General features: G+C 37.4%; 1 protein-coding gene across 3 annotated transcripts; it reads right to left on the reverse strand.

The window, feature by feature from the left end:
• Positions 1-28,015: 28,015 nt before the first annotated feature.
• SLC38A4 (solute carrier family 38, member 4) lies at positions 28,016-88,034 on the reverse strand. 3 transcript variants are annotated; one of them, XM_011975316.1, is made up of 17 exons: positions 87,940-88,022; positions 86,275-86,354; positions 54,967-55,197; positions 50,552-50,642; positions 49,929-50,044; positions 47,073-47,146; positions 46,512-46,604; positions 42,727-42,808; positions 42,559-42,641; positions 42,390-42,448; positions 41,280-41,555; positions 41,068-41,147; positions 39,658-39,758; positions 37,800-37,924; positions 32,054-32,198; positions 31,082-31,179; positions 28,016-29,585 (listed from the first exon to the last, which is right to left on the reverse strand). In XM_011975316.1, exons 3-17 carry the CDS (start codon positions 55,083-55,085, stop codon positions 29,484-29,486), a joined length of 1,644 nt encoding a protein of 547 aa, XP_011830706.1. In that variant the 5' UTR covers positions 55,086-55,197; positions 86,275-86,354; positions 87,940-88,022; the 3' UTR covers positions 28,016-29,483. The 3 variants fall into 3 exon arrangements, with proteins under 3 accessions (XP_011830706.1, XP_011830704.1, XP_011830705.1); XM_011975314.1 differs by lacking the exon at positions 86,275-86,354 and having other exon boundaries at positions 87,940-88,034; XM_011975315.1 differs by lacking the exons at positions 86,275-86,354; positions 87,940-88,022 and adding an exon at positions 65,578-65,722.
• Positions 88,035-132,119: the final 44,085 nt, after the last annotated feature.

Consider the following 132,119-nt stretch of genomic DNA (forward strand, 5'->3'; position numbering starts at 1 on the left):
GATCCAAACCTTCATTCCTGAAAGGTCTGAGTTATTTATAGCCTTGCCTGGAATAGGTTGTTGTAGTTTCCCATTGACCTTAATCACAAGGCATGGTAATACTAAGAGAAGTCCTAATGGATCTCTGATATTCCATGTATACTCTTCCTTACCTTCGTTGTGGAGTAGTAGACTGATTTCATCTTGATAGTTCAGGTCAATCACCCCAACCAACACTGTAACTTCCTTCTTAGTCTGTTGACTTAAAGGTAGGAGGAGCCCAAAGTGTGCGGGTGGCAATCTTAACTTCCAGTTTAATGGAATTGTTGTTGTATCTCCTAGTGGCAGCATTCCTCTCTCTGGAACTAAGACCTCTAGGCCAGCAGAATGGAATGTCGTGAGAACAGGAAGCAAAAATTTTGCTAGTGGATCACTAGGGGTGATGGTGAGTGGTGCCACTTCCACTTCCACCCCTTGATTCCTAGACCCATGGATCTTGGCTATGGGAGAAACAGTACCATATACTGGACACTGATTCAGAGCATACACGACCTTCTGGATAACTTTGCCAAACCCTGCAAAGTATTGTCACCTAGTTAGCATTGTAATTGTGATTTCAGAAGGCCATTCCACCATTCTCTCAATCCAGCTGCTTCAGTATGATACGGAACATGGTAAGACCAGTGAATTCCATGAGTATGAGCCCACTGCCACACTTCTTTAGCCATAAAGTCAGTGCCTTGGTCAGAGGCAATGCTTGTGGAATATCGTGATGGTGGATAACGCATTCCATGAGTCCACGGATGGTAGACTTGGAAGAAGAATTGCATGCAGGATCGGCAAGCCCATATCCATATTAACTGTCTATTCCAGTGAGGAGAAACCTCTGCCCTTTCCATGATGGAAGAGGTCCAGTGTAATTCACCTGCCACCAGGTAGCTGGCTGATCACCCCGAGGAATGGTGCCTTACTGAGGGCTCAGTCTTGGTCTCTGTTCCTGGCAAACTGGGCACTCAACAGTGGCCATAGCAAGGTCAGTCTTGATGAGTGCAAGTCCATGTTGCTAAGCCCATGCATAACCTCCACTCCTGCCACCATGGCCACTTTGTTCATGGGCCCATTGACCGATGACAGAGGTGTTGGGGAAAGAGGTTAAGTGGTGTCCACAGAACACGTCATCCTATCCACTTGATTATTAAAATCCTCCTCTGCTGAGGTCACCCATTGGTGAGCACTCACATGGGATACAAATATTATCACAGTTTTTGACCACTCACAGAGGTCCATCTACATACCTCTTCCCCAAATTTCTCTATCACCAATTTTCCAATCATGCTTCTTCCAAGTCCCTGAGCATCCAGCCAAACCGTTGGCTACAGCCCATGAATCAGTGTATAATCACACATCTGGCCATTTCTCCTTCAATACAAAGTGCACAACCAGGTACACTGCTTGAAGTTCTGCCTACTGGGAAGATTTCCCTTCACTGCTGTCCTTCAGGGATGTCCTAGAAAGGGGCTGCAGTGCTACAGCTGTCCACTTTTGGGTGGTGTCTCTATCTCGTGCACAACCATATGTGACCAAGCCATAGTCTTCTTTTCCTCTATCAAATGACCATAGGGAACTCCCCATGAGGACATTGGTGCAGGCTAGGGGAGAGAAGGATGGGTAGGGGAGTGGAGACAATGGGCATATGAGCCACTTTCTCTTGTGCCTTCAGGACCTGCTCGAGCCTGATCATATATATACTGCTTGCTTTTGATGATGGAATGCTGCTGTGCATGACCCACTTTATGGTTACATAGGTCAGAAAGCACCCAGCTCATGATAGGCAGTTTAGGTCGTACAGTGACTTGATGACCCATGGCCAAACTTTCAGTTTCCACCTAAGCCCATTAAGAGGCCAAAAGCTGTCTCTCAAAAGGGGAGTAGTTATCTGCAGAGGATGGCAGGGCCTTGCTCCAAAATAGAGGCCTCCACTGTGATTCACTTATGGGGGCTTGCCAAAGGCTCCAAACAGCATCCCTATTTGTTAATAACACCTCAAGCACCATTGGATCTGCTGGGTCATATGGTCCAAGTGACAGAGCAGCTTGCACAGCAGCCTGGATCTGTTGCAGAGCATTCTCTTTTTGTGGACCCCACTCAAAACCGGCAGCCTTTCAGGTCACACAAATGAGGAATATATTGCCATCACAATCCAAATAGGGCCACTAGGAATTGTGCCAAGAGGCACAATGGTTGTAGAAGGGGCCAAATGCAGCAACTTATCCGTCACTTTAGAAGGAATACCTTGACAGACCCCACATCACTGGACCCCTTGAAATTTTACTGAGGTAGGTCCCTGAATTTTAGTCAGATTTATTTTTTTTCCTCTGTCATGGAAATGTCTCACCAATCAGTCCAGTGTGTTTGCTACTTCTTGCTCATTGGATCCAATCAGTATAATGTCATCAGTGTAATGGACCAGTGTGATATCTTGTGGAAGCAAAATTGATCAAGGTCTCTTGGAATAAGATTATGACATAAAGCCAGAGATTTGATATAACCCTGAGACAGGACAGTAAAGGTATATTGCTGGCCTTGCCAGCTGAAGGCAAATTGCTTCTGATGAGCCTTATGGACAGGAATGGAGAAAAAGGCATTTGCCAAGTCAATGTCTGCATACCAGGTACCAGGAGATGGGTTAATTTGCTCAAGCGATGAAACCACATCTGGTACAGCAGCTGTAATTGGAGTCACCACATAGTTAAGCTTATGATAATCCACAGGCATTCTCCAAGATCCATCTGTCTTCTGCACAGGCCAGATGGGAGAACTGAATGGGGATGTGGTGGGAATCACCACCCCTGCGTCTTTCAAGTCCTTGATGGTGGGACTAATCTCCACAATCCCTTTAGGAATGCAATCTTGTTTTTGATTTACCACTTTACTAGGTAGAGGCAGCTCTAATGGCTTCCATTTGGCCTTTTCCACCATCATTTCCCTCACCCTACCAGTAGGGAGTCAATGTGGGGGTTCTGCCAGCTGCTAAGTATGTCTATGCCAATTATACATTCTGGCACTGGGGAAATGATCACAGGATGATTCTGGGGACCCACTGTAAGTCAAACCTGAGCTAAAAGTTTATTAATTACTCGACCCCCTATAAGCCCCTGCTTAACTGGAGGACCACAGTGACATTTTGGTTCCCCTGGAATCAAAGTCAGCTCAGAGCCAGTGTCCAGTAGTCCCTGAAATGTCTGATCATTTTCTTTTCCCCATTGCACATGTACCCTGGTAAAATGCTGGAGGTCTCCTGGGGAAGGATAGGAGAAAGATTAAGCGCATAAATTGTTGGTTGTGCAGTGAGGTCCTTCCTCAAGGGGACCCGGCCTCCCCTTCGTTCAAGGGGTTCTGGGTCTGTAAACTGGCTCAAGTCTGGAAATTCATTGAGGAATTGTGATTCTCTGTTTTTATAATTCAAATTAGTCTTTTGTCCATTTGACCTGGAGGTTTTCTGCTTATATAAATTAAGTAGGAATGCAAGGCCAGGAACTGCGGCTCACATCTGTAATCTCAGCACTTTGGGAGGCTGAGTCTGGCAGATCACCTGAGGTCAGAAGTTTGAAATCAGCCTAGCCAACATGGTGAAACCTCATCTCTGCTAAAAATACAGAAAAAAGCGGTTGTGGTTTGTGCACCTGCAGTCCCAGCTACTCAGGAGGCTGGGGCGGGTGAATTGCTTGAACCTTGGAAGCAGAGGTTTCAGTGAGCCCAGATCACACCACTGCAGTTCAGGCTGGATGACACACTGAGACTCAATCTCAAAAAAGAAAAAAAAGTTGAAATGCAGTAGGATTCCTATCAATTTCACTTCTATGAACACCATGATTAATTAACCAATGCCATAGTCTGATATGAGTCAGACTATTCTGATTGCTGCTTTGCCTGTGCTGTCTATTACAGTAGTTACACCCACCTTGCCTTTGATGGTTGACTGCCACCACTTGGCCCCTGCCACCTTGGGATTCAATTATTCCCACTGTATTTACATTTTGTAGTTGAGTGACTAGTTCCCACTGTTAGATCTGACAAACAGAAAAGAGCAATTATAGGGCTTCTCAAAACTGCAGGTGCTGCTCTCACAAATCTATTTCGCAAAGCATTGGTTATGAGTATATCTTCTAGACCCTCCCAGCAGGGATGAGTAGATCTAAAGTGACTAATCCACTCCACCATCCCAATCTCCCTAAGCCTTTGGATTCCTTCCTCTACATTAAATCAAGGGAGATAAGGCATTTCCAGCTCACTAACAGTGGGCCATCTTTTAATCCATATTTCAGCTAACCAAGGAAATAAACTGTTAGAACCTTTTTAAACTCCCCATACTGCAATGCTAAATGGAGAGTCCCTAGTTAGTGACCCCAAATCAATACATTCAGCCTGATCCAACTCTATGTTTCTTCCACCATTATCCCACACCCTTAATATCCATTCCCATGCCTGTTCTCCAGTTTTCTGCTTATATAAGTTAGAAAACTCAAACAATTATTTTTGAGTGTAGCATACCTCCTCGTGGGTCAGACTCTGAACCTCGCCTCTAGGGGCCCTCCAGGACTTTAGTCTAGTTATAGGCCTAGAAGCAAACAGAGGTGTTGGGAGTGGCTTCTGAGGAGAATCAACATTATCTTGCCTTTTAACTGCCACAGGGAAGGCCATCACTGTTGCCTCAGGCAGCCCCGTGTTTATCTCCTCATACAAAGGTGTAAAGGCTGATGGCAACATGGGTTAGGGAGGGGATGTTGCTGCTATGGGGATGAGGAAGCTGTTTCTTCTGGCAAAAAAGGTTCATCAGAGTTTATAAGTTCAGTGTCCCCAACTTCATTAGGGTCCTCTCACCTTCCCATTCTAAGTTTCAGGGTCCCTTTCTTTTCCAATCAATGCCCTCACTTTAACAGTAGTCACCTGGCGAGGCTGTGCATGCACCTTTCATTGCGGATCAGCCATTCACATGATGAGAGCTTATGTCTGTTTTCCCACAATTTCAGCTCTTTCTCTACAGCAGATAAGACTCTCACTCAGGGCAATCTTAGCAGATTTGAGACTCATATCTCAAGTATTTGCTTCTGAAGCCAGGAGTTAGAATCTCTGTCATCATTTTCTTTCATCACTTTGTCCAGTGAACTTAGGAGCAACCAACCACCTTTTCTTCTTCATTATGTCCCTTGGTTCTCCACATATAGTCAAAGGCATTATGTATGGAGTAACTAAACTCCTTGCCTCTCGCGAGTGGTGATTCAGGCATATCAAATGCATTTATTTTGCATAACTCTCGAAACAGTTCATACCAAGGACTATCAGTGTTCTCCATACTATTAGAAGTAGAGTCCTTAGCATTTTTGGGTCTAATCATATTAAGCAGCCAACTCCAGAAACCCCAAAACCAATGAAAAAAACCCCATCCTTAATTTTTTTTTTTATCTAGAACCACTCTTGGTACCAAAATCTGTATTATTCAGGGTTCTCTAGAGGGACAGAATTAATAGTACATATAAACTCCTATATTTATAGGAGCTTTACTAAGTAGTATTAACTCACATGATCACAAGGTCCCACAATAGGTCATCTGCAAACTGAGGAGCAAGGAAGCCAGTCTGAGTCACAAAGCTGAAGAACCTGGAGTCCAGTGTTCAAGGACAGGAAGCATCCAGCATGGGAGAAAGATGTAGACTGGGAGGCTAAGCCAGTCTAGCCGTTTCACGTTTTTCTGCCTGCTTTATATTCTGACCATGGTGGTAGCTGATTTGATGGCACCCACCCAAGTTAAGGGTGGGTGTGCCTTTCCCAGCCCACTGACTCAAATGTTAATCACCTTTGGCAACAGCCTCAAAGACACACCCAGGATCAATACTTTGCATCCTTCAATCCAGTCAAGTTGACACTCAGTATTAACCGTCACAGTAAGCATTTTTTTTCCAATATGTTTAGTATGTGCTAGGCACCATGCTAAGTACTTCACATGCATTGACTCAGTAATCTACAAAAAGTGTTGCTACCTAGAACTTACAGTTGAGGAATTTAAGGCATAGATAATTTAGGAAAGTTTTCCAAAGTTGCAAAGGCAGTAAGTGGCAGAGTCAGTATTCCAACTCCTGCAACTTCAGTTTATAGTCCTTATGTTTAACCTCTGCACAACACTGTCTCTTTTCTAGTCAATCAAATATGTTCATTTTTAACACTTTTTTTTTTTACTGGTTATTACCTCTATGTAGATATATGTACAAATTCCCTCTATTCCTGTCTTTCCTCACCCACCTCCCAGACTTACACTTCTCAGCCAAGCTGCATCTTTCCCCACATCACTCAAGATTCACTTTTCATTTTTTTCAAAGATGGTGGATTAGAGGCTTTTAGCATTTTTCAGCCATGTGGAAACAGCAAAATAGTGCATAAAGATCAACTCTGTGAGCTTTCATTGAAGAAAAAAAATAGTAATCCACTGGAATCATGAAGGACATCCTAGATCTCAGGGAGAAGAATATGGGCAAACAACCTCCATGACAGTGTCTAGCTGATCAAAAGAGTGTGGTGAAGCATGACCATCCTCACCCCACACCGAGGCAGATCTCCAGGCATTCAGGGCATCTGTCTATCCAGTTAACAGCCTGAGGCACCCCTCTCATCCTCTGCAGAGAATTTGGTGTAGTGGGAGCCCCCTACACTTCATGCCCAGGAAGATCTTCACACATCTGAAGTGCCCATTCTCCTGTATTTTGAGTTTAGGCCACCTTGACTTCCCAGGCAGAAAAACTGGGGCCAAGGAGTCTTCCTAGCTTTATGTCTAGGCACATCTCTGGGTGCTTGGTGACCACCCACTGAATTCTCCTTCAGCACTAGTGCTTGTGACTACCATCAGGGAACTTATAGATGGTTCTGTCTGGTTCAGCCCCACCCATCTTGCCCCCACTCCTGGGCTGAGCAGGGTGCTCAGACCACTGTGTACTCCAGGATCAGCCCATTGCCTGAGGTAACAGAGAACTTCTTCCAATAAGCAAGGATAAAGTATATACCCAACCCTATTGGCTGCAGCCAACTCTTACCTATAAGAATCATCTATGACTTCTAGATCAAACTGCACAGCCCAATATAAAACCTGCCAACAGAAGTTGTTAGGGCTATAGAAACAAAGCCAAAAGACCGTATCCAGAATTCTCTCCAGTTACATCCCCTAGGGAAGTGGGGAAAGAGAAAGAAAAAAAAATATTATATGGGAAAAAAAGAAAGAAACCAATTTCAAGCAGATCTCTCAAAACCACTTGATTATATGAAAATTAAACAACTTGCTGCTGAATGACTTTCGGATAAATAATGAAATTAAGGCAGAAATTTAAAAAAATTTTGAAGTAAATGAAAACAGAGACACAACATACCAAAGTCTCTGGGATGTGGCAAAAATAGTGTTAAGAGGAAAGTTGATATTGTTAAATGCCACATCAGAAAGTTAGAAAGATTTCAAATTAACAATCTGTCATCACACATAGAGGAGGGAAAGAAACAAGAACAAACTAACCCCAAAGCTAGAAGAAGAAAAGAAATAACTAAAATCAGAATAGAATTGAATGAAATTGAGACCCTCCAAATCTAGAGAATCAATAAAACCAAAAGTTGGTGTTTTGAAAGAATAAATAAGATTAATAGACCACTAACCAGATTAGCAAAGAAAAAAAGAGGGAAGATCCAAGTAACCACAATCAGAAATGACAAAGGTGAAACAGAATACATAAGATCCTCAGAGTTTTTTATGAACACCTCTACACACACAAACTAAAAAATGTAGAGGTAATGGATAAATTCCTGGAAACACACAACCTCCCAAGATTGAATCAGGAAGAAATTGAAACTCTGAACAGACCAATAGCAAGTTCTGAAATCAAATCAGTCATAAAAACATACCAACCCCAAAAAGCCCCAGACCAGATGGATTCACAGCCAAATTCTACCAGATATACAGAGAAGAACTGAATTAATTCTGCTGAAATTATTCCAAAATGTCAACAAGGAGGGACTCCTTCCTGACTCATTCTATGAAGCCAGAATCACCCTGCTACCAAAACCTGACAAAGACACAACAAAAAAAGAAAGCCACAGGCCAATATCCCTTACGAACATAAATGCAAAAATCCTCAACAAAATGCTAGCAAACTGAATTTGGTAGCACGTCAAAAAGGTAATTGACCATAATCAGGAACGCTTCATTCCTAGGATGCAAGGTTGGTTCAGCATACATATATCAATAAATGTGATTCACTACACAAACAGAATTAAAAACAGAAACCATATAATTATCTCAATTTACGTGCAAAAAGCTTTTGATAAAATCCAACATCCCTTTATGATAAAAACCTCAACAAACTAGGCATCAAAGATACAAACTTCAAAATGATAAGAGCTACCTATGACAAACTCAACCCAATATCATACTGAACAGGCAAAAACTGGAAGCATACCTCTGAGAATAAGGATGGCCACTCTCTCCACTCCTACTCAACATAATATTGAAAGTCCGAGCCAGAGCAATTAGGCAAGAGAAAGAAATAAAAGACATCCAAATAGGAAAAGTCAAATTATCTCTCTTCACTGATATGATTCTATACCTGGAAATCCCTGAAGAGTTGGCCAAAAGGCTCCTAGAACTGATAAATAACTTCAGCAAAGTTTTAGGATACAAAAATAAATGTACAAAAATCAATAGCATTTCCATGTACCAATACAATTCAAGCTGAGAGCCAATTAAAGAAATACAGTCCCACTGACAATAAAATAAAATACCTAGAAATACACGCACACAAATAAAACACTTAGAAATACATCTAACCAAGGAGGTGAAAGATCTCTATGAGAACTAGATATGAAACCCTGCTGAAAGAAATAATGAACAACACATACAAATAGGAAAACATTTCATGCTCATGGATCAGAAAAATCAATATTGTTAAAAATGATCATATGGCCCAGAGCAATCTACAGATTCAAAACGATTCCTATCAAACTACCAACATCACTTTCCACAGATTAGAAAAAATTGAAGTCATATGAAACTAAAGAATTGCCTGATTAATCAAAGCAATCTTAAGCAAAAAGAACAAAGCTTAAGTCATCACATTACCTGGCTGCCAACTATACTATAAGGCTACAATAACCATAATAGCATGGTACTGGTGCAAAAACAGAAACATAGACCAATAGACAGAATAGAGAACCCAGAAGTAAGCTACATGCCTATAACTATCTGATCTTTGACAAGTTGACAAAAATAATCAGTGGATAAGGGACTCCTTGTTTAATAAATGGTGCTGAGACAGGTGGCTTGGCATTTGCAGAAGAATAAAAGTGGACACCTACCTCTCACCATATATACAAATTAACTCAAGAAGGATTAAATATTTAAACATAAGACCTCACCTATTAGAACCCTAAAAGAAAACCTAGGAAATACCATTGTAGACATCAGCCTTATGAAAGAATTTGTGACTAAGTACCCAACGAAATTACAACAAAACCAAAAATTGACAAGTAAGACCTAATTAAACTAAACAGCTTCTGCACACCAAAATAAACTGTCAACAGAGTAAACAGCCAACTTATAGAATGGGAAAAAATATTTACAAACCATGTATCTGACAAAAGTCTAATATCCAGAATCTGTAAGGAACTTTAACAATTCAACAAGCCAAAACCAAATAACCCCATTAAAAAAAAAAATAAACAAAAGAAATGATTACACACTTCTCAAAAGAAGACATGTATGTGCTCAAGAAACATATTAAAAAATATATAACAATTGGCCGGGCCCATTGGATCACACCTGTAATCCCAGTGCTTTAGGATGCCGAGGTGGGCAGATTGCTTGAGGCCAGAAGTTTGAGACCAGCCTGGCCAACTCGGCAAAACCCTGTCTCTAATAAAAATACAAAAATTAGCTGGCATGGTGGCAGGTACCTGTAATCCCAGCTACTCAGGAGGCTGAGGCAGGAGAATCACTTGAATCCGGGAGGCAGAGGTTGCAGTGAGCCGGGATCCCGCCCTTGTACTCCAGCCTGGGCAACAGAGTGAGACTCCGTCCCAAAAAAAAAAAAAAAAAAAATCACTGATCATCAGAGAAATGTAAATAAATCCCACAATGATATGTCATCTTAATGACCATCAGTCAGAATGGCCATTATTAACAATTCAAAAAATAACAGAGAAAAGGGAATGCTTATACACTGTTGGTGTGAATGTAAATTAGTTCAGCCACTGTGAAAAGTAGTTTGGAGATTTCTCAAAGCACTTAAAGCAGAACTACCATTTGACCCACTAATCCATTACTGGGTATATACCCAAAGAAAAATAAATAATTCTACCAAAAAGACACATACATTCATATGTTTCTTGCAGCACTATTCACAATAGTAAAGACATGGAGTCAGCCAAGGTGCTCATAAACAGTGGATTGGATAAAGAAAATGAGCCTATGCACACAAACTAGAAAACCTAGAAGAGATGGATAAATTCCTGGACACATATACCCTCCCAAGACTTAACCAGGAAGAAATTCATTTCCTGAACAGACCAATAACGAGCTCTGAAATTGAATCAGTAACAAATAGCTTACCAACCAAAATAAGTGCCCAGGACCACATGGATTCACAGCCAAATTCCACCAGATGGACAAAAAAGAGCTTGTCTCATTCCTAATGAAACTATTCCAAAAAAATTGAGGAGGAGGCACTCCCCCGCAACTCATTCTATGAGGCCAGGATTATCCTGATACAAAAACCTGGCAGAGACAATTAAAAAAGAGAAAACTTTAGGCCAATATCACAGATTAACTTTGATGCAAAAATCCTCAACAAAATACCTGAATCAAAATACCACAATCAACGAGGCTTCATCCCCATGATGCAATGTTGGTTCAACATATGCAAATCAATAAAAGTGATTCATCACATAAACAGAACTAAAGACAAAAAACACACGATTTTCTCAACAGATGCAGAAAACGCTTCTGATAAAATTCAACATTCCTTCATGTTAAAAACTAATAAACTAGGTATTGAAGGAACATACCTTAAAACAAATCCACAGCCAACATCATACTTAATGAACAAAGGATGAAAGCATTCCCCTTGAAAACCAGCACAAGACAAGGTTGCCCTCTCTTACTACTCCTATTCAACATAGTGTTGGAAGTCCTTGCCAGAGCAATCAGGCAAGAGAAAAATAAAGGGCATCCAAATAGGAAGAGAGGAAGTCAAACTATTCCTGTTTGCAGATGACATGATTCTATATTAGAAAACCCCATAGTCTCAGTCCAAAAGCTCCTTCAGCTGACAAACAACTTCAGCAAAGTTTCAGAATACAAAATCAATGTACAAAAATAAATGGCATTTCTATACACCAGTGATAGCCAAGGTGAGAGCCAAATCAGAAAGACAATCCCATTCACAATTGCCACAACAAGAATAAAATACCTAGGAATAGAGCTAACCAAGGAGGATCTGTACAATGAAAATTACAAAACACTGCTCGAAAAGTCAGAGATGATACAAACAAATGGAAAAACATTCCATGCTTATGGATAGGAAGAATCAATATCACGAAAATGGTTAGAATGCCCAAAGCAATTTTCAGATTCAATGTTATTCCTATCAAACTACCAATGATATTCTTCACATAAGTAGAAAAAAACTATTTTAAAATTCATATAGAACCAAAAAAGAGTCTGAATAGCCAAGGCAATCCTAAGCAAAAAGAACAAAGCTGAAGGCATCATGTTATCCAACTTCAAACTATAATATAGGGCTATAGTAACCAAAATGCATGGTACTGGTACAAAAACAGGTACTGGTACAAAAGCAGGTACAAAGACAGGCACAAAAACAGAATAGAGAACCCAGAAATAAGGCTGCACACCTACAACCATCTGATCTTCAACAATGCTGACAAAAACAAGCAATGAGGAAAAGATTCCCTACTCAATAAATGGTACTGGGACCACTGGCTAGCCATGTGCAGAAGATTGAAACCATACCTTTCCCTTACATCACATAGGGAAAATAACTGAGAATGGATTAAAGACTTAAACGTAAAGCCCAAAATTATAAAAACCCTTGAAGATAACTTAGGCAACACCATCCTGGACATAGAAATGGGCAATGATTTCATGACAAAGATGCCAAAAGACATAGCAACAAGAGCAAAAATGGACAAGTGGGCTCTAATTAAACTTAAGAACATCAGCACAGCAAAAGAGACTGTCAACAGAGTAAATAGACAACCTCCAGATGGGAGAAGATATTTACGAACTATGCGTCTGACAAAAGTCTATACAGCATCTATAAGGAGCTTAAACAAATGTATAAGAGAAAAACAACCACATTCAAAAGTGGGCAAAGGACATGAACAGACACTTCTCAGAAGAAGAAATACATGTGGCCAAGTATTTGAAAAAAAACTCAATATCATTGATCATTAGAGAAATGCACATCAAAAACGTCTCGCATCAGTCAGAATGGCTATTAAAAAGTCAAAAAATAGCAGATACTGATGAAGTTGTGGAGAAAAGGGAACACTTACACACTGTTTTTGGGAGTGTAAATTAGTTCAACCGTTGTGGAAAGCAGTGTGTAATTCTTCAAAGAGCTAAAAGCAGAAACACCATTTGACTCAGCAATTCCATTACTGGATATATACCCAAAGGAATATAAATACCATAAAAACACATAGATGCAAATATTCACTATAGCGCTATTCACAATAGGAAAGATGTGGAATCAGCCTAAATGCTAATCAATGACAGACTGGATAATGAAAATGTGGTACATATACAACATGGAACGCTATACAGTCATAAAAAAGAATGAGATCATGTCTTTTATGGGAACATGGATGGATCTGGAGCCTATTATCCTTAACAAACTAACGAAGCAACAGAAAACTAAATACCACATGTTCTTACTTAAAAGTGGGAGCTAAATGATAAGAATTCGTGAATACAAAGAAGGAAACAACAGACACTAGGGTCTACTTGAGGGTGAAGGGTGGGAGGAGGGAGAGGAGCAGAAAAGATAACTATTGGGTACTAAACTTAACAATTCGGTGATGAAATAATCTGTATAGCAACCCCTCCTGCCCGTCACGTGAGTTTCCCTATATAACAAACATGCGCGTGTACCCCTGAACCTAAAATACAAGTTTAAAAAAAGACCAGTTTGGCATAAATTATACTGCAACTAGAATTGTATTTGGTAGAGTTTGTCCAACATTTAATGTGTGAATATAATTAACTCTATCTGGTAGGCCCATTCTTTCATCTACCTATGAGAATACTTTTAAGATAACCCACAATAATAGGCCATTTTGTTTCCATTCTTCTAAAAACTAAAAATAAAAGTGAAATGGCCTTTTAAAATGTGGTATATGGGCACTGTGAAATACTACAGAGCCGTAAAAAGGAACAAAATCATGTCCTTTCCGGCAATATGGACACAGCTGAAGGCTATTATCCTAAGCAAATTAACCCCAGAGCAGAAAACCAAATACATCGTGTTCTCGCTTACAAGTGGTAGCTAAATGTTGGTTATTCATGGACATAAAGATGGGAACAATAGACACTGGGGACAACTAGAAGAGGGAGAAAGAACAAGGGGCAAAGGCTGAAAGACTACCTATCAGGTATATGCTGACTACCTGGGTGATGGGATCATTTGTACCACAAACCATCTCACACAAAATTCCCATGTAACAAACCTGTACATGTATGCTCTGAATCTAAAAGAAAAATTGAAACAAATTTTAAAAAGAATATATACAGGTAAGTATGAATGCCAAGTGTCAAAATGGCCTGAAACTGTCAAAAACAATTCTGGCAAAATGCATGTGGTAGAGAGGGATTTGGGTGGAGAACAACGTAGAGCTGATATAGTAAAATTAAATAATAATCTCACTGGAATAAATTGGGAATTGGGGAGATAATGAAATCAGTTTTGGAACTGTGCAAAACTTTATCTGGTGAAGGATTGAAAGTTGATTCTCAATAAACAAAGAAGCAGCAGTCATAATATAATTTACAGAAAGAAAACACAAACAGCAAACAAATATAGCTTTAAAATGTTCAGCCTCTCTAGTGGTTCAAGAAATAAGAATCCAAATGATCTTAAGTTACTATTTGCTACTTATTAAAATAAGAACAATAAATATATAAAAACAAATATTGTGCATATGTAAGTAAACATATGTGTATATAGTATTTATATGTGTATGTATATATAATGTATATATAATGTACATGTATGTATGTTTGTGTGCATATATATATATTATGTGCATATATATATGATGTACTGCTAACAAGCCACAGGGAAAGTGGTATATTCAAATCCTGTTATTCACAATAAAAACAGTTACAGTTCAAAACCCAAATGAAAAGAAGAAGGATGGATGGATGGAAGGAAGGATGGAAGGAAGGAAGGAAGGAAGGAAGGAAGGAAGGAAGGAAGGAAGGAAGGAAGGAAGGAAGGATTGGCTCACTTTCCCAGGAAGTAACCTCTGGTTTAGAGTGGGCCCCACAGCACTTCTATGCTTATCTACACCTTACATTGCTGACCTTATTACTCTTTAGTGCTATTAAGTAATGATCTGTGTGTGCTTTGTATTCCCTGAGTCTCTTCAAAGTAAATCTCTGTGCTCCCCATTTATTCCACAATTCCTTCTCCAACTCAGTTGTGACCATGATTACCTTTGTTCACTCAAAACATTCAATTACATGCTTGCTGAATAATAGGGGAAAATCTTGTGGTTATTTCCACTTAGATTTGGGAGGTAAAAGCCAAGATAACATGATAGAAGGAGAATTTGCTCCATGTAAGAGTTTTGTATGACAGAAATGGCATTTTCAAGTCAGAGAAAAAACAACTGATTACCTATGAGGAAAAAAAAGTATGTTCAATCTTGATACCATATTCAAAAATAAATTACAGATAAAGTCCTAAATATTTTTTAAAGTTTAAAACAACATATTTATTTCTTTGGGCTTGGAAGAAAACATTAAAGTAGAAAAATGATAAATTAGACCACACCAAAATAAAAAGCTACCGTATGAAAAAGGACATTTTAAAAGATGCTAAAAATCCAGAGATGGGCTTTAAGAAAATATTTGTCATATATGACAGCCAGTTATTATCCAGGATATATAAAAGTATGAATAGGTAAGAAACATTCTAGTTGGTCAGAATGTAAAATTGTGCAGCCACTATGAAAAACAGTGTGAAGTTTCCTCAAAAGATTAAAAATGGAATTACCATATGACTCAGCAATCCCACTTCTGCATTACATCCAAAAGTATTGAAAATAGGATCTCAAAGACATATTTGCACACCCATGTCCATTGTAATATTATTCACAATAGCCAAGAGGTAGAAGTAACCTAAATGTGCACAGATGAGTTAATGGATAAAGAAAATGTGGTATATACATACATATAAGGGAATATTATTCAGCCTTATAAAAGGACATCCTGTCATAGGGTACAACATGGGTAAACCTTGAGGACATTATGCAAAGTGCAATAGGCCAGTCACAAAAATGATAAACCTTGAGGACATTATGCAAAGTGAAATAGGCCAGTCACAAAAAGACAAACACTGCATGATTCTATTTATATAAAGTATGAAAAGTACTCAAATTCATAGAAGCAAAAGGTAGAACGGTGGTTGCCAGGGACTGGGGATAGAAGGAAGAAAGGGGGAATTGTTCAATGGGTATAGAGTGTCGGTTTTGCAAGATGAAAAAGTTCTGGAGATCTGTTGCACAATAAGGTGCTTACAGTTAACACTACTGTACACATAAAAATGGCAAGATAGTAATCTTTATACTGTGTGGGGTTTTTCCCACGATTAATAATCAGAGCTTTAAATCTCAGTTTGAGAGAAGTTTTCTATGTAAATACTCCAGGAAGAAGGTAACATTTGGCTTATATTCAGCCATAGATATAAATGCGTGATATAAGACCTTATTCTAATAGCAGGTTTTCATACAGGAAGAATGGCTGAGAGCGTGAAACTTTGGGGCTTCTGAAAGGGTAAGTGGGTGCAACAGTGATCCAAATGGGTAAGCAAATGCCGTTGCTGATGGAGTAGGTCAGCGACGTCTGTAATGGTGAGGAGGGCACATTTAGGCGTTCACCAATATGTTTGATTGGTAGATCATGTTCCTACAAAATTTTACAAGGAATCAATGAATGTTTAGAAAATAATTTTTTTTTTTGAGTCAGGGTCTTTCTCTGTCACTCAGGCTGGCGTGCAGTGCACTATCATAGCTCACTGCAGCCTCCAATTCCTGGGCTCAAGCAATACTCCAGCCTCATTCAGCCTCCTGAGTAGCTGGGACTATTGGTATGCACCACAATGCCTGGCTAATTTTTCTTTATTATTAGTAGAGATGAGGTCTTGCTATGTTACCCAAGCTGATCTCAAACCCCTGAGCTCAAGTGATCTGCCCACCTAGGCCTTCCAAAGTGCTGGGATTACAGGTGTAAGCCACCATGCCTGGCCTTGACCTGCTTTGTTTATTTTTTCAATATCCCTAGTCACCTAATTTGCTGAAAGCTAAGTTTAAAAACCTCCACGTCACAGGATAATACTTAATGCTGTGCTAAGTGTATGTTTCCCGTCGCAAAGCAGTATCACCATACTTAGTATTAAGGAGGTTATAAAATATCAAAACTTCAAATGAACTAAGAAAGTATGAAAATTATGGAATACTCACTCATATTATCTTTTGATGGAAGAACATGAAAACGAAAACAGGACATTCAAATCAATTTTTCTTAAACTATAACTTTATTTGGGCAAGAGACTTTTCCTTAAATAAAGCTATCATTTTAAAACACCTCAGGACAAACTATTTTTTCAAATAACATTTTATGTCAGCATAGTCTTGCTTCAGTAGTTGTCTATTCACCCGTCTTCTCATTATTATGAATATTTGCTTTATTGATATACATATCTCAGTTACTCCCTGTGACTAAACTGCTCTCTCTACTTGAAATTGGAAGACTTATTTTAGGTAATTTAAAGTTTATATTAACACCGTGTCTATAACAAATTGGTAATGCAGATTTATGTTAAAAAAAGAGGAAAAGAAGCATTCTAACAGAAAAAATGGTCAAAGAATATAAACAAGCACTTTCAATGATTAAACAATGACTGTAAATATATTGCTAAATATGTAATTAGCTTTATGCAAATTAAAACAATGAGATACTGTATCTAGCCATCATAAAGGCAAATATTAAATAATAATATTGGGGAGTTATAAAATTGTGTGAAAAAAACAACTCTTATATACTGCTGGTAAAAGAATAAATTGATGCTTTTTTTTTTTAGAATAATTTGGCGGCTTCTATTAAGTTAAAGATGTGCATGCTATATGATCCAGCTGGAGAAACACTTGCATATGTATATGTGGAGATGTGTCATGATCTGCATAATTCCATGTAGTATTTTTGTAATAATGAAAAAATTATGAATAATGAATGATCATTACTTGAGGAATAGTTAAATAAAATGTGATATATTTATACTCTAGAATTACAGTAGTTAAAGCAATAAATTACACCTGTATACTATCAACAGAATTAAATCTCCAAAAATTATTACCAAATAAGAAAAAGAAAGTTATAAAATAGATACAGTGTATAAATTTACGTTATAAAATGTCATAAAACAGAAACCAGTCTTTGGTAGCAATATAGCTGGAACTGGAGGTCATTATCCTCAGTGAAATAACCCAGAAACAAAGTCAAATACCATGTATTATCACTTATAAGTGGGAGATAAACAATAGGTAAACATGGACATACAGAGTGGGATGACAGAAGACTACAAACGTAAGAGGAGATGAGGACTGAACAAATTACCTGTTGTGTACAATGTTCCCTCTTCAGATGATGGGTACACTAAAAGTCCAGAGTTCATCATGATGCAATATATGCATGTCAGAAATCTGCACTTGGACCTCCTAAATATATACACAGGAAAAATTTTAAAGTAAAAATGACATAAAATAATTGTATTTTTAATCTATGATATGAACATATAAAAAGAGGTCTGGAAGGGTGCACAGCAAATTCTTACTAGTGGCTTCCCCAGAAAGTGTGAAAGGGAAGCATCCACTTAAATGCCCAGAAGTGACACAGGGTCACTTTGAATACATTCTATTGGTCAAAGCAAGTTAAGGTCAGTCCAGCTCCAAGGTGACTTCCCCCTCTTTATGGGAGGAGCAGAAGGAGTGACATGCGCCTGCTGTGGGGTGGTGGAGTTGATGGTAACTATTTTTGTAAATTGTCTACTCTATTTTCCTTCCCCCATTTTAGGCAATTGGCATTCTCCAGCTCTTGGCTCCATTGCTTCCCTCTGTATCTCCCATCAAAGTTTGCTTTAAAGAAAGATTTTGTAGGAATGTTTTACTTGAATTGTGGATTTGAAACAAGACATGTCACTCCTAACAGAACATTTACATTTGATATCTCTCTCTGATCATGGAAAGAAATGATCTATCTCTCTTTAAGGCAAGTTCAGGCATCAGCAAGTAGAGCTTCTTGGAGTCTTGCTGTGAAGTCTCATCTCATCGTTTTCTAAGTGCTTTGCCTCCTCCACCTTCTTAAAAGTTGGCTGGAGATAAAAGGGTAATGTCACCCTGGAAGGACTGAGCTCTTAATTCACAGATGTTGCTCCAGAGCTTGAGTTCCAGCTTCTGATGAGTTGTTCATTGTTATCTGGAGCAGAACTGTCCTGTAACCACAATCCCATGGCTTTATGATCCACAATTAGGAGATTGACTATGTCAGATACCAAATAGAAGGAGAGAGATAATAAGAATTCATTTAGTAATCTAACTAAATATATTCGTTGAGATCAATGTAGCTGAGAGCTATGCAAGGTACTGGGTGTACCGGTAAAAAACAAGATAGGCAGCATCTGCCCTCACAGAGCTTATGGTCTGGTGGGCTATATAGACAAGGAGAAAATATGGGTAATACATGTTAGGAATAAATAAAAAGAAATTATGAGGTGTTATGGGAAGACCATGTGGAGTCTAATTAGTGGTATGCTTAGTCTAATTACTGGCTCTACCAAAAAAAATTCAAAAAGGAAAAAAAAGAAAAAAGTTCCTGATTTATAGTGCTTGTCCATTTCCATGGTGTAAAGATTCCCACCAATTTCAAGCAGCAACATGACATCACTGAAAGGAGTTACAAAAAAAATGAACAGTGCTTTTTTCTATCCACAGGGGCTATATTCCAAGACCTCCAGTGGATGCCTGAAACCATGGCTAGTACTAAACCCCATGAATACTATGTTTTTTTCTCTACATACATGCCTATGGTAAAGTTTAATTTATAAATTAGGCATAGTAAGTGGTTAACATCTTATAATGAAATAGAACAATTATAACATTATACTGTAATAAAGTTATATAAATATGGACTTTCTCTCTCTCAAAATATATTATTGGATATAATATTTTCAGACTGTGGTTGACTGTCAGTAACTGAAACTATGGAAAGTTGAACCATAGATCAGCAGGAGCTATTGTATGACCCAACAACAGGGCCCTATCGGATCTAAGCCAGTTAGGGTAGAAGAATGGGGATGTCAGGAAGGCTTTCTGGAGGAAGCACCATCTAAGATGAGAACTGAAGGATGAGGAAGAATGAGTCAGATGAAGATGGTCACAGAGAAATATTCCATGTGTCAAGGCCAGAAAGGTGAGAAAGGACCTTGTAAACCTGGAGAATGACCAATCAATGTGGATCAAGGGCATGGTGCTGAGTGATATGTGTGTGTGAAGGTAGATGGTGAGGGGCATGTGTACATGAGCTTTGTATGTAGTGTGGTGTGTATATATGAATGAAATTGCACATATGTGTGTATAGTATGTTATGTGTGTATTGTACGTGTGCTTATGCACATGTGCATGTAGTACAATGAGAGTGTATGTGTGTGCATGCATGCTGGTGTCTTTTTTAACTCCAGCTGCCAAAACAAAATACCATACACTGGGTGATTGAACAGCAGATATTTATTTCTCACAGTTCTAGAGGGTGGGAAGTCTGAAATCAAGGGGGTTGTGGATTTGGTGCTTGGTGAGAGCCTCTTCCTGGTGTGCAATTGACTACCTTCTCACCATCTTCACATGGCAGAGAGCGAGCTGTGGTCTCTTTCTCTTCTTATAAGTACACTATTCTCATTACAGGAGCCCTACTCTCATGACCTCCTCTAAACCTGATTATCTCCCAAAAGCCCTGCTTCCAAATACCATCACTGTTATGCTTTGGCTGTGTCCCCACCCAAATCTCATTATGAACTGTAGCTTCCATAATTCACTCATGTTGCAGGAGGGACCCACTGGGAGATAATTGAATCATGGGGGTGTGGTTTCCTCCATACTTTTCTCGTGGTAGTGAATAAGTTTCATGAGATCTTATGGTTTTATGAGGAAAAACCCTTTTCATTTGGTTTTCATTCTTCTTTTGTGGGCCACCGTGTGAGACATGTCTTTCACCTTCTGCCATGATTGTGAGACCTCCCCAGCCATGTGGAACTGTGAATCGATTAAACCTCTTTCTTTTGTAAATTGCTCAATCTTGGGTATGTCTTTATCAGCGGTGTGAAAATAAACTAATACAATAAATTGGTACCAGTAGAGTGGAGCACTGCTGAAAAGATACCCAAAAATTTGGAAGCAACTTTGGAACTGGGTAACAGAGGTTGAAACTGTTGGGAGGGCTCAGAAGAAGACAAGAAAATGTGGGAAAGTTTGAAATTTCCTAGAGATTTGTTGAATGGCTTTGACCAAAATACTGATAACGATATGAACAGTGAAATCCAGGCTGATGTAGTCTCAGATTGAGGTAAGGAACTTGGGAACTGGAGCAAAGGTGACTCTTGTTACATTTTAGCAAAGAGACTGGCAGCATTTTGCTCCTGCCCTAGAGATTTGTGGAACTTTGAACTTGAGAGAGATGATTTAGGATTTCTGGCAGAAACAGTTTCTAAGCAGCAAAGCATTAAAGAGGTGACTTCGGTGCTGTTAAAGGCATGCAGTTTTAAAAGGGAAACAAAGCATAAAAATTTGGGAAATTTGCAGCATGGCAATGCAGTCGAAAAGAAAATCCCATTTTCTGAGGAGAAATTCAAGCCAGCTGCAGAAATTTGCATAAGTAATAAGGAACCAAATGTTAATCCCCAAGACAATGGGGAAAATGTCTCCAGGGCATGTCAGAGACCTTTGCAGCAGCCCCTCCCATCACAGGCCCAGATGCCTAGGAGGTAAAAATGGTTTTGTGGGCCAAATCCAGTGTCCCTCTGCTGTGTGCAGTCTAGGGTCTTGGTGCCCCGTGTCCCAGCTGCTCCAGGCAGGACTAAAAAAGGCCAAGGTACAGCTCAGGCCATGGTTTCAGAGGGTGCAAGCTCCAAGCTTTGGCAGCTTCCACTGGTGTTGAGTCTGCAGGTGTACAGAAGTCAAGAACTGAGGTTTGGGAAGCTCTGCCTAGATTTCAGAGGATGTATGGAAATGCCTGGATGTCCAGATAGAAGTTTGCTGCAGGGGCAGGGCACTCATGGGGAACCTCTGCTAGGGCAGTCCAAAAGGGGAATGTGGGGTGAGTGCCCCAACACAGAGTCCCCACTGGGGCACTGCCTAGTAGAGCTGTGAGTAGAAGGCCACCATCCTCCAGAACCCAGAATGATAAATGCACCAACAGCTTGCACTGTTCACCTGGAAAAGTCACAGACACTTAACACCAGCCCATGAAAGCAGCTGGGAGGGAGCCTGTACCCTACAAAGCCACAGGGGTGGAGCTGTCCAAGACCATGGGCACCCACATCTTGCATCAGCATGACCCAGCTATGAGACATGGAGTCAAAGGAGATCATTATGGAACCTTAAGATTTGACTGCCTCCCTGGATTTTGGACTTGCATGGGTGTAGCCCCTTTGTTTTGGCCAATTTCTTCCATTTGGAATGGCTGTGTTTACCCAATACTTGTACCCCTGTTGTATCTAGGAAATAACTAACTTGCTTTTGATTTTACGGGCTCATAAGTGGAAGAGGCCTGTGCTGTCTTGGGACTGCACACTTTTGAGTTAATGTTGAAATTAGTTAGGACTTTGTGGGACTGCTGGGGAAGGCATGATTGGTTTTTAAATGTGAGGATATGAGATTTGGGAGGGATTGGGGCAGAATGGTATGGTTGGCTGTGTCCCTACCCAAATTTCATTTTAAATTTTAGCTCCCATAATTCCCTCATGTTGTGGAAGGGACCCAGTGGAGATAATTGAATCATGGGGGTGGTTTCTTCCATACTGTTCTCATGATAGTGAATAAGTCTCATGACATCTGATGGTTTTATAAGGGGAAACCAATTTCACTTGGTTTTCATTCTTCTCTTGTCTGCCACCATGTGAGAGGTGACTTTCACCTTCTGCCATGATTGTGAGACCTCCCTGGCCACGTGAAACTGTGAGTCCACTAAACCTCTTCCTTTTGTAAATTGCCCAGTCTCTGGTATGTCTTTATTAGTAGTGTGAAAAAAGACTAATACAATCACATTGGCAGGTCGTGCTTCCACATATGAATTTGGGGGAAACACAAACATTCAGTCCATAGCAGTGTATGTGTCACTGGTAAGAAAAACACAGGGCTGGGATTTGAAGAGTTGTATAAACCAGTAGGTCATATCTGGACCCTCTGCTTTAACACAAGATTCTGCCCAATCTGTGGGGCAATCTGTCTTTCAGGGAGTTGTTGATGCTGCTGCTGTTGTTGTTGTTGTTGTTGTTGTTGTTGTTTTCTTGAGACAGAGTCTTGCTCTATCGCCCAGGGTGGAGTACAGTGGCGCAATCTTGGCTCACTGCAACCTTGCCTCCCGGTTTCAAGCGATTCTCATGCCTCAGCCTCCTGAGTAGCTGGAATTAAAGGTGCACCACCACCCCTGGCTAATTTTTGTATTTTTAGTAGAGGTGGGGTTTCGTCACGTTGTCCAGGCTGGTCCCAAACTCCGGACCTCAGATGATCTGCCCACCTTGGCCTCCCAAAGTGCTGGGATTACAGGCTAGAGCCACTGCACCTGGCCTAGGTGATATTTTAAAATATCATAGGAACCCAGATGTTTCACAACTCTCACTTGATAAATTTCCCACTAGCTGCAGCCTCCTTTTTTGACCCAGAGAGTCTCTCGGGATGATCCAGTTCAGTTCCTTGGTGTTTTCTGATGGTAGAGATTGGATGGAGGGAAGGGCTTTCCCAGGATCACCTGGCAGGAGGTGCTGACTAGCATTCAGACTTCCAGAGCCTCAATCCTTGTTTTTTTTTTTTCTTTTTCTTTTTCTTTTTCTTTTCTTTTTCTCTTTCTTTTTTCTTTTTTTGTCTTTTTGAGACAGAGTCTCTCTCTGTCACCCAGGCTGGAGTGCAATGGTGCGATCTTGGCTCACTGCAACCTCTGCCTCCCAATTCAAGCGATTCTCTTGCCTCAGCCTCCCGAGTAGCTGGAACTACATGTGCATGCCACCAGGTCCCGCTAATTTTTTGTATTTTTAGTAGAGATGGAGTTTCACTGTGTTAGCCATTCTCCTGACCTCATGATTTGTGCACCTTGGCCTCCCAAAGTGCTGGGATTACAGGCATGAACCACTGCACCCGGCCGGTCCCTGATTTTTCTACTCTCCCATCAGAAGAGCTGGAGTCAGTAGTAAAATAATATAATTGAGTCAACCCTTGATTCTAAACAACTTTCCAAAATACTAACAAAGCATGACTAAACAGTACTTCATTTTGTCACATTTTAAAATAGAAAATGGTCCATGTGATGAGTACTTTTCATAGGCAAGTAATTATTTGGTAAAATAATCCAATTTCATTTTTTTCCATTTTCTGCACAGCAAAATGGGGAATTCTATTATCTTAGCAGCAGCTTTACCCTTTCATCAATCCATCAGCATAGTTTCTTGCTATGGGAACTTAGACTGCTGGCTTGAGAATTTTCCTCATTTCTTTTTTTTTTATTTTTATTTTTATTTTTATTTACTTATTTTTTTGAGACAGAGTCTCTCTCTGTCGCCCAGGCTGGAGTGCAGTGGCGCCATCTTGGCTCACTGCAAGCTCTGCCTCCTGGGTTCATGCCATTCTCCTGCCTCAGCCTCCTGAGTAGCTGGGACTACAGGCACCCACTACCACACTTAGCTAATTTTTTGTATTTTTAGTAGGGATGGAGTTTCACCGTGTTAGCCGAGATGGTCTCGATCTCCTGACCTCGTGATCCGCCTGCCTCGGCCTCCCAAACTGCTGGGGTTACAGGCGTGAGCCACTGTGCCTGGTTGACTTTTCCTCATTTCTAATACAAGCATTTAGTGCTATCAGTTTTCCTCCTAGCACTGCATTGAATGCATCCTCCATATTTTAATATGTGACTTTAAAATTTTCATTCAGCTTGAGGTATTTTTAAATGTCATTTGATACTTCTCTTTTGGCCCATGGGTAACATAGAAGTGTGTTGTTTAATTTTCATTTATTTAGACATTTTGCTATTGCCTCTTTTATGATTTTTAATTGATTCCCTTATAGTCAGAAAAAAAACTCTATATTATTTCAATTTTTTTAAATTTGTAAGGTTTGTTTTATGTCCCAGAATATGGCCTATTATGGGAATATGAAAAAGCTGTGTTTTCCACTGTTGCTGGTAGACTGTTCCATGTTCTCTCTCTATATATATATCAATTGGAACATGTTGGTTGATTGTGTTGTTTATATCTTCTATATCTTTGCTAATTTTCTATCTAGTAGTTCTATTAGTTTCTGAAAGGTGGGTGTTGAAGTCCTCAGCTACAATGCAGATATACCTACTTCTCCTTTCTGCTCTATCAGTTTTTGCTTCGTGTGTTTTGAAGCCTATCACTTGGTGTGTGCATACTTAGGCTTATCTCTTCCTGATTAATTGATCCTTTATTCTTATGTTCATGATAAGATGGACACCTCTTGCCTGTAGTAATTTTATTTTCTCTAAAGTCTATTTTACCATATATTAGTATAGATACTCCTTCTTTATATTATTATTAATTTTTTTATGTATATTTTTTCCATCCTTTTATTTTCAACCAGCTATGTCATTGAATTAGAAGTAAATTTCTTATAAATGGCATATAGTTGGGTCATGGTTTTTATTCACTCTCCAATCTCTGTTGATTGGTATATTCATACCACTAGCTTATAAGGTAATTATTGATATATTAGTGTTTAGGCCTACCATTTTATTATTTGTTTTCTTTGGTTCTTGTTCCTGCTTTGCTTTTCTTGGGTTCCAGGGCATTATTTAACATTTTTTATAAATTCATCTTAATTGATTTATAGTGTTGTTGAATGTACGTCTGTGTATAGTTTTTATAGTGGTTGTTTTGTATATTACATTAGACATATGTGACTTATTGCAGTCTATTGGTATCAGCATTTAACCACCTTGAATGAAGTGTAGACACATTACTTCTATTTAGGTCCCTTACCTTCCTCATTAAAAGAAACTTTGTCTTGAATATCAGTAATTTTTTCCAATCAAAAATGTATTTATAAAACTCATTAAGAACAGAATAGTCTTATGTATGTGCCCATATTTCTTATCTTTCCTTCGTTTCTTCTTCTTTCCTGATACTCCAACATTTGTCCTTTTATCATTTACTTTGTGTTTGAAGAACTTCCTTTAGTCAATCTTTAAGAGTAGGTGTGCAACAAATTAAAGTTTAGGATTTAAGTTTGGAGGATAGGAGGTGTATTAGTTTATTCTCATACTGCTATAAAGAAATACCAGAGACTGGATAATTTATAAAGAAAAGAGGTTTAATTGGTTCATGGTTCTGCAGGCTGTACAGGAATTATGATGCTGGCATCTGCTTAGCTTCTGGGGAGGCCTCAGGAAACTTACAATCATGATGGAAGGTGAAGAGGGAGCTGGCACTTCACAAGGCCAGAGCAGGAGGAAGAGAAAGAAGGGGGAAGTGCCACACACTTTTAAGCAATGAGATTTTGAGATCACTCACTCGCTTTCACTATGACAGTACCAAAAGGGATGGTGTTAAAGAAAAACCACCCCCATTATCCAATCACCTCCCACCAGGCCCTACCTCTAACATTAGAGATTACAATTCTACATGAGATTTGGTGGGGACACAGATCCCTACCATATCAAGAGGCTTCTGAGGCTTCTTTTTAAAATTTCTTTTATTTTTTTCTTGGTATAGTTTTTGCCTTGTGGCTAGCTTTAACGTATGCTAATCTAGTTTGCTTTTATAAAGATGTTTAATTTAAAACAAGTTTTTCTAAGTACTATTTTTTTTTTTTTTTTTTTTTGCATCTTTGTTAGATGATCCATTCCTACCTATATAGGCCCAGGACATCAAAACATTTAATTATGACTATACCACTCTGATTAATCTTATCTCATTAAGACATAAATTGCAAACCTTTGAGCTATACTGACCTGTCCCCAGGAAGATGTAATTAAGACACCTTTAGGAAAATAAGCAACCATACCATAGACTGGGAAAATATATTAGCAATCTGACAAAGGACATACATAGATCCATATTTAAAGAGCTTCTACAAATACACAATAAAAAGACAAAACCTACATTTTAAAAATGGGCAAAAGATTTGAATACACACTTCACAAAAGAAGATATATGAGTGACCATTAAACACATGAAAAGCTTTCAACATTAGTTGTTAGAGAAGCAGAAATGAAAATCACAATGAGTCACCATTTCAGACCCACTAGAAAGGCTAAAGTACAAAAGACACCACCAAATGTCGTCAGGGCTGTGGAGTCAGTGGAAGTCGTATGTAGTATGGGTGGAAATGAAAATGGTAGAAACACTGTGGAAAACTATGTGGAAGTTTCTTATAAAGTTAAGCATATACTTACCCTATGACTCATCAATCCCCCTAATTGTTCATTCATAATCAATCCTTAGGACTCGCATGTTTTTCCTGCCTCCATATTTTCTCTGCTCTTTATTTTACTATTCACATGTTTCTTCTATTCTCTCATTTTCCATCTTCAATGGATTCTTTTGAATTAACCATAAAAGACTCATTTCTTCCAAATTCACTCTAAGTGGTATACATGTTATACCAAAATTATAATCATAATAATTTAGGATTAAATATCTATTTTGCCAAAATAAGATGGCAATTATTTTCATGATGATGGCTATAAATATTAGTTTTGTGTCAAAGGTAACAATGAAAATGGAACATACACCAATATAAGAAAGACAGTATTTGGATTTTAAATTTTGTTTCATGTACAAATAACACAGCATTCTTTTAACAATAGATCAAAAATCACATCATAGTCATTTGAAAAGTTAATTTATTATATACCAATATACACTTTCTGTAATAAAAAAGAAGCCTCCCAATACATTGAGCCATCTTATAAATGAAATAAGAAAATAAAATTTTCATCTGTTTACAAATGGGGTTAATCAGCACAAGTTATAATATGTATGTCTGCCCTGCAGTATATATGAATTTTAATCTTGGTTATGAAGAAAAAATGGTGCTTTATTATTTGGCAATATAGGATGCTCTTGAACATTCAGAAGATACCTTTTTCCATTTTCTATTTTTGTATACTCTTTAGATGAGTGAAAATGTAAATATTTCTTAATGATGCTATTTGGCAGATTTTTTTCAAATAATAGTAGCTCAAAAGTTATGATACTTTCTAGTAATGCTCAATTTCCATAGCACAGTGCACCATTTTATGGTATTATGCCTCTAGAAAATAATGCATAAAACCAATATATTTTCTTAGGCACAGTCCAGAAAGTTTATTGAAATATGATTTAGTATTATCATACATGTATGATACTTGTATTTCATAATCGGCTTTACTAAAATATAAAATACGCAAGTGTTCTTACTATGATTTGAAAATAAAAGTAGTAAACTCCAGAAATTTTAGGCTGTGAGTAGGAATTTTTAAATCCATTTTATGTAAGTTTGTTATAGAAGTGAGCGAGAATGGTTGTGTGCATTTCTTTGTAGTGTTAGCACTTACACTTTTATGGAGAACCACTCAACATCGTATTAAATGGCCAATGAATGTCAACAAACACCTGTGTGAGTTAAACTGAACTAAATCCTATTTTAGACATGCTAAATTAAAAGAGCAACTTTAGTATTGATAATAATTTGCAAAAAGGAACTTATTTTCTTGTAGATCATCCTATTATTGTAAATATTGAAGAAGAGCATTGCCGAACTATATATAACTTAGGTTTCAAATTTAAATTATCCCCAGACATTTGTAGACAGATACATATGAATGGATTTTTGAGCCCATCAACCTAATTCCCTGCACCCACCCCCAAAAATATAAATGCTTTGTGAAGAAAGAAAACTACACATGTAAAAAATAAAAATCAAATGTACCATACATTAACATTCTGATGACTACAGAATAAGATTATATACATAAACATATAGCAAATCACAGTTTCCTGCACTGAATATTTATCAAATAAAAATGTATCAAACAATACTGGGTAGTGTATTTCCACATGATTGTGGTCTTCTAAAAATTCTGAATGAGGATGGAAGACGAGAGGGAGAGCATTGTTCAATGACAAAAGTATGACAAGAGGATTTAGGAATAACATGAAAAAGCAGATGCTTTCTAGAACAGGCAGTTTAGCTATAAGCATTATTTCTGTTGTTGCTCTATGATTGAAACAAAACCCCTCTCTATATTTAGTGTTTTAACATTTAAATATAGATGTTTTAACGTTTACAAAAAAAATCTATTGAATATAGAAGTCACTAACTCAATGTCACAAACAGGGTGGGCAAAATAACATTTTGCTGTTGACAGTAAGATGCTCTAGACTGGTGTCTGACCATTCATGTACCTTACAGAAACAGTTCCTAAGACATGCCTTTTGCCTCTGTTAGTAAACAGACCAGAGAGTTTGGTGCAAGACTGAGAGAAGGCGTTAAATGGTGATAGCTTTGCCACCAGGACATTTTTGTTTGATGTTCTGAGAATACAAATGTTTGGTACTTTTTTAGGGAGTGCAGGGTGAGGAGACAGCAGGGGAAAGAGTACTATCTGATGACTGTTACATGCAGTTACCCTTATTCTGCTCGTAAAGCAGCAAAAATACACCTTCATCATCTCACACTGTTCTAGTAAGACCTGGGTAGAAATGTGCACCACAGGTTTTATTTTAAACACTCACAGAACCTTCCTTGACAAAAACAGTGATTTTCCTCTTCTGCAGGTGCCTAGTGATATTACTGGTAAACGTCTTTGGAATCTTCCTGTTATTTCCTATGAATAACATTCCAATCAAGATAATTCAAATGTCTTTTGGAGTATAACTTGCAACCATTTCCAATAGAAAAAGAAAGTATTTTTCCTTGTGTTAGTGATGCTTGGAATTTGGAGGATCATAAATCCAGTCCATTATAATGAGTGCCATGCTTCCAATCATGAAGATGATTCCAATCACAAGGAAAATTAAAGCCTGTAATTCAGAGAGACTTTGTTAGGAACACAGAAACCATACTTAGTACAATTTGTTTTTTAGTTATTTACATAATATGGCAATCTGATCTATATATTGAGCCATATTATTCTTAATAGCTCAGATGCCCAGGCCTAACCGATCAGTCCATTTCGAATCCTAATTGGAGAAGGAAGACGAATACAGTGGAGAGATACAACCTATAGGTTCAACAATGGAGTAACAGTTAATTGATTTGGTACGTCAAGAAGATGGAATACCCTGTGATTATTAAAAATCAAAGAACAGAAAAAAAATTCAACAATCTAGAGAATGCTTACAATCTTTTAGGTGAAAAAGAGCAGGTTATAAAAGAATAGCCTATATGATATGATTCTAATTTTATAAAGCAAACAAAACCAAAAGCTTAAAAGATGTGGCAACAAAAAGTGTATGTGTGTGTGCGCATACATATAATATACACACATATATATAAAGACATATGTACATACCTACATATAAAATTCTTCAGCATTTTAACACTAGAAGAGGCCTTACATTTTATCACATACTTAAACCTCCTAATTCTACATATAAGAAAGCAGCAACTAAAAATTTTTCACTAGAAAGGGTCTAGGAGGTAATTGTACTCATTTCACAATTGGCCAAACTGAAAGTAGGTCACAAACAGGACAAGTAATTTGCCAAGTTCACACTGCTGTAAACATCCAAGCAAGATGGGCTACATAGAGTTAAAATTTGGGGGCAAGCTGCTGGATGGACCTTTTGATACGAAACTATCCTGAAGTCCCTGAAACATCCCAAAGGTAAATGACTTCAAGGGAAAAATTCAGAGTGATTCAGTAAGAAATATTCTTTTCAAGTCTTAACATGACTTTATTAAGGAGTGAAAGATAGTGTTTCCTTATTGGAAAAACAATTATTTCTAGCATTTGTTTCTATAGTAGTCTTATGGAAAAGAAATGTATACTCCCTGATTTAACAAGACCGTATTTTGTATCTAAAGAAGTTAACAGAACGATGAATGGTTCTGTGCTGGATCTTAGTCCACACCAGGGACAACAGGCACTACGGAGGGGAAAATAAAAGCAACATCTTTCTTTTGGCTTTGCAAAACTAACAACCATGACCAAAATATTTCAATTATTCCATAACACCGCTAGAGAGTCTAATTCCTTCTTGCATGATTTTCTGTGGATAGTGCAACAGCAGCTTGGTATTGGACACTGCTATGTGCCTGAAGCTCATGTGCCTGTGGGAAAGGCTACTACTATTTGACATGTATGACAGACTCAACACAGGATATTTGATATTTGAAGTAGAATCATTTGAGTTTCAGAATATATCTCCTTTCTCTGCTACCAGAGAGTTCTAGCACATTTTTGATTTTTGGTTCTTGTATATTGATTCATTTTTCTGAACTATGTTATTTTCCGGTTTATTCTAATTACTTGGAAGAACAACTAATAATGGGGGAAATTGCAAGGTTTACTTACCCCGACCTTTTGGGGTGACCTAAAAGGTTCTTTCTTGACAAGTTTAAGATAAAAAACTGCTGGAAGAATAAAAATCAGCATAGTGGCAGAAGAAGCCCCTGAGAAGACAAATACAGTGCAAGGTCAATGTCTTACCCAGCAGGTCTTAGCAAAGGAGATGCCAGCACACACTTTAAACAAACCAAATATAAAGCTATCCTATACTTAGCACTAAAAACACACATTCAAGTCACATAAGCTCATCTTGGTTATTTATTCATAGAAGATATGTTTATAGAGATAATTAAAATGTACCTAACATCAAAGCTGCATAAGTATATGCAACATATGATAAGCAACAAGAGGCTGAATTTAACACAAATTTACAGGGGATTAGTAATATAAATACATACTAAGGTGGCTGAACTCATGACACACCTATCCACCTCTTACTTTTCAAGTTGCCTACACATGGTTCTTTTAAAGTTTTAGATTGTGTTTAAAATTTAAGTAACCCCTCAATGAGTAGAATGGAAATTAATGGACCATGCAGTTATGGGAAATACTAATAATACACTTTACATAATCAACCTCCTATTCCTCTGAAGACACCTTTAAATATTCAGCTGATACTCATAGTATCAGAGAGCTTCTGGTAGGTAAAAATCTATCTTCCTCTTTTTCTGATGACAGAGCTAATACCTAAGTCCAAATCCTGGGTCCACACCAAGGCATATGACTTGACTTCTATGAGGGTCAGTTTCCTCATCTGTCAGAAAAAGCAGCTTGACTAAATGACCTATAAGGTGGCTCCCAGTGTCACTTAGGAGGAAGAGAAAGTGACCAGCTCAATCACCAGAGCCTCACAGGGATAAAGGGAATCCGTGAGCCTGAGAAAGACGGGGATCTGGATGACCCAGCACTGGTTCCCTGTCCACCATTTAATGGGGCGTGAGTTTGGGTTGATCGAATTGAAGCCTTTGTGAAACTCACCGATGAATCCGAAGATGTATTTTATAGTTGGCACAAGGATGACCAGAACATTATTAAGTGCAATAAGCATGGCTGCAATTAGGAAATGTCGTATCCAGCTGAAGGGTCTTTTGGGAAATAACAGTGTGGTCACTGATGTACGAATCTTAAACAAGAAAGTTCAAAGGCAAGATCATTTATTTGTTTTTGACTTTATTATTTCAAATATTCTCATCACTCTAATGCATTTTCTTTCTTTTTCTTTTTCCCAGAAAAGATCTTGATGCTTTTTTTTCAATTTTTTTATTATTATAAAGCATACATAACATAGAACTTACCATCTTAACCATTTTTAAGTGTACAGTGCAGTGGTATTAAGTATGGTCATTTCAGTCAACAACAGACCACATATAAAACAGTGATACCCTAAGGTTGTAATACTGTATTTTTACTGTACCTTTTCTATGTTTGAGTACACAAATACTTAACCATTGTGTTACAGGTACTTACACTATTCAGTACAGTAACATGCTGTACAGGTTTGTAGCCTAGGAGTACTAGGCTATGCCATATAGCCTTACTGTATAGTAAACTCCACCATTTAGGCTGCAAGTACAATCTATGATGCTTGCACAATGACAGAATTGCCTAAAGATGCGTTTGTCAGAATATGTCCACATTTTTAAGTACATGACTGTACTTTCATCTTGTTGTGCAGTCTTGATGCTAACTTTTGATATTTGAGATGGAGTGTCATTTTTTCCTTAGCGTATTTTATAAGACAATATTTTATGTGTTCACTTCCTTAGTTTTCAGAATTTATTGTCAAAAATAATCTCAGTCAGAAAGAGATAACAGGTAAGACACATAATTAAGAAACGCAGTAAAACCCTTGTTGATCATGAAACATGTCTCATCAGACTGGATGAAACATTAAGGGCAAGCACTGAATTGATTTACACAAGATTGTGAAAGGAATTTTTACAAATCCAGGTTTTCCTTAATTTTGCATTTTATTTAACATTTTAAAATAAAATTTTAGGGTGGCATCTTAAAGTTTTGACGTTTTTGTGTTTGCTCCTTCCTCTGTCTCTCCTTTGTACGTCTCCCTATCAATAGATTGTAAATCTATGAAAGGCAAGGAGTAGGACCTAATAATCTAACCATTCCTCAGACTTTTTTGCTCAGTGTTGTGCACACAGCAGACACTCAATAAAAGCTTAAATTAAATTGAATAGTAGGAATCTTTTCCTTCCCTTCACGATCCTTGACAGATTTCAGCCCTACTTCAGCAGTTGAAATAAGTAGGCGAAGGGTCAAGAGAGGCTCACTTTGCAGCAGCTGCTCAAGTTACTCTGTTGTAACTGGATAAAGATCCTGTGGGCAGAGGGAGGGAGTGGCATTTGTGTTTGTACAGCTTAACAAAGTTGAAAACACTCTTATCTTTGGAATCTTTTAGAGGACACTTTTTTGACTTAGTGGAAATTACTCTATCAGCTTTCCAGTAAGTGAATGCTTCGGTTAAGCCAGGAGTTCACATTTTTGGAAATGCTGTGATTGATTTTCACTTTGAAATTTTAGTTCTGAAGTCACTTAAGGTGCAGAGATGGGAACTCATTTAGAAGAGGGAAAACATCAAATATATTTTGAAACATGTATGAATGACAAAAAATTCAAACTAAATAGCTTGCAATTTCTCATGTGACATTCCTTTCATACCACTCCACCAAAAATTAAAGCCATCTGTTTAGGCTGAAAAGGCAGTTTCATTTCTAAAATGACAAACCAGATAGTCTCTGGAAATAGTTTAAGAATAACTTTGTAAAGAATTTTAAAAATTGGATTAGTGAACGTTATGAAACTCATTCTGAAAAGTAAACTGAGGAAAGCAAATGGTGTGATATTGTTTTCCTCAGCAGCCTATAATTCTACATTATGATCTGCAATTAGTGCTTATTCAATATTGTCAAAACTGGTCTAATTGGTAGGCTTAAAATAAGCTTTTTATGGTATATACATAGTGCTTGAGGACAATTTGTTTCACAGTGTTAAACAGATAGAATAAACAAGTATGAAATATAGGTTCATTTTCAGAAAATAGTCACAGTTTGTTTTGTAGTCATTTGTTAAAATGGTGCATTCAGGACAATAAGCTGAGTTCGAGTGAGTTAGAGGCAGTCCTATATGTCCAGGGCCTCTGAACGGGAAGGCAGTCTCCTGGCTCCCAGAAAGACTAACATTTGGCCTGATGATATGAGAGTACAGAAAGTTTATGGGAATAATAGGTAGAATGGTTGGAGTAAACACAAACGCTTCCTCCTCTTTGTGAATAAGGAATAAGAAAATTTCAAACAGAACTGAAGGTGGCTTCCAATGCATTCCTGAAGAGGGCAACAGAGTAAAGAGGGAGGGAGGTACTAGGCTTGTGGTGGTGGTGGAGGAAAAGATCAGGAAGGAAACGTGCTGGTCAATCCATGTTAAAGTGCTTCCCTGAGGAGTGAGCCTAGGACCAAAAGTCCCCAGCAGTTGTTTACCTTTGCCAGGGCAGGCCACTGCTGATTCCCACCGAAACTTATCTGCTCTTACACTTAGCTATGTGCCCTTTTCTTTACTGACACAAGTTGCTAGGAACCTGGAAATGTGGGTCAGATGCTGTGGGTGAGGGGAGGTCCCCAGCACCATCCAGGGCCTCTGACCCAGAATGATTCCATTAAGGTCTACGCAGCTCTGGAGAAAGCATCTGTTATTTCCAGAGAAAGAGTCCTGAACAGGATCCTGTTAGGTCGTGCTGTATTCTGATGCAGGGGCCCAATGTGAAGGTCAAAAATGTGGAGGCACAGGAGGAAGTGCCTTAGCTCTAACTCTTTAAAAAAAAAAAAAAAAAAGCCTCTCCCATTGTTTAGACAGAGCTCACACTTTGATTTTGCAGGTTTGCTTAAGACAAGGATGTTGGAAATACCTACGAATCACTACTCCACTGCAGTTCATAGCAATATATGCTGCATTTCTATGTCGATATCTACATACACTTCAAAACAGATCTGAAGGCAACATAAGTGAAAAGAATGATTTTAACTATAAGATGAAATACAAGTAGCTAGGGATCTTTTTTCAAAGGCATAGCAGGTGAAATTTGAGTCTGTGTGTTCATGATATATCCATTAACATTATTTAGTTTCCTGTTCTTTATGGAAATATGGGAACTTTACTGCATAAAGGGAAGCATAAGCTGAAAATGGCATGATCAGTCCTCTGGAAAGAGGTGCCATTCCATAATAGATACCCTGCCCACTACTAAGAGAGAAAGAAATGTTGGGCTGCTACTGAAAACACTATCTTAATTCATTTCATATATTCACTTGTTCAACAAATCCTACAAGCAGTTACTATGCACCTTTTACTAATAAGGAAAAAACTAACCTGATTGGAGGAAAGAAAGATAATAAATGAAGTAGAGAAAAACAAACCCCAGTCATATCTTCTCAGAGTCCTAAGAAAGAGAGCCCAGCTATCATGTTGAAAGAAGGAGAACGCAAAATAATGTCTAAAGCTGATAGATTTTAATCCAGATTAGGTTTTATTTGTTTTATTATTAATATGTGGTGATATCAAGGCAAGTAAATAAACTTCTTATTGGTCAAGAGTTCCTTAGATGAAATAAACTGTCAGGAGAAACATGCTGTGAGTCAGCATTTGACACATTGAAAATCTGAGCTCTAAGTTATATGAAATAAACAAGCAAAAGCACCAATAACAACTTTTATCATTTTAGTAAAGAAAAAAAATTGAATTTAGCCTCAGAAGACTTGATTGAGATCCACTCAAGGAAGCATCTCTATGTATCCATCATCTATAGGGAGGTTTGGTTCATTTAGCCCAGATCCTCAACCCAGCTGAATTCGTTTCACATGTCACCAAGGGAAAGAGTGTCTATGCTTTTGCTAGAAAAGGCAGTTTATACATTTCAAGACAAGGCAAGATTCATTTGAAGACTGTTTTTCTTCCCCAGCACTACTGAGCTCACCCTCTGTGCCAGTCACTGTGCACATCCACAAGTCCCAGGGACTTATGACTCTGTGGGGCAGTAGAGCACTTACATAGATTATTTAAATGTAACATTACAAGGGTGAGGACAGGATAATGTGCAAAATGTTTTATAAATGCTAATGTTGAGTGGAAATACATAATGAAGGATAGCAGTTAGTCATTTTTCTGAACTCTGGTTCTTATGGTCAATTTTAGTTCTAATGGCATCTAATGTTTACACACTATTGCTGTTCCTGATGGTCAGATTTATACCAGTGCTTTATTTCTCACATAGGGTAAGAATTTCTAAGGGGAGATTTGGATTTTCCATGCTGAGGTGAAATGTTCATCAATAAATGACTTCTACTTCCCATGACAATAATTGCAGCCATCAGTGTTGGGCTATGAGCTGCACTGCTTGAACTGTTACCAGCTGTTTGTGTGACAATGGCCAATTCTGGCAATCCCTTAAGACCATGGTTTGAAAACGCTATATGAATATGAATAAAGCAATACAGAAGCACATTACAGATTTCTTATGCTTTGATTCTACAATGATGTGAGTGCTTATACTGTGCCAATATTTAGTGAGTGATTTTTTTACACATAAAAAGAAGGGCTCCAGATATTTTCTCAGTGAAGTTGTTTGCCTGGCAATTTTATCCTATCATATACCTTCTGTTTATAGTTATCTTCTGTCTTGTACCCAAGACAGAGCTGATTTTAGGCTAAAGGTATGTGTATGTCATCTGAAATACTTTCAGATATATTAGGGGCAAGACATGATTTAAGAGTAAAATATTAGCCACCATAGTAATACAGATCTGATTTCATGCACTCATGAAAAAGGAATGTGCCAAAATATATTTCAGCACACAAGCTGCATTTAAAGTGACCACAGTGTCATTATAGAAATAGTCTTCTTATGCCAGCCCTGTATGGAACATTATGTCCAGGACAGTGCTGGTTACTATGTCACTTATTTTTTCCCCCTCAAATGAATGAGTAAATTCAGTGTTTATGAAAGAGGAGTTGGCAGGAGGGTGAAGACCTGTGTTTATCCTTAGGTGGTGGTTTTAACTCACACAGCCCAAATTTTCACTACCAGCTCTGCTCTGGGATCTCAGAACAAACTGACGCCAATGACAAATGCCAGGAAGGGGTGACCTGGTATGAGTCTGGCAGAGGCCGCATGTGAAAGAGATATATGATAGATAGCATAACTGTTTTTTGAAAAATGTTTTTCTGGTATATAATTTACTTAACATGAATCCCCTTTTCATTAGCCTTCAAGGCGTCAGGTTAAATAAGGCAACTTTTGGATATTATTGCAGCATGACAAACTGGAAAAAAAATGAAATGCCTTCAAAACTGTGATGAAATTCAATATGATTTGAAAGTTAACATGGTTTTGGCTTTCAAGGTTCCGAAGTTATATGAACTCCTACTCAGTTTTACTAATCCACAAGATGGAAGCTCAAGCTCCACTTTTCAAATTTGAGTTTAAAAATAAGTTTTATGACTCTTTTCTACACTATAAAAATATCACCTGAAACGACTTGCTCTATCTGCACATTAAATGGCCAATTTTAAGTGGCTCAAAATGCTATAGGAAAATAACAATATCCTCAGGCATTGCAATTGCAAACTCACCCTATAATTAAATCAAAATGAAGGTAGAACACGTGTGCTAATTTATGGGGTCAAGTAGGTTTCTTTCATCAAAGTCTCATGTACTTACTGGGAACAGGACAATGGGCACAGTTAGTGTTACTGCCACAAGGACTGCCAGGCGAACCATGAGAAGAGGGATGTCGAATGTATACACTTTGCTGTAGGCATGAAGTAATTCATCTTCAGCTTCTCCTACATCAGGAAGAAGATAATGAGCCCGCTTGGTGTTGTCAAATCAGCACGGGTCACTTATGGCAACATTTTATAGAGAGAACACAGAACAGAGGAAAAGACCTAGGTCTGGGAATCCAGGCACCTCTGGTCTTGCCTCTGAGCTCATTAGCTATGCAACCTTCATTCAAATAAACCAAGAGGTCCTGAAGCTTATAAAGTTGCAGAAGCTATAATACAAAATAAAGAGCCTCTCAAGCTCATTTACATTGTGATAAATCTATCTTTGCTGTACAGAAGCAATTACAAATCAGACAAAGACTAAGGTGTTCTTGTTGAAGGGGATGAGAGGCCCAAGCCCCATATCTTGTCTTTCCCAGCCTACCACCTCCCCTGCCCCAACCTGTGCAGCCACTCCTGATGCAGTTTACAAAGCCAGTGTGTAAACTCTAGGATGAATGATTGCTACCATTTTTTCAAGCTCAACAACTATGACTCCATCACCACCCTAAAACAGATATTTTCGGGCTTTTTCAAGTTTTTGCTTGTCTTATGAAACTCATTAAAATAAGTATAAGTAACATGCAGGGATAAATTAGTATAATCTTTACAGGGTCTCCCAACGGATACTACTCTAAGATGAAGATGCTGCCCTACTTGAAAACACATTCATTCAGGATTCCAAACACAAATAACAAGGAAATATTTATGGAATCAAATGTAGTTGGATTTCCACCTCAAGATCAGACAAAAAGGAGTGAAAATACCTTCAGTAGTATTGACCTTGACATTCATTATTTCACAACCAGCAAAAAGTTAATGCCCAATCTAAAGCACATGTTTGGTTAATAGTCAAATATTAGTCAAATAGAAAGAAAACCTAAGCAAATGGTGGCCTACTCCTGAATCTCTCCTCCACAATTTGTCATACCTTCAATTCAGTTTACCAAGTCAGTAAGAAAAAAAAAAATTAAGTTAAAAACCTTAAAACGAGGCTTATACAAAAATATATTTATATTGATACACTGATTCATGTAAACATATGCTACCAGGTCAATATATGATTCCAAGAAATCTGTATATGTGGCCACACTTCATGGAAGGAGTACAATCCTATTCCCTCTGTGAACTGTTAAGATGCCAGAGAGGAAATGTTGCAGGCATAATCTAATGTGGCCACAGTCACTTTTTTTTGGTAGTGCATTCTCAGATTGAAGGAAATTCTGTCATGTCCTCTTTCTTAGGAAATCATTTGATATAACAAAATAGAATGGATGTGTCAGAAATTTTACCTAAAGTCCCAAGCTCCCAGATTTGACTTGACTGGTAAATAGGAGGCAAGTTGAAACTTGAGGACCTGGCAGTTTCCCTGCCATTTGCTTTGCAGTTAATAATTCCATCAAAGGAGCTTTATCACATGCAAGTGGATTCATTCTCATCACTTCTAGCCTGAGTTGGACTATGGAGTCTAGCCAAAGAAATATCATCTGTCCCTAAAGGAAAATAATTTCATTTGAGGGATATTTTTTATGAAATATGTGTTAATTCACAAATTGTTGTAACTTGTTAGCCAGCCTGAATCAGGCCCCATTTCCTCAGGTCAAGTGACAAAGCTAAAACAGTATATTAATTGAATATGTATCATCTATAGATCATGCTTATAGAAGGCAATTAAAAAAATCATACCTACCCAGGTCAAGGATCAGCCTAACAAGGATTTGCACATAGAGAATGACTTTCACAGAGTGACCTACCATAGAAGGTTAGGTAACCAAAGAGGGCAGCAAGCAGGTACATGACAAGCATCCCCGTGATGGAAATATTTGACACTGTTTGCATTTTTCTCTGGGACCGACTGGAAAAATAAAGAACACCAAGCTTTGTTTTTTAGACTTACAAAAAAAAATCACTTTTCAAAATTAAAATAATGAATCAAAAAGTGTATCTGTATTGTTCATCGTGAAGACATATTTCTAGTACATAAACTTATAGCTGATTTAAATTTGTCTTAGAGAGCTAATGAGGATTCATTTCCATTTTTCTTAAACACTACTCCTTCAGTCTTAAAAACAATCATTTCCCTAGAAGAGGAACAGTCTACTTCATGTCGGTCAGTAAGCCTGCCCACTGAATAAGAATGTAATTAACATAAAGATCAAACAGGCTTCTAACATAGAAAGTTTTTGCATTTCATAATGAGATGACTTTAGATGAGGAAAAGAACCTACCAGAGTCAGCAAAGTACAGCTGCCAAGAGTCCAGACTACTGGGAATCCTGACATTGTTACCTGAAAAGCTTCTGGAAATCATTCTAGAGGGAACCTGACTGCCAAAGATCAATTGTCAGGCTTCTGGAGTAACTGCTACACGTGATTTTCAAAGTAAATCAAAGACATCAAAATACTTGAAAGTGTTCTGAAATTTTTTATGAGGTAAATCAGAATTTATAGGGAAAGTTTTGCTATTTAGTGAGAATGAAGACTGAGGTTACTGATGTCTAGATTAAAGAAGTTGAGAATTATTATATAATACCCTTCCTTAAGGGAAAGAGGAAAACAGCTATAATGAGTTCATATCCTTTGTTCCCAAGCAAATACCAACAACTTCAAAGGGAAAAGAATACAAACGAATCACAGACCATCAGCTAGAAGAAACAAGATTTTCTAGCCAGTGACTCTATTGTACAAATAAGACAACAAAGGACAGATATTGGCACATCTCTTGTAATGAATGTGTTCTAGACAAGGCTTAGGTGCTGACTGTAAATGACATCAGTGACTTATCGAGGCTGCCCCTAACCATAAGTTTTGGTCGTCATGGGTGTTTTCATTTCTAGTCCAGCTGACATCACTTCTTCCTAACAAAATTTAAATTTAAATTCCCAACACCTGCCAAAATTATTACAACCATCGACTCCTTGTCCACCTGCCATGAACCCCTCCCCCGAACCATTATGGTGGAGAGAAAGGAGAGAAAGAAGCAAATAAGGTAGTGCTGTGGTGGGCTGATTCCCACCTTTCTGATTAAAGCATGTTACTGAGGGTGGATGGAGTACATATTTTCTCTGAAGAGGAAGCTGTAAACTGTGTTTCCTCTTAAAGGACCTTGAACATATGAGCAGATTTTCAAAGCAAATTAGAATGCTAAAATGATGGCTGCCTTACTCTTTAAGTTCACTGTAGATGGGAAGGACCTCAGGGTGGCATACAAAAGCAAATGCTAGGATAGGAATTGCATAGGCCGTCTGAAAAACAAAGACAACACCACGTGTTTAGCATTCCAACATAGATGGTGATCTCAGGCCATCTCAGTTTATTGAATAAAAACTTAGAAAACACATAACTGTACTCATTAGAAGCCTGGACCTCTCACTTACCCGGGAGTTGAATACAAAGTATTTAGGTTGACACTTGTCATCACTATGAGCTTCATACTCTACTCCACTGTCATGAAGAGAGCCCTTGGCCTGGTTCTCATCCAGCCCCGCAGGATTGCGGTGGGTGTAATCCATCATGAAGTTCACATCAGAACTCTCAGAGTTGTTGGGTAACATTACTACATGCATTGGAAGCGTGTTGTTGAATGACAGATTTCCAACACTGTGATCCAAAACAGGTAGAGGGCAGGGTATTTGGAATTTCTTGTAAATCACCTAGACTCAGTCATTAAAAAAGAAAAAAATCAGCTTTTTGAGAAAAAACAATGAAATAAGAATCCATATGTGTGGCTTATGGGGTGGGGTGTGAGGGAGCTCAGTTAGGCATTCCTTTTAGACTAATGGACAAAGTAAACTCCCTCTAACCTCTGTTCTAAGGGAAGAGTTGGAGCTGTGATTGGCAGCTCTGCCTCTTAGAGTTAACAGGACAATATTTTGCATGAATCCTTCCCACCCTCCTTCATGCCCTTCCATGAGAAAGATGATCACTTCCTTATTTCTTCAAACTAAAGTGACATGGGCCTTCAAAACCTTCTTTCCTTCTCCTTTACCTCTTTGGGGAAATGCTTTGTAAATTTTGGCATTCATGATAGTGCAAGAAATTCCCTCTTTTGTCAGGGGCCTGGAGAGGAGGATTTCTTCTTTAATTCCACTGTCCTTGTCCTGTCTTAATGGGTAGAATGTGTAAGAGAGAATGGCTGATTCATGTGAATATGGCTGTAGCATTCTTCTTTCTCTTCTGGGACTCTTCTCTACCGTTCTAAATACCAGATTATTGTCATGTTCCTGCTTGAAGTGTTCCTTTTTATCCAATATATAACCAGTGTGCCTAGACCAAACCATTAGTAGTAGCTTTGATGTTCCACCTCAACTACCTTTAAATTGTAGCTGCTCTTTTTTTGTTCTAAATTAGTCTACAAGAAAATCACTTGTGATACAAGAACTATTTCATATTAGTGAAGTGCTTGAACAAAATGAGGACACTAATTTAGGCACAGAAAGAATCTTATGCTAACCAACCTACAAGGGTCATGTCATCACATCACTTACCACACTAACAAAAAACACCATGCAGGTAAGAGAAAATCCACTGGTATAGCCAAGATAACCTAGAAGTTAGAAGAAGCATTTTGGAAGGTGAATATGGCATCTACAATTAGCTTACCTATTTAAATGTGAAATAAAAATAAAAATGTTTCCAGTTAGAAAATATCTTTACCTAAATTTTTAAGGAGTGAAAGTGGAAGAATAATTCCAACAGATACAAATATGATGAGGTAGTTGCCATTGAGGTACCATTCTCTAGAAGACAGAGACAAGTATTTAGAATCAGAAAAGACCAAGTAGAATGAGTCACTTGATGTCACAGAGGGAACATAAGACATACCCTGTATTTTCCTCAAGTCCCATGAATGCTCTGATTACTTCAGGTAGTTCATATTTAATGATAAAGAGGTAGCTTGACATTGCTAAAATGGAAAATGTGACAGCTTAGATGGTGTGGATAGCACTGAAGTCACATGCAAGCACGTTATGACATTTGGGATAAGTAAGATGAACATCTAATCCCCCAAATGGAAAAAAAACTCACTGTGTATTTGGCACTGCTTCCAAGTTCTCTTCCAAGATAGACATTTGACCCTCTAGCTTTTGTAGGTGGACCTTTGTTAACAGTATTAGGGCTGATTCTGTGTTAAAGCCAGCTCCAAAGTTTACAGTGAAGCTGCAGTTTTAAGGTTCTGCCCTCAGTTATAAATCATCATAGCCTATACTCAGTGTGCCTGTGTTAGTGTCTATAACTTGGGCAGTAGTCTGGCAACAAAAGGCATGGCCAGCTGAGAGATGGCAGAATCAAAGGGCAGATCTGCAGAGTCAATACATCCCCTCTGGTTTTCTGCAGACGGGCATGTATCTAGTCCTCTGGGATCTGTCTGAGGAGCACACAAAGTCTCAGACCACTTATTGTCGGAACCAAAGTCTTCCCGGATTGATAAAAGAATACAAGAGATGACTCTCTCCATCTTTGTCAAAGACGTTCCCCACCCCCATTTCATCTTACTCTCCTTTTGACCAACTAAGGAATTATATAGTGGCAAAATTTCATGAGCATCTAGGTAAGTGATATATGAGTCATTATCTACTCTTGTGAAAGATTTCTTGATGAAATCTACAAGCCCTCTCCCTGAAAAAATGAATATGTATTCATATGCATAACATTACAATTTTCCTGCATCACGCCTTTTTCAAGCCCATCCATTTGGTGAAGGATAACGCTGATTTGTTGACACATGGCCAAAAGATTCAGTTAAAAACAGAACTCACAAACTTTACCTGAAAACTTTAAGTGTGTCCTACATCCTTCCAGTGAATTTTTGCTGACAGGCACTTTAAAACACATACTTAAATTTTAAATTAAACTACTGAGTTTAAAAATATTTTCTTCACTTCAAATGAAAGTAACAGTGGTGATAATAATTCCCCACATTGTTTAGTCCTGCACATTACTTCATTTGATCATCTGAAAAACCCTGTGAGTTGACAAGATATATGTTGCTATTCTCATTCCACCGATGGAGATATAAAAACTCCAAGATGTTAAGTTGACATGTCCACAAAAACACAGCTTGAAAAGGACGGACTACATCTAAAACAGAAGGGCTGGTGCTTCTTCTCTACTGTCAAAGTGAAACGATTTTTACAATAGCAGATGTATCTTCTGTACACATTATCTGGTTAATCTTTGCAAAGACCTTGGCTAAAGCTAAATCATACAGAGTGTGAACACAGGAGATATTTCTGATTAGCTGATTAGCTGGCTTGGTATGGTACCATTCAATGTTAGAGCTATTAATTGCTGATTTTCAGTGATGCCAGTGATGTTAACGTGTTTGATCTTCAAAAATTCAGAATAATCCAGACATTAATCTGTTAATGTGAAAACATCTGCAGTAAATGTTAATTTTTTAGGGGATTGAGAAAATTAAATGTTCTAAATGTAGAGTTGTTAAATACAGAAATACGAGAGATTTCTCTTACACCAAATATCAACTAATCAAAGAAAGTAACCAAAGTGAGGGCATTTTTTTCTGGGGTGATGTTATAACATTTCATCTTACTCCCTTAAAGTCACACCTCTTACTTGTGTGCGGCTTGACCCAGAGACCGCTTTAGAGTTTATTCCATTATTTAGAAGCATAGTAGTGGCTATACTTTGAACCACAGCTGATGCTGCTGCCACTCAGCTTGTTGAGTTCAGGGTTAATTACGCTAATACCTGGTTATTGTTAAATTAGACCAACTATAAGGCAATCCTATGAAAAGATTGATACTTTAAACCTTAATAAGTCTGAGAGTTTGAAACAAATGTAAAGTGGTCTATTTGTTGGGATTTGGGGAGCTAATATGCATATGGCTCCAAACCAGTAAAATGAGACCATTCTGATATTACTGTCAAATTCTACCCAAGATTGTAGTCTTAACATATAAAAAAATTTCTTTAAGCACAAATCATTAAGATATGGCTGAATTTTATTTATCTGCTTACCAAATATCCATTGTCAGGGAGAGTATAGTTAGATTACTAAAGAAATTTCTGCATTCCAGAAATCCTCGATAACTCCAGTGAATTTATTTATTAAAATGGGTTGCCTGTTTGCAAGATCTCTGTGCAAGTTTATTTGTTGTAGCATTTTTATAACAGTGAAAAATTAGAAACAATCGAACTGTTCCTCAATAAGGATACTGTAAACCAATTATGGCACATTTGTGTAATGGAAACCTCAAAAATCATTAAAAAGAATAACATGCAAATATATTCAAGGCATATTATTAAATTTAAAAAGAAAGCTGAAAATCGGTATCATAAGATGATCCAACACTAACAATACTCAATGTATTTGTTGAATTAGGCATAAGGGAAAACCTATGAGTAGTTATTTCTGAGGGTGACTGACACAAACTTTTCTTGGTAATTTATATATTTGCATAGTGTTTTAGTTTTTCACAATCCTCATATATTTGTTTTATAATTTTTTTAAATGCCTATTTAAAAAATAATTCAGGCAACTCCAGAGACATGGATATGGAAGCAGAGAACCAGGGAGGAGAGAAGCATATACAGAACACTTATTATGTGCCATACGTTACCTTATTTCATCCTCACAGTGGCCTTTGTAAGGTAATTTTATACATGAAACAATTAGGCAAAAGGAGTAAAGTGATCTTCCCAAGGTCACAGATGGTGACAGAAACAGACTCAAATTCAGGTCCATCAGACTCCAAAAGCTTATTCTCTACTCAAGTGTTTTAAAATATCCTTTAGATAACAGTTACATACCAGATACATACAAACAGGACCACGAGAGCCCAGAGGAACTAGTATTTAACAGTCTAGAGAAGCAATAGGCCAGGTGAGCAAAGTGAGAGAGAAAATGTTTGTGTGTGTGTGTGTGTGTGTGTGTGTGTGTGTGTGTGTGTGTGTTAGGGTTGGAGGACTTCCAGAGACATGCAAGGGGAGAAAATAGTCTGTGAAAAGAAGGCATGGATGATTTTTAAAAATATTAAAATTATACTGTTAGGGGACTAAATATAATTTGTTATGGTTTGACACAGGACATGTAGGGTATAGATGATGGATAAATTGATAGAGATAGATAGATAGATGATAGATAGATAGATAGATAGATAGATAGATAGATAGATAGATAGATAGATAATAGATAGATTATTGCAGATAGTGCAGGCTGCATTTCAAGGACCGTAGCATTTGGCCATGTTCCCCCAGACACCCACTTTTCAGTTTTGTAAAATGAACTCAATCACATAAAGAAAACGTCAACCGTTTTGGCAATGACAGAAATAAGCACAAATTCTTCAATTTTTAAGAGCAACAATTCATGTTGTAATAACATTAAAAATCAAGAAAGCTTTTATTTTATATTTTAATTCTAGAATTCAATTGGCAGGGTTTTACATGTTATTTCATTCTTAGATATTGCTGTTTTTAATTAAAGAGGGACACAAATCTATTTAAGAAACTATAGTTTTAAAATTTAAGAACTATAAGTAGCAATTTTTCTGTATCTGAAGTGCCTGTTCATTGCTGTAAGTTTTCTTATTAATTGAACATGCTATAGAAAGTTTGCATGATCCATTGAAAAGTATATCCCCTACCTCCAATGTTCTGCATTGTAATGGAAACAAAAGCTCCAATTTTCCCCGGCCATCCAAATGCCTTTTCTCCTAATTTTTCATAAATCAAAGACCCTATAATCAAAGATAAAATAGCTTTGTTAAAAAGATTGTTTTAATGACTAAAATATTTTGTCATATAATCCCACACTGGAGTCTCAAACATGTAAATAAACATCATATAGAAATTATAAGCCCAAAAGTTGCAACCTCAAAAACCATAAGCAATATATCAAAATGTTCCCCAAACAAGAATCAATGGCTTTATTTATTTTAACTGCATGTAGCAAATCAAAAGAGTTATTTCTATCATATGTCAGAAATTTCTTTTTTTCTATTTGTCTTGAACCTGATTCAGTTGACTTTCCCTCCTGCCTCTCACTTGCCCAAACAACTAAAAGCACTGAGAGATTGTATCACTGGGCTCAGAAGAAAATGAAATGTGAAACTGACTACAATCATCCTAAGGTTATGAAGCAACAGACTGAAATACTCTTTTATGAGAATTAAAATAGAATGTGTTGAACTCAAGTGGTAGCATACCTCCTTCCTTTGCTGTTTTTAATAAAAGGTGAACTGAATACAATGATAATATTGCCACAGCAAGCAGCATGATTCTGTAAAGGGAAGAGAGAGTAGGTAATAAAGTTTCTATAATAAATAAAATGTAATTTTGTTAGATGTTACAATAAACGATCACATTCATCTTTTCAATCATAGACTTTCCAAAAGTATGTGGATTTGGGGGAGGCTGAGAAATTCTTTTCAGAACTCTACACATACCCTTTAAAGTCATAGAAATAGAACGTGCTGTATTTTACATGTCCAAATCTACTACCTGAAGTCCCTAACCTTTTTTTTTTAAATGTTACCCCGTGGTAGAATCTGGTTCACAACTTATATGCTAAGTGTGTAGCAAAATTAGCAAATGCTACATCTACTTACTCAGCACATGGGAATATGTACATCATATTTGCATGATATTCACATCAGCACTTAGAATTAAAGGGCTATTCAATAGTCTGACTAAACCTTAATCTGAAATCTAGGAATCCAAAAGCCAAAGCATGTAGTCTGAGCTGCATTACTGCTGATGCTGTGCATTAGATAACAAAGTACTTTGTAAGCTAGAGGGGCAGGCAGTTGCATATATAATAGAGAAAGCAGAGAAAGCTAAGGATGGGGCAGGAAAATTCCTTTTTTTTTTTTTTCTTTCAGAGTCACTTCTGGTGTCAGGACCCCCACATGCATGTATAGTTTCTTTATGTTTATACTGATTGGTATTTTTCCAAATCTAAGATTTGGAGCGCAAAAATAAGAATGTTGATAGAAGCATCTACATAATAAATGGAGAAACAATGCCAACTTTTACCTCGAATTCAGAAAAAAATCTTTATCTTTATTTATTTTAAAAAAATACACTTTCCCCACAATTGATCTAATCCTTTGGTAGTTCCCAATGAAATCAGTAGTACAAATGTACATTTGGACCATGAATTATAAATTTTATAACCCCTGTAGCTATATTGTGCTCTTATTTTACATAAAGTATGTCTGCCAGAACTAACCAATGACTTAGTCCTATAATTTTCCATATGCGTTATGAACTTAACCCTTTTTAAGGAATAGTGTAATTCAGATTACATAATTTTGTTCCCTGGAAAAATAATGCACATTCCCTGCATTCTAAACATATACTTTCTCTGGCAGAAAATACTAAGAGTAAAACCAATAAAATACTGTGTCACTTGCTATGAATTAAGAGAGAAAGCTTAACCCAGTCTGTGCTACTTAGACACACAAAACACACCCCATCATGTTTAGTGATTTAATTGTTCTGACCAAATTAATCTGCTAAAAAATGAGGCCCTCATTTTAAAAAGTGGAATATTCTTCTCTCATGAAGATGATCTATGACTGTAGGATTGGGTGAAGTTTTTCCTATTTCTATTCATCAGTGATCTATAACTTCCTAATTCATTTTAATGGTATTGTATAATGAATAAGGAAGGGCAGCTTTTTTGTCTTAGAGGTAATGCACACTACAAAAGCATGCAAATATATGACTATATATATGGCTATTAAAATTCAGGTTGTTAAAATCCTAGTTTATTTCAAAACATGGCTTACATAAAAGTAAAGTTGATATAAAAACCCATTCAGTTAAAGAATATAATACATAAAACAGTTCAAAGCACGAACACAATATAAATATTTATAGCCCTGATCCTTAGCCCTCAAATAGCTGTATGATTACTAATCATACATGATATTCAGAACATAAACAGCACATATTTATGATATAAATGTTGCATTCTTAGACAGTTATTTAACTCTCTAGCATTGCATTTGGGATTAGGATCTGTGTCCACAGTGGTGCCTAACATCAGACTTTATTCTTGTGAAGAATTCCACTGCTGCCAACTATATCTTGGAAAATACCAGGCTGTACATGATGCACATAAATGTCTGTTGTTGTCTGTCATAGACAGTGCAGTATCCACCCAACAGGTCAACTACCAGATGCCGCTATCCTTAGGCAGCATTTGGACAAGCTGGGTGAAAGTGCATAGGTTTAGGAATAAAGTTTGGTCACTCAACAAATATTTCCTGTACCAGGCACTGCTCTAGATTTGGAGGTAGAGACATTGGTGAGTAAAAACAGACATGGGCTCAACTTTCTAGAGCTTATAGTCTAGCAAGAGAGACAGATATTAACCAAATGATTCAGACAAATGGCACTAAAACATTAAAACTGTGGTGATGTATGATAAGGTGATTTGCCCCAGTCATGGAGATCAGGGCAGGCAGTATTCAGGTGAGGCTGAACTGACATATGAGGAGTTAACTAGATGAAGAAGATAGAGAAGAGGGTTCCGAGACCATGTGCAAAGGTCCAGTGGTGAGAGGGAATGTGGCATCTTCATGGGATGGAGAGAAGGCAATTGTGCCCAGTGTATCTGTCGCACAGGGGCACAGGGAATGTGACATAAGGTAGGCCAGGGCATGCAGGGCCTTAGACTCAGTTGTTTCTTTCCTGAGAATGAGATAAAATTAGATTTGCTTCTGGGAAAGATCTTTTTGGCTGCTAAACACCAAATTATTTCAAGTATCTACTGAACAACAAAATTCTTCTGGCGAGGGTGCTCCAGCACTTTGGTTGGTTGAGCACATACACTTTCTGCCATTGGGTTAGGCATGCTTGGGTGACCAAGTACCATGAGTAGCCTCCTCTGACTTTTTCCTCAGGTTGCAGTTCTATCTAAAAGCCAGAGGAATTCACTAATACTTTCTCAGATCCTTCATGTTCACAAAGATCAAACTTGAGATTGTTCATTGAAGGAGCCACCAGGTATGCATGGACTTCATCACCAAAGGTAGACATACACATTCACTTACATAAAAAGTATGATCCCTGTGTTGGCCATGGCATAGGACAAGCCCAGGATCCCACTGCCCATGATGGCATTACTTAGGTTGAATGAAGACATTCCAAAGGAAGTGGTTCCGGGATGCTTGAAGAAGAAGGGATGTATTATAAGCAAACATTTGCCAAAGGGCAAACCTTTAGGGGTTATCCTTATTCTCACATTATATTTTCTGCAGATTACAGTCCAAAATTGAAGACTAAGATAAAATTACAGTGAGTAAAGCCATTATTCAAGATCAGTAAAAGCATGTAATTTTCAATGGAATGCAGTGCTTGGTTTTACAAAAGCAGAGGCCTTGGTAAAAATACAAATTACAAGGGGAGTCACATAAAGAAGGGAAAACATGTATGATTGCAGATTACCTTTGGGTTAGAATGATTTCCCTCCAAAACACATAAATTTCATAAATGATTTATGCAGCCATATGGCGAACAGGAAAAAACAAGCCCTTATTCCAGTAAGGGCCTGAATAAACAGAGAATGTGCTGATCAAGGCTTGGAAAATTTCAGTCACATTGTTTTCCCACAAAGACCTAGGTAGATCAGACACCCTCAGTCCCGTTTATTGCCTGAAAACATAGATTCACTTACATGTTCATCACCGTAATCTGCCAGCTTCTTTTTCCCCAAAAATCCATTTGTCAGGAATTTCTGACTTTCAGCGTCTTCGTTAGCAAATTGACTGAACACACACACACACACACACACAAATAAGAAAGTGAAAACATCTAAATATATGCTCTGAATCATTTGTATGTTTCAGGTGGTCTAAGTAATCAGAGGAGGGGAAATTAGATGCCCGAATTCATTTTTCTTTTCCTCCTTCACACTAGTGGTCGTTCCAGACCAACAACTGAGCTCCATTTACAACTATACTTTGGGATGGAAGAAGGATGTTATGAAGGAAGGAAATATTATTAAAAAATTGTTTATACCACATTTCTTCTTTCTCACATCAGCTATGCAAGAGACTAACTACAACTAATTGTGTTCCCATTTAGAGCCCTCCCAAAGAAAGAGTATAGGGTTATGTCAGAGTTTTCTGGACTACTACCACACTATAATCAGATGATTTTATTAATTCAACAAATATTTATTAAATGCTTAGGCACTGTGATGCTCAAAATATCCCTACAGGGAACTGTGGCTCAGAAAGGTGAAGCAGCAGGCCCATACCCACCCATACCCAGGGGGAGACCCCATTCTCCCCTGGCATCAAGCGGTCCCAGGCAGGGCCCTATAGCTGGTATTTTCCTTTTTTTCTTTTTTTGGTACAATCATTTATACATATATCCCTTATTGGAAAGTAATTCAGTGGTAGCTCTGTGTTGTGTTGGTTGTTTCTGTGTGTGCGTATGTATTTTAATTACTCTCAAAATGTGCATGGATTATTAACAGATAATGAATGAAACCAAGGAAATTATGAAAGCAATTCAATGAATTGGCAGAAGAGTTGAGAGGGAAAGAAAACTTTAATATGTCTCTATCCACAGAGCATTGTGATTGTGGTTTTCTTGGACACAGGCTAGAAGCTGTACAACTTGGTCACAGAGCTGTGCTGGTCAGCTCCTGCAGTTACACGCCAGGGCTTTTGAAGCTACGGACCTAGGACCAGCCACATTTCCAAGAGGCTCAATTAATAAGGCCTGCTGCTGCCATTGCATTTTTATATTGCAAAATGTCACAGACTTTTTAGTTGTTTTTATATAAAATGCTAAACTATGTATGATTTTAAAAGTGCTTTCAAATTGATGGGTTGAAAATTTTAGGACATTTCCTACATGAAAAGAAAGATAAAATAATTAAAGATTGTTCTACTAATATAATCCTAGAGGCCAGGCATAGTGGCTCATGCCTATAATCCCAGCACTTTGGGAGGCCAAGGCGGGTGGATAACCTGAGGTCAGGAGTTCGAGACCAGCCTGGCCACCATGGTGAAACTTCGTCTCTACTAGAAATACAAAAAGTTAGCCAGGTGTGGTGGCAGGCGCCTGTAATCCCAGCTGCTCAGGAGGCTGAAGCAGGAGAATCGCTTGAACCTGGGAGGTGGAGGTTGCAGTGAGCCGAGATCGCACCATTGCACTCCAGCATGGGCCACAAGAGTGAAACTCTGTCTCAATAAATAAATAAATAAATAAATAAACCTTAGAAATAAGACAGAAAAAAATTATTCTACGAGACCTGTACAAGCTATTTTTTATAACAGAAGCTAATCCTGAAAATAACCTGGAGACGAAAGAGGATGGTGGGGTTACTTTTTGAGAACAAAAAACAGTATGAGATGTAGATAGAAACAGCAGACAAAATCACAAAGTTTTATGTGCTTTTCTAGAACTCAAGGCATAAATAGCTCTGAGTACACAAGTTAAGAATATTTCCTGGCCTTCTCCCCATATTTCTCATAGAAAGCACAATGCCCTCAGTTGTTGCCTCCTTCCATTTCCATACACCACCCCAACCCGCCACCACTCTTTTGTGGTTTACATTAATGGTCTGTAATTAATGTACCTGCTATGTGAAGACTGGTACCTAATGTTCACAGTTGGAGACTGAAATGACAGGATAAAATGAAGCCTAAAATGGGCCTGAGGACTATAAAAACAAAAGTACCACCTAGAATTTAAACTCTGGAATGTCCAACACTCTATTCTTTATTTTAATCAATAAACTAAAATCTGTATTCCATGAGTAGTTTTTAAAATTGAGAATTTGAAAGTAAACAGATTTTCTTTCTTTGAGGCATTTGCATGTTCTTATTTCAGCATGAGATGAGTTGTAGTCACTAAACATGCCAAGATTGTATAAAATAGATGAGAAGTGTCCCCAGTATGTTAAATGTTTTGATACCAAACCCAGCATGTATTGAAAACGCAAGTATAATGATCACAAATAAATACATTATGTTGAATTTCTCAAAAATTTCCATTTAAGGGTTCAATCCAAACCACACATAGATAAAACCCGTCTCTTTAAACTGATTTTTAAAACTGCAAAATGATTACCTATGTTTAAGCTAGGAGATAAAAGGTAAGTCACTGTGAGTGGTTCGGAACACATTGCATGAAGCTTAACAAAAGCATTCATGCTCTTTCCATTCTGGCTTTTGAGGATCAAGTGGAATGACACTATGACAGTTCTTAGGAGGGTGTCCCCTTCAGCTCTGTCAACCTCGGCAGAGCTCATATTTGTGTACATCCCTCTCAGAAACAAGCATCCTCAGGTTTGAATCAATTTACTGAGGGTAATACAGTGAAGGAGAAGTAATAAAAAAGTATTGGATGTCATCCGTATTCTGGGCACCCATCTCATCCTTGAAAAGTAGCTGTTGGTTTGCCACTTTACATTTTCCACTGAAGCTCAAAGAGGACAAAGAGCTTCTCTAAAGTCAGGCAACTACTTGCAGACTCCAAAGCCCTATATTCTACCACCCTAGTGTTTCCTCAAGGGTCACCTGATTTAGAAAATGCCATAATTTACATCTCAGTGGCCTCCCTAGTCCAACATCCCTAAAGTTCATTGCACTGAGCTACTTGAAGGAAGAACAGTGCTTTCTCCTGATGGGTTTTTCTGGGTGTTGTGGATAAAATGAGAAGTCTTTGTTTGAGCATAATATTCTCTATTTCAGGCCTAGATTTGGTCAAAAATTCCCCTCTGAGCATCCTGAATCATGTACAACTCGATATAACATTTTGTGGGAAATCAATTGACTTATCAAATAACTATTGTGCACTTACTATGCACCAGACAATGTGGCAGGTGGTGGGACCACAGAGGCCATTAACCTGTAGTAGTGATGTAATTAACATCTGCACAAGGAGAGGGTACACAAAGGAGGGGCAGTCACTTCTACGTGGGGGAGTAGAGTAATTTGGAAAAGGCTGCATAGGAGACCTAACGTTGAGCTGATTCTTGAAGGACGAGAGGTGTCAACACGGAGAAAGGGGGAGCAGGTGACTGATTCCAGGCAGTTGGAGCAGAATGAGTGAAGGCAACAAGTAACAGATAAGGAGAGGGCAAAAAACAGGACAGGAGCAGCAGGTCAAGAACAGATCACAAAGGACCTTATGTGCCCAGCAGTGTGTAATCTACTTTCTCTTATTGCTATTGGAGAGGTGCAGAAGGGCTTTATCTAAGGATGGAAATTGATTCAATTTGCAATTGTAAGAGATTACTCTTGCAGGAGGGTAGAGGGCTAGACAGAGAAGAGCAAAATGTAAGACAGGGAGACAAATCAGGACTCTCCCTATCTCGCATTTAATGCAGGCCTAAGGTAAGACCACAGTAGAATGGGTACAGAAAAGTGGGTGTATTTGAAGCATTAATAAGGTCAAACCAACTGGATATGACTGACCTTTGGCTATGTGGGTCAAAGTTTACACCTAGGGGCTTTTGAGTGAGTTGCTAGATGACAGCAGTGATTTTCACTAGGATGGGGATTACTAGAGGAGGAGCTGGTTTTGAAGGGAAAGATAGGAGTTCAGTGTTAGACATTACAGGTTTAACTTTATAAATGAGGCAATTCAGACACAGTAGTGGTCCAGTAGAGATGTGTAGTAGACAGCCAGATATAATGATCTGAAATATTCAGTAGAGAAATTTAACAGGCTGGGGATATGGCATATATTCAGTTGGTGAGGCCATAATAGTTGTGAGTGAGCTTGCCCAGAGGATACTTTTAGAGAGAAAAGAATCCCTAGAGAAACCAGGAGGTGTAGCAACAAAGAGGAATCTGAGAAAGGTAAGAGGAGCAAGAGGCTAATATAATTAAAATTATTACACATTATTAATAGAGACAAGGACATTGTAACCTCAATTCTAAATAGTCACAAAATAGATTGACATTATCAGTGTATTTCAGGACCAGGGAATTGATGTGCTAGCATCAATACCATTGTTATCTCAAATTTACCTGTAATAAATCCAGTTCTTCCCATCAAGACCCTTGTTTTCCATGTCCACATCTTGTCTTATTTTTCCATGGAACCTAGTAATTTTTAACCCCATACCTGCTCATTGCTGCCTTTTCTGAATTTCCTATCCTGATGTAGCTATCTGGAACACTCTCTCCGCTGCTGCTCTCATCATCTGGTTCGATGTTGACATTTCTCAGTTCCATGGGATCCATTTGAGCTGTCAGCGCTTTCTTGTCCACACACAAGCCCCTTCAGTGTAAATAATATACTGTACGTTCAGCTTAAGGTTCTTCCACTTTGTGTTGATGTTCAGAACACTCTGTTCTGCAAACAGAACACAACATACATCATTATAATTTTATTTAAATGAAATAAGTGAATATGAATCATCTACATTTTGTATGCTCTCTGTAAAAGGGAGGAAGGAAGGTAACTCCTGAAAATTTTACATAAGCAAATCCTGAAAGGTTCCTTTACCCAATACAAGAAAGAAAAAAATGGATGAGAAGAAAGGAAATTACTAATAATTGCTAAATTAGCAGATATTTATAGAGTGTCTATGTGTAATGAAAATGGCAGGTCTTACTAGTCACTATAGAAAAAAAAAATCTTAAGACATGGCAGCAGTCTTCAAGGAAATTTAGGTATTTGTGAGTGGGATGCATGTTTTAAAAGAAAGGAAGACAAAAGTAAATTCTTGACAAAGGAAGGTCTGCCAAGGCAGAATCTACCAGTGTCTCTACTAGCAATAACTAGAAAGAAAATTACTGCTTTAATTTAATTGAACAGGAAAGAATTAACACCAGCAAATGCTTGATAATATGCAACATAGGTGAGGATCAAGTTTAGGAAGTCACTTTCTAGGCACTTGGATCCTGAAACCAAAGTTAAGAACAGTAACAAAAGAAAGTTCAGATTTACCTCTGGGTCAGCATCAGTCATCATCTATGTCAAATTAAAATGTATTTTAACAGCAAAGAGATCTAGATTTTAGGCTCTGCTCTGCCTTTAATTCATTGGATCTCAGCATAAGTCATTTAACATTTGGGGACCTCATTTTCCTCAACTGTAAAGTGAAAAGGGGTGGACTGGCATTGTGTTTTTGAAAAATGCCCTGAATCTACTATATGTTGTTGATATAATTTCTTCTGAAATTCTTACTGTTAGATTCATTCAATTATCATTGAACCATTATATTAGGAGAAACACTATCACTCTTGAAAGGTGTGGTCCTGAAATGTGCAATACCCATTTGATAAGGAAATCTTGAGCAGAGAAACTAACATAAAAATTGCTCCAGAAGTCACAAAATCTGCAATTCCTCTGACAAACAGAAACTATCACATGGGAATACCTCCACAACCCAGTGCCATGGCAGTACTTTTTTGGAAGATAACTCATACCTGGGAAAAGTTCACATCCTCAAATTATAAAACATATAAAACACACATGGAAACTCACTAGTAAGAGTGCCGGTAGGCGCAAGAAATGATAAAATTCACATATAAGGAACTACAAATAACAAAGCAATTTAAAAGGGACTTTTACATTATTATAATGAAAAGTAAAAGAAAACATTCAAAATATGAGAATAACTTTCACAGAATAAAAACATAAAGGAATATAAAAGGAGAACAGGCTAGTTGGAAAAAGAGTCAAAAAAGGAATTCTAAAAAAAAAGAAAAAATAGAATCATTGAAATAAAAAAAAACTCAGCTGAAGGAAGAGTCATAAAATTGAAAGATGTGTGGAAATCACTCAAATTATAGCATGAAGAGATTAAAAAATGGAAAATCCAAACAAGAAGTTAAGAGGAATGGGGGAAATAAGAATTACAAGTTCAAACACATACTAATAGTCATTCCAATATAGAGAATTGTAAGACTAGGGTGAGACAAAACAGAAAGAGATAATGGCAGAGAATTGTCCAGAAATAAAGAAAGCAGTTCTCAGAATTTAAAAAAATAGCACACAGTGTTTTAAGCAGGAGGAACAAAAATGAATCTATTATTAATATAAGGCAGCCTAAGTGTATGTACATAAAAGATCTAAAGAAACAGGTTAAAAGCTAAGAGAGAATAGAAGTAAGACTTGCATATGGTTAAGAGAAAAAAAAAAAAGAAACTCACTAAATGAGTACAAAGGTTTTTCTCACTCTTCACACAGTACCAGTCTCACTTCCCAGCAGCAACCACTGTTGATGGTTTCTGCTTTTAGCTTGTCATTTAAAATTAGCCATTCTAGATCTAAATAATTCACTAAAGCTTTTTAGACTTGGTTTACTGATTTTAGACTGGTTACCTATAAAAAATAAGGATATTAGCATACTTTTTCTTTTCTTCCTTCCCCTACACTCATAATTATTTTAGTTAATAACATGCTTTTACAATTTGAAGATCATAATATTTTCATCTTGTTCTGTGAAACAAATGTGTCATAACTTGCCTGTAGGTTGTTTCTAAACATGTAAAACCAATAAGCAGCAATTACAGTATTATCATTATATAAATAGTATGCCCTAAAGACAAAGTGGGATATTTGACACAAATGAAATATAATTCTATATTACCAAAACTTTGAAAGCAAATTTTCTATGCTCTTTCTCATTCTGAATGGCTTCCTCCTCCAACCTCTGAGTCTTTCTCAGCTGCTAGTTTCTTGAACGCCATTCTATCTTCTTTCTGCAGTTTATTTTGCATTATGCTAAAATAATGCCTTGAATAACTTTTTTCACAGAATGAGCCTATGTCTGTAAATAGAATTTCTGAGTTGCTTCATGTTGGAAAATGTCTTTATTTTGCCTTCAAACTTTATCAATTGTTTGAATTCTAGATTCAGAAGCATTTTCCTTTAGAATATTGAAGAAATTTCTCTATTCTAGCTTCTATAGATGAGTCTTGTTCTTATTTCTTTATAGATAACTTATCAATGTTTTTCTGAGGATTTTAGAATTTTTATCCTTATCTTTTTATTACGACGTAACTAGATGTGAGTTACTTTTAAAATTCACCATACTCAGCATGCAGAGGGCCCATACAATCAAAAGGCTTGTGTCTGTCTTCTGTAGAAGACACATTTTCTTCTAAAAATAAAAAAAGTTCTACTATTTAAAAAGAAAACTGTTTCTTCCCCTTTGTTTGCTCCTAAAACTTTTATTAATCAGGTATTGGACCTCTTGATCCATATTGCTAAGCTTTTCTGTTTATGTTCGATCTGTTCATTATTGCTCGATGTCCAGGAATATTTCCTCGATGTCACATCCAAAATAACAAATTTCACCTTCAGCTATATCCGTTTCATTTTTCAACTTGTTAGCTGACTATTTTTCTCAATCACGCTCTTAATTTCTAATAATTTGCTCTTATCCTCTTTCTCTTTTTTCATATCACTTTCTTTGTTTTATGAATACAATATTGTCTCAGATTTTTCTAAGGATATTGATGTGAGGTTTTCAGAAGTTCCTTTTGTTCCCTAAATTATGTTTCTTCTGAAGTTAGTTATTCTGTTTGTTCCCTTTGGTCCTTCTCTTCCATGCTGCTCGTTTTCCTTAGTTTCAAGTGTCCTAGGTTATCTGTTCATATTTGTGAATGACGGAGCACATTAATTAGCTTGGACAGCTGGTACTCAGAGCTTCTCTGAAATTGTGTGGTCCCATTTCACTGATGGGCTGCTCTGTTGTAGGTTCTGTGCAAGTGGCTCTTCTGCTGCTTGTCTGTGGGAGGAGCATCCCACTCCCAGACACAGCTGCCACTCCAGGAGTGGTTACTCTGGGAGTGAAGCATTTTAATGTATCTTCTTTTTGGTAGAGCTTCCATTCCTGCTTGTTATACCTCTTTGTCTGCAGTAGAGGCCCTAATACTTATACTAGCATCCTTCCTTGAGCTTTCTTTACAGAATGGATCACAGCTTTATCCTATAATCAAAAACGGTATCCCAAACAGACTATCATGTCTAAACTGAGGTTCCTTGGCGGATATCTGATCACTGGTTACCCGTGATCTATGCCTCCTCTTTGTCTATATCGACTTAACTTGAAGCTAACTGCAGGGCACCCTATGGGAAAAACACACTTATCTTGGTTCCTTTTCTCTTAGATTTTCCAACCCTATCTTCTTTCTGCCTTCCAGGAATTCTCAAAAATTTCTCTTTGCTGCTGACACCACTATTACTTTTCACAGTTTTTGTGGTTTGTCCTTTTAAAAATATGATTTTGTGTGAAGTTTCATTGCTTGACTTCCTTAAAGCTAGATCTCAAGTCCCATTCTTCCAATCCTCTCCCAAGACTTCATATAATGTGATGGTTAATTTTATATGTCATTGTGGCTGTGTTAAAGGATGGGAAGATAGGAAGTAAAACTTTATATTGGGGTGTGTCTGTGAGGGTGTTTCTGGAAAAGATTACCTTTTGAATCAATAGACTGAGTAAAAAAGATCCACTCTCCCCACTGAAGGTGAGCATCCTCCAACCACTCCAGGTTCCGGATAGAACAAAAAGGCAGAGGAAGGGCAAATTTACTCTCTCTGCTCAAGCTAGGACATCCATCTTCTCCTGCCTTCTCTTGCCCTTGAACACTGGAGCTCCTGTGTCCCAGATCTTGCAATTCTGATACTTATACCAGCAACATCCTGTTTCTCAGCCTTCGGCCTCAGATTAAATTATACCACCAGCTTTTCCGGCTCTCCAGCTTGCAGATGCTATATTTTGAGACCTCTTAGCTCCATAATCATGAAAGCCAATTCCCATGATAAATGTCATCTTTTATCTATATACCTCTATACCTGTCTGTCTATCTATTTATCTCCACTTGGTTCTGTTTCTCTGGAGAACTCCGACAAATACATATAACAAAGACTCCTCAAGTTACATCAGCCTAGGCTTCTCCTGGGCCCTCGAGTTCCATGTGTTCGGGGGCCCAAATGTCATCTATATATCTCAAAAGCAGTTTAAATTCAATGTGTCCAAAGTCTACTTGTGATAGGCCCTCTTCTTCCAATGTTTCCGCTCCAAAGAATGTTGTCACCATTTATCCAGTTATTCAAGTCAAAAGCATAAGAGCCTTCTATTATAAATTTTTCTTTATTACCTTCCACATCCAGTTCTTTACAAAAGCCTGGTTGACTTTTACAATGAATTGAAGTATTTCTCAAGTTAGTCTTTTTCTTTTCATCTCTTTCACCTTCACTCTTGTCCACGCTACTAGCATGTCTACTGTAAAAATCTCCTAATTGATCTTGAATTCTCTTTTGCCTTCCTTAACTGCCCCTACCATTCATTCTTTATCCAATAGCCAGAGGGATATTTGAAACATAACAGCAACAACACAGATGATATCCTTTATTTGCTTAAAACCCTGTAATGTCTTCACTTTACTCTGAGGATAAAGTCCAAAATTCTCAACACTCCTAGTAACATTCTACCTGGTCCACTCACATCTCTGATCTCATCTCCTTCCACACTCTCCTCACCTTAGTGTTCTAGCTACACTAGTCTTTCCATTCCAGAAATTCACCGTGTTCTCTACATCTCAGGTCATTTGCACATGTGGGTCACAGTGACTGGCATGCTTCCCTCCCTCCCCCATCCTTAATTTATCCAGCCCCTGTAAGGGGCCATAGCAGTGTCTTTCATAGTATCCAACTTAGTCTAGGAGATCAGGGAAGGGTTCTCTGAGGAAGGGGCAGTGGGGCTGAGATCTTTGCTGCTGTTAGTATACATGACTGCAGTCCAGAAGCTTCAGTTACAGTCTGTTCTACTTTGTATATTAATAAGAACCTCATTCATTTCATTTGCATTAAGCCATGCTAATCCAAGAATTTTTTTAAAGAAGATACATCAAACACTCATATGGCCCTTACCACATGCCAGCCACTGTTTTAAGGCCTTGCGTCTATCAATTCTTCAGAGCGGTCCTCTCAGGTGAGTACAATTTTTTTCTTATTCCCATTGTACAGATGAGGTAATGGAGGCACCAAGTTGAGTGGCCTCCATGCTATGCCACCTTTGTATTGCTGTCTCTACTACAGAGAACTAAAGCCTAATCAGGGAACAGGAACTATGGCTTTGGCAGTAAGCAAAACTGGGTATAAATCCTGGCTACATTAACTAACTTCTGTCTTTTCCATCTTCTATGAAATGAAGGTAATATTATTTACCACAAAGCAGAGTTGTGAGAATGTAAATGAGATAATGAGTGTCAAAGTTTGGCATATAGTAGGCCTTCAATAAATTTAAATCTGTTTTCTCTCTTCCAGTAATCAGAATTGAATTGATGTCTTTATCTACCTGCAAACATACATAGTATTTCATATGCAAAATTAGACACTTACAAGAGGACTTTGAAGTCTCAAAACTCTCACAAACATTATGAGTGAGGTAGGTGCCCCTTCACAAATGCACAAATTAAGACCTAATTTTACGCTGTTTTAGTATATATAAAATATGTATTGGGGTGGGCATGGTAGTTTACGTCTGTAATCCCAGCGCTTTGGGAGGCTGAGGAGGGTCTATCTCCTGAGATCAGGAGTTTGAGACCAGCCTGGCCAACACGGCGAAACTCCATCTCGACTAAAAATACAAAAATTAGCTGGGCGTGGTGGTGCATGCCTGTAGTCCCAGCTAATCAGGAGGCTGAGGCAGGAGAATGGCTTGAACCGGGATTGGAGGTTGCAGTGAGCAGAGATCGCACCACTACATTCCAGCCTGGGCGACAAAGGAAGATTCCGTCTCAAAAAAAAAAAAAAAATTCCATTTTTGCCTTGGCCAAGGGAGCTCTCACAAAAGTTGGGACATGTTTTCATAGCTTATATCTTAACTTTGAAGATGATATTACTGATCTATTTTAAGGGAACAATGTTAAATGCACAATTCAAAAAGAATTAGCACATTATGAGAAACTAAATATTCTGAATCATCTGTCTACAGCACAAAGTATATACCTTGAAGCCTTTAGACTATATCATAATTGCTAAAATTTAATCAGAAACTGTGGAAGACACAGAGGATGAATAAAACAGACTCCTTGCACCTGAGGAACTCAGCCTACTAAAACAGATTTTGAGCAAATTCTTAGAGCATAATATAATTAATGTTTTTACCTTTTTCTTGGAATAAATATGTATTGAATTAATCAAAGAACTGTTGCATGAGTAGGATAGAAAAGAATATTGCTGGCAAATACTGTAATTGAAACGTAAAATTTTCATAGGCATAGATTCTTCTGCTGTTTGCCATCTCAGAACATGGTACCTTCATTCACCCAACCGCTCACTAGGCAGACCTGCCTGTCCCATTCTCTATCCTTCACCCGCTACTCATGTCCAACGTATCACCAAGTCCTATCAGTCCTTCTTTCAACATTTATTTAGAATTCATCCACTTCTATCTCCATGACCACTATGTTATTCCGAATGGCTGCCCTACTGAAGGCCCTATTGTGATTTTGTCATCACTTTTAGACGAAAGTCAAATTTCCTAATACACTGGAAGCTCTATATACTTCGACCCAGACATAGCTCTTTCATCTCATACTGAATCCCACCTGAATATCCTGGGCTTCTTTCATCTCCCCATTGCCACTGCAGGACCTCTTAAGGCACTGTTCCCTCTGCTTGGACTGCCGTTCCCCACATTCTTAGCCAGGTCCCTCCTAATGTTAACTAAACCAACCTGAAAATCTTTAAAGGCCAATTGGTCAGAGTGTCCTTCTCTGACCCCACATTACACTACATCTGCCACTATATGCTCTCCTCCCCTGCGTAGTATTTATCACACTTTCTACTTACTCTTTTAGTTGCCTATTTGATAATTAACTGTCTTAGGCAGGAAACTTCATGAGAATAGGAATGGTGCCGGGGTTGTGGATTCTACATATTCCTGGCATCTAACGCAGTGCCTAGTGTTACATTCCACTAAGATAAGTGCAATTTTATATGATCTGTGTTATATTAATAGATAGAGATATGCTTTTTGATTACAGTTTTATAGGATAATGCTTCAAAATGAAATGAAAATGCTCTCCTCTGATTGCCAGGAGAAAGAATAGCTTTGTTGCACAGAGAATGTTCAAAACGCTTCTAAAAGAAAAGTCAAATTGAGTTCAACAGAATTTTCTGTAGTCTAGCCCTTCTCCTCATTAAAGTTAAGTTTCTCTGTGATAAAAAGAGGTCTTGCAGAAACAGACTGGATTTTCCAGCACAGCAGTGCTCAACTGCATTGTTAATTCAATTCACTCTTCATGAAAATACAAAGTCAAAACTTGAAACCAAGTATTTAGAATATTATCATATTAGAATAATTTCATTTTTATCATATTTATTAAAAGATATCTAAGTGTTCTGAGTAGTTAATTCTTTATATCCAAATTCTAATTATTAAACATTGTAATGTCTTGTTCTTTGGATGGGTGCCTAAGAAGTTCAGGGTGTAAGAGTGTCAAAATAGTAAATTTCTTAAATTTTACCTATATGGTTCAACTTCAAAGAAAGATATCAAATCTGGAAAGCAAAACAGTCCTTGAGTCGAGAAGCAAAAGTTCTGACCTTCCCTAGTTACTGTAAACATTTATTTTACCTGATAAGTGAAAGTGAAAAAGGGAGCTAATATTGCCAGAGCAGATTTCCCAGCATCGCTATCTGTCTCATCTTTCATGCCTACCCAGTACTGACAAATTCACTTTGAAATTTAGGTTTAGGTAGCAGATAGCCTCACCTATCATTTACCCTTTGGTTGAGCAAGGGTCATGCAACTTCTAAAAGCCAAATCATCTTGTATACAAGGAACTTATTTAAATCTACTTCCACACTGTACCACAGATAAATGAATGTAGCTTTCACACTACAATCTAATATTACCTTTATATTAAATTCTCTTAATTTCCCCAACAATGCCATTCTTGTCATATTTTGTCAGTGAGAGCGCTTGTTGGTCTATAGCATGAGTTCTCACAGAAATTAGCTTCCATAAAAGTATTCAGTCTGAGGTAGCTCTTAAAGAAGAAACCGACAATAACAGAAGAACTGTACTTACTTGACTATTTCCCATTGCTAGTGCTAATATTTTCGCATTTCCTTCCCCCCCGCCCCCACTCAGATATAGCTTACAGGTAATATCCAGGAAAAACTAGAAAAGTTAAGATAAATAACCAACTACTGGGTATTTTCCCATTGCTGAAAAGATTACATGCTTGCTAATATAAGAATTAAAGCATCCATTTGATGAGGTATAAAGGACTGGTCATAAGATTTGAATATGCGATTTTGTTTACAGACTTTCTAGCTCTGATCTTAGAAGAAAATATAGTCATCTTAAACATAAATTGCCACATAAATTTTAGTTCATATTTTCCCAAACAGTAGTTTCCAGAATGCACAGGGATATGTAGCATACATGATATTAACATAGTGAACTCTTTATGCTCCATATTTTAATGCATGATACCTAATCTGTCATGAACTCTGGATGCAGTAAGTTCCATTCATTATAATAGTAACTGGACCACTCCCAGAGGTACTTTTTCTCTGGAATAATTATTTTCACTTTCTTTAAACTAATTCACATAACTAAAAAATAGCTCCAATAACCTTAAAGCACACTGTATAACATGTTTAAAGAAAACTCAAAAGTTGAGTCATTAAAGCTACATTTTTCAGATCTTAAATGTTGCTTACATACTTCTTAGGAGTATAAATGTAAATACTTTCAAGAAAATCCCAGAACACTATCTAAATATAAATCGGAACTGGAGGATCTTGAATTATAAACTAAATGGCAATCTTTTATTAAAAGCACACCTAAATTTCTTTACTTTGTCAAAACTAAAACTTTTAGCCCAGTGTTCATGAATGTGATATATATCATCAATTCAAATATTCTTCCACTGAGTTACAAAACACTCTTAGTTTTACTATACCCTGGGCATTTAACTAAAACCATCCACATATGCTCTCTAAGATACTCAAGGTATAGGGATACTTAAATCCACTGGGAATTCTCCTCTGTCTGATTAATAAATTTGAGGAGAACACCTCTACTTTTAGATAACTGACTCTACTCCTTCAAAATCTAAAGTTAGGCTTATATTCCATTCAATTCCCTAGTTTCTTTTAGTAACTTTGTTCTAAAAATACTCCTTAACTAAAATGGTCAAATGAAGAAGAAAAGGTAAGACACAACAGTTTTTCTTTTTCATTTGATAATGGTGCAGCCCAAACTCTTAGCCATTCACATGTGCTGCACTAAAGTGATGTTCCTTCTTTGATTAGTCAAAAATTTTGTGAGTTTTTTGTTTGTTTTCAAGATAAACAAAAATCTTTAATAGAGTAATATTGTGAATGTACTTCCAAACTTTCATATTTTTTCCTAAGACAAATTGTGTCAATTCTTCATTACAGTCCATGATCAACATGGAGATATAAATAACTAAACACATTTTACTGGTTGTATTTGCAATGTTTCCCTTTCTTATTATTCACTGTCCTAATTTTATGCTTAAACCTAAAATTATCTGCAAAAGAAAACTGCAATCAGGACCTGGGTAAATAATTTCAGTGTTTGACATTGTACAGAATTGATCATTTCTAAAATGAGAAAAAGAAGTTAGTATTTTCAAACATTTTAATTTGTAAAGAATAAACAATCAACACAATAAAAATAAGAAAGTAAGCATTATTTTAGCACTGCAAATATTCACGTAAAAACAGCTGTACCTTAATTATTTATCCAGTCCTGTGTAGGCTTTCCTGACTTTGGAATGGCAGACCCGTGTAACAGCTTTAACTTCTATGAACCTTTAGAGATCTAGACATTGATTTAAAGACCAGTGGGAGTGAACGAGACAAGCCAATCAACACCACCACCTCACCCCAACACCTCCTTCTGTCCAACTTGCGTCAGCTCTTGAAAAAAAAAAAAGAGAAGCTAAGTCAGTTTACCGTTGTACATTTGGATTAAACATCAGTTACACCAATTTCTATTTGCTTTTAGAATTTTGGCTTTTATACAATAAAATAATCACTGGAAGTTTTAGCATGGTTGGTGTCATTCTCTATTAAAATTCTACTAGGTTGGTTGACTGATGAATACAGAAATATTCCTTTTTCAAAAGACTTATGAGTTGAAGTCAAAGTAAAACAATACAATAACAATAGTTATGAGGTCAGATTGTTTAATGAAACATTATAATCAAAATCTCCAGAAAATATTGATTACATAGTGAAAGAGTTATTTTCTTGTGAGTTGTTGATCTTTTCAGAAAAAATTTTACAGAATAACAAACACTTCCAAACAGTACCCAAGATGCCATGAAGCTGGAAATCACAAGCCAATATCAGCCACCACTCTTACACCAAAGGCAGTGTGCTGAGTAGGCAAAAGGCTGTTTGGCATTTTAAAAGAATTTTTAAGTAGCTATTTTCTCCATTAAAAAAAAATCTACTTGGCTCTCCACATGTCAGAGGTAGACAGAGGTAGAGTTTTTAACTCCACCATATTGTATATGTTGGCAAATCATTTATGTATTCTGCTATTAAGATGTATCAACTAGACACTACTCTGAAAGTGAGGCAAGAGAAACAAATCACAAACCAATCAAGAATTGAGAGTTCTTTGCCTTTTAAGTATTTATGACATGAATGAACAATCTAATAACCAATCAGAAGCAATGCTAGATTACAGCAGATGTGTCAATTCCTATTTCTATAAAAGAAAACCAAACATTGCTCCTCGAGTAAAACATTCTTAAGTCGATGCAAAACATTAAACATTAAACAAAATGTGTAGTTAACTATTTTTTTTCCTTTCCAAATGTGCCTGTTTGGTCTATTAACTGCTTAGTATGGTAAACTTACTTTTACTTGTCTCTTAGCTCATTGTCTATTTTTTAGAGTTACCCCATAGTTTTGTCTTTTATTAGATGAGAAGTATTATGGTCTAGGGGAACAGTGATAATAACAAATGTACCAATTTTAATGGTAGAGAAATCTCAAAACAATTCTTTTAAAATTTCTATTTCCATCATTTAATAGTGATGCTTCCAATTTAAGACTTCTTTCTGTTTGCAAAGTTATCAGAAAAATATAAGATTAACCATGCAAAAAATTGCAATAATTGTTAGAAAATCAAATCTATTCTGTTAAAATTTCATTTGATAGTGGGTCAATCAAACAAGAATGAACGCACTCCAATATGTTAATTTGATATTAAATTATAATATCATATAAAATAGGGTGGAGATAAATGTATAGATCCTTAAAGTTTTACTCTTGCTAAAATTGTAAGCTTTGGCTTTGTTGTAATTCTGATCTTCAAGTATAGTAAATAATTATAGTAAATTAGCATTGGATAAAAATTAAAAGCATACATTAGAGACTTCTATTGAAGAGTTTAATCATGTTTCTTTTAAACCTACTCTACATAGCAAAATTCTCATTACAAAACTTTTCTAACACTTACTTAAAAATCAAATATACACACATGAAAACTAATTTGGCAAAAGTTAATAAATTAAAATAATAAAGTATCTGGTTAATTGTTTGACTATTTTTTTCCCTAGATCATTTGATATTTTCAGATGTGGCCAAAATTAATGAAATACATGATCTGCTCTCAACAAAACTCACAATAACTTTTCTTTCATAAGCACAACACAGACTCAAGCATTATAATTTAATGTTTTGAATATTTATTAAAATCATACCACAATGTAATCTCATGCACATTTGGTAATAGACTTGTGCTATTTGAATTTTAATGCATGGCACATGCAACAGATTCAGTTAGGCTCAGGCTTGGTTCATGTATCGTGGTAGAAAGAGCTAATCATCAGAATATGGGCAGACCTTAAAAATGAATAAAATGAAAAATACGTAAGTAGTGAATAATGAAACAAGTCTGGGAATGAGATGACAAACACTTTAACCTGACCTTCACATAAGAAATTCAAATATGTGCCACCATGAATAGATATATGAGATTTGGTCTGTGTGTCTATAGGGGTAGGGGCTGGGGGTAAGATACATCCACATAAAGGGAGACTTGGTTTCCCAGACTAGAATCTAATTAGTGTTAGCAGAACTGCACAGCGTGCTCCAGGACTCCAGGAAATAAAGAGTCCCTAGGGGCTGAGGACATTGAAGATTTCAGAGAGCCCACAGACCTTGAGCCAGCTCTTAAAAGTCCATGTGAGATCCTAGTAGGTGGAGAGGAAAAGGAAAGACATCCTAGATGAAAAACATCCTTGTAATTCTGATCTTCAAGTATACTAAACAGTTACAGTAAATTAGCATGTTGGATTAAAATTAAAAGCTAAAAATTAAAATGCCAGAAGTATATTCTGGCAACAGTGAGAATCATTCTGGCTGCAGTAGAGACCTTCTGGAGCAAAATAGGAGAACAGAATGGAATAGTACAGACTGCAAAAGGTGTTAAGTCTAGGGAACTCAGATTTTTAGTGATGAAGATCTTTTGAAAGCTTCTGAAGAAAGTAAGAAAATCAGCACAGTAAAAATGTAGGAGAGATGATGGGGTGGAGGTGGGGGTGGAGGTGCAGGTAGGTACAGGGAGGCCAGTAGGAAGGTTGGCTGATAGTTTGGGTTTGGTGATGTTTGCCTATCTGAGAATAATGGCAGAAGGAAAGGTGGACAAATGAACAAAATTTAAATTGGACCCAATGGTAATTTGAATCTTTTTCTTGTATTCCTATTTCTTTTTATCACGTTCACTAGCTCACAATGCTATGAATTTTAAGTGATCATTTTAAGAAAAACAAGAACAAGCAATAAAAATCTTCATTTTCCTTACACAGAGTAAGACAGTATGGTGATAATTCATTCATTTCCACACCCCTTTCACCAATCTATGACTATCATCTTCAAATAGTACAAAGAAGGTCTTAGAATGTACATCCCAATGTAATGTTATCTATTGAAAATACAAGACTGTTGGCTCAAAATACAGTGATTCAGATTATACCTGTACATTGAATAAGAACTTTTCTTATACTTATTTAAAATCGTTGATTATATGGTTTAAAACTTCTAACTCCAAAGGTGTCCTTAAAGAGAAAGTTACAGCGGGATCAAGTTAAAATTAGTCAACAAATAAATAAATAAAAAAATCTCTTAGACCATCAGGGTATTTCGCAATGACATTGGGAGAGATAACCTGTTGTTCTCATCATGACTATACACAAATTTCTAATTTAGTCATAGGACAAAATAATATTTGAAAATAGAATTTGGTTGTAGCCAAATTGGAAGAAGACGTTTAGAAACAGTAATGACTAAGAACCAAATTACCTATTTTTTAATACTTTTGTAATGCCTTTGTTTCTGTATTCATTGCTTTTCTTTGCTCTCACTTCAGTTTCCCTTTAGGTCATCTCCCTTTTTTTCTTGCTTCCATTTCTTGTTAACTTTTCTATACGACGTTGTATTTATGATGCCTTATTCTCCAACAAGTTACCTTTCATCATAGATTCATAAACTCAAAATCTAATTGATTTTTTTATCACATCGTAGGTAAATGTCTATCTGACCTCCCAGGTCTTCCCTAAAAAGTGGAAAATATTAGCAGGACTGCAGAAAGAAGCAATATTTTGATTACTTCTTTTTAATATACATTTGCCATCTGCCTTTTGGTTTTCAGACTTACAGCGTTAAAGAGAATTTGTGATCTTTTTTGATGCCATTGTTTTGGCACTTCAAATTCTTCATTTTATTTCTCTTTTAATATAGATATTTGCAAAAAAAAAAAAAAAGAAAGAAAAGAAAAGAAAGAAAGAAAAATAGAGATAATCCATAGAAAAATGTTACAGAAATCTTCCTAAATTATTCAAATAGCAGAATTCTCTGCCATGATGAAGGGGAGTCAAGCACTTCTATACCTGGGCTACCATATTATTTTTATCACTTGTAGAGTAATGAAAACGTAGGTATACTATAGGTATCTCTTTACATGGTTCTATAATTATTAACCTCAACTTACAAAATAAAAAATTAGAAATAAAAGAAGAGATAATGTAGTGTTATCCCCCAAAAGCCACATATCAAATTAATTGCAAACAGAGAAGTAAAGATTAATAATTTTCTAATTCACCTTGGCAAAGCCTCTCAGATTTCCATGGAAGCTTGAGCCACTTCTATTTTTTAAGACACCAAATATGCATATATATCTTTAAATTGTTTTAATCCATAATGGGATTACTAAAATGTAGTGCATTTTAAATATTTCTACTTAACAAAATAACATCTCAACACATATACAATACAAATGACTATAGGATTAGGCTCATTTGATGATACTTTCAAAAAATCTAGAGTTGAGACCCTCCCAAATATGAAGCCCTAAAGGGCTCTTCAGGGAGAGGCTCTGATTTTCCATTCTCAGAAACCTCACCAAGTGAAATGCAATGACCCATGAGTTTTGAGTAAATTGCTTAGTTGATCGCATGCCACTCTCTTCTACCCAACCTAAACCACCTTTACAGTTATATAATGGAGCATTTTGGAAATGTTTGAATAGTCAACTACTATGTTGCAAAATTAGCAAACAAGGTTGGTTCAGGTTGACAAATTTATTGACTTTGTCACAGACCTAAATAGAAAATTGCTTTTAGTCTCGGCTGACAAAACAAGAAAATTAAATTTAAAAAAATCTGGTTAGACAACAGCCCATGATGTACTATATTTTGCCTCTGCCTTTCACCTTTGAAAAAGATCCTTCTGGTCCATTTCATTTATTGATCCCACACTGAAATGATACAGGGAAAAGTATCACAAGTTCATTTCAGACTTCTACCTAAGCAGAAATATAATGTAACAAGGTCTATAAGACTTATGAGTGATTACAACTTAAATAATGTACTGAAATTCTAAATGTTAAATTAGAACTTTTAGAGCCTTGCTTTAAAGAATGATTTCTAGTCTTTAAAATGCCTGCTTGAGAAAACAGAACTGCTAAGAGATATATAATTATAATAACAATACTTCCTGAAAACTGACTCACCTTGTTAATGTAAGTTCTTCATACAGAATACATATTATAGCAGTGCTGGGCTGGGTTGACTCTCTTTCTAGTTCATAGCAATTGATAGTTTAAAAAAATTACATTCTTCTTAGATCACAGCATATTAATTTCCATGGCTGTCTTTCACATTCCTGCCTGTCCCTACCAGAACAATTTTGATGCATTTTGATTTTGTAATTTCATTAGTGATTGGACTTTGTAAACCTGTTATCATCTTGCTTAAATTTGGACTTTCGGTAATTTAAGCTGTGACCCAGTATGCTGTGTGGCTAGACTTTAAAAGCAAGGGGGCCCTTCTAAATGGTGATAATGTGAATGTATGCTTCAAAGAATCAGTATCCCTACTAATCAAAGATATGTTCAGGCTGGCCTTTTTACTATCCTATCCAGAATGTTGAAATAAGAAATGCATGTTCACTAGAAAATGTCTTTCAAAGGAATATGAGCAGAGAGAGATAAATAATAGTGTCATTGACATTTCCTAATTCACTTTTTAATGAACTCAGGAGGATTTCCGAGTCAGGACTCCTCGGCAGAGAAGAGGGCATGCTTCTGCCTGCAAAGCTTATTTCTACTGCTGGACTCCAAGCAACTTCCAGGGTAGGGCCATGGTGTAGTCAGAGCCCTTCACAGGGACACTTGTTGCCTAATGCACTCATTCTTTGCCACAGGAGTTTGCAGTGCCCAGCATGGGAACATTAACTGAGCGTTTTGTACTTTATGGCTGCTTGAGTTAGGAATTATAATTCCTGGAAGGCTGGGTATAAAATTGGTAGCACCAGGCTTTCTTTGAATATAGGAAAAAGTAAATTCAGAATAGAATGCAATTTCTACTCAGAAAAGTAAACGTTTTGACTTCATTCGGTGGGACAGCAGCAGAGGGCAGACTTTGGGCAGATGGTATATTTAGGTTTGGGATGGAATCAAGTATGTTTAGATGTAATCAAGTATGTTTATAAGTAATCTCTTTTCTTGTTTACCTTGATTAATATTAGACTGTTCCTTGTGTATAATAGGTACTATATAAACACTGAATGAATGAAAATCTTTATTAAAGGCACTGATTCAATTTGTGCATTCAAAATCTTTCTTTAAAACTTATGTATGAGGTTGCAGCAAGAGACATTCTAATATTCAGTTGAAGGGTTCTGCTATGTATTAAAATGCAGTAGTTTCTTCTTAGCCTCAGAACCAATTGTGAAACAGTAAATATTCATGCTATATGCAAGGACCCATTAGTTGCTTTAGAGAGAGCTGCCTTACTTCAATATTAAGCAGTAATTACAAATGTTGTGTTCAAATAAATTAGGACATAGGGAAATTATAGTTAAAATAAGTTTTAAAAGGTGAGATAGAAAAATCTAATAATAATAAGGTCCCTATATTGTTTTGAAGATTATGTTGTTCTCACTCATAAGTGGGAGTTGAATAATGAGAATACATGGACATAGGGAGGAGAACATCACACACCAGGGCCCGTCGAGGGGTAGGGGACTAGGGGAGGGATAATTACATTAGGAGAAATACCTAATGTAGGTGACAGGTTGATGGGTGTGGCAAACCACCATGGCATGTGTATACCTATGTAACAAAACTGCACATTCTCCACATGTACCCCAGAACTTAAAGTATAATATAAATAAAAAATAAATAAATAAATAAATAAAATAAAAATTATGTACACAACATATAAAATAGATGCAAAGAGAAATCGTGTATATCAAAATGTCAATCGTGGTTATTTCCAAAATGTGGAAATATAGATAGTGTTTAGTTTATTTCATCTATATTAGCCGGCTAACCTTTAAAAAATACGGATTACTTTTATTATCAAAAAAGAATAAACAGAATTAGAAACAAAAGTAACAAAACAAAGAGTTCCTATTTTAGGTTTTTCAACAATTGTTAATCAAAGTTTGGGCATTAGCCACTAGCTAAATCTCTATTTTGGGGTACTTAACCAGCAAACAATCAACTCCCTTAAAAAGTCTTTGATTCTGAATGGGCATTTATGAGCTATTTAGAATCTAGATAAAATTATATATCTCCAGTTTGTTCTGAAAGAATGGAAAAAATCGATTGTTTTTTCCCCATCTGCAAGAGATATTCTAAATAGATCTCAAAATATTGTTGAGAAAAATGGGCATATAATATTTTTTACAATGCTGTGAGATAATCAATTTCTATTATGGCAGAATAAAGAATCATCTCATTCATTCAATGAATATTACTGAACACCTACATGTGCCAGATTTTATACTAGGAGGTAAGGCAAAGAGACAATTAAAAATTAAAAGACCCAATCTCTCCTCTCAAGACCTGGTCTTTCAAGTGAATTCATTTCTTATGTAGGTCATAATGATGTAACAGGATGCACAAAATGTCCATGGCATCTGAGGGGTAGGAGAAGTGTGGTACCCAACTCAGCTTGCAAGGGGCAGAGAAGCTTCTGGAGGAAGTGACAGCTGGGCTAAAGCCGAAAGAACAAATAGAAGGTTGGCAGGAGAAATGCGATGGGGAGCAGACTGCAGGCAGAGCAGATAGCACAAGCAAAGGCAAGGAGGCAAGAAGCAGTTCCTGGCAGCTGGGTGTTTCTGAAAGAATGGAAAACACCACTGGAAAGGTCACTGCAGGGATCACAGAGGGCTGTGGATACCATGTCTTTTCTTTGTTATGTTTAATTCATATGAGTTCATAAAAGAAGTCCAGCTCAGCAGTTCCACATAGAGCTTGAGATTTCAGATATTTGAAGAAAATGTGTTTTGTTGAAATTGTGATAATAAAGGTTACTACTAACAGTAAAAACCACCTGGGTAGCATGAGGCAATCCTTCCTACGTTGCATCCCTAGAGAGTTTATGTGGACCTGGGCTTCTGCTTTGTGTTTGGACCATCAGGATTGTTGTATTAGACTAAGAACAGAAAAGCTTAGGTTCATGAAGTATTTTGTTTCAAATGATGTAAACTATGTCAAAAAATAGTTAATTGCAAGTTTTACAGGAGTTGAATCTTTAACTATAGAAATCCTGACTCTTCCTTCCTAGATATTTGAAGTTGATTTTTTAAGTTAGACTCTAAAATTCCACATATTTCAATTTGTCTTAATTATTTTAAAATCTACTTAGGTGAAGATCAATACTTGTTAATTATATATGAGCAATTTTCCAGTAATATTAATATCTTAATTTGCAAGCATTTATATTCCTTAATTATTTCTTAATAGGGTCTTGTATAGTGTTATAAGTAACAATTGAAAGATTGATTCGTGCTTATTTGGATGGGTAGTCTGATTTTTACATGTGAATAAGACAATCTTACTGACTTAAATAGTTTTGCTTGCATCTTTTCTTTCTCTTTAAATTAAAGGCTGATGGCATTTCGTTTGATGTTTACTTAAGACTTTCAGCATTAGCTTTTCTGAGGAATCCTGAGAGGAGCTTCACTGTTTTTGTCTTGAAACTTTCTGTTTATCCCTTTTTATCTACATGAGAAGTCTTCTGACACCCGATGAAAGTCTTCTCTTGTTCTGAACAATGTTCTCTTCTGTTACGCTAACACTCAGTGCTGGACTTTGATTCAGAAGATCTGGGTCCTAATTCTGACTCCATTAATTACTAGCTGTACTATCAACAACTTGGTAAACTCTATGAGCTTTTTCTCATTTATAAAATAGTACATAGTTCCTAGGGTGACAACAGAACTATTGGTGGCAACAGATAAAATGTACACATTTTTTTTTATTTTAGTAAATTAAAACAAGGAATTTTACAAACCTAATAAACTATAAACATGACTGGAGTTCAAACTAGCCAAATTTCTTTCTCCCTGTGGAACTCTTTTTTGCCATTGTTTGGATTAAAAACCTTAGCAATGTCAGTAAGTAGTAACTACACTTAAAAAGAGGTCAGAGAAATATCAAAGTGGTCATCCAAAAGAAATATTGAACATAAAATTCTGACATGTTGATATGAAATCTCAATTCTGAATGTTTCAATTTCACTAATTCCCCTTGCAAAATTTTCACCAAATGTGAATTGGAATGAGCTGTCTTTAGTATTTTTTTAAATTCCCTTTCCCGTTTTTAATCAATTAGTCAATTAACCAATTATTCCATCAGTGAGTAATCTTTGAATATCTATTATGCACCCAGAATGGTTGACATCAGTGTCTCCATGTCTTTTGGCTTTCCTTCTGCCTCCTCACATTGGCCCCGTTTTATTCTGACAGACCATAAGCCTTAAGATAACCCGGGCGCTTTAAAGCTGAGCTGATATTCACAAGAGTTCTGTTGACATATACATATGCATATTAATTTATTAATTATATCTTATATAAACAAAGACATCTGCATACCTATATATGTGTTTGTATTTATATTTATTACAAAACACAGTCCTTTATTTTCTGTTCAGATGAGCTCAGCTTTCATCCTGTGTTCAGATGCTATGTTCCTCTTAGTTCGTTATTGTTTTCTCACTGTAATTCCAAACTCTTTTTCTCAAATATGATCTGCCCAGTGAAATGGAGAACACATTGACTCTGGAGTTCAAACTCAAGGACTCGGATCCAATCGCCACTCTGCCGCCTAGGAGCTGAGAGACTTTAGATAAGTCAAGTTAACCCCTTCCTCCTTTGTGTTGCTTGTGCCTCTTGCAAGCCTCACTGTTGAGCTTAAGGGCTGCACTGTAAAACGTTTGTTTACATGTCTGCCCTTCTTGACTCTGAAGTCTTCAAACACAGACACTGTGTCTTATTCAGCACAGCACAGAGTTAAATAGTACAGATTCTGGAGCCCCACTGCCTAGACTTAAATCGGACTTCTGTCTTTTATCCTGTCTGACTTTGGGCAAGTTATTTGCCATTTCTGCGCCTCAGTTTCCTCATCTACAAGAAGGAAATAATAATAGTGCCTACCTCACACTGCTGTTATGAGGATTAAGTAAGTTAATATTTGTAGAGCATTGAGAAGAGCATCTGGCACACAGTGAACATTTGTGAGTATTTGTTATATATGCATATTTAAAGAATTGTCTCCATCTTCAATACCTAATATGATATCTACTTAATAAGTCTTTTTTGAATCAGTAAAGTTATGCAAATATTCTGGAACTCAGTTTTCTCTTTAATACTGGGTCTAATGGAAACTTAGACAAGGTTACTGTGAGGGTTAAATGAGGTATTGGATATATAGCATTATAAGCATACAAGGTATTTCTATTGTTCTTTGTTTACAAAAGTGAAACATTAGCAAAATTGATTATAGAATTAAATTAGCTTCAACACTTTTTCCTTTGAAAGTGTATTGTTACTGTGTATAAGACTATTATTTCACTTGTTATACTATTGATTAGCACTGTGGAAAAGGTAAAAAATGTGAGGTTTTGACTCTGACCCCTGGAATCTCTGAAAACAACCTCATAACAAGGCACAGTTTGCAATATGTGTTTGTTTAATATTAACCAACCTGTGAAGCTGAACAGCCCCATGGTACATATTTACCCCTGAACCTGTCATCAGAGCCAGTGTTTAAACATGCAAGTGTACTAGCAGATTTTGGGGGGTTGGCTGGCTTTGCTTTGGGTTAATCTTTTTTGTAAGACAGATAAAATATGAAGACCAAAGATGTACCATGACACACTTTCCAAATGCCAAAGTAAGTGACCTACATTTCACTTACACTGTACCATTTGATGTTGCTGAGCATTTTAGTACTAATTGCCAAAACAGCTAGCCACACAGTTTTGGTCTAATCACATTCAGTAGAACCAAATATAAGACACTTTTAATCATTATGAATCAGTGTATGGATTAACTAGCAGCACGAATGGATGACTGGCTCTCTTTGAGGCAGTTTCTTGATCAAACAAGACCACATACTTGTCTTGGGACAAGATACATGGGAATCTCCCATCTTTACATCTCTTAAATTCAAGGCAGTCTTGCAAGCATGCATACATGCTACTTCTCATTAATTTGAGGTTAACCTGGCTAAGAGTGCTTAGAATTTGAGTTGAAGACTAAAAGGTTGTGGTGTCAAATACTTTATTGGGTCCAGTTTCACTCATTCTTTGATATTTAGAAATGAGGAGTTTTATTCATTTCAGTGTGCAGAAATAGATCATGTACCATGGCTTTGTGGCACGTGAGTTTTCACCTAAAACGCTTAAGAAACAATTTTCTTCCAAAGCTTTGCATTATCTCATGTAATCACAGTTATTCTATGTTATGGCTGCTAAAATTATTTGAGAATAATTGAATAGAAGATCTATATGAGATAGTATACTGTATTAACCAGATTTTTGGTCAAAATGACTTTTCAAGGATTAAAAATGGCTGATACACACACAAACACACACACACACACACACACATATATATAGAGAGAGAGAGAGAATATGAATCATATTGAGATGGCCTTCCTTTTATTTCTTGAGTAGATTGGTAAATTAAGACCATTTTCTGCTTGTTATTCAACTCATCCCTCTCTTCCTCTCTTCCATCCCTCCCTTTCTTCCTTTTTTATTTTTGCACAGAGCAGTAGCTTAGTGAAGAAGGCATGTGTCTTCTTTATTTACTTTTCTTCAATGAGATAATTTACAGCCTTAGAACATGGCCTGGGATAGAGTAAGAGCTAAATACATATTAGTTGCTGTTGTTGTTGGCTGTATGTTTTTAAATCAGTGGGCTCCATAAAATAGCCTAGGCACACAATATGTTTATGGGAATCTATTCATAAAATAATCTATAAGCAGTAGATTATTTTGAATTCAACATAATAATCAATATTAAATAACTAAACTCCAATTCAAAAATTTAATTCTGTATTTCTTGGCTGAAAATCAGATGACAAATTTAATTCATAGGCCTCCTGGCAAACATTTCAGGAATGGTTCCCAATTTTTGTTATTAATAATATTAATAGGTACCCAGGAGAGATGGCTTCCTTTAGTGGGTTCCTTAAAATATCCAGCCACTTGGGCATTAGCATTCCTTGTCTTGTGTTAACTTGTTAAGGAGTTAACATTTCACACATAGGAGGCCCTGAAAAAATATATATTTAAAGAGAAAGGCTGACATGGTCTTAATTCCTCCAGCACTGCAGCAACATCTGTTAACTGTGGTCTGACATTTAATAAAATATATGGATTTGCCATAGCAACGTCTGCAACACAAAGCATATATGTGTTTCTAAGATAAGGAGAACTTTTTCTTTTAAAGAAACATACAAAAATCTGTTAGTGATAGGTACCAATGAGATATTCTGCAAAATAGAAATATGTATAGCAGCAATATTTTAATATGAGACCATAGAATACTTCTAAACCTTTTACTTAGAAAATGTCTAAGTTACTTATTACTATTATTTTACAAAAGGAATCTTAAAGGGTGATATTTAGATGCATAATATTGACTCTGGCGAAAAAAACACAAAACCATACATGTAAGAATTTGGGGTCATGACTGTCACTTTGGACAAAGCATAATACATAAATATAATGTCTTTATTTTATTTTGCCTGACACTTTCTGTATGTCTGAAGTATAATTTGTGAAAAGTGAACCTCAAAAAACTTTAAAAAACAGACAAACAAAAAACATTCTATACCTATTTCTAAACTACATGTGTAAAATGTTACTTCAATTTTTATAGATATAAAAATATGGGCAGCTTATTAGGCCTTCTTTTGGCCTCAATCAGCATATTTGGTGGCCTAAACCCTGTAGTGAATTTGAAGCCTACCACGCTTAACTATTTCCCCACCTTCCCTATTTAAAAGGTGTGCACTCATTTATTTTTTTCTCAGTTAATTCTAGTGGAGAATAAAGGAGTAATAAAAATGAAATCACATGGACTATTGAACAGTTTTCTAATTTTTTTTGCAAAACAAAATAATTATAATGGTAGAAACTCAGAAACATATGCATATATATTAGTCTTACTGAGAGAATTACAAAGGGGCACCAAATAGGCTTTTAATTTCAATTCTGATCCAAAAATTTAGAAAGTAACCATATAGAAAGCAACAATCCAGAGGCACTGGGAGATCTTGGCATAGAATAACCTCTTACCCAGTTGAGGGAATCAAATTCCTGAAAAGTCCATGACCGGAAAATTTCAGGTTGAGTAGCTTAATAGCTTAAAGGGAAGATATGGTTTACACAGTTGGGGCCAGGCTTGTGTATATCTGTAAAACATTTTCACACAAATAGAAGTTTAAAAAAAAATAACCAATGATATTTTTACATAGTTTTAAGTGACAATAATAAATACAATTAAATTTTGAGTTCTCACCTTTTGCTCACTAAAAAAGTTTCTAGAGTGGTTCTGTACAAGAGTTCCAACAACTGCAAACTCATACTACTTTGTTGTAGATAAACACATACCAGGGGACATGTTTGGCCTTTTTCTATCAAGACATCCAATGCCTTTTTGATTTTATGGATTAGAGGAATTATCTCCTGCTTGCTAACCCCAGTGTTGATCCAGGAACAGGACTCACTTAGATGCTTGACAAGGAGAAACTTCTGATAACTTTAACTGACCTAATTGACCTACTAGGTCTAGATGAGTAGATATTTCTCAAACTTGTTCCTCTGCCTCTCAAAGCAGAGGTTTTTAACCTGGTGCATGAAAACGATATCACAAGGCACAAATTGCCAACCCTTCTTGCACTTATTGTTGTTGCCTCCCCTCAAACCAAAACCCAGTTCTAAGGCCTTACCTGAAGCCCCAGGAGCCTCTTATGTCTTCTAAGTCTTTAGACAAAAGGATCTCCTCTCACTGTGCTTCCATTTATATTCCCTTTCTATCAGTGAGCCCCTGGTCCTTACTCTTTTTCTCTTATTCTCAATCAGACTGACTGGTATTTGCATATATGATGTTAAATTCATGCAACTTCATAAAAGATACATTGAAGCAAATTCATACTATGATTTTTGCATAGCTGATTGCAGTTAAAATTAATTCCTATTGGTAAAATTACTTAGATATACTAATAAAGTAATAGAAAATTATTATTAACAAAAGTTATATGTTCTTTAAAAATATTTTCTAGTATAGGTGAATAGTGTAAGCATAAAGTGTTAAATTCTCTTATTTTTTCAAGAGTTGAATATAATAGAGAGAAATAATACTAAAGTGAGAAGATGACAGACTTTTGTAAAAGTTTTCTTTTGACTTTCGCCTTGGGAAAATAAGACCTGCATGTTCATCTGTCATTGTAGTAGGGAGATCATGTAAGTGTGACCTTCATAATCCATGCTAGCATTTGTTTCTTATGAGATAATCCAGTGGTTTGTGTCTTGCTGTCTCTCGTCTTCTGGGAGTATTCTGTAAACTACTGGTAAGTTACTGGGGCAGGTCAATGAGCTCTGCCACACTAGAGTCTTAAGAGAAGCAGCTTAGACAAAACCTATGAACCACTTCTATATGAGTCATATTTTCATTCATTCCAAACCAGTTCCCTGTTTTATTTAAATGTTATTTATATGCTGATTATTTTAGCTAGATCAGATTTGCAGAATGAGAAAAGCAAGTAAATTGTTCCTTAAACATGATTTTTTCATGATCCTTGGCAAAAGTATTATAATCTAGACCCCAAAATGAAATGTCTGATTACTTAGTTTTGGTAATATAGTACAACTCATTTTTGCTTCTTTATTATGGGAAAAAATTTAAATTTAAACATAAGTAGATGGAATAATATAAGGAACCCTCAGCTGGCATTATCCAATATCAACTGTGGCCAGTCATTGCATCTAAACCACTGTGCCCCGGGGCTCTCCCATTATTTTAAGGTAAATCCCAGGTACATAATTATGTAACAAATATTTCTATGTATATCAGTAATCGAAAAATACTTTTAAAATGTAGCCATGTGAGACAATTTTAAAAATCAAAACAACACCTAGTGTTTACTGGTTATATCTTGCAGTCTTACAGAAAGCTGAGCAAGTGCCTCTGGGTGAGTAGATGAGCACACATTTTGAAACCTGGCTGAAAGGACACTCCAAAAAGGCTAAGTTCTTTCAGGAAGAAATGTTAGGTAAATCATGGGTATTAAAGTGAAATTGATCAAAATTAGGCAACATATAGCCTGGAGGATCCTCAGGGCAACAGAAAAAGAAATGACAAGTTGAAATTTAAAAAAAAGGGGAATCAATTTTATGTGGGTTAGACTGAAGAAGGCAGAATTTTGGAGTTTGAGAATGACATTTTAAAAGTCATGTAAATCAACACAATTCAGTATATGGGTAATTCTGTAGGACAAATAACTAGATTTCATCATCAAATAAATTGCAAGATGTGGAAAAAAAGACATGAGAGGTTATTGACTCTAAGGACTGAAAGAGACTTAAAAGACTTAACAACCAATGAGAGTGGGAACCCTGTTTGGATTCTGATTCAAACTAAGTGGAGGGAGGGAGGGAGAGAGAGAGAGAGAGAGAGAGAAAGAATATGAGAAATAAATGAACACTGCATGAATACTGATAATATTAAGAAAATGTTGGTTTGATGAATATAGTAATTACTCAGATTTGATCATTACACATTATATATATCAATATATCACTCTGTACCAATTATTAAATACCAATTAAAAATTAAAATAAGAAAATAAATGTTGGTTATATTTAAGATGTGATGGTATTTTAGTTATTCTTAAAGACTTATCTTCTTGAGATACATAGTGATCATTCATGGATCAGATTATATGATGACTTAGATCGGCTTGGAAATAATTTAGTAGTGATTGTGATGGGGTAGCAGAGCACAAAAGATATGAGTATAGATAAACTACAACAGACAAGTATTGATTATTGTTGAAACCAAGTGAAGCTGGAGATTCATTACACTATTCTCTGTACTTGGGAATGTTGAAAACTTTCCCAATTGAAAAGATTCGTGTAAATTTCCTAGTTTGGAAATACCAAACATAGTTTTCTTGGTAGTTCCCCCAGAAGTTGAAGAAAGAAGACACTATAAATCCCTTCAGTCAACCAGAAGTATTAATTAACTAGCACTTTTGAGTTATGCCATTATAGATGAAGTTTATAGTGATGACTCTGAAACATTGAAAAGTTAAATTATATGCAATAAAATTTTGATTTTAAAGTGGGCCTCATGTGTTGTTTTAACAGCTTTATTGAGGTATGACTGACAAATCATACATACTTAATGTATACAATGATAAGTTTGGACATGTCTATACACCTGTGAAACTGTCACCATGATCAATGTAATAGATACATCCATCACCTCCAAAAGTTTCTTTGTGTCCTTTTGTTTACTTTTGTTTGTGGTAAGAACACTTTACATGAAATCTACTCTACTAACAACACTTTAGTGCCTAATGATAAGTATTATGCTATACAGCCAATCTCTAGAACTAACCCATCTTGCATAACTGAAACTTTATGCCAATTTAACTGCAACTCTGCATTCCCCACTTCTTCCAGCCCCTGGTAACCACCAGTCTATTTTCTGCTTCTGAGTTTGACTACTCTAGCTGCTTCACATTAAGTGGAGTCGTGCAGGATTCGTCCTTCTGTGACTGGCTTATTTCACTTAGCACATTGTTCTCTAGGTTCATCCATGTTGTCACAAATAGCAGGATTTCCTTCTTTATCAAGGCTGAGTAATATTTCATTTTATGGATACACCACATTTTCTTTATCTATTCATCTGTCAGTGGACATTTGGGTTGTTTCAATAACTCGGCTATTGTGAATAGTGCAGCAATGAACATGGGAGTGCAAGTATCGCTCTGAGATTTTGATTTCAATTATTTTGGATATATACCCAGAAAGTGGGATTGTTGGATCATATTGTTGGTTCTATTTTTAATTTTTTTAGGAAACTCCATACTGTTTTCCATATTGCCTGTACTAATTTATATCCACACCAACAGTGTACAAGAGTTCCCTTTTCTCCACATGCTTGCTAACATTTGCTATCTTTTGTGTTTTTGATGATAGCCATACTAATGTGTGTGTGGTGATATTTCATTGTGATTTTAATTTGCATTTCTTTATGACTACTGATGTTGAGCATCTTTTCATATACGTGTTGGTCATTTGTATGTCTTTTTGAATAAATGTCTATTCAAGTCCTTTGATCCTTTTTTAAAATCATGTTATTTGTTATGCAGGTCTGTTCCTTATATATTTTGGATATTCAATTCGTCAGACACATGGTTTGCAAATACTTTCTCCCATTCCATAGGTTGCCTTTTCATCCTATTGATTATTTCCTTTGCTGTGCAGAAACCTTTTAGTTTGATGTAGTATTGTGTGTCTATTTGTGCTTTGTTGCCTGTGCTTTTGGTGTCATATCCAATAAATCACTACTAAGACCAACGTTAAAAAGTTTTTCCCTATATTTTCTTCTAGGAGTTTTATGGTTTCCAGTCTTACATTCAAGTTTTTAATCCATTTTTAGTTTTTTGTTGTTTGTTTAAGTTGTAAGATAAAGATGAAGAGGCCTTCTTTTCCCTATTGTGTGCTCTTGGGACCCCTGTTGAAGATCAGTTGACCATATATGGGTGGGCTTAATTCCAGGCTCTCTATGCCATTCTATTGATCTATCACTCTCTTTATACCAATACCATACTGCTTTTGTTGTTTTGTTTGTTTTTTGGTACCATATTGTTTCAGTTACTATAGCTTTGTAATGTATTTTGAAGTCAGGAAGTATGATGGCTCCAGCTTTGTTCTTTCATAAAATCACTTTGGCTATTTTGAGTCTTTCATGGTTCCATATAAATTTTACGATTATTTTTCCTATTTCTGTAAAAAAATGCCATTGGGATTTTGATGAGGACAGCATTGAATTTGTTGCTCACCGTGGATAGTATGGGCATTTTAACAATGTTAAGTCTTCCATTCCATTAACCCAAGAAGTATTTCCATTTATTTGCTTCTTTAATTTCTTTCATTGACCTTTTATAGTTTTCAGTATACAGGACTTTTACCTCTTTAATTACATTCATTCCTAAGTATTTTATTATTTTTGATGTTACTATAAATGTGATTGTTTTGTTAATTTCCTTTCAGAATAGTTCATTGTCAACATATAGAAATCTAACTGATTTTGCATGTTGATTTTGTATCCTGCAACTTTACTGAATTTGCTTACTAGATTCAAGAGTTTATTGTGGAGTCTTTAGGATTCTTCTACGTGTAAGATCATGAAATGTACGCATACGAAATGTGCATGTATGCACCACACCCCTTAATTAGTTTTTTTGACATCTTTGGGAGGGTGTTATTTTGACACACATGTACACATAGGGTTCCAATCACTTAACAAAGGGTAATTATTTAAGATACAGTCACAGGAATAGAATAAAGCTAGAATCTCTTACCAAAAATAAAATCTGCCAAACATACATATTTTTATGAGACCTAAGAAGGGAAAACTCCTATTTGTGTCTATCTCAGCGAGTGGGCAACTGGAGATTCTCTCTTCCTAGTTGATAGGCGTAAAGCCTACCCCTTCTTATGACAGCAATTAGGGTTGAGAGACAACTTCCTCAAAGACCAAAGCTAATAAGGTCCTGGCATGATGACTGAACCAAAACTCACAACCCACTGTCTAACTTCTGAGCCCAGCTCCTAAGACAGTCCATTACCATTGGGTACCTACTTTATGTTGAACATGATTCATAAGATAGGATCCTTGTCTCCAAGACCTGTGGAACTGAACTGGAGAGCTGGGGCAAATAGAGTAGATTTTGTGTCGGAAGAATGGTGTGACTTCAGAGACAGAAGACTGGATTCCAGGCAGGGGACATGGGATCAGAAGTTTGACCTTGGTAACACCAAACCAGAGTCTACTTCAGCTCAAATAGAACGTTTGTGTAGAGTTCGGTTGAGGTTGATCTTAACTACCAGGTTAAGAAGTTTGAACTTTAAGGAATTTTGGTATAAAGAATAATGGAAAGCATTATATTTGGTTTAATTATTCAATGTGGATACCATGATAATATTATGAAATCGTTTTAAAGTAATCATGCAACATATACAGTTTAACATATAGTTTAAAAGTAATTATACAATGCACATAAGGCATTTCTAGTTTACTTTTTTTCAAAAACTGTATTACTTCTCTTCAAAGAAAAAGCTTTAAAAAAAATTAGAAAACAGCCCTCCCATCCCCCTGTAAAAAACAATGCCTGCAATGTTGAGAATTATAGTAAGCATATTTACATGTCTTATCACACCTACCTAATGACTGTCATCATTAGTCAAATAAGTAAGCAGTTTAAGAGTGGTATACAAAATTCAGGGGGTCTTTTGTTTGGTCTTGTGACTTACAGAGAAGTGTTCATTCCCTCAAGATTATAGGATTAAATTATCTGCCCTGACCACACATAGAGAAGATATGACCCAGAAGGACAACCTGCAAAGTGATGTGAGGTAGCTAATGTTTACTTAAAATAAAACACATTATGAAGACAACACAAATGATTCCATTCCATTTCAAAAGACTCAGAAAAGCAGACTGGCCTATAAAAAGAGTTATAAATTATTTTAGCTATGATGTTTCTTTATGTTGAGACTTTGGAACCACCATTGCCAGCTACACTCCATCCTTTCCCAAGATTGAGGACAAGGAATATGTTTCTGGTAACAGAAATCATTAAAATGGAGTCTCAGGGCAGTGCATTCAGTTAAACTCAAATCTAGTCAGGGCTCCAGACTGAGTGTTTCATTCTGTGAACTGACAATATGTCTCTGAAATTCCAGAATGTGAAATTCTGAAACCTCAAAGGGATGTTTACAAATACTTTCAGATAGTAGTGGATATTTTGTTCTGTCCTCTCTTTGGAGGTGGGAGGAGTTCTCCAATGGGTTCTGACTGAAGGGAAGGATTTAGCCTAAGTCTTCCAGGTACTATTCAGAAGTGATGCATTTCCCTTGGCTAGTTACAGCCTCCAGTTTCCAGGTTTCTCATGCTTGTGAGCATTCAGACAAAGAATAACATTTCATTTTAAAACCTGACTTGAAGGGACCTCTGGGAGGCCTCTTCCCAGCAGCAGATGAGGTGGAGGTCAGAGTAGTGTAACACTGACAGTCTCTGAACCTGAACATCTGCCTTTGATAGTTGCCCTTGGGCTAAAGGCGCTGTTTTGGGCTCTGGGTGACCCCTGTCAAACCCAAGAGCTACTCACTGTCATTTCCAGCCATGCCTCTTTCTCTCAGTTGGCAGTATGTGTCTGAGCATAGATTGGCAGGGAACTTCCAATTGCAGAAGCATTGTTTTGATTCATTTCAAGAACTCTGAAATGTCTTAACTAAGGTAAAGTCACAGATTAGTGCACGGCTGTAGAAATTTTAAAAGGTACTAGATTTTATACCTTATTGTCTAAGTACGTACTTTTTTTCTGTCCTGTTCCTTTTCTCCTTTCCAATCCTCCAGTGTTTTAAATGAAGATGGAGTATATACATCCTTTTGCCCTAACACACACAAATGTCATTTTGAAAATAAAAGTATTCACATTTGTCCTCACACTTTTCTCCTCTCCAAGTGCCCTCAAGTACCTCCTTAATCCCACTGACGTTCCAAGTTTCACGGATTTAAAAAGCAAAGGAAAAAGTGCAGCACTAGATAGAGTCAAACAACAGGAATACTACTCAGCATGAAAAACGACCAAACTATCCATCTACTAAATAACTTGCATGGATCTCAAGAACATCAAACTGAGTGAAAAAAGAAAAAACTCCGTCTCAAAAAGATCACAGGCAGTATGATTCCATTTACATAACAGTTTCAGAACGATGAAAATATAGAGATGGAAAACAAGTGGTTGCCAGGGGTAGCGAGGAGGAGGTGGAGATAATGATAAAGAGGTGAAACAAGGGACATCTGGTGGAAGATACTGGTGGAAGTTCTGCGTCTTGACTGGCCTATAGTGGGTCAGATTGCACAAATCCACATATGTGGCAAAATGGCATAGAAACTATACACACATTATTCCAGTGTCAGCTTCCTGGGTTTAATATTGTACTAAAGTGTGTCAGATGTAACCACTGGAGGTTTGGGAGGCCGAGACAGGCGGATCACAGGGTCAGGAGATCGAGACCACGGTGAAACCCCGTCTCTACTAAAAATACAAAAAAAAAAAAAAAATAGCCGGGCGCGGTGGCGGGTGCTTGTAGTCCCAGCTACTCAGGAGGCTGAGGCGGGAGAATGGCGTGATCCCGGGAGGCGGAGCTTGCAGTGAGCCGAGATCGCGCCACTGCACTCCAGCCAGGGGGACAGAGCAAGACTCCGTCTCAAAAAAAAAAAACAAAAAACAAAAAACAAAAACGAAACAAAACAAAAAAAGATGTAACCACTGGAGGAAACCAGGTGAAAGGTTTAGGTGGTGTCTCTGTGCAACTGGATGCAAATCTATAATTACTTTAATATACAAAGTTTAAATAAATATATAATATATATGTATATATATAATATATATATTTTTATATATTCTTTACAGATGCCTCTGTACAGAAAGAATAATGAAATATAGCATAGTGGCACATGCCAAAAATGTGTCAGATACTTTTTTTAAAGCATACTGTTACTAAAGAATTAGTAAAGTTTTGCTTCAAAAGATAAGGAATAAAACAGTAATGACTGTATTCTCAGGACTGCAATAAAATAACTCTGTTTCCCAGTGTTCTCAACCTTTGGATTGCTTTTCAGGCATTCACAAAGCAAAGTTGGAAACACGAACGCTTTTAGTTAGATCACTTTAACAATAGAGGTCAGTTTGGTCATACGGTTTTAAAGAATATTCTGCATCCATGAAACACATTCCTCCCATTTGGAAAAATTTCAGAAACAAGACTATAGCCTAAATAGCACCATTTGGCATGCACGAAACGCCTCTTAAAAGCAAGGACTGCCACAGCCTCTCTTCTTAACGAATCCCTCCCACCTGCTTGGTTTTTCAGTGCTTTGCGGTATGTCTTTTTCTCTTTCTCCTTCCACCTTCGTCTCACCCGCTCTCCTGGTCCCTCTAACCAAGTTGCCACGCAAAAGCAGCAAGCAGACCTGTGTGAGTGAGGTGTCCCGAGGCGGCAGCCTCCCGCGATCCTCCGTGCACGCCACCACCCGGCTCATGCTCCAGGCGCTGCGCACACCCCAGTGGCTGCCCAGGACGTGTGGTCACTGGAGAGCTCCCAGCCACGCCTCTAGATGCTGCTGGGCGGCCTGCAGGAGTACCAGCACTGCAGACAGAACAGCGACCCATCCCTCTGTAAGCCAAAGTTGCCTGTTGATAAATTGCATCTTTTTTCTTTTTCTTCTTTAACGTTTTTATAGTACCGCGAGTGTACCCAGTGTTATTAAATTACGCCAAAACAAAAAGCAAAGTCCTTGCCCTTAGGAGTATGCAGTGTAAAATGAACAAATGACGCAAGGCAAAATGACAGGACGAACATAGGGTGGGTAGAAAGAGTTATAAATGAAAGGGAAGGTAGAATCAATACGACTTTCACTGGACCAAAAAATGGAAAGGCTGTTAGGGCCCCAAATCCTCATAGCAGATTATAGAAATGAAGAATTGCAATAATATCTATAGTAGCAATCCTACTTTATTGAGCCTTTATGTGCCATGCAGTATCATCATCACAATAATTCTATACCATAGCCGCTATTTTTAAAAGTGTCGGATATGATTCTAAATGTTTTACAAATATTCACTCATGTGATCCTCCTAAAATCCCTGTGACGTAGGAACTCTTGTTTTCCCCATTTCAGAGATGAGTGAAGCAGTAAGGTGGACTGACTTGCTCAAGGTAACTCAGGTGAAAAGGGGGAGAGCCAAAATTGGAAGCCAGGAAGTTGGATGATAGAATCAAGATCTGAGCCCAGGAAGCCCAATTTTATAATGGTATTAGGATTCATATCCACATTGCCTTGCCTACCAAGCTTATACTCTTAATCATGGGCAACCATGCAAATTAAATAAACAATTTAAAATTATTTATATTGACTATAAACAATGCACAAAATCATTTTGCAAAGGCCTTTAATAGGTCCATGAAAAAAGTGTTTATCTGAAGAATATTTTCTGTCAAAAAACAGAGAAAGAAACAGGTTTTCCTTCCTTCATTCATTCATTCAAAAACATGTACCAGTGTCTGTTTATACCAGGCATTGTGTGAGGCACCAGGGTGACAGTAGTGAACAAAAGAGACAAACTTAAGGGGAAACCAGGGAACTGAGATGGTAGTCATTTTAATGATGAATCCACATTAGGTTTATTGGGAGCAATAGGCGGAAATAGCCAACAAGAAATAATCATATACAGGAAACGACATTCTCTAAGCTGGACTGTCTGGCATGAGTATTATTTAGTCCTTTTTTCTGTCTCCTCTCCTTTTTCCTTTATTTTAGTTATGATAGAGGAAATCGTGCTATCACAAAACATTTCATATGGACATTTGTTAACATTTCAAATAATGCTTTGGGTGGTAGAAGTAATTGAATTCCCTTCCTAATAACATTATGACCAACAGTATTTTACAAGCATGGATATGGTAAAGAGGTATGCAGACCTCTGAGCTTGGAATAAAAATCTGGAATAATAGATCCTTACAAAACAAAAGTTGTCAAAGTCTATTATGAAAATCCAGGATCTTGACTGGCATAAACATCTACTAAAAAGATAAAAGGATAGCACTTGTTACTGTCATTCAATTCCCTACCTCACCTTTTTTTAATACGTTTTTACTTTCTGACTCAGATATAATATACAAAATGAAAAATATAGCCATTAAAAACCAAAATCAGAAGAGAAATCCCCTCCACCTCTCCCCTCATAAAAGCATAGAAGAACATTCGTTTGGATTTTGTTGTATGTTTTTGTAAATTTTGTCTATGCTAAAATAGAATACGCCCTTAAGAACCAGAAAAATAATTTGGTTTCCCTTCAAATGGAAAGATAAGACTTTGTTGTTTTATCTTTCCATTTGAGCACTAGTTCTAAATCCTAACATTAAAAGCAATCCAAAAAAGCTATATGCTTTCTATTACGGGACCATAATAAAATAATAAAATGTATTGCTAATTCTTGCATTCAATTACTTTGTTCTGTTAGCACAAGTAACTTTCAAAATTCAAGGGAGGGGCAGAGCTAAGGGACACTTGCAGAGAGAATGTGCAAGGACCTCCATGACCACACCTCCCTCCCCAGTCTCCTCTCAAGCATTCTCTACTGACTAAGAGTACTGAACTCTCAAATTCCCGAACTGACTGCCTCCTTATCCTTTCTCAGTCTGGTCTCTCCACTGAGAGTCCTCTCCTCACATCCTCCAATTCTTTGCCTGGCTAACTTTTATTTCTACTTCAAAACCTTGCTCAGGTACCACCTGGTCTTGAAATGTTCTCTGACCCTTTTCCTAAGTCAGGTTCTCTGGTAGAGTATTCAAATCTGATTTTTTGTTGTTGTTGTTGTTATTTGTTTGTTTGCCTGAGACGGAGTCTTGCTCTGTTGCCCAAGCTGGAATGCAATGGCATGATCTCAACTCACTGCAACCTCTGCCTCCTGGGTTCAAGCAACTCTCCTGCCTCAGCCTCTCGAGTAGCTGAGACTACAGGCGCATGTCACCACACCCGGCTAATTTTTGTAATTTTAGTAGAGGCGGGGTTTTACCATATTGGTCAGGCTGGTCTGGAACTCCTGACCTCAGGTGATCCATCTGCCTCAGCCTCCCAAAGTGCTGGGATTACAGGCATGAACCACAGTGCCAAGCCTTTTTCCTGGTTTTTAATCATGCTGTATTGCAAATGTTTCTTTGTCTATTCTTTCCTCCAGTAGACTCATTCATTGTTCTACAAATATTTCTTGAGCACCTGGTGTTTGCCCAGCACTGTGCTAGGTGCCAGGGAGATAGGAATAAAAGAAGCTCCCTAATATAGTTTCTTGAAGATAGTAACATTTGATAATTATTTATGGAATGAATGAGTGAAATTAGGTCATTACATACATAGTGGAAGGAAGAACTGAGACATAGAAGTGATTCTGTTTTTCCATTTCTCCCATCTCTCACACCGCATTGTGTTATGTAACACATTTCTAACACCCTTGTTTCCTTAAGTTTTTGTTCTCCTCCTTCTGGTTGTCTTTATTTTACTACTGTCTTTATTGCAACAAGCAGGAGCTTTTGCATAGGACGAATTTGATTCTAATACCAGCATTGTTACTTACTAGCCATATGACTCTTGGCTCTTTCCTTAACCTCTTCAATTTCCTGTCTGTGAAACAGAGATAACAAATACCTATAAAATAGAATATTGTGTGAAGATTAAATGAGATTCATATTAAAGAGCTTAGTATGAAGCCTGGCTCTTAGAGCACCTTTCCTTTCATTTGTCCCTCCCCTACTTCTACCCCTTATCCTTCTCACAGGACATCATCAGGGCAGTAGTGGCTTGCAAGATGATTTCAAGTGATACATGGAAGCACATTTTTAAAAACTGTGTAATTATTTTGATACATTATTGTTTTGATATATATAAAATATGTAACTAAGCCTTTGATTTTTATAGAAATCTTTGCTTTGGATATGTAAAAAAATAAAGAAAGGAGGATTAAGGTTCTAAAAATAGCATAAGGCAAAAAGAAAAAAAACCTGATACATAGATGCCTGAAAACACTGCAGAAATGAGCAAAGACAATGCCATATAAGAAGAAAAACATTAATCACAAAGTCCACAAGCTGTTATGTGCATTGGGATTGTCCTCACCACATGTTTGTGCTGACAAACTGACATGGAACACAGGTACACTATTCCTTTCTCAAATGTCACTTATGTAGAAAAAATCCAGTCCTGAGACTGCAAAGACTCCAGAGACTTCAGCTGCATGATCATGTCTTTAGCTTGCTTGGAATAGGATTAGTCTGTAATAGAATAAGAAGTCAGCCCCAGGTCCCTAGAAGTCACCTCTTCAGCTCCCCTCCATGATAAAGAACAAAGTGAAAGACAATTGCTCGTTTATGTTGATGAATAATTAATGCCCAAGTAGAACTTCCAAAATATTTGGTGTTCTTCACACTGTGTATCTCCATTTTCTGACCTATAAATTGGGTAAAATAATAGAATCTATCTCATAAGATTGTTATGAAAGTCAAATGTTAACATAAAGGAAGCACTTAGAAACACATGATGTAAAAGTTCCTACATATGTGTGAGCCGGAATTACCATTAATCTAGTTGAGACCAGCCTCCAGTTTGCCTCCTGTCCTAGCAGCCTCCAAAGAAAGTTATTTATCTCTTTACACCACCAATCTTCCAGCCTTTTGTTGCTTTGTGATAAAATCAGCCTGATAAAAAGCTTCCTGTCTTTGGACACTGGTATTCAGAAATATGGAAAGATCAGATATTCTTTTCAGTGTCTCTATTTTTACAGACTTCTACCCAAAACTTAGATTTTCTATATATTTATTTGTTAGAATTTGAGAGATTATCTCTCTCTCTCTGTCTGTCTGTCTCTGTCACACGCACGCGCGCACACACACACACACCTCTTCTTGTGTTGCACAGGAGAGAGTTCACCAATTTCAGCGACTTTTTAGGAGACTTGTTTGCAGTGGGAACAACAACAACATACAACATGGGTTGACTTCCACCACCTCCTGCTTGGCCCTGAAAATTGAGATCTACGTGTAGGATGCTCTCTGTACAAGGTAACACAGTTTAGCCCTAATGATTATGTCACAGCTGCCCAGAAGCGAAAAAGGATGGCTATAGGAAAGCTAGAAATTTGAAACAGGCCATCCACTGCTGAAGCCCTGGACTCTTCCCGCTTCCTTTAAGGTGAGAAGCTGCCTGCCCACTCGCCCCCGCCCCCACAACAAAGTGGATAACCAAACAGTGGGTCCTTTAGCCTTGGAGGATGGGGCTCTGGGCTAGGGAGAGTCTGCGGGAAGTGCCTGCCCAGATGGGCTTATTGCTTATTGGTCACTCCTACTCCCTTCACACTATGCATTTAAGATCTCGGCATTTACTATCTCCCCGAGACAGGTAGATATGCAGCTTTTTCTCTGAGAAATAGACAAGTGCCAACCTGTCCTTCTCCAGTGTAATCTGGCCCAGGTATCTAAAGGCTCAACTAAGGACCGAGGCCCGGGAATCTCCCGGCCCTAGCCGGGAGATTCACAAGTGCCCAAATTCACAAGTTTCACAAGCGCCCGCATCACTGCCTCCTGCACTCCTCTGCAAATGCCCTGGCACACCCGCGACCACGTATCCCTGAGTTTCCTAGCGTAGTTCGCCCCTTTTCCTCCAAGTCAGTAGCCCGGTGAGCATTCCAGGGTCAGTCCTGGTGCTCACAGTAAGGACAATCTCCCACCTCTCCCTGCTGGATCACAAAGAGGAGCTGGGAGATTTGCCGTTTTCCCCCACAGCCTGCACCCTGCGCTGGCCCAGAGCGCAGCGCCCACCTGTGCCACCGCTAGGTGAAGAGTCCCTCACCGCGCGCTGCCTGGGCGCACGGCTGGTGTGCCGCGCTCACCACCTCTACTGGACTCAAGGGTGCTCCCGGCTCACGCTTCTCGGGGCTTCCTGCGTCCGGGTTCCCTCTCCCCCTACTCGCTTTCTTCCTTCATTCACTCTTCTCTCAATTTTTCCTCCTGTCCTTACCCCATCAACTCTAACATTTAATCAATTCCCGGGCTCCTCCTCCCTGGGCTTCTCTTAGCTCGGTTCCAGCGACCCCGCTATCCGTCCCGGCTCGCATTTCTGCACCGCACTGCCCTTCACTCCAGCACGCAGCAGGCCCGGCGCTCCGACCGCGCGGGAAGCCCCCTTCGGAACCGCTGGCGCAGTTTTCAGACTCGCCCGCAGCCCAGAGACCAGGTGCCCACATCCAGCTCTGCTCTCGCCTTCTCCCTTGAAAGAGACTCCTTGGGGGCTCCCCAGGCCAGAGTTCCCCGCCCGGGGAATCATGCTGGTCTCTGGGGTGACCCAGCTGTCAGAGAGGACAGGTCTATTTTAAGCCTTCCACCCAGTGTCCCAGTCCTGAGGACGCGGGCGCAGGCCCAGGGACTTGGGTAACACCTTGCCAGCACGATCCCAAGCGGTGGTGGAGCCAGCTCCCCCGGCGGGAGCCCGGCCTTTCAGCCAGGCAGGCGGCGCGGCCACGGAACACAGTCTCAATACAATCAACTCGAAATCCAAGACCCAGGGAATCCCAGGGCGGTGGGCGGAGGTGCTCCATGCCCCAGCCCCCTGGGAATAGGCTACCTTGGCACAACCGCTTTTCCTTGAAAAGAAGTCACACATGAGCCCGCCCAATCAATCTCTTCCCTCCGTGTGCCCTAGTTTACGCTATTTCTAGTCAAGCGAGTCATTAGCCTGCAATAACCCACCCAAAGCGTGACTCTTTGGAAAATAAGAAGAATTAGGAACTATGAGCATGTCATGAAGAGGCCAACATAAGCCCCAGACGATTGAGAGACCGGGCTACACACGTGTGCGTGTCCCCAGTGCATACACACAAGCACCCATCCCATAGACTGAGATCCAGCTGCAAATTTGGACATTGACGCGTCTCTAAGTCTAACAGGAAATACCAAAAAAAAAAAAAAAAAAAAAAAAAAAAAAAAAAAAAATTTCACTCACCCGCCTCTTTTACTACCCTTTCCAGACCGGGATTCAGGGGAAGTGTCAGAAAGGGATGGATGGAGAGACCCTTCTTTCTTTTCTTTTCGCCTTTCTAAAAAAGAGTGGCAATTTCCATCACGTGATAGGAGCAGCATCCCCAGTGTCGCGTTTCCTGCGGACCCTCCCTTCCAGGCCAGCCACCAATCGTCAGGCGGCAACCTGAGAAGTAGTCCAAAGCATCCTCCCAGGTGGGGCCGAGATGTCCAGCTGTCCTTCAGCGGTGAAGCCTGCCCAGACCCTGCTCCCTCTTTCCTGGGTCCGGGATAACCGAGAAGATCCTCGTGTGGGTTTATTTTTCGACGGTTAGATTTCTTCCAAGCGTCAAGGTTGCATTTATGGGATCTGTCCTATAAGCTAAAGTACATGTGGATCTTTATTTTAAAGTCTGTAAAACAGTGTCCACGGTAGGTAACTCACTAAATTTCCTCCTGGTATGGAGGTGACAAACGTGAACTTTACATAAAGAAAAAGAAACATTTGGGGAAACAGTACAAATGAAAAACCTGTAATTCACAGTAAACATCACTTTATGCATTAAAGAAATGGGATAACTTGCTGGTGCTTAAGAGTGGGTCTTTGGTGATAATTTTTTTTTTTCTAGAATTCCAGTTTAAGCATAATCCTCAGTATACATGAAGAAGGAATTAAGCTATAATAATAAATAGCACTCAAACTTCAATTCTGTTTATTACAGTTACAACCTACCATTGTACGGAAAATTGTTTACGTTAAAACTATTTTCTAGTATTAAACCTTCTTTGTTCCAAAGAAGTCCCATGTAACAAATACGTTCACAATCCCCCATTTATTTAGTAGTGACTTGTTATTCTTTAGGGAAGGAAATTTATCCTCTGGAGACCTTGACCCCTCAGTGTAACTAACTCACCAGGCAACACAATTTACCTTCTGAATTCTCACACATCCAATTTGACTTTATTTAGAAGGGCAAGTCTCACTGCCTGTCCATATCGTGAACACTTAGAACCTTTTCGTTTTATAGTTCCCAGTAACTGTAACACCAGCAACAACTTAGTGCTTTAAAAAAATAATATAACAGCAGAAACTCACCTGGATAATGCATAATAATCAGAAACACTAAGAACACTGCATTAATGCACACACACATACACATCAAACTGTACTAGGACCATCTGACAATACAGATTCAATAGAAGGATGATGTAACACATTTTCACTGGAGCTACAATTTTAGAACCTAAAAAAATTATATAAAAATGTTTGTTTTATAAAAACTGAGTTTCTTCTGAGCCCCCAAGCAAATATGGTAAACCTCTCTATCATAGCAAGAAGTTTACACTTTGTGGAATTAGACTATATCAGAATAGTTTTGAATTCCCTATAAGCATGTTGAAACTAGATTCTCTTCACATTATCACACTTCTCCATTGATTCTCATTTTATAAACATCTTTTATAAAGCTACTAAAATGTCAAAATTGCTAGGATTTGGAGAGAATTAGTGAGATCAAGGTAGATACACATTTCTCTTTTCCTAACCTGCAATTTAGTAAAAGCAAGACTCAGGTTTATAAGACAAAAAGCCATTCCAGAGAAGGAAGACTCAAATGAAGATAAGATCATTTGAGTCTTCTCAAGATAAGTAATTCCAAGACACAAACTGGTTTACTGTGCAACTGCTCAACTTTTAAATGGACAGCTTCTTTAATCAGTTCTTGACATCTATATCTTAGCTAGCATAGAAGAGATCAAAAGCAGTGGTTCATGGTCTAATATAATAGAGAACTATGAGTTATGCATTTATATATGCTAATAATATTAATCAGGTGTGGGCTGAGGTTAAATGAGTCTTGTACTCATCTATAAAACAATAAAATTATGGATATTATACATCAATAGAGTCTGAGAAGATCTAAAGCAATGCCTGGGTAGGATGAGACAACTGACAACTCTTTATTTTCTGTGTTACAATAAAAAATTTGAACCATTAATGGCCACATTGAATCTGCTCACCAATCCTCAAGAGTTTCTTTTAAACTTGTGTTTGAAAGGATGGGAAGCAATTCTAACCAATGACATGAGTATTCCTGAGGGCCACATTGTGAAACACATTTTGGTTTCTCCTCAGATCATTCACTGGCTGTAGAGTACATAGCTTGGTTTAGAATCTCAGAGTCGCCACCTACTAGCTATAGAACCTTGGACAAGTCTCTTAAGCTCTTAGTGGCTCAGTTTCTCATCTGAAAAATACAGAATGTTTCCTGATACATTGCTTTCCTGACTTAAATCATGTTCAGAGGGTAGTACAAACACACTTAGTGATGGAGAAAAACAGAAGCTTATAGAACAGTTAGAAGTTACTCATCATTTTGAAAAGCTGAATTGATTGGAACTCTCTAAAATTATTTTAACACTCTGGGTTTAGGAGTGGTCATTGGTTTTGTTGTGGTTGCTTTTGTTTTAAGAAAAATCTATATTTAAAAATTTATGAAATATATTTTTCAGAACTGAAGCTAATACTTGTAGAGTTCTATGCTGCAACAAGTTTAAAAAACACTGTTACAATTATCATGATTCCTCAAAGGTTTTATTTTTTAAATAGACGTACATATTATCTGAAGCACATGTGATAATTTAATACATTCATATAATTTGTAAAGATCAAATCAGTGTAATTAGGCTATGTATTACCTTAAATATTTGTCTTTTCTTTATACTAGAAGCATTCAAATTATTCTCTTCTAGCTATTTTGAAATACACAATCAATTATTATTGTTAACTATAGTCATCCTACTAATCTACTACATGCTAGGGCTTATTCCCTCTTTTTAACTGCACTTTTATACCCACCAATCTTCTATTTTTATGAGATCCACTTTTTTAGCTCCCGTATGTCACTGAGAAAATGCAATATTTGTCTTTCGGTGTATGGCTTACTTTAGTTAGTATAATGACCTCCAGTTTTATCCATGTTACTGCAAATGACAGGATTTCATTCTTTTTGCAGCTGAATAATATTCCCTTGTGTATACGTTCCACATTTTCTTTATCCATTCTTCCGTCGACGGACACCTAGATTGATTCCATATTTTGGCAATTTTGAGTATTGTCACAAAAAACATGGAAGTTCAGATATGCCTTCAATATATTGATTTCCTTTCTTTTAAATATATACCCAGAAGTGGAGCTGTTGGATTATATAGTAGTTCTATTTTTAGTTTTATGAGAAACCTCCATACAGTTTTTCATAATGGCTATACTAGTTTATATTTCCACAATAGTGCATGAGGGTTCCCCTTTTTCCACTTTCTTACCAGCATCTGTTACTTCCTATCTTTTTGATAAAAGCCATTTTAACTAGGGTGAGAGGACATCATTTTTTAAGAAAAGATTAAATGTAGTTATATATATGTTTTTCTAAGTTATTTTTTAAGTTCGGGGTACATGTGCAGGATGTGCAAGTTTGTTACATTGGTAAACGTGTGTCATGGGGGTTTGTTGTACCAATTACTTCATCACCCAAGTATTAAGCCTAGTACCCATTAGTTATTTTTCCTGATTCTCTCCCTCATCCCACTCTTCATCCTCTGATAGGCCCCAGTGTGTGTGGTTCCCCTCTATATGACCATATGTTCTCACAATTTAGCTCCCCCTTAAAAGTGAGAACATGCAGTATTTGGTTTTCTGTTCCTGCATTGGTTTGCTAAGGCTAATGGCCACCAGCTCCATCCACGTCACTGCAAAGGACATGATCTCATTCTTTTTTATGGCTGCATAGTGCTTATTGTCATTTTGATTTGTATTTCTCTGATGATTAGTGATATTGAGCATTTTTTCATATACCTGTCGGCCATTTGTATGTCTTCTTTTGAAAATTTTCCATTTAGATCCTTTGCTCATTTTTAAGTTTTAGGGGTTTTTGTTGTTGTTGTTGTTGTGTTGTTTACTATTGAGTTATTTGAACTTCTTGCATACTCTGGTTATTAATTCCTTGTCAGAAGGATAGTTTGCAAATATTTTCTCCCATTCTGTGAGTTTTCTCTTCCCTTTGTTGATTCGTTGTTGTTGTTTGCCATGCAGAACCTTTTAGCTTGATATAATCTCGTTTGCCTATTTTGGCTTTTGTTGCCTGTGCTTTTTCGGTCTTGCACAAAAGCTCTTTGTCCAGACGGATGTCTTGGAGAATTTACCCCATTGTTTTCTTCTAGTAGTTTCATAGTTTCAGGCCTTAGATTTAAGTTTTTAATCCATTTTGATTTGATTTTTGTATATGGTGAGAGTTTGGGATCTAGTTTCATTCTTCTGCATTTATATATATCCAGTTTTCCCAGCACCAATTCTTGAAGACTGTCCCTTCCCCAGTGTATGCTCTTGGTTCTTTTATCAAGAACATGTTGGCTGTAAATGTGTAGATTTATTTCTGCATTATCTATTATGTTCCATTGGCCTATATGTCTATTTTTATGCCAGTACTATGCAGATTTGGTTACTATAGCTTTGTAGTATATTTTGAAATCAGGTAGTGTGATGCCTCTAGCTTTGTTCTTTTCACCCAGGATTGCTTTGGCTATTTGGGGTGTCTTGTTCTTTGAGGTTTTTAATTAGTCAAAAGCTCGATGACACTCTTAAGTTGGGATAGAGCATGCAGTATTTCTCCATGATCATGATTTGCAATATTAATAGACTTTAACATAAACATATGCCTTAGGAAGGACATAGAACATAATTATTATTTAAACACCATATGACAGTGCTGTGAAGTTCATTGGTTTATGGATTATCACTGTGAAGTCTTGTTGCAGTGATTTTAGTAGTCTTTTGTATAATTACTGTTTTATTTGACAGTAGAGTTTTAACATGAATTATTTTTCAAGAATAATGATCATAACTAGTAAAGTTGCTTTAGGTTTCAAAGTATCTTCACGTATATTATGCTACTTTATACCAAAACAACCCTGTCATGTAGGTATTTTTATTTTCCCCCTTCAATGGGAGAGGAAATTGGGTTCAGAGAGGTTAAGTGCCTTTTCCAAAGACATGGAGCCAATAAATGACAAAACGAAAGTATGTACTAGGTTTTCTGACTCCAAATTCACAACACTGCTTCCACAGCTCACTTCCCTTTTCTTCTGAGCATTTTCTTTACTAATACTCGTTATTGCTTTTCTGTCTACAGTGGTGCCAACCCCAAATGGCACGTTTAGCCATAAAATTATGATTTTAAAAATAAATTTCTATAAAGTAATTCTTTTGCTTTGTCATAACTGCAGGAACCTCTAAAAGTCTTCTAATGATAGTAAAATGTTTTTATTTTATATGAATTTGGATTTGATTTATGTTGAAACCTTAGTTCAAGAGAGATGGCTAACTGATCCTTATACTTGAATGGTCTTCATAGCCTACAATTGCTCCAATTCTGCGTATTTGCTTCTTTTATTCCTTGGTTGCCAAAATTAAGCTCCAGTTTCCTATTTTTGCCTTCTGAAGAGATAGAGAATATTAATCTATTTTCTAATTTTCACAAGGCTAAATCTAAAATGGAACAAAACTTGCAAAATTCTACAGAAACATTCAACTTTTCATCTTCAAATGCAGGAGATGGGTGTCATGAAAGGGGTCAGAATCAGGTGCTCATTTTCATCCACTCCAGTATTTAGTTGTTCAGTGCTGCAGTGCTGTTTCTATTCTGTCTCATCATGTAATCAGTTGTTTGCATGGTTCCTCTTGAGGCTGCAAGTCCTGTAGATGCTTTGTCAGAACATTTTTGCTGAATAAATCAGTGAATGGATGGATGGATAAATCAATTCAAGCTTCTCTACTTTTCAGAAGTTTCGCTCAGTAAATAATGTTATTAAAGATGCGAGTATAATAGTATCAAACAAAATATTTTTGATTGAAATACTACTATGAAAAAGACTTTGGACAGTAGAGGTTCTAAAATTACAACATAATTTGATGAGGGGCCTTACCTTACTTTGGTCTGGAAGGAAGAAACCTTCCTAACCTATGTGGTACACTGGAGAATTTGAATCTGATTGGAGTCATCTTCTGTGCCTCTTCATGCAACAGTCACTGACCAGGAACCATTCTGCCTCCTACTCCACTTGGGGGACCAGTGCCCTTCCAGTCCTTTCTCTGATGAGACTCTCAGGAAGGTGGAAGGTCTGGTTCTGGGCCTTGTCTCTCATTGCCGTCCTGCCTGATCAGCCCACAAATGCAGGACTCTACATAATGCCAAGTTCTGAAGAGTGAAACACATCTCAGGGGTATTCCAGAATAGAAAAGTAAACTTGAAATTCTGGCTAATTTGGCTGCACAAAGGAAGGCCCTAGCACAAACACCTTCTTAAGGAGGTTGTGCCTCTCAGACACTGACCTCCCTTGAGATGTCTCTCATTCTGGGCTCGGCCTGCCCATAGGTAGCCCCCTATTCAAGTCTGATGACCCCATCTCCTCCCTTGGAAAACCAGGGGCTGTCCACATTTACTCATCCTCTGATACAACAGTTATTTATTGGGTACCTGCTAAAAGCTAGATGCTAGGAATAGAATAGTGAGCAAAACCAGGAGCAGTCCTCATCTTTGTGGAGTTTATAATTTGGTAGAAGCAAATATTTTAATCAAAAAGTGACAGGAATAAATACAGGATGACAAAACTTCAGGGATGTAAAGATACACTGGGTCTGGGGAGAGATTTCACTGAGGAAATGACTCAAAGATGAGTATGAGAAAATGTTTGTTTCTTAAAGACGATTGCAACTTAGTATACTTATAAGCTGTAGGAAGCCTGCAGTTGAAGCGGGTTATGGTGGGACGATAGGGGTTCATCTCAGTGGAGCAGTTGCCTTAGCAGCAAAAGGGACACCTGACCTGCTCAGCTGTTCTCTACTCATTTTCTCCAAAGTCAGACAACCTCTAGTCCCCAAAATGGGATAAACGTGGAACTAAGATTCCAGTTCTGTCCCCCTACCATAGGCTGGTCTGTGTGACTAGGTTTCCTGTGAATCCATATACCTCTCACTCACTACTTTTCCAGAGATAGCCAGGGTTACTTTTATTATCCCAGCCCTACTTAATAGTGGAAAGTCTCATCCACCCCCAATACGGTGCTTTTGTCTTTGCCCTGCCCTAGGTCAGCCACATGGCTCTAAACATCAGAGTGCACTACTTGTCAGTGGTTGCTCCCTTTGCTGTCTGGCAGAAATGATCCAGCTCGGTGGAATCTTTTTGATATCGGATCCTCCACTGATGAGCAAGATGGGGCATGAAGGAATTTGTTAATTCAACTTGCCACAAAGGGTTCAGAAAAAAAAGTCTGGCCCTTATAATAAACCAGACTGTGAACTGGAAAAAGCTTCTGAGTGAGTCAGAAAGGAATGAGCCTCAGATGCAAGGCCAGAGTACCTCCACTTTAAGGAGGATTTGGTACATGATGTCAAGAGAGGTTCCTTTAACCCTTAGACACAAAAACAAACAAAAAAGTGGGAAAAGTCAATATGAAACTGAGATTTACATGCAGTCCTACATTTGTTCTTCAGTTTGTGTTGACATATTGCAGCATGTAGTATGTTAGGAAAGACATGTTGCAAGATCCTGCAATATTTAATGTGTAAAGGACAAAGTCACACCTTAATTCTAAGTTTTGATTTCATGTTTTTTAATGCAACCAGTTTTCATTCTGCCAGCATAATTTGTGTTATAAAGGGTAAATCCCACTGGATAAACTCAAGTATCGCCTTTTAAAGGTATGAGCTAGTATCTGAGTTTCTCTAGATGATCATGGCATTTCATATCCAAATATAAATTCCCAACATCCTCATCAAATGGAGTCTTCTGCTCATCAATCCATTATTCTATTACCCTTGCTTTCAGTTTAAAATTATCCCACCATGGAGAGTCCCTACCCTTTACCTAAGCACAGCCCTCTTTAGGTTGGTGATAAACAGAAGAGTAAGTTGGATGGAGGGTGACTTTGGCACACTGTCCAACCTTCTCCTTTAAGTGTCTTTCCTTTTCCTCTTGTCCCTTGATGCCTGTCCACTGCCCTATTTCCTATTTCTTGCAGCACAAAAAAGTTAATTCTACCAAGTGTGAAAGCAAATTCTCTGCTCTTCCTCTGGGTGTAGTGTCTCAATCTCTAGATACTCCATCAAAATTTAGTGTCCTCTCATTTTATCAGGAGCTCGTTCTTACTTAGATATCAGCAGACTGAATATCTAGGGGAAGCAAGCCTTTAGGCATTATGAAAACCAAAACCCACAGGGCGTTACCTCTTCTGTGTGCCTCCAGAGTAAGCCCTGCAAAGACCTATACTATGAGCAGCCCAGGAGGTATCCTGATATGAAACAGGCTCACCCTTTCCAGAGCTGACCTAGAAAAAAATATGATCATTTGACATCTGTCTAATATGTCTTCAGCTTTCTCTTGCCCCCATGACAGATGGCATCCCAGGGTTCTTATGTTCTCATTCTTTTTTTATTCTCTATTAAAACCTGTTCAGAGAAAAAGTCCTGATAAGCCCACTGGATTAAGATGTGAGAATAAAGCCACTATCTTTTGCTTATTAAGCCACAATTTTTTTGAACACTTACATGCTGGATAATGTAAGATACAGAGACAAATTAGAAGCTCTCTATTTTTAAGACTGTAGTCTGATGGAGGGGCGTGTTATGTAAAAAGAAGTATTCTACATGAAGGTAATTGTGAGGATGGCAGGGAACAGTGCTAAGAAATATGTACATATTCTTATTTCAAATTCTACATTCCTACAAAGGAATGTAGAGCTAAGTAGCCTCGTGGTTCCAACTGAGACATTGTTGGAACATACCTAAATACCCTCCCAAAAGCAACATGGTTGTGTTTAATGTCAATTATTACTATCCTTTGGTATTTGAAGGATTCCTCTTTCCCAAGAATGTTTGCATGTTAACAGAATAATAAAATAACCATCAAGCCAAAGGGATGAATCTCAGGTACCAGGAAGTAATATGAATATCCTTTTAGTTTCTAATTGCTGACAGCAACCACAGGTTTGCATCACATTTATCTGCAGCATGGAGTAAAATAGAAACTCCCACACTCCATTCTGGAGAAGATGGTTCAGTAATAATGTTGGGCTGTGGCCCTTGAATCTATATTTTCATGGCATACCACAGGTCATTATAATGGGTAACCAGATTTGTAAACCACTGTTGTATCTCTTGAAATGCATAAAATTAAACCAGGTCAGAAGGATGCCTATTTGGGAGGCAAACTCTCACCACTTCCTAGGACCCTATCTTAATGTCAGGGAATGACTTGGGCCCAGAGATCCTTGTGTTCTTTGTGCTTCAGTGTCAATACCTGCTGTATGGCTCCTGCTTGCTCCTAAGACCAGGTCCATGAATTTCAGCAGCTGGCACCAACTGGCCTGAAGCCTGCACCAGGTCAGTGTTTTGTAAAGTAAGCTCCCAAGATGGCACCTTGAATGAGAATGTAAAACATTACCTAGTCTCACTGTAGACTTACTGAATTATAATTTCTGGGATGAGCCCAGGGATTTACATTTCTAACAGGTTCCCCAAGTGGTTCCTGCTCCCACTAAACTGGGACTATCTAGACCAAGCTCACCCACTGAGGAGACAGATTTGAGGGGTGCATTGAGAGGGTGGCAGGTCTACCAGGTCACAAAACCCAGAGATCTGGTAACAACCAGTCATAGTGTGGAGGAGGAGAACTGAGCAAGGGGAGTGAATCAAGGTCTTTACCTCTAGGCAGAATTAGGAAATTCTAGGCAGTGGTGTGGAGGTAGTGGAGAAGAGACCTGAGATAGGAAACTCCAGGGCACTTTGGTCATGGACTGCTCTTACCATGGTTCTGGAAATTGGGGACAGGATACCAGTCCCTCCAAGGAAACTGTAGTCCAAAGCAGGTTCCAGAGGAAAGAACTTAGATTAGATGAAACAATACAAAAACCTATTGTCAATTCTGGCTACCCAAGTGACTCAAGGAAGAATCCCTGAATATAAGATTCCTCTGGCCTAAGGTGAAACTGATTCGGTAGGTGGAAAATAACATGGCTGCTATGAGTAAAGGGAGGCTAAAGGCTAGGTAGGACAGCACTTGATCACACTACATTGCCCTGGGAAAAAGGAGGATGGCCACAGCATCCTCCCTGCTGGAGGAAGAAAAGGAAGAAATTCATACACCTGAACTTGCATGTAATCATTCTATAATAAGATGTTCTCATAGTACCCCAGTCTTAATGAGGAAATAATTACAAAGAAAACAGAATGCTGATTAGCTGCAAAAAAACATTCAATTCTATTTTCATTTATGAAAACCAGCTGTTTTATGTAGCCAGCAAAATTAATTTGCATAACTTTTGCTTATTTTAGTAACAAAAGAAAGTGGAATAAAAGAAAGTAAAGGATAGTACATAACCAAGAAATGTACATAAACTTTAGTTAAAACAATTCCATGCTGGAGATGCTTTATAAAAACTGGTATTTTATCAGCAACTTGGTATGTGAATTATAATAAATAGCAATTTTTAAAAATGTGAAATCGTGCAGAAGGATAAACTCATCCATTGTCTCTTTCTATACACAAGGGACTATACTGAATGTAGTAAAGCATTAACTGTTCATTCGTCAATATTTAGTGCCTATCCATTCTAAGAGACAAAGTTCCATTCCTATATAAGCTTAAATGTAATAGAGGATAATATAATATGCGTGATGTGATATGGTATGATATTGTATAACATAACCTAACATAATATAATTTTGTTATTTATATGTAATATATGCAATCTCCTATGAAAGCAACACTAGGACCTGGTTCCTCTGTTTCAAAACACCCCTAATTATTTCTAAGTGTATCCAGTGAGAGAACCTCTCACATGCCCATAGACCAGCTTGTCAGCAGCAGTTGTCCCCTGATTCTCTTCCTATGTTCTGGCACCTACTTCATTCCAGGTGTTGATGGAATCACTTGGAAAAGTTCAGAGAGGGACACCCTTGCCCATCCCCAAGGTGTGATTGCCAAGAATTCCCAAGCTTCTGTCCCAAGGACTCCCCCATCTGGATGGGCTGGGCAGTGGTAGAGAGAAAGGAATCCTTAGTTCCTTAGGACCCAGGGCAGGAACCAGAGGCCATGCTAGCCCCTACATCCTCCTCTTCTTCCTTTTTGCTCTGCCCTTTCCTCATCCTGCCATAAAAGCCTCTCCTACATGTTAATGTCAAGAAATTAGTTGAGTGCAGAAGAGAGAAAGGAGCTATGGCCTGGCAGTTCCTGCGTTAGCAGTATCCAAGCCCAAAGCCTCCGTTGTGAGTTTCTCAACTGCTGGACTCATGCCTAGGCTATGATTTAGCACTGGGGAGAGCAATCTTTTTCTGCATACTTCTTTAGGACAGTTATCAAGGAGTATTGACTCTCACTCCTATGGTTTTGGAGGCAAATATTGCTTTTGGGCAAACATTGTTTTAACTCTATATGGAACAGGAAGAGAGGCAGGTAATTTGCATAAGTATTTAGAATGCCAATATTTAATGAAGGAATATGACACCAGAAGATATTAACTGAATTTTTCTCTTCTGGTAAATTATCTGTTTGCATTACTTTATGAAACACATGCAAAAGTTGGCTATTAAGTTTTCTTTAAAAGACGCTGGGAATGTGGCTTCCCATTACTATATATTACCACCTCACCAGTAAGTACAGTAGCTAGTGACTTCACTCTGACAAAACAATTGGTGCAATTGTGGGGTCTGTGATCTGTTTAGCATTTGTTTAGCATCAGGAGATGCTGGAGGGAAAGACATTAGCAGACCTCAGGCTTCCACTTTAGGAAGCTGAGGCCCCCAGGCCTGGCCTCTCAGAGAGAAACTTGTTCTCCCCTTCCTCTTTCTGAGCCAGAAGGCTAAAGGATCTATTTAGATTTCAGAGCAGTGGAGGTGATACTGGGAGGGGTAGGGCAGAGGAGGGAAGATGGGAGGAGCTTGCTCTGCTCACTTGGCCTCACACTGGGTGGCTTTGGGGTCGCAGTGGCTTCAGGTCATCTGAGACCACAGTTCTTGGTTCTCTGCCATGATTAGAGACAAATCTTCATGGTCTAGGAACATTTACTTTTCTCCACCCCCAGGAGCCCACCCTTGTGCCCTGAAGATTAGGCACAGCTGTGCCCTGAAGTTAACAAAAAAGACTGAGATCCATGGCCACTAAAAACAGGGGATGTATATACAAAATTTCTCTTACATTTAAAAACAGGGAGCTTTTCAGGGGCTCCTGATAAAGAAAGAGCGTAAGAATCACATAATTCTCAGTATTTCCCCTCTCCCCCACCCTTCCACTCATCTCATGTAGGCACTAAAAAGAAATTTGAAAATTTGCTCCACTGATAACATATGTACTTGGGCCTTGTGGTGAAAGATGCCTCAAAGACGCAGAGCTGGAATTTCCAAGCTGCAATCACAAATCCCTACATGACTTCTTTCATGGAGACATTAATAACATACAGTATATGCTGGGGAAAGAGGAGGAATCTGAAGAACTCCATTCCCTGTTTGCAAAGTGAAAAGTTAAATTTTTCTATTTATTCAATGAACATTTCTTGAATATCTGAATTCTCTATGCCAGATGACATGATACACACATGAGAATGGAGCTAATAGTCTTTGAGGATGACAGGCTCTAGTGGGTTTTCAAGGTGGTTAGTACAGTGACAGAGGTCAGCTAAGTAAAAAGTGTGTGTTCAGAGGCAGGACATTCCACTCCACCTGGGGAAAAAGAGAGTGAGGAGAGACTTCCTAAGGAGGTAACGCCTAACCTGAGGCTTAAAGAATTATGAGAGAAGGAACTAAGACTGCATGATCTTGCTGATAGATGATGGTTGATTAAGAATGTTACATGCGGCCGGCTGGGTGCAGTGGCTCATGCCTATAATCCCAACACTTTGGGAGGCCAAGGTGGGAGGATCACTTCAGGTCAGGAGTTCGAGACCAGCCTGGCCAACATGGTGAAATCCCATCTCTACCAAAAATGTAAGAAATTAGCCGGGTGTGGTGGCATGTGCTTGTAATCCCAGCTACTTGGGAGGCTGAGGGAGGAGAATCGCTTGACTCCAGGAGGTGGAGGTTGCAGCGAGCCGAAATCGTGCCACTGCACTCCAGCCTGGGCAATGGAGCAAGACTCTATCTCACAAAAAAAAAGTACATGTTGTTCACCTTGTTCTGATACTGCCCATGAGATATGAACTCTACTGTTCCATTTTACGGTAATTGAAGGCTCACACAGAAATTTCCACCGAGAAAACTACTTACTTCCTCTTTCAGAACATGGCTACTATGCCTTTAATATTATTCCTTTAATATTATTTATCCCATTAATAATTCTAATTATTTTAAATGATTTATACATCTTATCCTACTTCATTTGTAGTTAGATCGAATACACCCTTGTTTAAAAAGGGTCTTTTGATACAGTATCTCACTGGAGTCTTATCCAAGCTTTGCAGTGCAGTGGCTCTTGGACAACCTGCCTGGGCTTGTAGCCTGGTTCCATCACTTAGGACCTGAGTAAGCTGTGTTACTTCTCTGTGCTTCCCTCAGTAAAATTAGGATAATAATGGTGTATCTCATTACCATTACATTGTCAAAGTATGGAACAAGATGATACTTAACATGGAACAAAATGGCAACTGGCATGTGGTAAATAGTCAGCAAATATTAGTTATTAATATTATTGTTATTATTCTTATTAACTATGATTGCTTTTTGCCTTTTGCAATTAATATCCTTTCTATATAAAATATGTTGTTTGGAGGAGGGTGGGGAAGGCAATGAGGGTTGAAAGCCTGGGCAACAGAGCCAGACTCCATCTCATTTAAAAAAAAAAAAAAAGGAAAGAAAATATTGGGTGCAATGTTCACTATTTAGGTGATGGGTTCATTAGAAACCCAAACCTTACCACTAGGTAATTATCCATATAACAAACCTGCATGTATACCCTGTGAGTCTAAAATAAAATATGTTCTATTTCCTACCATCTGCCTCTAGATTTTCTATTTATCTATAGAACACAAATCATATGTACTTTCCCCTTTGAAGCCTTTCTTGATCCATATTTCATTTCGAGTCACACCTAAAGTTTGTTATGTACATCTTTGATATCACTTATTGCTCTATGTTAGGTAATTGCTTACATATCTATCTTACTAATAACTATGAGCTCATTAAGATCAGGGGCCATGTCTTGTTTATCATTTCAGTTTCAGCAAATAGCTTGTAGATATCCAAAGAATTTCAATTAATTAATGGATGATGAGTTAACAATAATGGAGGAATGATATTGACTTTTAAAATAAACTCTATGTATCAGAGTAGGAAAATATCTTTAAAAAATTTAGTCCGGTCTCATCATCCTATCCTTTACAGATGAGAAAATCGAGGTAGATCCAAAAAGGCAAGACTTACCTAAGGTCGTACTGCTAGTAAGTGGCCAGAATATATAAGTCGTAGTATTCGGTGTTTGGCAGGTAATTGGAAATAGTAGTCAAATAAGAAATAAAATTTTTAAACTATATTTTTTCATCATTAGGCATTGTATCAGTGAGGATGCTTTCGGCTACAAACAAAGAAAACTCAACTCAAATTGGTTTAAATAATAAAGGCTTCTTTTGGCTCTTATAATGGGAAAACACAGAAGTAGGGTGTATTCTTGGATGGTGTTATTCTGCACAGTTCTGTAATGTCATGAGTGACCTGGTTTCTTTCTCCATGTCACCTCCTGTAGTTTCAGCTTACAACAAGGTTTCCTTCTTTTTAAGGTCCTACAGTGGCAGCCAACAACTATAGTCTTTGACATTCACAGCCAGAAATAAAGATAGAAAGTTGTAAAGGATTTTAAAAAATAAATGGAAATTCTGAAGACAAAAGGTAAAAGAACTGAAATAAAAATTTCAATGGAGGAACTCAATAATTGATTCTAACTAGCAGAAGAAGGAATTAGAAAACTTGAAGATAGATTAAAAGAGATTATGTAATATGAAGAAGAGAGGAAAGAGAATGAAGAAAAATAAACAGAACCTTAGAGAAATGTGCAATACTGCTAAGCATGCCAGCATGTGTGTAATAAAAGTACCAGAAGGAGAGGAAAAAAGTGGGGTACTAAAAAATACTTGAATAAAGGTTGGAAACTTCTCAAAATCTGATTTTTTAAAAAAATCTGTACATCCAACTCAAAAAACTTCAAGTAGAATAAGCACAAAGAGATACACACTCAGACATTACACTCAAAATCTTGAAAGCGCAAGACAAAGTTTTGAAAGCTGCAAGAGAAAAGTATTCATTATGTACAAGGGAAAAACAATGAGATAAACAGCCTACTTCCCATCAAACACAATAGATACTCTGAAGTCAATGGGATGACATTAATAGTGTTCAAAATGCAAAGCTGCCTATCAATAATTTTATATTCAGCAAAATTATCTTTCAAAAATGCAGTTAAAATAAAAGCATTTCTAGATAATTAAAAATTGAGATAAATTGTTATTAGCAAATTCAATTTACAAGAAGTAATAAAACAAATTTGTTAGGTTCAAAGTAAGTGACCTCTAGATAGCATTTTGAATCTTCACAAAAACAAAAACGAAACAAAGAGTACTGGCAAGTATAATTATGTAAATATAAAGACAGTACAAATGCATATTTATTCTTTGTTCTTATTTTAACTGATTTCAAAAACAATTGTTTGAAATAATATATATTATATTAAAACATATAGAAATGTAGTATATTTGACAAAAACAAAAGGGGGTTGGGAGAAAGACTGTATTAAGCTGAGGAAACTACGCCAGATGGTAACTCAAATCCATAGGAACAAATGAAAAGAACCAGAAATGGGAAATAAGGAGGTTAATATAACATACTCTATAAACATATTATTGATCTCCTCTATTCTCTAGGCTTATTAAAAAGACAAAACTATATATAGTAATAATTATAACCACATATTTTTGGGTTTGTAACATATATGGATGTAATACACATAACAATAATAACACATACAGAGGGAAAAGGGAATAGAGCTACACAGGAGGAATGTTTCTATAGCTTACTAAAATTAAGCTAGTATAAGTCTGAAGTAGATTCTAATAAGTAGCATGTATATGATGAGCCCTAGAGTCTTACAGGTCATTAAGGCAATTAAAATATTACACTAGAAAATATTTCCTCAGTACAAAAGAAAGCAGTAGAGGAGGAATAGAGGAACAAAAAGATATGAGATATATAGAAAGAAGTAAAGGGACAGACAAAAATCCAACTATTAAAACTACTATAATGCAAAGTTTGTATGGATTAAACAACCTAATAAAAAAGGCAGAAACTGCCAGACTGAATTAGATAAACACAAGATTCAATTATATGCTGTCTACAGTAGACACACTTTAGATTCAAATATACACAGTGATTGGAAGTAAAAGACTGGAAAAAGTTATATCATACAAACAGGAATCATAAGAAATCTGGAGTGGCTACATTAATATCAGAGACAAGACTACAAAATGCTACGAGAGACAGGGAGATATTCTATAATAATAAAAGGGTCAATCCATCAAAAAGCTATAACAATTATTAATACATATGCACCTAACAATAGAGTCCCAAAATGCATGAAGCAAACTGGCAGAATTGAGGAGAGAAGTAGACTATGCAACAATAATAGTTGGAAACTTCAATACCTCTGACAGACACCTATATAACATTCTGCCCAACAAAAGCAAAATACATATTCTTCTCAAGTACACATGAAATATTCTCCAAAATAAACTATACATTAGGCTATTAAATGTCTTTATAAGTTCTTCAATAATGGTTCCACAAAGATAACTTTATCCTAATTCCTGGAAACCACGAATGTGTCCTGTTACATGGCAAGGGGAAAATTAAGTTCAGATGGGATTATGTCTCCTAATCAGCTGACCTTAAGGTAAAGAGATTATACTGGATGATCCAGGTGGGCCCAGGTAAAAATAAGTGTCCTTAAATGGAGTAGAAGGAAATGAAATACAGGCATATTGTATTTTATTGTGCCTCACTTTTTTGTGATTTGCAGATATTGTGTTTTCTTCAAAGTGAAGGTTTATGGCAACCCTATATCAAGACTATCCATGCCATTTTTTTCGACAGCATATGCTTGTTTTATATCTCTGTGTCAGCATTTTGTAGCAATAAAATATTTTTAAAGTATTTACATTGCTTAGACATAATGCTATTGCACACTTAATGGACATGGTATAGTGAAAACATAACTTTTATATGTACTGGGAAACAAAAAAAAAAGTGTGTGACTCATTTTTTTGCAATATTCACTTTGTTTTGGTGGCCTAGAACCAAACCTACAATATTTCCAAAGTATACCTATAATTAAGACCAGAGAATTCCCATTGTGAGAAAGATGAAGGGGAGCCACAGGCCAAGAAGTGTGGAGGGCCTGAGGAGCTGGAAAAAGGCAAGAAAACAGATTTTTCCCTAGATCTTTGGAAAGAAACACAGCTCTGCAAAACTTTAAATTTAGCCCACTGTAACCATTTCAGACTTCTGACATTCAAAGTTGAAAGATAATATATTTGTGATGTCCAAAGCAAGTAGGTTTGTGGTAACTTGTTGACAGCAGCAATAGGAAACTAACAGAAGGAGGAAATACTTCCCAACTATTTCTAGGAGCCCAGTATTACCCTGATACCAAAACCAGAAAAAAGACGTTATACGAAAGAAAATTACAGGTCAACATCTCCTATTAATGCAGATGCAAAATCCTCAAACAAAACACTAGTAAACCAAATCTAGTAACACATAAAAAGTATACACCATGACCAAGTGAGATTTATCCTAGGCATGCAATGTAGGATGAACATCCAAGAATCAATATAATACATATTATGAATAGAAAGAAGGACAAAACCTATGTGATTATCTCATAGATGCAGAGAAAACATTTGGTAAAATCCAACACCTCTTTATGGTAAAAATACTCAATAAACTAGGAATATAAGGGAACATCGTTAATGTTAAAGAGCATTGATGAGAAACTCACAGCTAACGTCACAATTAATGATAAAAGACAGAACGCTTTACACCTAAAATCGGTAACAAAGGTATCTACTCTTGCCACTTTTATTCAATATTGTACTAAAGGTTCCATCCTGGGCAATTAGGCAAGAAAATGAAGTAAAAAACATCTAGATTGAAAAGAAAGTAAAACTATCTCTATTTGCAGATGATGTAATCTTGTGTAAAGAAAATCCAAAATAATAATGGAAAAACACCTTATGTTACTGGAATAGAAGACCCAACATTAAGATGACAGCAATACTCTGTAAATTGATATACAGATTCCATGCAATTCCTATCAAAGTTCCTACTGTCTTCTTTGCAGAAACTGACAAGCTGACTCTAAAATTCATATGAAATTCAAGAGGTCACAATAGTCAAAACAATCTTGAAGAACAAACTTACAGAGCTTACACCTTCAATTAGTAAAGACAATGTGGTAGTTATAAATGAAGATATATGCCATCAATGGAACAGATTGATGACATAGATTCCATTGATGGCATACCTCTACTTTTATAGAAGGAAAAGAATCTAACTTTTCTATTTTTTTAATCTTCTTACCTCCAAACCTTTGGCAACCACCATTCTGCTCCGTGCTTCTATGGATTCAACTTTTTGGATTCCATATATTGGTGAGATCATGCAATATTTGTCTTTCTGTGCCTGGCTTATGCCAGTTAGCATAATGTCCTCCAGGTTCATCCATGTTGTTGCAGATGGCAGGATTTTCTTCTTTTTCAAAGCTGAATACTATTCCATTGTGTATCTATTCCATGTTTTCTTTATCCACTCACCTGTTGATGAACACTTAATTTGATTGCATATCTTGGCTATTGTGAGTACTGCTATAATGAACATGGGAGTGCAGATATCTTTACAACATACTGACTTCTTTTCCTTTGGCTACATACCCAGATGTGGGATTGCTGGATCAAAGAGTAGTTCCATTTCATAATTTTTTGAAGAAACTTCATACTGTTTACCATAATGGCTATAGGAATTTACATTCCCATCAACAGTGTACAAAGGTTTCTTTTTCTTCACATCCTCACCTTAACACTTGTTATCTATTGCCTTTTTGATAATAGCCATTCTAACAGGTACGAAGCACTATCTCATTGTGGTTTTAATTTGTACTTCACTTATGATTAGAGATATTGAGCATTTTTTCATATACCTCTTGTCCTTTTGTATGTCTTCTCTTGAGAAATGTTTATTTAGGTCCTTTGGCCACTTTTAAATCAGATTTGTTGTTTTCTTGCTATTGAGTTGTTTAAGTTCTTATATACTTTTGATGTTATATTTCTTATCAGATATATGCTTTACAAATGGTTTTCTATTCTGTAATAGATTATCTCTTTATTCTGTTGTTTGTTATCATTGCTGTGCAGAAGCTTTAGTTTGATGCAGTCTAATTTTTCTATTTTTGCTTTTGTTGCTTATGCTTTTAGGGTCATACCCAAAAATAATTGCCCTGACCAATGTCAAGAAGCTTTTTTCCTATGTTGCATCTAGTAGTTTTACAGTTTCAGGCCTTACATTTAAATCTTTGATCTATTTTGAGTTAATTTTTATATGTTATGAGAAAAGAGTCTAATTCCATTCTTCTGCATGTGGATATCCGGTTTTCCCAACACTATTTATTGAAACAGACTTATTTTCCTGTTGTGCATTCTTGGCAACTTTGTCAAAGATTTGTGAACCCTGAAAATCTGAGACAGGTCTCAGTTAATTTAGAACGTTTATTTTGCCAAGGTCGAGAATGCACACCCATGAGACAGCCTCAGGATGTCCTGACAACATGTGCCCAAGGTGGTCAGAGTGCAGTTTGGTTTTATACATATTAGGGAGACAGGAGACATCAATCAACATATGTAAGATGAAAATTGGTTCAGTCTGGAAAGACAGGACAACTCAAGGAGGGAGGGGGCTTCCAGGTCATAAGTAGATACAAGACAAAGGGTTGCATTCTTTTGAGTTTCTGACTAGCCTTTGCAAAGGAGGAAATCGCATGTGCATTTATCTCAATGAGCAGAGGGGTGACATTGAATAGAATGATAGACAGGTTTGCCCTAAGCAGTTCTCAGCTTGAATTTTCTTTCTAATTTAGCGATTTGGGGTGCCCAAGATATTTTCCTTTCACATTTACCCCCTTTTCTTTTTTAAAATCTTTCGGAGAAAGCATTTTAGAAGAAAATTAGTCTGCAGTCTCAGGTTTCATCTGATCTGTCATGGCTAGGAAGTATATATGTACCAAGCTATTAGAAAAGTTCATTTTTAGATGGTTGTGAACTTTCATGTCCTATGAAGAGGAAATAAGGGGAGGAAGGAAGAAAAACAACAAACAAGAGAACAATCCTGGAAAATCAATATAGGCCACATTACTCTGAAGTCCATACATCAGTAGGTGGATATGAAAGTGGCTTATGGTCAGGTGTAGTGGCTCACGCCTGTAATTGCAACACTTTGGGAGGCCAAGGCCGGTGGATCACAAGGTCAGGAGTTCTAGACCAGCCTGGCCAATATGGTTAAACCCTGTCTCTGCTAAAAATACAAAAAAAAAAAAAAAAAAAAAAACTAGCTGGGCATGGTGGTGTGCACCTGTAGTCCCAGCGTCTTGGGAGGCTGAAGCAGGAGAGTTGCTTGAACCCAGGAGATGGAAGTTAGAGTGAACTGAGATTGCACTCCTGCACTCCAGCCTAGGCAATAGAAGGAGACTCCGTCTCAAAAAAAGAAAAAAAAAGTAGCTTACGTTTGTAAATAGGTTGCTGTTGTTTTCTTCTGAAGTTTAAATAGTCTAGCTTTAGTTCGCAGGGCTTTACAAAAGCAGTTTAGTTTTCAGTGACTCCAAATTAGGAAAAATGTGGGGAAAACAAGCAAAAAAATTGAAAACATTATTTTGAAGACTTGTAACCAAGAAAAATTAGAATTTGATCCAAAGTGTAGAAAATAATAAAAATTGAAAAACACTGGGCGAGACTAGAATCTAATAAAAGGTGTACTATAGTTTTTGAAACATAACTTTTCTCTCTCCAGTTGCCCATTTTCACTAAAGACAAGTCATGGTGGGACTGGTATGCTTTTTTATATTTGGCCTAATTATTTTTATACAGTGCAGCAAGAATAATTTTTTTTTTGGCTTTGTGGGAACTTTGTTCCATAGAAGGAATCTCAGATAAGACTTTTTTTTTTTTTTTTTGAGACAGAGTCTCGCTCTGTTGCCCAGGCTGGAGTGCAGTGGTACAATCTCGGCTCAATGCAAACTCCACCTCCCAGGTTCACGCCATTATCCCACCTCGGCCTCCCAAGTAGCTGGGACTATAGAGACATTTTTAAAAGCTGAGCCCAGCTATGGATTTGTACAATTAAATACCTATAAGTTGGGTGAATTCTTCTCCTTTTGAGGTTCCAAGATAAACTTGGGGATCCTGGGCCTGTCAGAAAGTGATATTCTTTACTTATCACATGTCACAACCCTGGACAGGCACTGTGTAGACAGGGTATGAAGCCAGCTTTTCCAAGTGGCTTTTATTGGCTTCATAAGTCAAATTTAATTCCTTAAAGGAAAGCACACCATTCCAGTCAAAGCCTTGGTGAAATAACCAGTTTCTCCAATTGTTCCCTGTTACAAATGAAAACAGATTATTACTGCACTTATGTAAATAACTGTATTGTTGTAAGTAAAGAATACTCACAAATAGTTTCCAAATTCTGTAGAAATCAGGTAGAGAGAAACAAATATGCTCCAAATTTTGTTCACAGGAGTATAATTTACTCAATTGTTGACAGCTGTAAATAGCTTAGAAGGAAGTTTTCTTGACTCTGAAAAACAAAACAAAGGATCAGCAACATTTTAAGCAAAAAGTTAAAAAAAAAAATTACTTCAGACTTCTATTAGTTTAGTCCATGCAGTTATTTCCTGTTCTGCTTGATATTCATGAACATTTCAGCTCTCCATGAGTCCTAAAAGTTTTTCCTCTATTCTGATGTCACAATCTACAAAGTTATCAGAAACCTGCAATCAGTTTTACAGATGATTATAAAACCACCTTCTAAAGAGGACCAAAACAAGACAACTGTCCAAGTATGACAAAAAGTTTTAGGGCAGCCATAGTCAAAGACACAATTGACAAGGAAGTTTGTTACCTCCATGAAGCACAATAATTTAACATAACCATTACAATTATTACTGATGATGTACATTAAGTCCTATCAGAATTATAGGAGTTTCCCATGATTTTGGGACACATACCAATAACATATTTTTACAAGTACAGCACAAAGAAAACCAAACACCATTTTATATTTGACAATACTTCCTGTAAAATGTTTATACCAAATAAGCCAAATATGTCATTTTTGGACTTGAGCCTATTAATAATATCTTAAAGGATTAATTCAGTCAGAAAAAGACATAATTTATAATTTGATTTTGGAAAATTTGTGAAACATCAATGGTTTAAAACACTTGATGCTAAAAACTAGGATCACAGGCCATGGTAAAATTAGCCATTCATTTAACCAAAGTGATAACTCAAAGATTTCAAAAAATGGTGAAAGTCTTTATTCTTTGAGAGAGGAGACTTAATTTCCCAAACAATAAGCCCTATAAAAACAGCATGAAGTCAATTAAATTTGTTTTCCAAATTTTATAAATAATCTATAAAATTTTCATCTTGATCATAGGACATAACTTCCATAAGCCTTTATAACTTTATTAAGGAGTCCATTAATGCTTCAAGAAAACATTATTAATCTGACATAAGTTGGTCTTACATCAGTTGGTCTTACATCAGTATGCCTTTTATATTAATGATTAAGTTGGTCTTATATCAGTATGCCTTTGACATTAATGATTAATTTATAGGGAAACTGAACTTATTTTATCTCTTAAAATCAGCCATCACAGTCTCACACACCTACCTCTTCTGCGATAGTCCCTGGGCCTTGAGGAATTGAATAGCTTTAACTTCTGGCCCTGTGTTTCAGGAAGGCAGTTTATTTTGATTGACAACTTCTACCAGGCCTGAAGATGAGGTTTCAATTGCTTCAGTGTTTAAGATTTAGCAGGACTTGGTGTTCATTTTGGACCCAGGAGTCAAAGCCCTGTAACTCAATGTCAGAAGGACTTTAAAAGCACATACAGGAAGACACAAGGATGTATAATCCTAATTTTAAAAAATTTAATCTCAGTTTTTCCCGAGCAAACCAAACTTAATAATAATGGTATAGGAATTATTTTGATGAAATGTAAAATCTGTTAGGTTGTTGTGGGATCAGGAGGACCAGACAGAGACCTTCGGGTATATGCAATAAAAATATCCTTTTTTATTGAGTGCACTTAGGTCCAGTGGACTTAACATTCAAAGACTGGGCCCAAAACAAAGACAGTACTTCACTTTTATACATACTTCAAAAAGGGGGTGGTGGACTATCTTGAAGCAGGCTTACAGTGGTGCAAAAGCAGGGATACAGAGGCAGGACAAAGATGGTTAATCAAACTGCAACAGGTTCATAACTCAGGATTACACATGACTATTGCCAAGCAACCCAGATGTCTGTTATCTATGTTTTGCTCTAAAGAGCCTTTTACTGGTTTATCTCAAAATCTTCACTATGGTGCCCAGACAACTGTAGTTTAGGCTTGCTTAGGCTTATCATGACCTTCACAGTACTTCTTAGATAAAACAGAATACTTGAAGTTACTAGTTACAGAGAACAAGAATTTATAAACTCATACCATAAAACAGGAAAATTTGTTTCTCTTCTCTCTATGTTGAGGGAGTGCTGGGAGAGTCTCCAGAACACATTCCTTTGTGTCCTAGCTTCTCAGATAGTATTATCAAGACTTTCCCTGGGTCTGGGCTGTGCCCATTGCTGCCTCTGGGACAAGTCAGCCTAATACAGGAAAGCTTATTTCTTTCTCGTTTTAATTTTATTTTTATTTTTTTCTTTAATTTCCCGCCTCAAGGTCAGTTACCAAAAGGCGAAAGAAAAGACCTTTTGAAGTGCACAGAATATTATTTTGGAAGAAAACATCTCCTTTAGGCCTTTAAGAAAACATTTGTTAGCCACAAAAAACAGAACCCAAAAAGGATTAAAAAAACTTACATAAACTGGAAATGACTTGAAGGAGAATGTCACTATTTCACACATTTTGAAAGAGGAGAGAAAACCAAAACCAGCAAGATGGAATAAAAGTTTAACTTGGGGTTAAAAGAAATTAAAATCTTTTATAATTTATTAGGAGTAAACCAACTCCTTATGAAAAATTTATTGTTCTAACCAATTCTTTAGTGTATAAGTATTTTTTGATCAAACCGAATTTCTAGAAAGACCATTATAATTTCTCTTTTATCATGGATAACTTGATCATATAAAAGTTTTTGTGTTTTTTTAAATAAATCCTATTATTGTGACACACGCAGACCATTCATGACATGCTTGGACTTTCCAGTTGGTCCTGAACTTAAACAACTATTCATTTTACTCTAGGACTAAATTTACCATACAAGATTCTTTCTCATATGGAATTATTTGCCTTTACACTTTCTTACCAAAAACAAAAATAAAAACAAAAAAACCTCTATTTTCATAACTTTCTTCACATCTTTTTTATTTCCTGGTTCCTGTTACCTTGTTTAAACGTGACCTTTAAATGACCTTTAAATAAGCTTTGAATTAGACAAAAATGTTCACCTTTTTTTAAAGGACACACTTTATTTTTTTTGAAAGAATGTTTTCCTACAAATATATTTTTATTGGAAAATACCCAAATAATAATTATTTTTAATTTTATTTAACATATTTTTAGTTTCTAAATTATGAGTTTCTCTACAAGTATTTTTCCTATTACATTTACCTAATTATTTTATTTTGATTATTTATCTAGATTGTTTATAAAAACTGTGATTGTCGTTATTTAAAGTTATGGAACTGCCATTGCAAAATCATAACTGAGACAGTGAAAAAGATATGATGTAACTGACTCTGTCTTCCTTCTAACCTCCAAGATGTTCTTGTTCATTCCTGGGAGTAGACCCAACTAACTATGGGAGGAACATACTTCATATTTTTTCTTTGAAACAAAGATGATAACAGTCCTTTCCCAAAACAAACCTGACTGCCTGTAGACTAGACTGCGTAAAGCCACAAGATTAGAAGTTATAGTAATCTTACTAAATTCAAGATGGAGCTGTTTTTATCAAATCAATATCAATGTCTTATTTATTAAAGATTACACAAGCAAAGATCATTCTGTCTTCACTGGGTTTATAGTTTTGTAACCCCTGTGCCAAATTTTGACACCTTATATTTGTGAACCCCTAAAATCTAAGACAGGTTGTAGTTAATCTAGAAAGTTTATTTTGCCAAAGTTGAGGACCCATGCCTGTGACACAGCCTCAGGAGGTTCTGCCAACGTGTGGCCAAGGTGATAAGAGCACAACTTGGCTTTATACATTTCAGGGAGACATGAGACATCAATCAACAAATGTGAAATGAACATTGGTTTGTTCCAGAAAGGCAAGACAACTTGAAGCAAAAGCTGGACAACTCAAAACAGGGAGGGGTTTCAGGGCACAGGTAGATGAGAGACAAATTGTTGCATTCTTTTGAGTTTCTGGTCAGCCTTTCCAAAGGAGGCATTCAGATATGCACATATGCATATACATCTTGGATGTTAGGTTTTAATTAAGTTGACTTTAACCACTGATCTTCTTTTAAAAGATCTTTTTAAAATCTCATTACCATATTTCAGCTAGGACAAGTTTCCGCTATTTCAGAAGTACAGCCATTGCTATTTCAGTTTGGCCTACCTAGCAAAAACATGGCCTTATTATGTAAATAAAGCCCCTTAGTAGTCAAAATAAAAAATCTTTTTTTTTTTTCCTTTTGCTGGCCTTTATTCAACCCCTACCACATCACCTTTGCGTGTGTGTGTGTGTGTGTGTGTGTGTGTGTGTGTGTGTGCATGTGTAGGAATTTAGCAACTTCAGAGGCCTTGTTTCTCGTAATTTGGAACTTCCTTCCTTTGGATTTGATCAAGTCAGATCGTTTGGATTTAATCAAGTAGGATAGAGTTGACCAACCCACTGGGAAAAAGACCAAAACAACAACAAAAACAGAAACAACAACCAAAAACAAAGTTAAGTAAAACAAATGATTGCACAACTTATATGATTACTGAGGTTTCTAATGGTAAGAAGAAATTAAGACCAGCTGGTTGTTAATCTTAACTTTAGAAAAGACAAACCCCAATTTAGTTGCTTACCTAGGAATGGGTCTCAGGCTGAAGATGGCTCTCTACCATCCTAGAAGCAGGGAAAAAACCCTTATCTTCCCTGTCGAAAGCAAGCTCAAACTCCATAAAGGAGTTACCTGACTTCCATTGTCACAGTACACTTGCCTTCCTTGTATTGGAAGCAAGTAAAACTCCAAAAATAAAAGGAGTTATATAGCAAAATAAACTTTAGATCTCAACCAAATTTTGGGAGATCAGGGATTCTCTGGAGGGGGTACTTCCAGGCCTCCACAAATTGTCCTATTGGTTTGAACCATAAAGATAGCTCAAGCTGATACCAAGCACCAATAGAGGATTTGTCAAATGTCGGGGCACCTACACTCAGAATCCCATTGGGTTACCAAAATGTGAACTCTAAATATCTGAGACAGGTCTCAGTTTGTTTAGAAAGTTTATTTTGCCAAGGTTGAGGACGTGCACCCCGACACAGTCTCGGGAGGTCCTGATGACATGTGCCCAAGGTGCTCACAGCACAGTTCAGCTTTATACATTTTAGGGAGTGTATTAGAGTTCTCTAGAGGGACAGAACTAATTATATGTGTGTGTGTGTGTGTATGTGTGTGTGTGTGTGTATGTGTATGTATATATACGCATTATTAAGTTTATTAAGTATTAACCCACACAATCAGAAGGTCCAACAATAGGCTGCCTGCAGGCTGAGAAGCAAGAAAAGCCAGTCTGAGTTCCAAAACTGAAGAACTTGGAGTCCGATGTTCCAGGGCAGGAAGCATCCAGCATGGGAGAAAGATGTAGGCTGGGAGGCTAGACCAGACTCCCTTTTCATATTTTTATGCTTGCTTATATTCTAACCTCACTAACAGCTGATTAGATTGTGCCCACTCAAATTAAGGGTAGGTCTGCCTTTTCCAGCCCACTGACTGAAATGTTAGTCTCCTTTGGCAACACCCTCACAGACACACCCAGGATCAGTACTTTGCATCCTTCAATCCAATCAAGTTGGCACTCAGTATTAACCACCACAAGTCCACCCCTTGTCAACTTGAACCCATATACATCTCCTGAGATCACACATAATCTTCAAATAAAGACATTAATAAGGTCATAATTATGCCTAACATGATACAACTATCCTTTACACAACCAGAAACACCAATCTCCAACCCAAATACTATTACTTAACATTAACAATACTTAAATGCTGACGTGAAGTCAATAAATCTTATGGCACATGATAAAAGAGAAAGGAAATAAAATGAAGGTATTTTCTTGGTACAAATATATACATGCACAAACCTATTTTTAACAAAAGAAGAAGGAAACACTCATGAGAATTACAGTCCTTGTTTCTGCAACTGGTCATGTGGTCATAGCCAGTATTGATAAGTACGTTCTTCTACTACTTATTCTGTATTCCGTTTGCCTTCAGCAAGCACCTCAGCAGGTCATGGTTTTTTCCCTGGTGGAGTAACCCAAACCTTCATTCTTGAAGGGTCTGGGTCATTTCTAGTCCTGCCTGAATTGGACTGTTGTAGTTTCCCATTGACCTTAATCACAGTGCATGGAAATACTAAGCGACACCCTAATGGATCTCCTGTATTCCATGCATACTCTTCCTTACCTCCTTTGTAGAGTAGTAAACTGATTTTATCTTGATAGTCCGGGTTAGTCACCCCAGCCAACACTGTAACTCCCATCTTAGCCTGTTGTCTTAAAGGTAGGAGACGCCCAAAGTGTCCAGGTGGCAATTTTAACTTCCAGTTTAATGGAATCATTGTTGTATCTCCTGGTGGCAGCATCCCTCCCTCTGGAACTAAGACGCCTAGGCCAGCAGAACTTAATGTCGTGAGAACAGGAAGCAAAAATTTTGCTAGTGAATCACTAAGGGAGATGGTGAGTGGTGCCACTTCCACTTCCACCCCTTGATTCCTGGACCCATAAATCCTGGCTATGGGAAAAATAGTACCATATATTGGACACCAATTCAGGGCATACATGGCCTTCTGGATAACTTTGTCCCAGTCCTGCAAAGTATTGTCACATAGTTGGCATTGTAATTGTGACTTCAAAAGGCCATTCCACTATTCAGTCAGTCCAGCTGCTTCAGGATGATGGGGAACATGGTAAGACCTGTGAATTCCATGAGCATGAGCCCACCACTGAACTTCTTTAGTTATAAAGTGAGTGCCTTGGTAAGAAGCAATGCTGTGCAGAATACTATGATGGTGGATAAGGCATTCCATGAGTCCACAGATGGTAGTCTTAGCAGAAGCATTGCTTGCAGGATAAGCAAACCCATATCCAGAGTAAGTGTCTATTCCAGTGAAGACAAATCTGTGCCCTTTCAATGGTGGAAGAGGTCCAATATGATCAACCTGCTACCAGGTAGCTGGCCGATCACCCCAAGCAATTGTGCCATATTGAGGGCTCAGTGTTGGTCTCTGTTGCTGGCAAATTGGGCACTCAACAGTAGCTGTAGCCAGATCAGCCTTGGTGAGTGGAAGTCTGTTGCTGAGCCCATGTAGAGGCTCCATCCCTGTCACCATGGCCATTTTGTTCATGAGCCCATTAAGTGATTACAGGGGTGGTTGGGGAAAGAGGCTGAGCAGTGTCCACAGAACAGGTCATCCTATCCAGTTGATTGTTAAAATCCTCCTCTGCTGAGGTCACCCATTGGTGGGCACTCACATGGGATACAAATATTATCACAGTTTTTGACCACTTAGAGAGGTCCATCCACATACCTCTTCCCCAAATTTGTCTATCATCAATTTTCCAATCATGCTTCTTCCAAGTCCCTGACCATCCAGCCAAACCGTTGGCTACAACTGATGAATCAGTATATACTTGCACATCTGGCCATTTCTCCTTTCATGCAAAGTGCACACCCAGGTGCACTGCTCAAAGTTCTGCCCATTGAGAAGGTTTCCCTTCACTATTGTCCTTCAAGGATATCCTAGAAAGGGGTTATAGTGCTGCAGTTGTCCACTTTTGGGTGGTGCCCACGTATCGTGCAGAACCGTCTGTGACCAGGCCCTAGTCTTCTCTTCCTCTGTCAACTGAGAATAGGGACCTCCTCATGAGGACATTAGTGCAGGCTAGGGGAGAGAAGGCAGAGTGGCAGGAGTGGAGACCATGAGCAGTTGAACCACATTCTCATGTAACTTACTTGTGCCTTCAGGACCTGTTCGAGCCTGATCACATATTTATCACTTGTGTTTGATGATGGAATGCTGCTGTGCATGTCTCACTTTATGGCTAGATGGATCAGAAAGCACCCAGTTCATGATAGGCAGTTCAGGTCACATGGTGACTTAGTAATCTGTAGTCAAATGTTCAATTTCCACCAAAACCCAGTAACAGGCCAAAAGCTTTCTCTCAAAAGGACAGTAGTTATCTGCAGAAGATGGCAGCGCCTTGCTCCAAAATCCTGGAGGCCTCCACCCTGATTCACCCATGGGAACCTGCCAAAGGCTCCAAACAGTATCTCTATCTGCCATTGACATGTCAAGCACCATTGGATCTGCTAGGTCATATGGTTCAAGGGGCAAAACAGCTTGCACAGCAGCCTGGACCTGTTGCGGAGCCTTCTACTGTTACAGACCCCACTTAAAACAGGCAGCCTTTTGGGTCACTTGATAAATGGCATGAAGTAACATGCCTAAATGAGGAATGTGTTGCCTCCAAAATCCAAATAGGCCCACTAGGTGTTGTGCCTCTTTCTTGCAGCAACTTATCCTTCATCTTAGAAGGAATATCTTGACAGGTCCCATGCCATTGTATCCCTAGAAATTTTACTGAATTTTAGCTGGATTTATTTCCCATCTTCTGGCATGCAAATATCTCACCAATAAGTACAGTGTGTATGCTACTTCTTGCTCACTGGATCCAATCAGCATAATGTCATCAGTGCAAAGGACTAGTGTGATATCTTGTGGAAGCAAAAAGTAATCAATGTCTCTCCAAATTAGATTATGACACAAAGCCAGAGAGTTGATATAGTCCTGAGGTAGGATAGTAATGCCTTGCCAGCTGAAGGCAAATTGCTTCTGGTGGGCCTTATGAACAGGAAGAGAGAAAAAAGCATTTGCCAAATCAATGTCTGCATACCAGATACCAGGAGATATGTTAATTTGCTCAAGCAATAAAACCACATCTGATATAGCAGCTGCAATTGGAGTCACCACTTGGTTAAGCTTACAATAATCCGCTGTCGTTCTCCAAGATCCATCTGTCTTTTGCACAGGCCAAGTGGGAGAGTTGAATGGGGATATGGTGGGAATCATCACTCCTGAGTCTTTCAAGTCCTTCATGCTGGCACTAATCACTGCAATCCCTCGAGAGATGTAATATTGTTTTTGATTTACTATTTTTCTAGGTAGAGACAGCTCTAATGGTTTCTATTTGGCCTTTTCCACCATAATAGATCTCACCCTACTAGTCAGTGAGCCAATGAGGGGGTTCTGCCAGCAGCTAAGTATGTCTCTGCCAATTATACATTCTGGCACTGGAGAAATGACCACAGGATGAGTTTAGGGACCCACTGGACACACTGTAAGTTGGACCTGAGCTAAAACTCTATTAATTACCTGACCTCCATAAGCCCCTACTTTAACTGGAAGACCACGATGATGTTTTGAGTTTTCTGGAATCAGTGTCAGCTCAGAGCCAGTGTCCAGTAGTCCCCAAAATGTCTGATCATTTACCTTTCCCCAATGTACAGTTACCCTGGTAAAAGGTCGGGGGTCTCCTTGGGGAAGGATGGGAGAAAGATTCACTTCATAAATTGTCAGTAATGTGGTAAAGTCCTTTCTCAGTGGGACCTGGCCTCCCCTTCATTCAAGGGGTTCTGGCTCTGTAAACCGGCTCAAGTCTGGAAATTGATTGAGGGACCATGATGCTCTGTTTTTATTATTCAAATTAGTCTTTTGTCCATTCGATCTAGAAGCTTTCTACTTGTATAAATTAAGTAGAAATGCCATAGGCTTCATATCATTTTCACTTCGAGAAACACCACAGTTAATTAGCCAAACCAGAGCTCTACACAAGTCAGACTGTTCTGATGGCTGCTTTGCCCTTGCTGTCCACTACCTCCATCTTGCCTTTGATGATTTGAGTGCCACTACTTGGCCCCTGCCACCTCAGGATCCAATTATTCCCATTGTATTTAAATTTTGTGGTTGAGTGACTGTGGTTCCCATTATTAGATCTGACATACAGAGAAGAGCAATTACAGGGTCCTTCAAAGATGCAGATGCTGTCCTCAGAGATCTATTTCACAAGGCATTGATCAAAGGTGTATCTTCTGGGCCCTCCTGGCTGGTATGAGTAGGTCTAAAGTGACTAATCTACTCCTCTATCCCAATCTCCCTAAGCCTTTTGATATATTTAATATAGAGGAAGGCCTCTATATTAAACCAAGGGAAATCAGGCATTTACAGCTCACTCCCAATGGACCGTCTTTTAATCCAGATTTCAACTAACCAAGCAAATAAACTATCAGAACCTTTTCTAACTCCCTGAGCTGCAACATTAAATGCAGAGTCCCTATTTAGTGACCCCAAATCAATAAATTCAGTCTGATCCAACTCTATGTTCCTTCCACCATTATCCCACACCCTTAATATCCATTCCCATACTTGTTCTCCAGATTTCTGTTTATATAAATTAGAAAATTCAAGCAGTTCTTTTTAAATGTAGCATACCTACTCATGGGTCACACTCTCAACCTCACCTCTAGGGGTCTGCGGGTACTTTAGTCTAGTTATAAGTCTAGAGGCAAACAGGGTGTTGGGGTGGCTCCTGAGGAGAAACCAACGTTATCTTGCCTGGCAACTGCCTCAGGGGAGGCCATAACTGTTGCCTCAGGCAGCACAAGGTTTATGTCCTCAGACAAAAGTGGAAAGGCTGCTGGCAGCATGGGTTAGGGAGGCGATGTTACCACTACTAGTAATGGGGAAACTGTTTCTTCTGGCAAAAAAGGTTTATCAGGCTTTACAAATTCAGTGTCCCCAGTTTCATCAGGGTCCTCTCACATGCCCCCATTCCAAGTTTCAGGGTCCCATTCTTTTCCAGTCCATGCCCTCGTTTTGACAGTAGACACCTGGGGAGGCTGTGCATAGGTCAGCCACTTGCATGGTAAAAGTTTGTGTCAGTTTTTCCACAATTTCAGCTCTTTCTCCACAGGAGATAAGACTCTCACTCAGGACAATCTTAGCAGATTTGAGACTCAGTATCTGCTTCTGAAGCTGGGAGATAGAATCACTGAGTTCATGATTTTCTTTCATCACTTTGTTCAGTGAAATTAGGAGCAACCAACCAGCTTTATTATGTTCCTTGGTTGTTCCCATATGGTCAAAGGTATTATGTGTAGAGTCACTAAACTCCTTGCCTCTCACGAGCAATAAATCAGGAGTGTCGAATGCATTTATTTTGCATAAGTCTCTAAACAGTTCATGCCAAGGACTATCAGTGTCCTCCATACTATTAGTAGAGTCCTTAGCGTTTTTTAATCTAATCATATTAAGAAGCTAACTCCAGAAACCCCCAAACCAACAAAAGAACTCCACCCTTAATATTTTGTTCCTCTAGAACCACTCCCGGTACAAAAGTCTGTATTAGTCAGGGTTCTCTAGAGGGACAGAACTAATTATATATATATATATATACACATTTGATTTGTGAAATGAAAATATCCTGGGCTCTCAAAATCACTAAGCTAAAGGGAAAAGTCAAGCTGGGAACTGCTTAGGACGAACCTGCCTCCCCATTCTATTCAATTCATATATGTGTGTGTGTGTGTGTATGTGTATATATATGGATATATATACATATATATTTCATTAGTTCATTAGATATGTATACATATATATAAAACTCCTATATATATCCATAGATACACACACATATATATGTATCCATATATATAGAGAGAGGAGTTTATTAAGTATTAACTCACACTATCAGAAGGTCCAACAATAGGCTGTCTGCAGGCTGAGGAGCAAAGAGAGTCAGTCTAAGTTCCAAAAATGAAGAACTTGGAGCCTGATGTTCAAGGGCAGACAGTATCTAGCATGGGAGAAAGATGTAGGCTTTCTCCCATGCCTAACCTCTAGGGAGGCTAGACCAGTCTCTCTTTTCATATTTTTCTGCCTGCTTATATTATAGCCTCGCTAGCAGCTGATTAGATTGCACCCACCCAGATTAAGGGTGGGTCTGCCTTTCCCAGCCCACTGACTCAAATGTTAACCTCCTTTGGCAACACCCTCACAGAAACACCCAGAATCAATACTTTGTATCCTTCAGTCCAATCAAGTTGACACTCAGTATTAACCATCACAGGGAGACATGAGACATCAATCAACATATGTATAATGAAGATTGGTTTGGTCTGGAATGGTGGGACAATCTGAAGTGGGAAAGGGACTTCCAGGTCATAGGTAGATAAGAGACAATTGGTTGCATTCTTTTGAGTTTCTCATTAGTCTCTTCAAAGGAGGCAGTTAGAGATGCATTCATCTCAGTGAGCAGAGGGTTGACTTTGAATAGAATGGGGAGGCAGGTTTGTCCTAAGCAGTTCCCAGCTTGACTTTTCCCTTTAGCTTAGTGATTTTGAGAACCTAGGATATTTTCATTTCACAAATCAAATGACTGTAAATTCATGCACTTATTTCTGGGCTTTCTAATCTCTTCCATTAGTCTATGTCTGTTTTCATGCCAGTACCACAATGTTTTGACTACTATAGCTTTATAGTACATTTTTAAATCAATAAGTATGATACCTCAACTTATTCTTTTTGCCTATGATTGATTGCTTTGGCTCTTTGAGGTCTTTTGTGATTCCATACAAGTTTTAGGTCTATTTTTTCCTATTTCTGTGAAAAATGTTACCTGAATTTTGATAGTGATTGCATTCAATCCATAGATAACTTTGGATTGTATGAACAATGGAATAGTTGATAGTCTGTAAATAAACTTATGCATATTAATATTAATATATGGGCAACTGATTTTCAACAAGGATGACAAGACGATTTCATTGGGAAAGAGTACTCTTTTCAACAAATGATGTTGAAACAAATAAACATCCACATGTATGAGGATGTAGTTGTTCCCCTATTCCCATGAAAAACAAAACCTAATTCAAAATGAATAAAATACCTAAGCGTAGGGAAAAATTATAACACCCTTATTCAAAAACTTAGAGGTAAAACTTCAATACTTTGGATTAGGGGATGATTTTTTTTATGATAACTGAAGTACAAGTGACAAAAGAAAAAATTACATAAATTATATTTCATCCAAATTTTAAATGTTTTACATTAAAGAATACCGTCAATAAAATGAAACCATAACCCATAAAATGGGAAAAAATACTTGCAAATCATATATCTGATAAGTGACTAGAATAATTTTAAAACTCCTACTATTCAATCATAAAAGGCAAATAACCCTGTTTGTTTGCTTATTTATTTATTTTTATAATTTCAACTTTTATTTTAGAATCAAGGGGTACATGTACAGGTTTATTACATGGATATATTGCATGACGCTGCAATTTGGGTTACAAAATGAAAACCACTTCACTCCATAGGATGACCATAATCAAAAAGTGTTGGAAAGAACGTAGAGAATTTGGAACATTCATACACATTTGGAGGAAACATAAAATGGTGCAGCTGCTTTGGAAAACAGTCTGGAAACTCCTCAAAAAGTTAAACTTAGAACTATCGTGTCATCTAGCAATTCCATTCCTATAAAAACATACATCTACACAAAACTTGTACACTAATGCTTATAGCAGCATTATTTATAATAGCTAAAAAGTGAGAACAACCCTAATGCTCATCGACTGATGAATAAATAAATAAGATGTCCATAAAATGAAATATTATTTGTCAATGAAAGAAATAATGAATCGATACATGCTACAACATAAATGAACATTTAAAACATTATGGTTAGTGAAAGAAGCCAGCCAGAAAAAATGCATACTGTATGATTCCATTTGTATCAAATGTCCAGAATAGAGAAATTTATAAACAGAAAGTAGATTGGTGGTTGCCTAGACCTGTAGATGAAGGATAAAGTAAAGGATATGGGGAGAAATAGTGAGTGACTGTTAATGGGTACAGGGTTTCCCTTTGGAGTGATGAAAATGTCCTAAAATTGATTATGTTAAAGGTGGCACAAACCTGTGAATATACTAAAAACCATTGAATTGTGCACTTTAAATTATGTAAATTATATGGTATGTGAATTATATCTCAGTAAAGCTGTTTTTTATACAGTAAAAAAAATTGTTAACCTGATACTTCATTCTTTGAAATTGCCCAAGAAATTCTGCATGACATTAACCAAAATTTAAGCTAATTTTATTCAAAATTGCTTATAAAACTCAGAACAAGCTGAATGTGGGCATAGGAGAGACATAAGGCTCTGCCAAGCATAGAAGTCTGAAGGCGATAAGAAGAAAAAACGAAAGAAAGAGCATATGATGAACACTGTCCTGAAATCTGAAGGGAGATTCCGACAGAACCCAAGCATCAGTTTTTCTCTCCCTTTGGATCCCCTCCTTCTTGCATTCTTAAGAAAGGAGAAAAGGAGTTGACTTATGTCTGCTTCTAAGTGGTCCGCTTGACTACTGATCTTTCGAGTTGCATGTTCAACTCTGCTCCACTGCTCTTGGCCAGAGGTCGTTGTCTGCTTTGCTTCTCTTTACAGCTTAAAACAAGAATTCCAGTCACTCTCAAATAAATGCTTCCACCTTTGCAAGGGCCTTTGTAGAAGTATATGTTTTGCTGGGGGAGTTCCTTGGCTTGTCGGTCTGTCCAATCTCTACCTCTGTCTTCATGTGGCCTCTTCCTCTTTGTATCTTCCTTTTTGTCTCTTATAAGGACACTAGTCATCGGATTTAGGGCTCACCCTAGTAAAGGATGGGCTCATCTAGAGATCGTTACCTTAACATCTGCAAAGACATTTCATCCAAATAAGATTACATCATTAAGTGGATTATTGGAGGACACTATTCAACCCACTTCAGAGGGTGGATGAACACTTCCATTTTTGTCATCTCCTTGTTTTTCTCTATATATCACTATATAAAATTATATGGCTTGATCACATTTTGCTGAAAGTTTGGCAGAAATAAAAAAATTAGAGCACATAAGGAAGAAACAACTATATGCTAAACATACTTTTCCTGTGCCAAATAAGAGTCTTTAAGAAATTAAACCCTTCATAGCCATCATCTCGTGAATAATCTAGACTCTACCTTAAGTCCATGACCCCTGTGGGAGGCTTTCTTCTTCAAGCCTTGACAGCGTAGCTGTCCCTTCAGTACTCCAGGGGTTGGCTTCACCCCAAGTACTTTTCCCTTTCCCCACCAGCTATTGCATGGGCCCCAATCATTACTATTTTCCTAGGTCTGAGTTATTTACTACTAGAGTAACACAATGGAAGTAACTCCAACAGAATGATCCAAGGTGGGCTTGGGAAACCCAGTCTGGCAGAATAATCTAGGCTAGGTATAGCCCTCCATGCTCAGTTTCTTTTGAAATAACCTCACCATTGGGAGTTACAGCTATGCCCCTTTCTTTTTTCTAATTGTCTCACATTTCTCAAGGATAGTTTCTCAAAACAATAGTTTGCATTTTGTTAGGTACAGAAACCTCCAATACTAAGCCATATATCCTTTAATACAAGAGCTTGAGTAAGCTCTTAGAGAAAAGATCCCTTCTAAAATCATCTCTTGTGGGTACTGGAGAGGAAGGGATGCTAGTGATGGTAGTAGTAGATAGTATTGAGAAGTAGAAGCATAGTTTCATTATTTGGTTATACTACCAAAGCCACTTCTCATTAGAGATCACTTGTAGATCACCACTTTTGTTTCAGACATAGTTTTATTCCACATTTTAAATAATATTCCTGTGCATATAGGCTTGGAAAAGTAACATTCATTCATTAAACCAAACCAACCACCTTTCTGCACAGCTAAATAAAATAATATTGGCCAACTTCTCACTTCTAATTGCCCTGAAATATAAACAGAACCAAACTTTAACTTATTGCGGTTCTTATAATGTTAGAAATTTCTACCTTAAAAAGTTATCAGCAGAATCTTTCAGGGTGCATCTTTCTAGGTTGTACCTAAACTCTTTTCTATTGGGGCCAAGGGGCTCCTTGGCAATTGTCTCTAATCCTTTATTCTTCTCTAAATTGCTTTTGGTGT

The sequence above is a fragment of the Mandrillus leucophaeus genome, unplaced genomic scaffold (assembly GCF_000951045.1).
Source record: "Mandrillus leucophaeus isolate KB7577 unplaced genomic scaffold, Mleu.le_1.0 Scaffold1534, whole genome shotgun sequence".
Taxonomy (NCBI): Eukaryota; Metazoa; Chordata; class Mammalia; order Primates; family Cercopithecidae; genus Mandrillus; species Mandrillus leucophaeus.

What these genes read in the sequence shown, in the direction of transcription:
- SLC38A4 (XM_011975314.1), bottom strand. Translation starts at nt 55,085, where the DNA reads ATGGATCCCATGGAACTGAGAAATGTCAACATCGAACCAGATGATGAG. An exon ending in TTCACTCCTTAAAAATTTAG is followed by an intron (nt 42,449 to 42,558) that starts GTAAAGATATTT and finishes TCTAACTTCTAG; the next exon opens with GTTATCTTGGCTATACCAGT. An exon ending in TGGTTACCTAACCTTCTATG is followed by an intron (nt 37,925 to 39,657) that starts GTAGGTCACTCT and finishes TTCCTGATGTAG; the next exon opens with GAGAAGCTGAAGATGAATTA.